This window comes from Myxine glutinosa, chromosome 14, assembly GCF_964187855.1.
Source record: "Myxine glutinosa chromosome 14, kmMyxGlut1.1, whole genome shotgun sequence".
Lineage (NCBI taxonomy): Eukaryota > Metazoa > Chordata > Myxini > Myxiniformes > Myxinidae > Myxine > Myxine glutinosa.
In genome coordinates, this window is record NC_136274.1 from 49,663,612 (window position 1) to 49,786,111 (window position 122,500).

The 122,500-nt window shown below is 45.9% G+C and overlaps 2 protein-coding genes across 10 annotated transcripts; both read left to right on the forward strand.

Annotated features, from left to right (window-relative positions):
• Positions 1-18,618: 18,618 nt before the first annotated feature.
• On the forward strand, positions 18,619-75,067 carry LOC137439685 (protein Jade-1). 5 transcript variants are annotated; one of them, XM_078768138.1, is made up of 13 exons: positions 18,619-18,680; positions 18,964-19,059; positions 38,462-38,550; positions 42,593-42,657; positions 49,611-49,768; positions 51,461-51,639; positions 61,198-61,409; positions 62,871-63,038; positions 63,208-63,324; positions 66,863-67,624; positions 67,808-67,919; positions 70,935-71,287; positions 71,635-75,067. In XM_078768138.1, the coding sequence occupies exons 3-13, from the start codon at positions 38,499-38,501 to the stop codon at positions 71,878-71,880; spliced, it is 2,424 nt and encodes an 807-aa protein (XP_078624264.1). In that variant the 5' UTR covers positions 18,619-18,680; positions 18,964-19,059; positions 38,462-38,498; the 3' UTR covers positions 71,881-75,067. The 5 variants fall into 5 exon arrangements, with proteins under 5 accessions (XP_078624264.1, XP_078624263.1, XP_067991782.2 ...); XM_078768137.1 differs by having other exon boundaries at positions 18,645-18,777; XM_068135681.2 differs by having other exon boundaries at positions 18,666-18,777; positions 42,590-42,657.
• Positions 75,068-78,467: 3,400 nt separating this feature from the next.
• RGN (regucalcin) lies at positions 78,468-101,749 on the forward strand. 5 transcript variants are annotated; one of them, XM_068135691.2, is made up of 7 exons: positions 78,468-78,632; positions 87,689-87,890; positions 91,692-91,877; positions 92,015-92,230; positions 92,738-92,869; positions 95,462-95,616; positions 101,155-101,749. In XM_068135691.2, exons 1-7 carry the CDS (start codon positions 78,621-78,623, stop codon positions 101,203-101,205), a joined length of 954 nt encoding a protein of 317 aa, XP_067991792.2. In that variant the 5' UTR covers positions 78,468-78,620; the 3' UTR covers positions 101,206-101,749. The 5 variants fall into 5 exon arrangements, with proteins under 5 accessions (XP_067991792.2, XP_078624266.1, XP_078624265.1 ...); XM_078768140.1 differs by having other exon boundaries at positions 78,485-78,578; XM_078768139.1 differs by lacking the exon at positions 78,468-78,632 and adding an exon at positions 78,657-78,889.
• The last annotated feature ends 20,751 nt before the right edge of the window (positions 101,750-122,500 follow it).

Below are 122,500 nucleotides of genomic sequence, written 5' to 3' on the forward strand. Positions count from 1 at the left end.
CAAACGTAATTCCCGCCATTTCCACTCACGATTGAGGCCCTTCACGATCGAGGCCCTCCACAGTCGGCTTCTATCAGTTCGGCTTCGGCCGCGCCTCTTCTTCGTCCTACAACTTCGTCTCACTCATAGATATATATATATCTATGGTCTCACTTCTTTCACTCAAAATGTACGAAATTCTGCCGCTTGAAATTATGTAGAGGCCTTGTCGGGGGGATATAAGGTACATAAGGAAGGCGTTGTAACAGAAGAATCAAAATAAAAGTGGAAGAACATAAGGAAATGGGAGCTATTCTGGACCCACAGCCAAACCCGACAAACCATTGCAATACACCCCGAACGTCTAGCGCCGCCACAAACCACCATGGAATTGCAGGTGGCGCAGTTTTTTTAAACCATTGATATTAAAATAAAACGTAGCCTATAACCACCAGGATTTTATGCTGATTCCGAATCTGTGTCTAAAACTTTTCTCCGATGTGTAGTTCTTGAGTTATAAGCGGACATCCAGACAGACACACATATACACATACACACACACACACACACACACACACACACACACACACACACACACACACACACACACACACACACACACACACACACACACACACACACACACTCCTCCTTTATATATAGAAGATATCTACTATTTTCTCTACAAATGAAAAAAAATTTTTTTTAATGAAATATAATTAATTAAATAAAAAATGAAATAATAAATTGAAAAAAATTAAGTAAAATGAAAATAAATAATCTTTTTATTTTTGTCCCGGGAGTCTGAAATCCAGTTTCGCGGTTCCTTCCTTCAACCGAGGACCGAGCCCTCACAAGTGAAATTGATCTCGTCTGTAAGTACACCTCTTTCCCCCACTTCTACTTCCTCTTCCGGCCTCTCCTCAATTTTTGCCATTTTCCACTCTGCAATCTGAATTCCCACTCTGATCGTGAAGGTATTCATTAACCAGCTCAACATTCTTTTCTTCAAGCTTTTGCTTTACTCTTGTCTCCTCTTCTTGTTCTACCTAACCCTCAATAATAACTGGAATTTTTTTTTTAATCCTTCAACCATTGCAACACATACAGCTCTTCCTTTCTACATTCTCTAAACTTGCCTTTATATCTATCACCCGTCCTCTAAGGTTTTCAAAGATATATCCGGCTTGAAAATTTCAAGAACCCCAACTTGCAATGAATGTTAGTATTTAAATAATCGTTGCTTTTGTAAAATACACCCGCGTCCCACTCCATGCCCTCTCCCTCTACTCCCTCCTACCCCCATTCCATAATGACCTTCCACCTCACGTCTCCCCTTCAAAAAAATCCCCACTCTCCCCTCCCCTTAAAAACTCCCCCCTTACCCCTCCATTTCAACCCTCCTTCCTCACCACTCTTCTTCAAATCTCCCCTCACCCTCCTCTTCAAAACCCCCCCAACCCTCCCCTTCAAATCTCCCCTCTATTCATCCCCTTAAAATCTCCCACCTACCCCTCCCTTTCAAATACCCACTCCACCCCTCCCTTTCAAAACTCCCCCTACCCCTCCCCTTCAAATCTTCCCCCTACCCCTCCCCTTCAAATCTTCTCCCTACCCCTCCCCTTCAAATACCCACTCCACCCCTCCACTTCAAAACTCCTCCCTATCCCTCCCCTTCAAATCTTCCGACTCACCCCTCCCCTTCAAATCTCCCCTCACCCCTCCGCCTCAAAGTTTCCACTTAACTCACCTACAAACTCCTCCCTGCTTCCTCTTTCTTCCAACACATTCCTGCACCTCCAACAATCTACTACTTCGCTCTGGCCCCCCTCAAACGACTCCTCACTGTGCGTCATCCCATCACCATCTAGTCTTTTGTCCTCCTCATCTTTCCCCCTCTCCCAGCTCTTCTGCAATCTCCGATACACTGTCAACAGCTCTCCCTACCCCCCCCCCAACCCTCCTCCATCATCATCTTACTCTACCCCTCCCCCCTCTTGTATCCGATGCTCCCCCTCCCTCTTCCTCAACGGGTATGGACCTTTAACATCTGAGTCCTTCGCTCAAACCTGATTGATCTCTCCATACAGGTTGCTTTTGACAATCCAGACTTGATCTGCTTAACAGAAACTTTCCTCCTTCAAGATGTCTCTGATTCCTTAATATCTCTTCCTGGTTACTCCCTCCTCCGGTACGATAGACCTGAGCCTCGTCCTGGTGGCGGGGTTGCTATCTTTATCAAAAACTCTCTTCCTCACTCTCCCTGCACTCTGCCCTTTCTCCACCCCACCCACAGGAGTACCTCTGGCTACGGCTTCCCCTTCGCCCCCACCTTTTGTTCATATGTGTGTTGTACCGTCCACCAAACAGTGATGACTCCATTTACATATCTGTCCGAAAACATGGACCAACTTCTATCCACTCATCCCAACTGTCTCTTCCTCATATGTGGCGACTTCAACAGTCATCATGCCAGCTGGCTGGGTGTGGGTACCTGTCACACCAGCCACGGCATCTCAGCAAAGGACTTCTACGACCAACTGAGACTGACACAATCTGTCAATTTCCCGACACGGATCTCAGTCAACGGAGCATCATCTCTTCAAGACTTCTTCAAGACTTATATGACTAACTTCCCTGAAAATGTCTGCTGTTCTTCTTCTGCTCCAATCGGTTCATCTGATCATGTGCTTGTTAAAGTGGACATCTCTCTGATCATTCTCAGAGAGCCTCCTCAGCACTGACGATTCTGGCATTTCACTCAGGCCGACTGGCACGGTCTGCAAGCAGCCATCAATCATCTGGACTGGTCTCCTACGCCAGCAAGGGTAAACGCCTCTCCTTCCTTCGGAGCTAATGTCCAACCAAAACACGTTCAGGCTTTGTTATAACATCAGCTTTCAATCATCACACTTTATCGGATGACGAGGAAACAGCACACCAAGATGAACACGACACCGGAACCACTGGGCCGCGCATGCGCAATAGCAACGATGCATGCCTACGTCACTTACCAACAGCAGTAACAACATTAACATACTAGAACGGCACTCAGTAGAGAGCATACCTCCGCCTGGTTGGCCATATCACTCAATGGTTGAAGAATCACTTAAAAAATTATAGTAGCCAGAACCCGAATCCGGATCTTCACCAAAATCTAATAATTTCGTCCTTGTCAGATACGCTACATCTCTGCCAAATTTCGTCCGAATCCGTCCACAACTTTTCCACATATTTTGTTCACAAACAACGAGACAAACAGACAGGGGTGAAAACATAACCTCCATCCACCTTTGATGTGGAGGTAATGAATGATCGTTTTAAGGCCATTTTCCCTGCTAGAGCGGGGGTTAGCCTTGCGGGCCCCATGACAATCATGGTTCTGAAGGAGCTGTGCTCCAACTCGAATCGAAAGAATGGACGCGACAAAAAGCTGGAATTCGTCCGAGTTGCTTTATTGTGTCAAATCAACTCGGGTACTCTGAAAAGCCCGTTTATCGGGCAGCAATATATATACACATTATGCCGGAGCGTTTGCCCGGGAAAGGCGAGACCGGGCGTGCCCGGGCGTCCTGGGCGAACCCTGGAAAGGCGAGTCTGGACGTGCCCGGGCGTCCTGGGCGAGCCCTGGAAAGGCGAGGCTGGGCGTGTCCGGGCGTCCTGGGCGAGCCCTGGAAAGGCGAGAGCGGGCATGCCCGGGCGTCCTGGGCGAGCCCTGGAAAGGCGAGAGCGGGCATGCCCGGGCGTCCTGGGCGAGCCCTGGAAAGGCGAGTCTGGGCATGCCCGGGAAAGACGAGACCGGGCGTGCCCGGGCGGCTCGGTCGAGCCCGGGAAAGGCGAGTCCGGGCATGTCCGGGAGAGGCGCGTCTGGGCCTGTCCGGGCGGCCTGGGCGAGCCCGGCATGGTGATCGCTCCCTGGCCGCGTCCTCGGCAGGTGCAAGGCGATTGTGTATACCCAGCTGTAACCGCTACAGTTCCCTATTTGAGGCAATGTTTTTGAGGTAATAATAATAATGGAGGAGGTAATAATGGCGCTATTTCTACGGTCTCTGACATCAACTCATCCTGGGAATTCTTCTAAAGAAATTTGCTCTTTCTCCCTCTCCCTCTCCCTCTCCCTCTTTCTCTCTCTCTCTCTCTCTCTCTCTCTCTCTCTCTCTCTCTCTCTCTCTCTCTCTCTCTCTCTCTCTCTCTCGTGCATACATTTATCCTATCTCATCTTCAGTTGTCATACCCTTCCTCCCATCCATGGTACACTGAATCTTGTGGTGAGGCAGTTGCCCTGAAACAACTTGCCTTTGCCTCATCGAAGGCAAATCCAACTGAAGGCAATCTCAGATCCTTCCACAAAGCTCGGAACAAGTGTCTATTTAATTAAATTTAGAGTTGAAGGAGTTATATTAATAAACTACTTGTTTAAAAAAAAAATTCCCCATTTACTTGATCACCCGCACACATATAACATATAGCATGGACTCATGGCCCTCCTTACGCCGTTCACTCTCTCGGAACATCCCATGGCCCTCCATACACCACCGTTCACTCCATCAGAACAACTCACGGCCCTCCTTATACCGCGTTCACTCCCTCGGAACAACTCACGGCCTGCTTTACACCATTCACTCACATGGAACAACTCACGGCCTTCTTTACACTGTTCACTCACTCGGAACAACTCACGGCCTTCTTTAAACTATTCGCTCACATGGAACAACTCACGGCTTTCTTTATACTGTTCACTCACTCGGAACAACTCACGGCTTTCTTTACACTGTTCACTCACTCGGAACAACTTACGGCCTTCTTTACACTATTCACTCACTCGGAACAACTCAAGGCTTTCTTTACACTATTCACTCACATGGAACAACTCACGGCCTTCTTTACACTATTCACTCACATGGAACAACTCACGGCTTTCTTTACACTGTTCACTCACTCGGAACAACTCACGGCTTTCTTTACACTGTTCACTCACTCGGAACGATTCACGGCTTTCTTTACACTATTCACTCACATGGAACAACTCACGGCCTTCTTTACACTATTCACTCACATGGAACAACTCACGGCTTTCTTTACACTGTTCACTCACTCGGAACAACTCACGGCTTTCTTTACACTGTTCACTCACTCGGAACGATTCACGGCTTTCTTTACACTATTCACTCACATGGAACAACTCACGGCCTTCTTTACACTTTCACTCACATGGAACAACTCACGGCCTTCTTTACACTATTCACTCATTCGGAACAACTCACGGCTTTCTTTACACTATTCACTCACTCGGAACAACTCACGGCCTTCTTTACACTATTCACTCACTCAGAACAACTCGCAGCCTTCTTTACACTGTTCACTCACTTGGAACAACTCACGGCTTTCTTTACACTGTTCACTCACTCAGAACAACTCACGGCTTTCTTTACACTGTTCACTCACTCGGAACAACTCACGGCTTTCTTTGCACTAATTCACTCACTCAGAACAACTCACGGCCTTCTTCACACGATTCACTCACTCGGAACACCTCACGGCTTTCTTTACACTATTCACTCACTCGGAACTCACGGCTTTCTTTACACTATTCACTCACTCGGAACAACTCACGGCCTTATTTACACTATTCACTCACTCAGAACAACTCACGGCCTTCTTTACACTGTTCATTCATCGGAACATCACATCACACACACACACAACTCATTTGCACGATTCACTCCACAGTCTTCCTTGATCTCTCCCTCATACCACAATATTTGAGTAAGAACAGAACGGATTACCAAGTTTGGACCATGTCCCGAAAGCTCATTTCGTTTGTAAATGAGAAACTCAAAAACATTTTATTCACTTAATTTTTTTTTTGGCCTGGTGAAGATTTGTGGCCGCTAGCAAATGCCCCATTTGCCTCCGTTATAATCCGCCATTATTCATGGCACTTGCTTATATAATACCCATCAGTTACAAAAGCCACTAAAGCAATTGTCCATGCACCAACTGTCAGGTAGTTCAAATTCCATTGGCCAAGCGGAATTACAACCGACCAATCTTTAGGCATGGTGTTACGAACGTCCGAGACGTCATTTCCGGTTATCTTTCACCCTGCCATTCCTGAGAAAAATTATGCCTCGAAAATCACTAATTTAGGGGAAATGTATTTCCCATTCATTGGGGATTTAACGAGTGATTTGTGATCGTCAACAGATGTAATTTGATGATGCTCGTGAGTGATCACGTGATGCAGAAGAGACTAAGAGTTGTTTTTCGGGGCCCATGGAGTCCTTCTTGTTTCTTTGTATTTTGTATTTCTTGTATGTTTCTCAGGATGAATATTACCGCACTGCAGATGTGCGCAGGTGTGGAACAAATCGTGCAACCAAATCGTGTAAATATATACATGTGCGAGTAAGAATATCTGGCTAGCCCCGACAACGCAGTTTTGAAGACTTCGACGGAGGATGACGTCATCGGTCCGAAAAAACGTCATCGACTGGGTCCTGGTGTCCGGCCGTTAGCATTTGACTAAAAGTTTTAGTAAAACATCTCATAAACTACCCGATATATATGGACAAATTTGGTCAGGTTTTATGCATGGTTTGGATCAGGTTTTATGCATGGTAATACGATGGATCAGGTTTTATGCATGGTAATACGATGGATCAGGTTTTATGCAATCTTGGCATTTTGACCAAATTACTAATTTGTCTTTTCTATATTCTCATAATAAAGGTTTGTTAAAAATTTGATAACAAACATTCGAATGGCAAAAAAAAAAACCTTAAGACACACTAACACCCACTAACACACATAATAATAATAATAATAATTCATTTATTTTGTATAGCGCTTTTCCAGAAGCCCAAAGGCGCTTTGACAGAGTGGAAAACATAATGCATAACAATACATGAAAACAACAATTGCAAAAAGACAAGAATCAAGAAAACAAACAGCAGCGATATACGGCATATATATAAGACAAGAATCAAAAAGACAAGACAAGAATCAATAGGGAAATATTTAAAGCAAAAGGAGGGAGAAGGAGAAGAGATAGTCAGGGGTTAAATGCTGTGGGTTGAATGTTGAATGCAGCGTTGAACAGGTGGGTCTTTAGTGATGTTTTGAATGTGGTGAGTGAGGAGGAGTCTCTGATGGTGTGAGGTAGTGAGTTCCAGAGGGTGGGAGCAGCGATGGAGAAGGCCCTGTCCCCCCAGGATCTGAATTTGGTCCGGATGGAGGGGGTCAGGAGGTTGGTACCAGCAGAGCGGAGGTTGCGGGTGGGAGTGTGTCTGGAGAGGAGGTCAGCCAGGTAGGATGGGGCCAGGTTATGGAGGGCTTTGTATGTCAAGAGGAGGATTTTGTACTGGATTCTCTGGGGGATGGGGAGCCAGTGAAGCTTGTAAAGGACGGGGGTGATGTGGTCACGGGTCCGGGAATGAGTGAGTAGACGGGCAGCGGAGTTCTGAATGTATTGGAGTTTATTGGTGATTTTTGAGGGTGAACCATAGAGGAGGCTATTGCAGTAGTCCAGACGGGAGGTGATGAAGGCGTGGATGAGGGTTTCTGCAGCCGTGGAGGAGAGGGATGAGCGGAGACGGGCAATGTTTTTCAGGTGAAAGAAGGCTGACTTTGTGATCTGTTTAGTGTATTTGTCGAAGGAAAGGGTTTGGTCAAAGATGACGCCAAGATTCCGGATGTGAGGGGAGGTGGATACTGGGATACCGTCGATGTTGAGGGCAAAGTTATGGGTGGATTTTGTGAGCGTTTTTGGGCCAATGATGATTATTTCAGATTTATCACAGTTAAGCTTGAGGAAGTTGATTTGAAGCCAGGATTTTATTTCAGTGATGCAGTTTGTCAGGATAGAGTGGGTGTCGGTGGAGACGGACTTGGTGGAGATGAAAAGCTGGATGTCATCGGCGAAGCAGTGGAATTGGAGACCATGACGGCGGATTAAGTGACCGAGCGGGGACAGGTAAAGGATGAAGAGGAGGGGGCCAAGAACTGAACCTTGGGGGACACCTTGGGGGAGGGGAGCAGTGGGGGATTTGCAGTTATTGATGGAGATGAACTGGCATCTGTCAGAGAGGTATGATTTAATCCAAGAGAGGGCAGTGCCGGTGACGTTAAAGGTGGATTCAAGTCGGGTGAGGAGGATAGTGTGATCGATGGTGTCAAAGGCAGCGCTGAGGTCGAGGAGGACGAGAATGTTGAGGTTGCCAGCGTCAGAGGAGAGGAGAAGGTCGTTGGTGATTTTGAGGAGAGCCGTTTCAGTACTGTGGTTGGAGCGGAATCCGGATTGGAATGTTTCATACAAGTTATTGGCAGAGAGATGATGTTTGAGTTGAGTGGCTACAGCGCGTTCCAAAACTTTTGACAGAAAGGGTAGGTTGGAGATGGGTCTGAAGTTGTTTAGGGTGTCAGGGTTTAGACCAGGTTTTTTTAGAATGGGGGTAACAGCAGCAATTTTGAGGGAAGGTGGGACGATGCCTGTAGACAGGGAGGAGTTTATTGTTGCAATGATAAGTGGAGAGAGAGCAGGGAGGGAGGCTTTGACAAAGCTGGAGGGGATGGGGTCAAGAGTGCAGGTGGCAGTTTTCATTCCTATGAGGAGTTCAGAGAGGTCAGTAGGAGAGATTGGGGAGAACCGAGACAGGGGATGGCAGGACAAGGGGGGGCAGGTGGTTGGAGGGGGAGCGGGTGCGGCGGTGGTCAAGCTGTTGTAGATGTTGTCAATTTTGCGTTGGAAGAAAGAGAGGAAGGAGATGCAGTTGTCTACTGTGAATGACTGGGTGGTGGTGTTCAGGGGGCGGAGGAGTTTGTTTATTGTCGAGAAGAGTGCTTTTGGGTTTCCGGAGCCAGAGTGGATAATTTGAGAGTAGTAGGCAGAGCGGGCGCGGGAGAGGGCATCTTTGTAGTGTTGTATGTGGTCCTTGTAGGCTTGGGAGTGAACTGTGAGACCCGTTTTATTGCGGAGTCTTTCAAGTTGGCGAGCACGAGTTTTCATCAGGTGGAGTTCAGGGGTAAACCAGGGAGCAGAATGGGTGAAAGAAACTGTTTTGGTTTTTACAGGCGCAAGCTGGTCAAGGCAGGAGGAGAGAGTGTGGTTGTAGTAGTCAGTGAGGTCGGAAGGGGTGTGGAGGTCAATGAAGGGAGAAGTGGACATTTTTTCAGAGAGGGTGGATGAGAATGAGGTAGGTGAAAGAGCGTTTAGCTTACGGAAGTTGATTGTGCGATAATGCCTTGGTGTTGGGGCGGGGATGTTGATGGTCAGAGTGATGGCTAAGTGGTCAGAGAGGGTGAGGTCGGAGCCATAGAGATGGTGCAAATTTAATCCAGTGGAGCAGACAAGGTCCAAAATGTGACCACGGATATGGGTAGGAAAGTCGACATGTTGAGTGAGGTTAAAGCAGGTGAGTAAATCAGTGAAGTCAGTGGTTATTGTGGAGTCAGTGGAGTCCATGTGGATATTGAAATCACCAAGGAGGAGGATTGAGGGGGAGAGGGAACATAGCTGGGTCAGAAAGTAGGAGAAGTCAGACAGGAATGATGGGTGTGGTTTGGGAGGGCGGTAGACGACAGCCATGACTGACTGCGTGTGACCAGAGAGTTTTAAAGCCAGGTGTTCAAATGATGGAGCAGATGAGATGGAGATGAGGTTGGTCTTGATGTCTTGACGGTGGATAACGGCAATTCCACCACCTCGGCCCTCCGAGCGTGGTTTATTGACGTAGGAATATCCACTGGGTGTGGTGAGGTTGAGTGTGTAGTAGTCCAGAGGTTGTTGCCAGGTTTCGGTGAGACAGAGAAAGTCCAGTTTGTTATCCAGGATGTATTCGTTCAGGATGAGGCATTTATTGTTGAGGGACCGGGTGCACATACAAACACACACTGCAGCATCCTTTGTACACATGAGACACCAGGGTGACAGTTTACAGCAACAAACTCAGGTGAATGCCAGTACCTCTCAGCTATCCAACCAGCCAAAGAATATGGTAAATATTCTGATTGAATCAATTAGACCAACTACACTCGAGTTGAAACACATTCAAACCTCAAAAAAAAACAAAAAAAAAAAACCTGCACCATACTCTTTACAGAGAGAGGGTGGTGCTGCCGGAGCAGTTTCTTGGCAACTGGGTGGTTTGCCATTGCCTTCCCAAGCGTTGTTAGTTCTCTAGCCTCTTAAATGCTGAATGTCAAGTAAGGAAGCAGCACACACCATTTTTGAAGTCTTTGGTATGACTCAAATGGGATTTCAACCACCAATCCCCCAAACTCGGAGCAGACACTCTAACCTTGATGTGAACGAGATCAAAGATCAAACCTAATTATACCGAAAATATGACAATAACGTCATTTGTCAGTCACTTTCTTTTCAAAACATCTACCATATAAAGCACTGTGTGTGTGTGTGTGTGTGTGTGTGTGTGTGTGTGTGTGTGTGTGTGTGTGTGTGTGTGTGTGTGTGTGTGTGTGTGTGTGTGTCTGTCCCCCTTCATAAGTGTAGGTTTAAAAAGCTTTGAGTCGGGCTTTAGGAGGGATTTGAGTGGGGGGTTTAATGGGCAATCTTTGAACACGACTGTGTGTCCACCGATTAAAAGACCTGAAAGACTGAGGACCCAAAAGACCTCAAGGACCCAGAAGACCCCGAAGACTCAATGGACCCAAAATACCCAAAGTCCCAAAATACCATGAAGACTGTGAAAGACGCAAAAGACCATGAAGACCCAAAGGACCCAGAAGATCTCCAAGGATTCTGAAGATCTAAAATACCCCAAACACCCAAAATACTGAAAAGACCCTGAAGACCCACCTTTCCCACCTTTCCCAGTCGAACCAAACTGCTCCTGGACTCTGTGACCTTCTCTCCTGACAAGGTGGAGGAGTTTTTGTCAAACCTCGACTCTGATTCTGCAACTGGACCAGATGGCATCAGCCCACGGGTCCTAAAATCCTGCTCTGCCGCTCTATTTTTTTTTTTTTTTTTTTTTTTTTTGTATACAAGATTTTGTATACTATCTCACCCTCTCTCTGTTCTTTTCACCCTATCTTTTGCTCAAGGTCATCTGCCAGCATCCTGGAAATCAGCAAACATTACCGCTTTACACAAAAAAGGTGCAAAAACAGATCCTTGCAACTACAGACCAATCAGCCTGCTCCCAATTATCAGCAAAGTCATGGAATCCATCATTGCTTTGGATATGAAATCTTTCCTCTTCTCCAATGGCTTGATCTCTGATCATCAATTTGGTTTCAGACCAGGTCACTCTACTCTGGACATGCTGCTTCTGCTGTCTCAACAATGGATGGAGGTCCTCAATGCCAAACAGGAAATCAGAGCTGTCTCCCTTGACATATCACGTGCCTTCGATACGGTCTGGCACCCAGCTCTGCTCACCAAACTCTCCTCCTATGGTATCCATGGAAATCTCCATGCATGGCTTGCGGACTTCCTCTCTGGTCGTAGTCAACGTGTGGCCCTGAATGGATTTCTCTCATCTCCCCTTCCCGTTCAGGCTGGAGTTCCCCAAGGCAGTGTGCTGGGCCCTGTGCTTTTTCTGGTCTTTATCAATGATCTCTCCGACTCTCTGGAAAATCCTTTGTATCTCTTTGCTGATGACTCCACTCTCTGCCGCTCCATTCCTCTTCCCTCAGATCGGCAGTCTGCAGCCTCCTCACTCTCTGAAGACCTGGACAAAATCACAGACTGGTCAAACATGTGGAACATGTTTTTCAATCCTGACAAATCTCACACTCTTACGATGTCTCTCCGAAAAGATCGACTGGACAACCCTCCCATCTACTTTCTCAACAATCCTCTCCAAGAAGTTCTGTCGCTCAAGCTTTTGGGTCTCACCATCTGCCATGATCTTTCTTGGGAAAACCACATTTCCAAGCTGGCCTCCAAAGCCAGTCGCCGACTGGGCATCCTCCGTCGTGCGAAGTCCTTCCTAGGCACACCTGAGCTCCTCACCACATACAAGGCTTTCATCCGCAGCTCAATGGAATACTGTTCTCCCCTATGGGCTGGTGCTCCTGCCTCACACCTGGCTCGGCTTCACGCTGTTGAATCCAAAGCTTTCAGAATCATTGGAATCTCCCGCGATGAAGCTATCTCTGAGGGCCTTTCACTCACTCACCGCAGGCAGGTAGGTGGTCTTTCTGTCTTCTACCGACTCCTCTCCGGCCTTGCTCCCCCAGCTCTCTCTGTGCTCTGTCCCCCAAATATTCCTACAGGTCGCACAAGATCTGCCAGCCACCCTCTGATGGTTAAACTGCCGAAATCTCGGCTCTCTGCTCACCTTCACTCTTTCATTCCTCTTTTCTCCCGCCTCTGGAACAAACTCCCACACTCACTTCAATCACACTCCTCCCTCCAGGTCTTCAAAACAGCTGTTCACCACCATCTCTTATCTTCCCCCATCCAAAACCTTGATCTTTTCTACCCCCACTAATTCACCCCAGATCCACCTTGTTTGAAATTCCAACTTCTTTCCTGGAAGTCTTGGCAGTGTCCATATGTTTTATACCTCTCCCACCCCCCCCCCCCTTCCCATGCCTTCCCCCCAAAGCCCTCTCCCTCCCACAGTTCTCTCGATGTCTCCATGTCTCTCGGTCCCTGCTCTCAAATGTTGTGTTTGTGTCCTTCCCCCTCTCTCCCCATCTTGTCTACCGCTCCCGATGTTATTTGTTTTGTGTGTCTGTTTGTCTTTCTGTGTGATTAATGTTCGCTCTTTCACGAGCCTCGATCTTGTATACAAAAAAAAAAAAAAAAAAAAAAAAAAAAAAAAAGACCCAATGGACCTCTGCGGCGTTGTTGCTTCATCCCATAGTTCATGCTGGATAATGTGATCAATTGCATAAATCGATGAGCATCCTGACATCATCCATACAGCAGCTCAGATAGCAGAGAGAGGACGCAATCAGGGCGGAAGGTCTTATAGAGCGAGAGAAAACCCTGAAGGTGTGATCGAGCTGAAGATTTGTCGAGCTGAAGAGGGAGCTCAGCTGACCAGTCACATTCATGATGTCCAAGTTTTCCAGCAACTCTGGAATTTTCCAGCATTTTCCAGATTGCCTCCCTGGGCAGCAATGAGGCACAGCAGCTTCTGAACGTGGAACTGGTTCACGTCCTCTCTGCGGGTAAGCAGGTACATCAGGTAACACACGTACGGCCTCAAATTCTCAAACTGAACAAAGTGGAAGATCATTCCATACAGGCCGTGGAAATCATCTTTGTTTTCGCCGAGGTCAAACACGACGATCAACCACTCACTGCACCAGGAGTACCTGAAGAGTGGCAGGAACAGTTTCCGTACACAGGGAGGCCACTGCGATCACGAGAGCATTCCCAGGGACGACAGATGAAACACTTCAGCAGACGTTGTCGTACTTGGACAGTGAAGTTTTTCTTCATGATGACACGAAGCAAATTCTCCAGAACTAACGGAATCCAGGCTCGACCCTGAAAGTTGACACTGAAGCGCGGTGCTACGCGCGCGACTTGCTACCAAGGAGGAAGCGGACAACGCGGTTAAAACAAAAGTGTCTTTATTGACAAGAGGTCACTGTAGCACTGGCGCGCTCCGGGCTGCGCGCCCGGTGTATATCCTGAGGCCACGCCTACCCCTCGGGCATGGCCGCCGCCCACTTGGTGCACGGAATGATGTCACCACGCCAGTGGGCTTTCGTGTCCGCCACACGTGCCCCCCCAGAATTCCCGCGCACCTGGAGGGCCAGTTTGCGGGGCAAACGGATGACCCTGCCGAAGCGCCCTCTGGCGACCGGCGGCGTCCGGGGTGCAGGGATGCCAGCTGGGATGCCCGCGGCTGTACCCGGGATGGGTGCCGGACCGGGGGGCGGCGTGCCGGCAGTGCTGGGCGGTGCCGGGGGTCCGCCCGCCGGGGGGCGGCCCTGACGCGGGGGCTGAGCCACTGGCGGTGGGTATTCCACGTCAAGGTGGGCCGGCTTGAGTCGATCCACCGAGACGCGGTCGGGAGTACCGCCGTTGTCCAAGGTGAAGTATTTCACCCCGGTCTCCAGCACGCGGAAAGGCCCGTCGTACGGGGGCCGCAGTGGTGTCCGGTGGGCGTCGTGCCGGACGAAGACATACTCCGCAGTGTGAAGCTCCGGGGCGACGTGCGTGGGTGGGTACCCGTGGTGCGCCGTCGGCACCGGGGCGAACCTCCGGGTGGTCTCCTGCAGCGCGGAGCGCTCCTGCACCGCGGACCAAGGTGCCGTGGGGTCGGGGAGGAACTCGCCCGGCACCCGCAGCGGTTGTCCAAAGACCAACTCCGCCGCGGATGCGCGCAGGTCCTCCTTGGGCGCCGTCCGGAGGCCCAGCAGGACCCAGGGGAGCCTGTCGACCCAGCCGCCGTCGCGGAGGGTGGCCCGGAGCGCGGCCTTCAACGAGCGGTGGAACCGCTCGCACAGGCCGTTAGCCTGGGGGTGGTAGGCTGTGGTGCGGTGCAGCTGGACCCCGAGCCCCCGCGCGACCGCCCCCCAGAGCTCCGAGGTGAACCTGGGGGTCGCGGTCGGACAAGATGTCCGAGGGGGCGCCGAACCGGGCGACCCAGGTGGCGATGAACGCCTGCACGACGTCCGCCGCCGTCGTTGATGCCAAAGGCACGGCCTCCGGCCACCGGGTGGTGCGGTCCATCATGGTCAGGACGTGGGTGAAACCCCGCGAGGGGGGCAGAGGTCCCACCAGGTCCACGTGAACGTGGTCAAACTGACGTTCCGGCACCGCAAACGGGTCCAATGGGGCCTGGGTGTGTCGGTGCACCTTCGCGCGCTGGCACACGAGGCACGTCCTGGCCCAGTCGCGGACGGCCTTCCGGAGGCCATGCCAGACAAACTTGTCGGCGATCAACCTCTGGGAGGCCCTCGTGCCCGGGTGGGACAGGCCGTGGATGGAGTCGAAAATCCGGCGCTGCCAGCCCGCGTGCACGATCGGGCGAGGCCGCCCGAAGGAGACGTCGCACCAGAGGGCCGTGCCCGCGCCGTTGAATGGCACCTGGGTGACGCGGAGGCCCGTAACGGCGGTCCGCAAGGCCTGGACGTCGGGGTCGGCGGCCTGGTCCGCCGCCATCCAGGCATAGTCGATGCCGAGGTGGACCGCGTGGGCAACGGACCGGGAAAGGCAATCCGCCACCGGGTTGTCCTTCCCCACGACGTGCCGGATGTCCGTCGTGTATTCGGACATGGCCGAGAGGTGACGCTGCTGCCGGGCCGACCATGGCTCGGCGACCTTGCCCATCGCGAACACCAGTGGCTTGTGGTCGACGAAGGCCGTGAACGCACGGCCCTCGAGCAGATGGCGGAAGTGTCTGACCGCTAGGTGGAGCCCGAGCAACTCGCAGTCGAAGGTACTGTTCCGGCGTTCGGGCGGGCGAAGCTGCCGGCTGAAGAACCCCAGCGGTTGCCAAGCTCCACACACCCATTGCTCGTGCACCGCGCCCACCGCGTAGTCCGAGGCGTCGGTGGTGAGGGCGATCGGTGCATCGGGCGCCGGGTGCGCGAGCATGGTGGCGTTAGCCAAGGCGAGCTTCGCGCCCACGAACGCCGCGTCCATCTGCTCGGTCCAGGTGACGTCACCTTTGCGCACCTTCCCTCGGAGGGCCTCGTGCAAGGGGCGCAGGAGCTGGGCGATGCGGGGCAGGAAACGGTGGTAAAAGTTTACCATGCCCAGGAACTCCTGGAGCCCCCTGATCGTGCAGGGGCGCGGAAACCCCTTCACCGCCTCCACCTTGGCCGGTAGGGGACGGCCCCGTGCCTGGTGACGCGGTGCCCCAAAAAGTCAATTTCGGCGACACCGAACCGGCACTTGGCGGGGTTCACGATCAGGCCGTGCTGGCCCAGACGTTCGAAGAGCGTGTGAAGATGGTGTCGGTGCTCTTCGCGGGACGCGCTTGCGACGAGGATGTCATCCAGATAGACGTAGACGAAATCCAAGTTGGGCAAGATGCTGTCCATGAGGTGCTGGAACGCCTGAGCCGCATTCTTCAAACGGAAGGGCATCCGAAGAAATTTGAAAAGACCGAACGGCGTGATGACAGCCGTCTTCGGGATGTCCTCCGGCCTGACGGGGACCTGGTGGTAACCGCGTATGAGGTCCACCTTCGAGAAGAAGGACATATTCGCCAAGCGGGCGGAAAAGTCCTGAATATGGGGGACGGGGTAGCGGTCGGGGGTGGTGGCGTCGTTGAGACGTCGGTAGTCCCCGCACGGTCGCCATCCCCCGCCGGGCTTGGGCACGATGTGGAGCGGCGACGCCCAAGCGCTCTCGGAGCGCCGTACGATGCCGAGCCGCTCCAGCGTAGCAAACTCCGCTTTAGCTACCGCGAGCTTCGTCGGCTCGAGGTGGCGTGCCCGGGCGTAGACCGGTGGCCCGGCGATGGGGATGTGATGTTCCACCCCGTGCTTGACGGTCCCCGCCGAGAAGGTGGGCCTCGTGAGGGCCGGGAAACGGGCGAGGAGGCAGGTGAATTCGTCCGCTGCCGGAAGCGTGCAGATGAACCTGGCCGGAACCGAACCGCTCAGCAAGCCGCTCGGCGAGCCGCTCGATGAGCCGCTCCGTGAGCTGCTCAACGAGGCGGGCAGCGCGCAAGCGAGCAAGCTGAACGTCTCAGCCTGGACAAGCCTCCTGTGCTTGACGTCGACCAACAGGCCATTGGCACAGAGGAAGTCCGTGCCGAGCAGTGCCATCGGCACGTCAGCAGTCACGAACGACCATCGGAAAACCTGCCCTCCGAACCGCAGAGAAAGGCAGCGTTTTCCGTACGTGCGAATGGGCGTACCGTTGGCAGCAAGCAGCGCGGGGCCCCGGCCCGCTTGTCGGACATACCGGCGGGAACGACACTCACCTGCGCTCCCGTGTCGCACAGGTAACGGCGCCCAGATAAGGTGTCCGTTATGTACAGGAGGCTGTTTAATTGGCCGGCGCTCAGTGCCACTACCGAGGGCCGGTCCGGGCGTTTCCCGACCTGCCGAATGAGCACGGCGGGCGATATTGCCGAGCCTCGTGGCCGAACCTAGCGTGGAAATGGCACCAGGTTTGCGGCGAAGCCAGAGGCCACGGTTTCCGCGGTGGTGGTGGGCGGGGCGTGGCGGCCGCCACGAGGCGCCCCTCGGAGCAGGGGTGGGCACCCGCAGGAGGTTCAGCGGCTACGCGGTGCGTCGCGTTGTAGGGGTGGGCACCCGCAGCAGTTTCGGGCTCGGGAGCCGCTACGGCCACACCGAAACTTGCCTGCGTGTCCAAAGCCGCGTAGAACTTGTCGGCCTCGGCCGCGAGCGTGCGGGGTTCCGTTGTCGCGGAACCGGCCAACGCGAAGCGTACTCGTGCCGGCAGCTGGCGTCGAAATAACGCCCGGAATAGAGCGTTCAGGGTTTCGTCGCCCATGAGCGACAGCATATGGTCCATTCGGACCGACGGTCGCGTGTCACCGAGCTCGGGGAGGTCCAAGAGGCGATCCGCCCGTGCGTCCACCGTGAGGCCGAACGTGGCGAGGAGGAGACGCTTGATCGCCTCGTACCTGTCATCGGCCGGTGGGTTCCTCAGGACCGACACGACGCGGGCGGCCGCGCCGGCCCCGAGGGAGGCGACCACGTGGCAGTAGCGTGTCTCGTCCGCCGTGATGCCTCGAAGCCTGAACTGGGCTTCGGCCTGCAGGAACCAGATCTCCGCCTGAGCTTCCCAGAACTCTGGGAGCTTTATCGCTACCGCTTTGGTTGCCATGGCTGTGGCGGGTTCGGGTGGTCAGTGACGGCTGACCAGAACGTCGGAGGTCACCAATGAAGCGCGGTGCTACGCGCGCGACTTGCTACCAAGGAGGAAGCGGACAACGCGGTTAAAACAAAAGTGTCTTTATTGACAAGAGGTCACTGTAGCACTGGCGCGCTCCGGGCTGCGCGCCCGGTGTATATCCTGAGGCCACGCCTAACCCTCGGGCGTGGCTGCCGCCCACTTGGTGCGCGGAATGATGTCACCACGCTAGTGGGCTTTAGTGTCCGCCACAACACCACCGTCCGCCATCTTTCTTCCCCCAAAAAGGAATCAGACATGCTCTCTCCACCACTGAATTCAATGCCTTCCGCACACGCAAAGCTTGTTCATTGTTCCAGAATGGTGTGTGTGTGTGTGTGTGTGTGTGTGTGTGTGTGTTCCATGCTTTTTGTGTCTATTAATTGCGTACGCTCCATTACCTCACTCATCTGAGGAGGCCCACAGAGGGAGAAATTTAACCCAGGAGCAATCAAACGAACACAGGAAGCGATTCGATACGAAATACCGGAAGAATTGAGAAGCACCTCCCACCCGGACAGCCATTGCGCAATGCGCATGCGTATGCCCATGTATATGCCTACATCGATTGGATTTGATGTACTGTACTCTTTATGGAGTGTTGGTGCCACCAAATCAGTTTTCTTTGCAAGGGTTATACTGGGTGGTTTGCCATTGCCTATATAAATATACATCGGTGATTAAATCAGGGATATCTGATTTTATGTCCAAATAAAATTTACAAACAGGTAATTTTTGAGGGTTTTTTTTGCCACGCAACCAAAAACTAATAACAATATAATTTTTCTTCTTGGAAAAACAACAACTATAACAACAAAACAGAAAATACGTGCGAGCTTTCAAGATCTCGCGATACTTTGGCGCAGCGTTTTCGAAAATACTAATTTATATTTCGGTAAAACTACTGAAGCAAAGGAAGTTATTTAAAATCACTTGATATCCTAAGAGATGCATCTTTAATTTGCACTCTTGCATCTTGGCGGATACGATGTGTGCGTGTCCTGATGAGTCCACAGCCTTTGCCTTTTGAATTTTCTCCGTTACTTTCGACTTGCCTCAAATTCCCTTTTTTATCGCAATTATAATTGAAAGCGATGATTAATTTGTCGTTGTTATGTAAGCGGTTTTGTCTTGTAGCACCGAGTAACTTTCCTGGCCCACTTGCCCATGTCCTCCAGAGTGACCATGACGTTATGTGGAATGTCGCTTCGGTCATGACGTCACCTCAGTGACGTTTGGAGCCTCTGGTGACCGGTAACGTTCTCGTCAAAAAGGTACGCCAATTGTTTGGGGACGTGTCTTTTGGTAAGCATTTGTATTTGTCTAGTCACAAGTCGAATTTGCCACACTTTCTTTCTAACCTGCCCTCCCCCGCGGCGCCCCCCTCCCCCTCTCCCGCCGCTTCCCCCTCCCCCTCTCGCCGCTCCCCCACCCCCTCCCGCCGCTCCCCCACCCCCTCCCGCCGCTCCCCCACACCCTGATTTCGAAGGCGGTCCTGTGTACTTGTCCGAGTGTAATAATAATAACAACAACAATAATAATAATAAGTTCTTTCTCTCATCTCTTATTGTTTGAACATTCCAGTTCGTGAGCAGTGTATGCAGATTGTAGACTGTGATGTTCTGTGGTAGGTGTTGTTGACTGATGTTCTGTGGTAGGTGTTGTTGACTGATGTTCTGTGGTAGGTGTTGTTGACTGATGTTCTGTGGTAGGTGTTGTTGACTGATGTTCTGTGGTAGGTGTTGTTGACTGATGTTCTGTGGTAGGTGTTGTTGACTGATGTTCTGTGGTAGGTGTTGTTGACTGATGTTCTGTGGTAGGTGTTGTTGACTGATGTTCTGTGGTAGGTGTTGTTGACTGATGTTCTGTGGTAGGTGTTGTTGACTGATGTTCTGTGGTAGGTGTTGTCTGCTGTAGTGTTGGGGTTGGGGCCTTCAATGTCTGCTATGGTGTTGGGAACCATGATGTCTGCTATGGTGTTGGGGCCTGCAATGTCTGCTGTGGTGTTGGGAACCATGATGTCTGCTATGCTATGGTGTTGGGGCCTGCAATGTCTGCTGTGGTGTTGGGAACCATGATGTCTGCTATGCTATGGTGTTGGGGCCTGCAATGTCTGCTGTGGTGTTGGGGCCTGCAATGTCTGCTATGGTGTTGGGGCCTGCAATGTCTGCTGTGGTGTTGGGGCCTGCAATGTCTGCTGTGGCGTTGCTGTTGGGGCCTGCAATGTCTGCTATGGTGTTGGGGCCTTCAATGTCTGCTGTGGTGTTGGGAACCATGATGTCTGCTATGGTGTTGGGGCCTGCAATGTCTGCTATGGTGTTGGGGCCTGCAATGTCTGCTATGGTGTTGGGGCCTGCAATGTCTGCTATGGTGTTGGGGCCTGCAATGTCTGCTATGGTGTTGGGGCCTGCAATGTCTGCTGTGGTGTTGGGAACCATGATGTCTGCTATGGTGTTGGGGCCTGCAATGTCTGCTGTGGTGTTGGGAACCATGATGTCTGCTATGGTGTTGGGGTCTGCAATGTCTGCTATGGTGTTGGGGCCTGCAATGTCTGCTGTGGTGTTGGGAACCATGATGTCTGCTGTGGTGTTGGGGCCTGCAATGTCTGCTATGGTGTTGGGGCCTGCAATGTCTGCTGTGGTGTTGGGGCCTGCAATGTCTGCTATGGTGTTGGGGCCTGCAATGTCTGCTATGGTGTTGGGGCCTGCAATGTCTGCTATGGTGTTGGGGCCTGCAATGTCTGCTGTGGTGTTGGGGCCTGCAATGTCTGCTATGGTGTTGGGGCCTGCAATGTCTGCTATGGTGTTGGGGCCTGCAATGTCTGCTATGGTGTTGGGGCCTGCAATGTCTGCTATGGTGTTGGGGCCTGCAATGTCTGCTATGGTGTTGGGGCCTGCAATGTCTGCTATGGTGTTGGGGCCTGCAATGTCTGCTATGGTGTTGGGGCCTGCAATGTCTGCTATGGTGTTGGGAACCATGATGTCTGCTATGGTGTTGGGGCCTGCAATGTCTGTTATGGTGTTGGGGCCTGCAATGTCTGCTCTGGTGTTGGGAACCATGATGTCTGCTATGGTGTTGGGGCCTGCAATGTCTGCTATGGTGTTCGGGACCATAATGTCTGCTATGGTGTTGGAGACCATGGTGGCTGCGGTTGTCATGGCTGAAGTGTTGTTGGGAACTGTAACTTTATTGCGTTTGTGGTAATGTGGTTGTGGATGTGTTTTTTGTAGTTTATGTTGTTTGGTAGGTATCTTTGGAGGGTGTGCAAAGTAATGTTATAGGCGTGTAAGAGGCTGCTTTTGTGCGATCTTTGTTTGGTTTAAGGAGGGTAACGACTGTGCAGTGGTGTTTTGTGACCGTGATGGTAAATTATATTCCTGTGATAATCAGAGGTGTTTTGTGACTGCATTGGCTGAGTGTGTTGTTGTTGTTATGTAGCCCCAGTCAGTTCTGGTTGAATAGACTAGCGGCACGGAGATTCCGATCAATCTCGCAGGAGATCCTCATATCCAAGATGTTGTGCTTTTTCCTACGTGAAGCCAGGACCGCACAGTCTTCCTTGATATGTTTTTTTGTGTGTGGTGTGGCAGTGGTTGCAGGTGTCGTCGGTGTTGTAGTCTAGTCTATGTTTGTACTGTAAAAGTTGTGGGTGGTGTCCACAGTGAGAGCGGGAAAGGTGAACATGATCAGACCTGGGGAGTAGTTTCTCTGTGCCATCGATGATTGGAGGTTTTGTGCCCAAGATACTGTTTGGGCCCAGGTTGTTTATTGCGTTTGTGGTAATGTGGTTGTGGATGTGTTTTTTGTAGTTTATGTTGTTTGGTAGGGATAAGTTACAAAGAATGTCACTGTAGTGTCTTTCTGGTGTAGTTTTAATGTGTTAAGGGGCCTGTGGGTGGTTGTACATGTAGTGGCATGGGTGATTAGGGTTTTTTTTTTGGTTTTTTTGTATACAAAGTCGAGGCTCGTGAAAGAGCTAACATTTATCAAACAAACAAATCAAACAAACAAGCAAACAAAGTATATAAAAAGGGGAGCGGTCGACAAGATGGGGAGAGAAGGGGAGGAAGCACACAAACACAACATTTGAGAGCAGGGACATCGGGAGATGTGTGGGAGGGAGAGGGCCTGGGGGGGGGGGGGGCAGGATAGGTATAAAACGCAAGGACACCAAGGACTTCCAGGAAAGAAGTCGGCACCTCAAAAAGTGGATTTGGGGTGAAATTAGCGGGGTCAAAAAAGATCAAGGTTTTGGATGGGGGAAGATAAGAGATGGTGGTGAACAGCCGTTTTAAAGAACTGGCGGGAGGAGTGGGATTGAAGAGAGTGAGGGAGTTTGTTCCAGAGGCGGGAGAAAAGAGGAATGAAGGAGTGAAGGTGAGCAGAGAGTCTTGATTTTGGCAGTTTAACCATAAGAGGGTTGCAGGCAGAGTTTGTGCGACCTGTAGGAATATTTGGGGGACAGAGCCCAGAGAGAGCTGGGGGAGCAAGGCCGGAGAGGAGTCGGTAGAAGACGGAAAGACCACCAACCTGCCTGCGGCGGTGAGTAAGTGAAAGGCCCTCGGAGATAGCGTCATCGCGGGAGATTCCAATGATTCTGAACGCTTTGGTTTCAACAGCGTGAAGACGAGCTAGGTGTGAGGCAGGAGCACCAGCCCAGAGGGGAGAGCAGTACTCCATTGAGCTGCGGATGAAAGCCTTGTATGTGGTGAGGAGCTCAGGTGTGCCAAGGAAGGACTTCGCACGACGGAGGATGCCCAGTCGGCGACTGGCTTTGGAGGCCAGCTTGGAAATGTGGTTTTCCCAGGAAAGATCATGGCAGATAGTGAGACCCAAAAGTTTGAGTGACAGAACTTCTTGGAGAGGGTTGCTTTTGCTATTGCAAGGAACTGTGCACCTCTCATGTCAAAGTGATATTTAATTTTTAGCATTATTACTTCTGTGTGTGGGTGCCTGATGGGTGTTGTTAATGTGCAACCTGTGATGATCTGAAGGGCTTTGTTTTGTATGTGGTCTGCAGGGTGTTGAGATGTGTGTTTGATAGGCTAGAGGCCCAAGATGAGCCAGCATTGTTGATGACTGATCTAATGTAATGTCTGTATGTTAGTAATGTTGTTTCTTTGTAGTGTCCGAAGTCAGTGCCTGTGACTGCCCTACATGTGTTCAGTCTGTGTGTGCATGTTTTTAGCTCACATGAAATGAAGTTCTGGGGAGCTGATGCGATGGCGCGTCGTCCATCTGTCAGTCAGTCCATTACTTCTTCAGTCCGTCAGTTTGTAAACACTTGCAACGTCTTCTCCGAAACCGCTGATGGGATTATGACCAAACTTGGCACAAATTATATGTGTTATGTTGTGACTAAAGTTTGTTCACTTTCAAAGTTTGTTCAAAGTTTGTTCAAAAAAAAAAAATCCGGGTCTAACTGGGTCTACCGGGGGTCAAAGTGGATCCAGGTTTGACTCCCCCAAAATAGGAATTTGCCTTTTCCTCTGAAACTACACACACTATTTCGATGAAACTTGACCATAACTGTCAACACCCATGATGTACCAAAGTTTGTTCACAGCATTAAAAATATAATCGGGTCCTATGGGGGTCTACAGGAGGGTTGTTCCCTCAAATATATATTTCCTCTCTTCTCAGAAAAAAAAATCGGGCCCTAAAGGGGTCTACGGGGGGTGGGGGGGGGGGGGGTCGGTGTGTTCCCCCCCTAAAGTAGGTATTTACTCTTTTCTTTGAAACTACATACACAAATTCAACCACAACCTTCATCACCCGTGATGTACCAATGTTTGTTCAAGGCATTAGAGAAATTGGGGTCTGAGGAGGTATATGGGGTCGGGGGGGGGGGGGGGGGGGGGAGGGCGTTGCCCCCCGAAATAGGTATTTTTAAATTTATTTGGTTAAAATATTATGATTATGTTCGTATGATTCTACATGCTGCATTGTCTTCTATCAACCATTGAAATTGGTTTAAAATACCGTAATACTGTTTAAAATACATTGTCAGTGTAGAATATTGCTTTATTCTACCAGGTGAGCAACCAGGGGTATTGCCCCTATTTTTTAAATGTTTGTGATGTGATGGGGACTGTAAAATGTGTTAAAATGAGAGAATCACATGGATGTGTTAAAAGTGATGCCGAGTATTTTTGTTTGGTGTGTGTGGAATAGGGATGTTATTCAGTGTGATATGTGGTGCAGCTCTATGTTCCTTGGTGTAATTTGTTAGAAGTGTGATCATTGATTTTGAGGGGGGCTACGTTTAGTCTGTTGATGGTGAGCCAGGTTTGTAGGGTGCTGAGGAAGGGTTGAAGTTGTGCTGTGGCTGTGTTGATGCTGCTATAAGTAGAGGTGATGGTTTATATCATCTGCATATGAGGCCAATTGTATGTTCTCAGGTGGTTGTGGAATGTCGTGCATAAACAGATTAAAGAGTGTAGGGGAGAGGACTGAGTCTTGAGGGACTTCATTTGGAAAGTATTGCGTGTGTGATGAGCTGACGTTACAAATTACGAATGACCGTCTGCATGATAGGTAGTTGGTCAGCCAGTGTTTTGTGTTGTTGTGCATGTTTGTGTTGAGTATTTTGTTTGTGAGTAAGAGTTTTGGGAGTGTGTCAAACGTTTTGCTGATGTCGACTGTGGTGAGAATAGTGCTTTTGGTGGTTTTCTACTGTTGAAGCCTTTGAAGGTGTTTTGTGTGAGGTTTGTGAGGAGAGTGGTGGTTCAGTAGTTTGGTCTGAATCCGTGTTGGGTGCGTGAGAGAGGGATGTGAGGGTTTGTGAATATAAGTAGAAGGTGTTCTGTAACTTTGGGGTGTGTGCAAAGTAATGTTATAGGCGTGTAAGAGGCTGCTTTTGTGCGATCTTTGTTTGGTTTAAGGAGGGTAATGATTTTGCCTAGTTTCAAAATTTGGGGAATTCTTGAATTTTGGTAGGAGAAATTGCTTATATTTATGAGGGCTGATATGCCGTGTGGTCCAAGGTGTTTTAAATGTAAATTGGAGATGTTGTCAAGGCCTGAGTGTTTTTGATGTTTTTGATTATTTTTGTTGTTTGTGCAGGAGTGATTGGCGTGATGGTGGTGTTGAGTTGGCAGCTGAGTTTGCATCTTGTAATACATCTTTCTTCTTTTCTGGGTCCCATGTGACTTGTGATTGCGTAATGGTCGATGAGAATGTTAGCTTGTTCTTTTTCTGATGGTATGATGTTTGCAGTAGTTATGGCTGCATGTGAAGGCATTATGCCGCTGTTGGAGTTATTGATGCTGTTTATGGTTTTGTACAAGTGTTTGGTATTGGTTGAGTGGTTTAGTGTTTGTAGAAAGGAGTGCCAGTTTTGTGTTTCTTTTTCACGAGTATTTTGTTGTTTATTTTTGTGTTTATTGTTTGAATTCCTTCTACCAAGTCTGGTGCTTTGTGTGTTGGTGTGTTGTGTTTGACATTGTCTCATATATTGTTTCGTTGTTTGATGAGATGTGCGATTTCTGGTGAGTAGTTGGGGTTGCATTTTTTTACATTTCCCTTTGGAATGTATTTGGTACCATAGCTGTCATTGTGATGATCATATTGAACTGTTTAATGTGGATGTCAATGCTGTTACCTCCGCCACCAAATGTGGATGGAGGTTATGTTTTAACCCCTGTCTGTTTGTCTGTCTGTAAAGAGAAACAGGTTGAGATGGTTTGGTCATGTGTTGAGGAAGGATGAAAGTGACTGGTTGAGAAGAGTGATGGAAATGAATGTAGAAGGAAGTGGAGGACGGGGAAGACCGAGAAAGACTTGGCTAAAGATGGTGGAAGAAGAAATTCGGGAAAGGGGGTTAACAAGGAGAGATGCAGAAAATAGGGCAAAATGGAGAAGATTGTCATGGGGACCGCAAGGCTAACCCCCGCTCTAGCAGGGAAAATGGCCTTAAAATGCTTGTTGTTGTTGTTGTTGTTGTTGTTGTTGTGTGTGTGTATATATACATATAAATATATACTAGCTTGGTGAGGCGAGCGTAGCGAGCCTCACCAAGCGTCGTTACTGAGGAACGGGCTTATTTTATCTGAGGATAATGACTGTACCCGAGTTGCTGTGTTGTCATGATTTACACCAATCGTAATACAAACAATTATTTTGCACAAATGTATTTGTTGTGTTTGTGATATTACATTTTTATAAGCAATTTAGGTTGAAGATTTAGGTTGAATGTTTTTTTTTCAAGAAAGAACCCCTCAGCACACATATAGGGGAGGGGTAGGTGCAGACTGGAAGTTTGGGACGATTACACCTCACCACCACAGAATTCAAAACACCTCACCACCAAGTAATTCAAAACACCTCACCACCAAGTAATTTAAAACACCTCACAGCCATAAAACACGTAATAAAAACACCTCACCACCACGAAATTAAAAACACCTCACAGCCATAAAACACGTAATAAAAACACCTCACCACCACGAAATTAAAAACACCTCACAGCCATAAAACACGTAATAAAAACACCTCACAGCCACGAAATTAAAAACACCTCACCACCACGTCATTTAAAAACACCTCACCACCACGTCATTTAAAAACACCTCACCACCACGTCATTTAAAAACACCTCACCACCAAGTAATTCAAAACACCTCACCACCACGTAATTCAAAACACCTCACAGCCATAAAACACGTAATAAAAACACCTCACCACCACGAAATTAAAAACACCTCACAGCTATAAAACACGTAATAAAAACACCTCACCACCACGAAATTAAAAACACCTCACAGCCATAAAACACGTAATAAAAACACCTCACAGCCACGAAATTAAAAACACCTCACCACCACGTCATTTAAAAACACCTCACCACCAAGTAATTCAAAAAAACCTCACCACCACGTAATTCAAAACACCACATCACCACATAATTAAAAACACCTCACCACCACGTGTTTATAAATAAATACCTCACCACCACGTAATTCAAAGCACCTCACCACCATGTGATTTAATAACACCTCACCACCATGTGATTTAAAAACACCTCACCACCATGTGATTTAAAAACACCTCATCACCACATAATGCAAAATACCTCACCACCACGTGATTCAAAACACCTCACAGCCATAAAACACGTAATAAAAACAGAGAATCCAAATCTTCCCCATCACCCATCCTTTTCAAATCTTCCCCCTTGCCCCTCCCCTCCAAATCCTCCCCATCACCCATCCCTTTCAAATCTCCCCCCTTGCCCCTTCCCTCCTAAACTGCCCCCACACCCCTCTCCTCCAAGACTCCCCCTCGCCCCTCCCCTCCTAGACTCCCCCCTCACCCCTCCCCTCCAAATCTTCCCCATATCCCATCTCTTTCAAATCCCTCCCCTTGTCCCTTCCCTCCCAAACTCCCCCCTCACCCCTCCCCTTCAAATCTCCCCACCCTCATTGCTTCTCAATTTCCCCCCTCTCACTCCCCCTCCTCAAAGCGTCCTCCCCGCTTCTTCCCCCTTCAAACTCTCACCTCCATCTCCCCCAACCTTCTGCCTCGCTCTTCCCCCTCCTCAAATAACACCTCATTGTGGCTCACCCAATCACCATCAAACCTTTTGTCCGCCCCATCCTTCCCTTTCTCCGAGCTATTCTGAAATCTCTGACACACCTTCAACAGCTCTCCCTACCTCTTCCACCTCTTCCACATCTTACCCTACCCCTCCTCCCCCCTGTTCTGTATCTGATGCTCCCCCTTCCTCTTCATTAACGGTATGGACCTCAAACATCCGGGGCCTTCGTTCAAACTTAACTGATCTCTCCATACAGGTTGCTTCTGTCAAACCAGACGTGATCTGCTTAACAGAAACTTTCCTCCTTTATGATGTCTCTGATTCCATAGTATCTCTCCCGGGCTACTCCCTCCTCCGGTATGATAGACCTGAGCCTCGTCCTGGAGGCGGGGTTGCTATCTTTATCAAAAACTCTCTTCCTCACTCGCCCTGCACTGCACTCTCTCCACCTCACCCCCAGGAATACCTCTGGCTACGGCTTCCCCTTCGCTCCCACCTCTTGTTCATATGTGTGTTGTACCGTCCACCAAACAGTGATGACTCCATCTACATCTCGCTGTCTGATGATATGGACCAACTTCTATCTACTCATCCCAACTCTCTCTTCCTCATATGTGGTGATTTCAACTGTCATCATGCCAGTTGGCTGGGTGTGGGTACCTCTCTCACCAGCCATGGCTCCTCAGCAAAGGACTTCTGCGACTCACTGGGACTGACACAATCTGTCAATTTCCCGACCCGGATCTCAGTCAACGGAACATCTTCTCTTCTGGACTTGGTTATGACTAACTTCCCTGAAAATGTCTGCTGCTCTTCTTCTGCTCCGATCGGATCATCTGATCATGTCCTTGTTAAAGTGGACATCTCGCTGACCATCCTCAGGGAGCCTGCTCAGCGTCGACGAGTCTGGCATTTCACTCAGGCCAACTGGCACGGTCTTCAAGCAGCCATCAATCATCTGGACTGGTCTCTCATCTCTACCACCTCTGACATCAACTCATCCTGGGAATTCTTCCAAAGTAAATTGCTCTCTCTCATGCACAGATTTATCCCATCTCGTCTTCAGCTGTCATACCCTTCCTCCCGTCCATGGTACACGGAATCTTGTGGTGAGGCTGTTGCCCAGAAACAACTTGCCTTCGTCTCCTGGAAAGCAAATCCAACGGAAGGAAATCTCATTTCCTTTCACAAAGCCCGAAACAAGTGTGTGTCCACCCTCAGGAGAGCCAGGAAACAATATCTCTCCGTTCTCAAGACCGAACTCTCTTATCTGTCTCCCTCTTCCAAATCCTGGTGGCGTCTGGTCAAATCCGTTTCTGGTATTTGTTCCCCCTCCATCCCCTCCCTTACCTCAAACGGCTACACAGCTGACTCCGCACGTGAAAAAGCTGAATGCCTCAACTCTGTGTTTGCCTCTAAATCTTGTGTCCCAAACCCATCCCTCTCTGTACCCACCATACCCAGTCGTACCCTGCTGCTCCTGGACTCCGTGTCCTTTCCTCCTGACAAGGTGGAAAAGTTTCTGTCAACCCTCGACTCTGATTCTGCAACTGGACCCGACGGCATCAGCCCACGGGTCCTAAAATCCTGCTCTGCTGCTCTATCTCACCCTCTCTCTGTTCTCTTCACCCTCTCTTTTGCTCAAGGTCAACTGCCATCTGCTTGGAAATCAGCCAACATCACCGCTTTGCACAAAAAAGGTGCAAAAACAGATCCTAGCAACTACAGACCAATCAGCCTTCTCCCAATTATCAGCAAAGTCATGGAATCCATCATTGCTTCTGATATGAAATCTTTCCTCTTCTCCAATGGCTTGATCTCTGATCATCAATTTGGTTTCAGACCAGGTCACTCTACTCTGGACATGCTGCTTCTGCTGTCTCAACAATGGATGGAGGTCCTCAATGCCAAACAGGAAATTAGAGCTGTCTCCCTCGACATATCACGTGCCTTCGACACGGTCTGGCACCCTGCTCTGCTCACCAAACTCTCCTCCTTTGGTATCCATGGAAATCTCCACGCATGGCTGGCGGACTTCCTCTCTAGTCGTCGTCAACGTGTGGCCCTGAATGGGTTTCTCTCATCTCCTCTTCCTGTTCAGGCTGGAGTTCCCCAAGGCAGTGTTCTGGGCCCCGTGCTTTTTCTGGTCTTCATCAATGATCTCTCTGACTCTCTCGAAAATCCTCTCTATCTCTTTGCTGATGACTCCACTCTCTGCTGCTCCATTCCTCTTCCCTCAGATCGGCAGTCTGCTGCCTCCTCACTCTCTGAAGACCTGGACAAAATCACAGACTGGTCAAACAAGTGGAACATGTCTTTCAATCCTGACAAATCTCACACTCTTACTATGTCTCTCTGAAAAGATCGACTGGACAACCCTCCCATCTACTTTCTCAACAATCCTCTCCAAGAAGTTCTGTCGCTCAAGATTTTGGGTCTCACTATCTGCCATGATCTTTCTTGGGAAAACCACATTTCCAAGCTGGCCTCCAAAGCCAGTCGCCGACTGGGCATCCTCCGTCGTGCGAAGTCCTTCCTCGGCACACCTGAGCTCCTCACCACATACAAGGCTTTCATCCGCAGCTCAATGGAATACTGTTCTCCCCTATGGGCCGGTGCTCCTGCCTCACACCTAGCTCGGCTTCACGCTGTTGAAACCAAAGCTTTCAGAATTATTGGAATCTCCCGCGATGAAGCTATCTCTGAGGGCCTTTCACTCACTCACTGCAGGCAGGTAGGTGGTCTTTCTGTCTTCTACCGACTCCTCTCCGGCCTTGCACCCCCAGCTCTCTCTGTGCTCTGTCCCCCAAATATTCCTACAGGTCGCACAAGATCTGCCAGCAACCCTCTGATGGTTAAACTGCCGAAATCTCGGCTCTCCGCTCACCTTCACTCTTTCATTCCTCTTTTCTCCCGCCTCTGGAACAAACTCCCTCACTCCCTTCAATCCCACTCCTCCCTCCAGGTCTTTAAAACAGCTGTTCACCACCATCTCTTATCTTCCCCCATCCAAAACCTTGATCTTTTCTACCCCCGCTAATTCACCCCAGGTCCACCTTGTTTGAAATTCCAACTTCTTTCCTGGAAGTCCTGGCAGTGTCCATATGTTTTATACCTCTCCCACTGCCCCCTTCCCACGCCCCCCCCCCCCCCAAAGCCCTCGCCCTCTCTCAGATCTCTCGATGTCTCCATGTCTCTCGGTCCCTGCTCTCAAATGTTGTGTTTGTGTCCTTCCCCCTCTCTCCCCATCTTGTCTACCGCTCCCTATGTTATATGTTTTATGTGTCGGTTTGTCTTTCTGTGTGATTAATGTTCGCTCTTTCACGAGCCTCGATCTTGTATACAAAAAAAAAAAAAAAAAAAAAAAAAAAAAAAAAACCACCACAACGTTATTAAAAACACTTCACAACCACGGAAACAAAAGTTTGAGGGAGTCGTTAAGGGAGCACTACACTGAACACAGTAAAAACAACACTGAATCACAGTAATGCACTTTTTGATAAAATGTCTTGATTGAAAATATGCAAAACTATATATGTACATGTTGCTTGATATATGAACATTACATTGGTATACATTACATAGCATTATATTATGCATGGTTACCATGGTAACCAGATGCATACAAATGATGAATTACCACTTTTCAGCTTATATCTTCTCTATGACAAGTCCATTTACGTTCAAACTTGGTACATATATACAATACTAGGAAACAAACATTTTAATTGATGCATTTGTATAATTGGCATTTCGTGTTGCCATGGCAACCATTAATCGTCCAATGAGAATTGACATCCTTTAAATTAAATACCCAAGGTCATAATACAATAAAACTCTATTAATATCTTTGTTGGGTCATTATCAATATCTGTGCCAAATTTGAAGTGAAAAGAATTAAGAATTCCAAAGTTATAGGGGAAAATGTAAACTAATATTATGTAAACACACATTTGCTGTAAGTGGCCATTGACATCAGGATTCCGTTTCCTATACATTGAAATTACAATTGCGTACAATGTTTTTCCATTATTTCATGAATCTGGAGTTCACTTTGCAAGTTTTTTCATTCTTTTCACCCTTGTACTTGTATGTTGATGGACAAACGCCTCTCCAAACTCCCCACTACCACATGTTTGGCCTTCTTCTTCAATAAAGCTTTCCTCCTTTTTTCTTTTTGCCTTTGAAATATTTTCCCGTATCTTTGTTTCCTGAACGGAAGCTTTCCTAGCAGCATCGTACAAACTTTTTTTGTCTTTTTTTTCTGCTGCTGCCTGTGTGTATAGTGCCCCCTTAAGTGACAACAGACACTGCCCAGATGTGTCTATATAGATAAATGACTGTAACCGAGTTGCCGTTTTTGTCATGGTTTAAACCAATCATAATTCAAACAATTATTTTGCACAAATGTATTTGTAATATACGTGATATCACATTTTATAAACAATTGAAGTTTGAAAAAATAATTTTCCCCCAAAAAACAACAACAAAAAAAAAATTGCAAAATTTTTCAAAAAAAATACCCTTAGGACATACCGACGGGAGAGATAGGTGCATACCAGAAGTTTGGTACGATTTCACAAAAGTTTGAGAAAGTAGTTCAGTGACAACACAGGACAGATGCAGCACAGATATATATATATGAATGAACGAATGAATGATCGTTTTAAGGCCATTTTTCCCCGCTAGAGCAGGGGTTAGCCTTGCGGGCCCCATGACAATCATGGTTCCCTGTTTGAGGCAATGTTTTTATGGCCGGATGCCCTTCTTGACGCCAACCCTTGGTCACGCTCTTACGATGCGCAGTGATAGTGTGCCTATTCTGAATCAGGGTACACACCGTGATCATTCATCCCAGCAAGCTGGTACTCAATTTGCCGACCTCAGAAGGATGACAGGCTGAGTCAACCCCCCTGGCGTTAATTCAGCGATCGACCGGGATTCGAACCCAGGATCCTAGGATCCCAAGCCGGCACCCTAATCGCTAAGCCAACGCCAGGTTCAACGCCAGTGTACAAGAAGGTAGAAATAAATGTATATATAAACAGAAATCGGGTGCTACTTCTGACTCGCCCTGTATATATATATATTGTTGCGGATCTCCCCGTCGGCCCTTTTTCCCCTTACCAAGGGGGATTAATCCCCTTGTCTGTGACTGACCGACGTGAGTCCTGAAGCTGCCCAGCTCCCTCCGGAGAGGCAGGTGAGCAACCTCGTTCGAGACCGTGGACAAGATGTTATTTTGCCGAGCGGATGGCAGCCCGCGGCTCGAACCGTTAGCAAGTACTAGACCCGATTCTAAACGTTGGCCAAATCGTGCCACAGGTATTCAATGTGGAAAAGACAAGGACGAACAGACGAGGAAGAAGAAGAAGAAGGCAAAAGTAGGAAATAACAGGATTTATTACTAACTATTATGTACAACACCAAAGAAACCAAGGAAGAAGGAAAATACGAAAAGAATTTACAGAAGAAGAAGACGACACAGTGCAAATACTAGCTTACCGATACAAGCTTACTTAAACCCCAGGACAAGACAAAAGACAGACGACAGTCAGACTTACACGGGGATGATGACAGGAATGGCAGGAGGTGGATGGCTGGACGCATGAGGAGGTGAGATCACAGGGCGGGAAGGATGCGGGTCCAGTTGGTGCGATCGCGCGGCTCGAGGTGAGCAGCCGCCGACCCTCCTCAATCGTATCCGCACGGCGGCGTTGCCTCGTAGCCGCGGCCGAAACGGCTGTCAAAGCTCCGAGCTGCGGTGGTCAAAACTGCGGTGGTCTCAAAGCTGCGGTTGGTTCAGCTGCGGTGGACTCAAAGCTGCGGTTGGTTCAGCTGCGGTGGACTCCTTCGCGCATCTCAGCTCCTCCTCAACTGGACTGAGGTGGGGGCTCCGCGTGACGGGTTATATAACCACGCCCTAGAATCTTCTTGAACCTCCCCGAAGTTTCTTTCCTCCGCCCTCTCAGGCCAAACCCCTCATGCTTGGTTGGTCGATCGGGGGCTGGCTCACTCCTCCTTCTCATGACGAGGTGGAGACACGCCTTTCTTCTCCGAGCTGACCGCGTGCGTAATGGAGTCTTGGGGTAAAGGTGGTGCCAATAACCCCACCCAAAGTTACTGGCACTTCGAAGATGCCATGGGGGTGTCAGAGGGATCCTATCTTATTTGATTCGGTGCAATGCAGGGTCAATTAATGGGCAACAGAGCCTTAAACTGGAACATACAATAAGGAAATAACTATTTAGAAGGGTATATGATTTTCTACGTGCATGCGATGGACTAACTAAGTGGACGATATTTGATCTTTACACTTAACGGAGGTATTTACAAGAATTACTACACTATTTACAGAGGGTGATATTTACAACAGGATTCTCAAATCCGCAACAATATATATATATATATATATATATATATATATATATATATATATATATATATATAGTCGTGCACAAAAAATTGGCACCCTTGCATTTTTTTCAAATAACTCACAATTTTCTCAAAAAATAAGTTGAAATTGACGAAAGTATTTGGTCTCCACAATTCTTTATTTCACTCTTAATATTACAGAACCTTTGTTTTTGATTCAGAACTTAATATATCCTTTTAAATCAGAAAATAAAACGAAATGGCATTGACAAAATTATTGATACCCTCGACTTAATATTTGGTAGCACGGCCTTTGGACAAAATAACTGTAGTCAAGCGCTTCCTATAGCCATGAATGAGCTTCCTACACCTCTACTGGCAGTTTGGCCCACTCTTCTTGTGCAAACTGCTCCAGTTCTCACAGATTTGAAGGGTGCCTTCTCCCAACTGCTGTGTTCAGATCTCCCCACAGGTGTTCAATGGGATTTAGATATGGACTCATTGCTGGCCATTTCAGCACAGTCCAGCGTTTTGTCTTGAACCATTCCTGGGTGCTTTTTGAAGTGTGTTTGGGGTCATTGCCCTGCTGCAAGACCCAAGACCTTCGACGGAGACCCAGCTTTCTGACACTGGGGTGAACATTGCACTCCAAAATGCCTTGGTAATCTCCTGATTCATTCATGCCATGCACACATTCAAGGCACCCAGTGCCAGAGACAGCACAGCACCCCAAAACATTACTGAACCTGCTCCATGTTTGACTGTAGGGAAGGTGTTCTTTTCTTTGAAGACTTCATTTTGTGAAGACTTTGAAGGTTCTGTAAACATAGAGATGATGTGCTTTACCAATATGCTTTAATTTGGTCTCATCTGTCCACAGGACATTCTCCCAGAAGGATTTTGCTTGTTCAGGTGTGTTTTGGCAAACTCCGTTTGGGCTTTCTTAATATCTCTCTCTGCAGTCAGGTCCTATCTTAGAAACCCCTTTCATTGAGTTGGTGATGGATGGTTCGAGTTGAAACTGTCGTACCTTGTGTCTGAAGGTCAGCTTGAATCTGTTTGGCAGTTTATCGAGGTGCTTTCTCCACCAATCGAACAATCCTTGCCTGCAATTTTTGATCAAGCTTTCTCTTGCAGCCACATCCAGGGAGGTTGGCTACAGTGCCATGGTCCTTAAACTTCCTCATAACATTGCGTACGGTGGACGCAGGGTCTCCAAGGTCTCTGGAGATGGACTTGTAGCCTTGAGATTGTCCATGCTTGGCTACAATCTTGTGTCTGACCTCCTCAGACAATTCTCTGGTTTTCTTTCTTTTCTCCATGCTCATTGTGGTACACACAGTGCCACAAAACAGTAGAATGACTACGTTTCTCTATTCAAACTGGTTGAATGAGTGATTTTTATATTGCAGGCACCTGCAACTCACCACAGGGGAGTTCAATTCCAAAGTAAAGGAGAATCACCTGCTTGAAATCTAATTATGTGTAACAACTAAAATTATTATTAAAATTAAAATCTAATTGTTCTGTGTGGAATAAGCTGAGATTTAGTAATGGCGACCTTCGGCGACCATTTTGTTTTTGGTCATGAAAACGACGTTAACACTCTAGCGTCCACAAATATTAACGGATTTTGATCAAACTTAGAATGTTTAACCCTTACCACACAAGGTAGGTTGCTATTCCATTCCAACCCGATCCATCACAAAATGGCCGCCATAGGCCGCCATATTGTTTTCAGCTCTGAAACAACGTTAAGACTTTAACCTCCACAAATATTTATGGATTTTGATCAAACCCGGTGTGTGACTCTTACCACACAAGGTAGGTTGCTATCGCATGTCAACCCAATCTGTCACAAAATGGCCGCCTACACAACTATATTTCTGCAACATTGTTGCAAAGTGTAACATTATATCAATTGTAAAACAAGGACAAGTATAAGGATACAAGGACCTTAAAATTATTACACAAGGTTGTTGGCTTTTCATTTAAGTCAAATCTAGTACAGACAACTGACCTACTTTAAAGTTGTCCAGTCAGTTCAGTTGAGTTCTGCTTCCCTGGAAGCTCTAGTTTTTGTTCTGTTCCACTGCAAACCAAAGAAATACATATGTGGATACCAAAATATTTATTAATTTCAACAATTTTCTGGAAGAAATAGTGCATTCTTTGAAAAAAGTGCTAGGGTACCAATATATTTGGCCTCGACTTTGTGTATATATACAATTATACATATATATTTGGCCTCCATAGTATGACGGTTATGAAACCGGCCCCCGGGGAAGGAACATCCATGACACGTAGAGACCCGAGAATCAGTTATACCGTTAATATGTGTGCACCGATAGGTGCTTGCCCATTTTCTCAAGGGAAACAGGTCAGATACATTGTCGTGGTTTTAGATATGTCTTCTTTCCTTCTCTTTGGTTCCCCTACTGTACTTCTTTTAACTCCTTTCAATCCATTGTATTAATTTACGGTGGTTGCAAGTCCACTCAAAGCACAGTTCAACTTGGCTCCTTATCTTCTCCATATTACCATCTGACCATTCATCGAGTCCATATTGGTTACAAAGCTGTTATTCTTTCCAAATTCCCTTTTTTTTTCTTTAATAATTCTCTTGCACAACACCACACACAACCACATTATAGGCAATGGACTCCCCTCCTCCCCCCTCCCCCCCCTTACTTTTCAAAAGCACTGGGCGGGAAAGACCGCTGAGTGGGAAAACCCATTGAGGAGGAAGAGTCTGAAAGTGATTGACAGTCTGAAAAGTCTGAAATGATTGACAGTAAAGGGGCGTTGGCTGTTGTGCACATCAATGAAGATAAACAGTAATCAAAGGGCACGCCACGTTCTTTGTTTCCGGGAACTCCACCTCCTAAAAACTTTGCTTCCTTAAGTCTCCGCCCCACTCAAGCTGCATAAAAGTCAGAACGCCAAACCACTTGTCACTGTTGGAACACACTGGGGACTTGGCGACAGCCTGCCTGCCTGCCTATTGTGCTGAGAAGGAGTACTACCATTGCCAGTTGCACTGGAGCTAGGATGAGTTGCACTGCAGCCAAGACGAGATGCGCCAGATCTTTGGGGCTGGGTAGACAGCGTGCCTACGGGTTTAGCATGGGGAAGAGCCACGCGGTCCCTAGTGTGGGAAGATGAGCCTCACTACTGATGTACACTTCTGTCTCTTGCTTTTCCTTAATCCCTAGTTTGTCTATCTCGACTCAAAGAGCATCACAGTTCCAAGAAGCTGTCGATAATTTGCCTCTTGACCCTTCCGGGCAAGGTTTTACATTTGCACCTCACACGTTTCCTCTAAGAACTGACATCATATGCTGTTCTCACTCACTCTCTCTCTGCTTTAATTACCATCCCCTTTTCCTTGTTGCTTTCCATTTCGGGATTGGCACATGCCTGTCGACATGTGCCGGGGGTGAGTTAAAGGCCGACACAAAGCCTTTCTCTGCCTCTTTGTCTTCTTTCCTTCCTATCTACGTTTCCTTGGAATGATTCTGCTGCCGCTATGTCCTTTGTTTAGTTGGAATAAGTGAGACTGTAGAAGGGGAAATATGTGCTATAGGTTGGAACTATGTGCTATGTTATGAAATATGTGCTATGGGACGTCTGAGCCATTCTTGATTGTTTGATGTGCTTGTACATACAGGCTTCTTTATTGTTTGATGCGCCTGTACATACAGGCTTCTTTATTGTTTGTGCCTGTACATATGTGCTTCATGATTGTCTAATGTGCTTGTTAAATATGGGCCTCATTTGGTTTGGTAAATGGTTTTTCATCCTGCCCAGTTTGTCTCATTCCATATATTAGTTAGACTTAGTATGTACAAATAAATTGCCTGGATGTTTTCCCCCAACGATTGCTCATGCCATTAGCCAGTGCGTACTCGAGGTTTCGCTCGGCCATATGTAATAAATAGATGGGTGCACACCGAGGGTACATACATCATTTGGCATCACAAATCCATCAGAAAGGTAATGCGTTTGTAAAAGAGCAAGGACCCTGCCAGGTTTGCAGTATCAATCAGCGTCTGAAGTTGCTTGACAACCCGACTGACTTATCCGAAGAACAGCGGCCTGCAGGGCGGGAGGTCAGGAAGAGTCCGTAAAGTCCCCCTCGTGGTTAACCCTGAGCCCCATGTCCGTAACAATATTCTCTGATCAGTTCTTCCTCATTGGTTGATGATGGCTCACTCTTGCCTTCAGATTATTGCATATTTGAGCTATATTCCTCATGCAGTCATTCTCCAAGAGCTTCATTTGACTTGTTTATGGAAGAATTTTGAAAGCCCATCGCCATTTTGAAATTTGATGAAAGTGTTTATAAATATAAAATTAAGTATGAAGCTTTAAAATATGACTCCATTTAAAAATGATGAGCAGTCTTGTACAAATCAACACTCAAAAATGCAGATCACCTACCTATTCTATGGCACATGCCATTTTACTACCAAGGGTTTTTTGTTTTTTGTATGTGTAGTATGACAAAACAACAGCTTGTTACTTCCTGATCTGTTATATATATATAGGAGATAAATATGAGTTGTTTAATGACAGGATATCGACTGCTTTGTCCCAACTTTCTTGAAAAAGATTTACGAAGTCAGAATCACTATTACAATGGGAGAGTTATTTTGCGAGCGATTTATTGCGGTTGGATAAATTTTCAAACTACAAAATGAACTATAATCACCTCTCCCCCACCCCCACCAATTTCTCTAATTATGTTTCTGTTGCAGCAGGAGTTAGAACAACCTGTGTGCATTGGATGCTGTCACAATGAATAATTTGAAGTCTTCCAGCAAGAGTGAAGAGTTGCATCATCAGGCTGGTATGTTTGTTATCCCCACACCTTTTGAAAAAAACGTTGGGGTGGGAGGTGGATTTGTAATCGGGTCTTTCTGTCTTATCCATCCGTCACATGTCATAAAAGGTTGGGCAGAAATTCATCAAACTTGTAGTTATGATCACCACATGGCAAGCGCTGTGTCATTCTTGATCAAATACAGAAAAATGCAATTTTGCCACATTTTAAAACATTTTAAATGAAATTTTGTATATGCAATCAACAATTGGGGCCGCATGAAATGCGTAACGACTCTTTGGATTTGACCCCTGGTTCATGCCGTAGGGAGTGGGGACTTAGGGTCACTGGGGATTTAACTCAAAATTTGGTAATGGGTCATTCCTGGTAGAAGTCTGGTGTTTGTTTAACGGTTAAAGTGGCTGACTTAAGATATTGGGGTCTTGAGTTTGAGCCCCTGCCGTGCCGTTGAAATAACATCAGGTGGGTTGACTCAGACTGTCATCCTTCCGAGATCGGTAAAATGAGTACCAGCTTAATGGTACCAAGTGCACTGCATCATCAGCCTAGTCGTGCTTCCAAAAATTGCTTCCAGAAAAAAAGATGTATATAAAAAGTCGTATCGAGTTTGCGAAAAGGCATCTTAATGACTCTGCAGGAATATGGGGAAAGGTTTTGTGGTCAGAGGAGACAAAAATTGAACTTTTTGGTCTAAATTCAAAGCATTACATCTGGTACAAGCTTAACACTGCACATCACCCAGTCAACACAATCCCTACTATCAAGCATGGTGGTGGCAGCATAATGTTATGGGGTAGCTTTTCATCAGCAGTGAGTGGCAAGTTTGTCAGAATAGAAGGGACAATGGACGATGCAAAGTACAGGAGAATCCTTGATGAAAATCTGCTTGAGTCAGCCATGTATCTCAAACTGGGTGGGAGATTCACATTTCAGCAGGACAATGATCCAAACCATAAAGTTAAAGCCACACTGGAGTGGCTGAATAAAGAAGAGAATAAATGTCTTTGAGTGACCCAGTCAAAGTCCTGACTTGAACCCAATTGAACATTTATGGTGAGACTTGAAGATTGCAGTCCACTGACGATCCCCATAAAACTTGGCAGAACTAGAGCAATTTTTACTTGAAGAATGGACAAAGATTTCACCGTCTCACTGTGCAAAACTGGTAGAGACCTACTCATCGTAGTCATTGCTGCAAAAGTTGCTTCCACCAAGTACTGACCTCAGGGCTGAATATGTTTGCAACCACTGAATTTTGATTTGCACATGTTTTTTTTACAGGTGTTCCTAACATGTAACTTCCTTCAACTAGAACAATGTTTAGTTTGATGTCTTCAATTATGAATAAAAAAGTTAATTTGGAAAAATTGTTCTACATAAGTCGTAATTCATCGAAATGTGGCATTATTGTATTGGTAGGGGTTGAATATTTGGCAGGCAACTGGAAGTAAAGCAAAAGCACCTTCGACTTCCATGCAACCGTTTTTTAGCTCACTTTGAACAAAAAATGTTAATTGTTCAGGGGAGGTTAGTGGCATCGTGTGGTGCCCGTCAGTCCGTCAGGCTGGATATAAACACTCGGAACTTCTTCTCCCAAAGTACCCACACGATTTTGATGAAACTTGACGACAACCTTCATCACCCGTGACGTATCAAAGTTTGTTCACATCATTAAAAATGAATATGGGTCTAAAGGGGGTTTTCTGGGGTCAAAATGGGTCTGGGTTTGACCCCTTAAATAGGTATTTGCTTTCATCTTCGAAAGTACACACACGATTTTAATGAAACTTGATCACAACCTTCATCACCCGTGAGGAACCAAAATTTGTTGACGGCATTAATGAAATCAGAATCGACAAGGGGGTGTCCCCCGCCCCCTTCCAAAATAGGTATTTGCTCTCTTCTCCGAAACTATACACACTTTCGATGAAACTTGACCACAACCTTCATCACCCGTGAGGTACTAAAGTTTGTTCATGGCATTAAAAAAAAAAAATCAGGGGTTTGCACCCCAAAATAGTTTTCACTTTCTTCTCCATTACATATTTTGTGGGTCGTCCACGCCCTACCGGTGGTTCCTTGATTCAAGTGGGTGAGCCCAGCATGGGCATTGCCACTATTTTTATATACAAAGTGGAGGCTCTTGAAAAGCAAGAACACAGTGGTAAGTAGGAAAAAATACAGACAGCTCAGTGGAGTGACAGTTGGAGGAAGAAATGGCGAGGGGAAGAATGATAGGAAGGTGAGGGGAGGAGGTGAACAAGCCAGTTGCGAGTTCAGCCACAGCAAGGTGGGGGCTGAAAGTCCGGGAATAAAATAACAATCGGGAATGAAACAGCAATGGAACAAAAAATAGGAAGGAGGGTGAGGGTAGAAAAAACAACAACCAGATAACCTGAACAACAACCAGTTCTCTGCAGGGTCTTGAAAGGGGGGGGGGGGGGGGGGGGAGAACAACCATCTTGAAACCCTGATGGGAAGAATTAAAGTAGAACAGACTGAGAAAATTGGTTCCTCAGGTGGGGGAAAATAGGAACAAATGAGTGAAGGTGAGCAATGGGCTTGGATTTTTAGTTTCACCAAAAGTGAGCTGCACCCTGCAGAAACCTAGGAGGACGTTGTGAGGAGGGGAGGCTGGGAGGGGAAATGGTGGGAGTGTGAGGGATACGGGGAGATGTGGCTGATGGTCTGAAACCCAAAAGTTTGAGGGGCTGAAATCCATTAGAGATTTGTTAAGTAGATGGGAGTGTTTTCTTGATGGTACTTTCAGAGAGTGGAAGTGAAGGTGGAATTTATTGAAATTGAAAGACATATTCCAAGTGTTTAATCAGTTCGTGATTTTATTAAGGTCTGCAGAGAGGGATCAGGGATGCTACGGCTGCAGGTGGAGACATCAGCGAAAAGACGAGGGTTTTCCAGAGAATCGGAGAGAACATTGATTAAGATGAGGAACAGGACTTGGAACCAAGTCACTTCCTTGAGGAACTTCAGCCATCTCCAACATCTTTTGAGAATGAGAAAATTGGACTTTCGTTTTATTTCCACCACTCTTCTTTAAAGGCCACAGTTATTCCCACCTTATTGTGGGGTTAGCCGGGGGAAGCTTGGCCCAAGTCTTTCATGTACTGGCTCGCCAGGAATGGCGTTTGAACTTAGGTGAGGGCAGGAATTTGTAATTACGCGTCATTCCTGTGATAACGTCCATCAAGAAATGCCATAAGATGGGACGCCCAATTTTAATGTCCATTCGAGGGATGGCACATACATTGATAGACCCTGCTCTGTGAAACACTGGGATGACAGTTTGTAGCTGGGTTGGGATTCAAACTTGGCTTAGACATTAGTGTGTGCACCTCTAGGCCATCATGCCAGCCCTATTTCAACAAATCATTCACTTAATTTACTCATTTAGTCAAGCAATAGTCAAGCCTTACAATTCGCTATTTAATATTAATGTTAAGTGCAAACTTCAATGTCAATTATGTTAATCTATCTATAATTCCAGTAATCTCTGTGTGTATGTTTGTATGTTTGTATGTTTGTATGTTTGTATGTTTGTCTGTGACCGCTGTTTCTCGACAACCACGGGTCCGATATACTTGAAACTTGCCAGGTATATTGCTGGGGACCTGAGGATGTGCCTTTTCAAGGTTTCATATTAATCGGACAAGTAGTTACCGAGCTATGGCGATTTCTTTACCAAACTCCGCAAGCCGTTCGCTTTGGACCAAACCATTTCATGTAAATAGAGGGGGGGGATTGTCACCGTACTCGCAAGCCGTTCGCTTTGGACCAAACCATTTCATGTAAATAGAGGGGGGGGATTGTCACCGTACTCGCAAGCCGTTCGCTTTGGACCAAACCATTTCATGTAAATAGAGGGGGGGGATTGTCACCGTACTCGCAAGCCGTTCGCTTTGGACCAAACCATTTCATGTAAATAGAGGGGGGGGATATAATTTTAGATATATATATAGTACGGGCATGCCCTAGTAATATTAATGTCAATAATGAGATGATGTTTCTTCATTCTGATCTTTCCAAGCAGGACAAAAACCAGGGATGCCAGGAAAGCAAGGCCTTCCATTAACTGCAAAACAAAGTGCACAGGAGGTAAATAATTTGTTTGATTGTTTCAACCTGAGTTTCACTCGTTATTTATGAAGTTGTTGGAGAGTGGGATTGCGATGCAGATTTAATTATGAAAAAAAATTGTCGTATTCTTATAATACTGTCATTCCTTTCTCCTTACCTACAAGTTTCACATTTCATATTCAATTTGCCTGAGCCACACCCATTCCTGAAGCTTTATGTGTGTCAGTCGGTGAGTGAGTGTGCATTAAAAAAAAAAGTAAATACAAAATCGAGACTCATGAAAGAAAGAGTTTACAAAAGACAAACAAATGGACAACATATTGACACTAGGGCCACAGTTGGACACTGAAGTGAATCGAGTTGTGAAAAAACAGGGGATATGGGATGTGGAGGAAAATAGTAATCTGAAAATAAGAGGGTTGAGTGAGGTCGGGTTAATGGGAGTAGAAAGGATTGCTGGTAGGGATAGGGTATAACAATAGGTAGGTGATGCACTGCTTGCTTGAAGCCCTGCATGGAATAGTGCAAATAATTGTCTCCGGAAAGCAGTTCCACAAGCGGGAGAAAAGAAGAACAAAAGAGTGAAGGTGGGTTGAAAACCTGTATTTTTGGTGTTGAGCCAGGAGAGGGTTACTGGTAGAACACATGCATCCTGGAGGAGCTGGAAAGGGTCAGAGGGCAAGATATCAGAGCAAACTATACTGGACAAGATGTAATAGAAACGTCGAGGCTGCCGACCTGTTTGTGATGTGAAAATAACAGGTCTTGTGCTTCAGCCTCACCACGAGAGATGCTAAAATGTTTAGAACTTTCGGTTCAACAGAATCCAAGATAGATTGCTGGCACTCCAATCCACATGGGAGAGCAGTACTCCATTGAGCGACGGACAATGGCCTTGTATGCTATGAGTAGTGCTGATGTATCAAGGAATGAGCCTGGTGTTGGCTTGGCAGTTAAGGTTGCTGCCTTAAGATATTAGGGTCTTGAGTTTGAGTCCTTGTCGTGTCATTAAATAACACCAGGTGGTTTTACTCAGCCTGTCATCCTTCTGAGGTCGGCAAAATGAGTTTTTTTGTATACATAGTCAAGGCTCGTGGAAGAGCTGATGCATAGAATGGATCAGGACACGACATAACAAAGGGAACGGCAAGAGAAGGGGGAAATGCCCAACAGCAGAGCGGAGGGAGAAAATTGACACAGACAGACAGGAGGGAGTATCAGTTCATTGGAAACAGGGGACACTGCATCAGCGGCACTGCCGTGCTCCCAGCAATGATGCAACCAGCAGTCACATGCTGCATGCAAAATAATAATAAAGGAATGGCATGGAATAATCTAAGATGTCCAATCTTTGGCCATCTTTTGAGGCCAGATTTGCTATGTGGTTGGTCCAGGATAGATCACATCGTTAATTGTGAGGCCAAGAAGTTCAAATGACTGAATCTCTTCCAGTGGCTGACCATGGAAATAGATTGGTGGGGCAGTTTGATGATCCTTCTGGAATAACAGGGTGAGACTGTAATATTCGCATGGATTGAAGGCCACGGTTCGTTTATCAGAACTGCATCTAATCAGTTCAAGGTTGGTAAAGAGTTGCGCAGCCTCTGCCAGCCTGTCAATGGGAGAGGGGTACTGTATAACACAGAGCAATAATAATCCGCAAAAGGAAAAATAAGGTTTTCCAGACCAAATGCCAGACTGTCAAATGCCTGAGATCTGTCCAGAGAGATGGCCTTAACCTCTTGTTCGAGATTTAGAGCCTCCAACCATAACTGGTATAAGTGCAGTGGCATGTCTAAAGTTAAGTGAACAATGTGTAATCCAAGCTGATGGTCAGAAATCTGACTCTTTGAGAAGAGGGAAGACATGACATCAACAGTAATAATGGTGTCCAACACTTTGCTTACAATTGTAAATAAGCTTCCTGGTCTGTACTTTGTTACCTCGCCACCAAAGGTGGGCATAGGTTATGTTTTCACCTCTGTCTGTTTGTATGTGAGCAGCATATCTCAAAAGGTTGTGGACAGATTCTGACAAAATTTGGTGGACAGGTTTGGGATGTGACAAGGACCAAATGGTTCGATTTTGGTGAAGATCCAAATACGAGATTTTTTTTAATTATCAAAGTTATTCTTCCCCATTGAGAGGATGGGGTCAAAAACGATGTTTAGCATGATATTTCAAAAGGTTGTGGATGGATTCGGACAAAACAAGGTGAAGGAGGTGGATGGTTATGTGACAAGAACAAGCCAATTCCATTTTGGTTCAGGTCTGAATCCTGATCCGGCCTATCAGTGGGATACAAAGTGTAAACTGTTCAGCCTGGTGGAGGATACGCTCCACCGAGTGCTGTTCTCGTTTGATGTTGTTTTTTTCCACCCTTATTGTGCTTGGGAGTGATGTTTTTCTGACTTGCAGGCAGATGGGAGGCAGCCAAAGGAAGACAGACTGAAGAATGCAGACAGAGGAGAAGCAAGGGCATTATTTGAGAACTTGGGCATTGATGCTATCTAGGCTCATCACCAATGAAGAATCTAGGCTGCATATTACTTTCTCTAACTTATCCGGTGTGAAAGACAAAGTCGAGCAGGCAATGGGTATGAAGGGGTAAGTTGGGAATAGAGTGGGACGGTTGGATACATAAGATTCAGATGCAGATGCCGAGTTGAAGACATTCTACCTTATCTCAAGCAGAATCTGTGGTGATGCCATTTGAGTTGAAGGAGGGAATGGAGAGGGGGCATTCACCAGAGACTGACTTGGCAAAGTGCCACCATGGAGATCGGTTGGAGACTTCAGCCTTGAGATTTGCAAGACCCTTTATAGCTTGCATAAGGATGGACACATATGCTCCACAGGTCGGTCGGAGCGATGAAGAGAAGGACAAGTTCTGGTGTGCAATAGAGAAGCTCATGGAAAACGTGAAAGATGAGGAAGTTGTTGTGGTAGGAGGAGACCTAAATGGACATGTGGGAAGGAGTATAGACGGTTTTGAGGGAGTTAATGGGGGTTACGGATATGGTGTGAGGATTGGAGAAGGTGAAAGGATTTTGGAGTTTGCTGATGGAGCTGGGTTGTTGATTTGTAATACTCAGTTCCAGAAAGAGGAAAATAAGCTTCTTACATACACGTCAGGTGGGTCGACGACAACCCTTTGATTACCTGATGGTGCGTAGGCGAGATAGGGGGAAACCTCCGGGACACAAAGGTGATCCTGGGGGAGGAGGCTGTTTCACAGCACCACTTGGTTGTCTGCGACATAAGGGTGAAAGGTGCGAGGAGAGCTCGGCGGGTGAAGTACCAACCGAGAATGAAGGTGTGGAGGTTGAAAGAGGTGACAGTGAGGGAGGCATTAAAAGAGAGGCTGAGTATAGCAGAGGATGATGTGGTTGAGCTTGAAAGTGGTTGGATGTCAATGAAAGATAGTCTGTTGGGAGCCGTTGGTGAGGTATGTGGATGGACAAAAGGACCAGCGAGGCACTCAGAAACATGGTGCTGGGATGATGAAGTTGGAAAGAGGATTAACGAGAAGAGGAAGAAGTTCTTGGAGTGGCAGAAGGCGAAGGGTACGGGGGCAGAAAAGGCAGAGCATGAAAGTTAGAAGGCTGCAAAGAAAAAGGTAGCAAAGGCGCAGGAGGCATGTAGGAAAATGTTCAGAGAATGCTTGGATTGGGAAGAGGGTCAGAGAGCGGTATTCAGGATTGCAAAGCAGATAGCGAAAGAGAGGTGTGATGTGATGGGGGTGAGTTGCTTGAAGCATGAAGTGGGACAAATCGTTGTGGACCCAGATGGAATTAAAGGAAGATGGAAGAGATATATGGAAATGCTGTTGAATGCAGAGAATGAATGGGATGGCAACATAGAGTAACCCAGTTTTAGGACCGGCAGAGAAGATAACTGAGAAAGAAGTTGAGGAAGCGATAAAAGCAATGAAGAGTAGAAAAGTGGGAGGGCGGACGGGAGTTGTGGGAGATATGCTGAAGGCAGCAGGAAGTTGGTGTGTGGAGAGAATGACAGAGATCTGTAATCTGGTGGTGAAAGAAGGCCGCATTCCAATGGATTGGGAACTGAGTGCCCTCGTCCCTCTATACAAGGGGAAAGATGACCCTCTGGACTGTGGCTCATATCGAGTGATAAAGTTATTGGTGCATGGAATGAAGGTGTTGGAGAGGAGCATAAGGAAGTAAGTGAAGATCGACGAAATGCAGTTTGGATTTATGCCAGGAAGAGGAATGACAGACGCACTTTTTATTGTAAGGCAGTTGCAGGATAAGTACATGGAGTAGAGGAAGAAGTTGTTTCTTAGGTTTGTTGATCTGGAGAAAGCATTCGATAGGGTTCCACGCAAAGTATTGACATGGGCAATGAGGAAGTTTAGGAGTGGAGGAATGGTTGATCAGAGTAGTGATGGCAATGTACAAAAGAGTACGCACAGCTGTAAGGACGAAGGACGGGAACAGTGGTGAGTTTGAGGTGAAGGTGGGAGTGCATCAGGGGTCGGTACTAAGTCCACTACTATTTGTAGCTGTGATGGAGGTGCTGGCTCGGAATGTAAAGGAGGGTTTACCGTGGGAGTTGTTGTATGCAGATGATCTGGTGTTGATTGCGGAAAGTATGGATGGACTGAAGGAGAAGATGAACAAGTGGAAGAAATGTATGGAGACAAAAGGTCTGAAGGTGAATATCGGAAAAACGAAGGTGATGGCAAATGGTAAAGCATGTGGTGAGGTGGAAAGAACTGGGAAGTGGCTGTGTGCTGTGTGCAGGAAGGGTGTCGGAGTGAACTCCATTCAATGTACAATGTGCGCTGAGTGGGTTCATCAAAAATGTAGTGGTTTGAGAGGGTCATTAACCAGTGTGGCAGCTACATTCACTTGAATGGTTGATCAGAGTAGTGTACATTCACTTGAATGATCAGATCAGAATGTACTACTCTGAATGATCAGAGTAGTACATTCACTTGAATGTAGCTGTGTAAGGTGTGCACAGAGGGAGCTACAGATGGAGGAAATGTTGCGTTTGATCTTCGAGATGGCCTGAAGCTGGAAGGTGTGAAAACATTTTGCTACCTCGGAGACATGCTGAATGGAGAAGGTGGATCAGACTCAGCAACGGTTGCTGGAGTGTGAAGTGCATGGAAGAAGTTTCGGAAACTGAGTGGCGTGCTGACGAGGAGGGGAGTGTCGTTCAAGCTGAAGGGAAAGGTGTATGCTGCATGTGTGAGAAGTGTTATGATTTATGGGAGCGAGACATGGGTAATGAACATGGAGCAGCAACGAAGGCTGGAAAGGGTGGAAATGTGAATGGTTCGGTGGATGTGCGGGGTATCGTTGAGAGAGAGGAAGACAAATGATGAATTGCGAAAGATGATGGGAATAGAGCCTGTGATGGATGCTGTGAAGAGAAACAGGTTGAGATGGTTTGGTCATGTGTTGAGGAAGGGTGAAAGTGACTGGTTGAGAAGAGTGATGGAAATGAATGTAGAAGGAAGTAGAGGACGGGAAAGACCGAGAAAGACTTGGCTAAAGGTGGTGGAAGAAGAAATGCGGGCAAAGGGGTTAACAAGGGGAGATGCAGAAAATAGGGCAAAATGGAGAAGATGGGGCCCGCAAGGCTAACCCCTGCTCTGGCAGGGAAAATGGCCTTAAAATGCCTGTTGTACCAAATTTGGTCAGAATTGCATCAAGTTGTCGCGGTAACAGGATTTTTTACCTAACATGATCTCTGACCTTTGGCCTTTGACCTAGTGCCCCTAAAATCTAATCAGTTCATCTTTACCTCATGATACATGCCTACACCAAGTTTGACTAAGATCCCTTCAGCCGTTCGCAAGTTATCGCGGTAACGAAATCCTATCACGGATGGACTGACTGGGGGCAGCAGGGACTGGGGGACTGGTCAAGGTTGAGGGAACAATGAACGGAGCAAAGTACAGATATATCCTTCATGAAAACCTGAAACAGAGCGCTCAGGACCTCAGACTGGGCCGAAGGTTCACCTTCCAACAGGACAATGACCCAAAGCACACAGCCAAGACAACGCAGGAGTGGCTTAGGGACAACTCTGTGAAGGTCCTTGAGTGGCCCAGCCAGAGCCCTGACTTGAACCCAATTGAACATCTCTGGAGAGACCTGAAAATGGCTGTCCACCGACGGACCCCATCCAACCTGACAGAGCTTGAGAGGACCTGCAGAGAAGAATGGCAGAAAATCCTCAAATCCAGGTGTGCAAAGCTTGTCGCGTCATACCCAAGATGACTCGAGGCTGTAATTGCTGCCAAAGGTGCTTTAACTAAGTGCTGAGTTAAGGGTCTGAATACTTATGTCAATGTGATATTTCAGTTTTGTCTTTTTAATAAATTTGCAAAACTTTCTAAAATCCTGTTTTCTCTTTGTCATTATGGAGTATTGAGTGTAGATTGATGAGGGAATAAATGAATTTTAACGATTTCAGCATAAGGCTGCAACATAACAAAATGTGAAAAAAGTGAAGGAGTCTGAATACTTTCTGAATGCACTGTATAAGCCGATTCGATTTTTGGATCAGATCCGGCCGATCAGTGGGATACAAAATATAAACTGTTCAGGCTGGTGGAGGTATGCTCTACTGGGTGCCATTGTAGTTTTTAATTTAAGGATCTGTTTAATACAACTGAGTAATTCTTCGGAAGGACTAAAGCATGTTTCCATATAAAATCCATGCTACGCAGAGACTAACAGGTGCGGGTAAAGTGAGCATCAAACATTTTGTGAGAGATTTGTCGAGTTCAAATATGAAGGGGTTTTGCTGCATATGATCATGTGTGTGCATTGATTAAATCTATGTTTTGAGCCATTTAAGGTCAACTGTCATTATGATTTATTAAATTAAATTCCAAGGAAAGCAATTTGTTTTTTGTCTTTTTAAGTCAACTTTAACAAATCCACTTTGTTATTTATTGTCACTTGTGTTTTCCATTTGTGACCCTTCAGGTATTTAGGAAGGACCTAATCAGTGCAATGATGCTGCCAGACTCGGCCCCCTTGCCTGAGGAGGGCTGCTGGTTCTTGCAGGATTCCTGGCGTCCTGAATGGGAGAAAGGAGTTCAGGTTCCATACCGACCACAGGCTATTCCCCAAACCTCACTCAGGTGTTTACTCGTGCGCCAGACAGATTACATCTCCAAATTATTTCCTTCATGCTGACTTCCTCATCTTTGATAACACGTTTAAATATTTTGTTTATATGTGTTCAAGGCTTCATGGTAATACATCACTCACAAAAACACTTTTATAAATAGGTTTTCAATTACTTTAATTGTTCCATTACCTCCACCACCAAAGATGGATAGAGGTTATGGTTTCACCTCTGTCTATTTGTTTCTAAACAGAATATCTGAAAAATTTGTGGAGGGATTCGGATGAAATTTGGTGGACAGGTTGGGTGTGTGACGAGGAAGAATTGTTTTGACTTTGGTGAAGATCTGGATATGAGAATTTTTAAAGTGATTCTTCACCATTGAGAGATGGGGCTAAAAACGATATATAGCATGATATTTCAAAAATTTGTGGACTGATTCGGATGAAACAAGGTGGATGACTTGGTTAGATGACAAGAACAAGCCAATTCGATTTTGGTTCAGGTCCAGATCCAGATCCATCCTGTCAGTGGAATACAAAACGTAAACTGTTCAGCCTGGTGGATGTATGCCCTACCGAGTGTCGTTCTCGTTGCAAAAGTCATTTCTGTTTAACTTTTTCTAAACAGTGAAAACTTTTTTTTGCCATTTAATGCAAAAATAGAGATGGTGTTTCACGGGCAGGCTAATTCATCAATGTGTGTCCCGTCCCTCGGATGGACATTAAATGTGCGGTCCGTCTGCCAGCATTAGTTGGTGGACGTTAAAGAACCCACTCTGTCCCTCGCGTAGAATAGGCGAGCTATCACCGGCACCATGGCCAAATTCCAAATTACTTGCCTAACTACTTCTGGGAAGGCAATGGCAAACCACCCAGTATAACCCTTGCAAAGTAACTGCTTCAACATCACCAACACTCTGTAACAGAGAAGGTACATCAGAATCAGGGACGCTGCCCCTCTAAAGGTCAGTTTCAGAACTTTTTTCACATCTGAAAAAAAAGAATTGTTTTTTACCCTCAGAGAATCAGGCTTTTCAAAAGAGGTGTTTCTCTTGGCATATGGCCTTGGCAATTCCAATAAAGTAAGACTATTCAAACATGGCAGCAGAAACTTATGAAATGTCCACTTTATGGAGATAAATGATTTTACATAGCACAGACTCTGTGCTCTGGTCAATGGTGCATACTGTTCTTTCTCTTTTGACTTTTCTCGTGATGTTGGTCCAAAGTTATCAAAATATAAGAAGTGGGCTAAAACTTTTTCACCAAAAGTCTAAATATTTCCCTGTCGACTTGTCTATTTGCAATTCTGTCCATGCGCGTTACTTTTCGTAGACCCTGTTCACACTAGTCTTCAGTGTTTGAAAGTATCCCCTTTTATCACTGGCATTCATTGTTTTGCCCACATTTCCTCCATTTTTATTTTTTTGGTCAAACTCACTCATTCTTTAATCTCTACAACCACCTTCCTTTTCAAGATTCCTTCATTGCTTCCACCCCCACCCTTAAATTCCTCCATTGTCATTCCTGTTATTTCCTACACCCTTTTGTCTCAACATCCTCTGCAAAACTAAATCAATGGGAGTGTATTTAAGAGTTTTAATGCTGATTAACAGTTTCATATCTTTTTAACACCTGAAACGATAGATATTTGGAGTACATATGGTGCAAGTTAGAGGAAGACTTCCATATTCATCCCACAGGTTGATTAAATATGAAGATTCATATGCAAAGGGTTTGTGCTTGCCAATGTCCACTGGCATATCCAGCCACCACATGTTGCTGGCCGGGAACGAGACGGTTGATATGGCTGCACCATACGACCTTGATGAGCTCGATGTTCATTGGCTGCACTGTTTCAATGAAGAGCGATGGAGAATGGGTTTGTGGGCAAACACAACACTCACCACATTGCAGTAGATAAGTCTTTATTTGATGCTGTGATCCATCTGAATCTTTAAAATATTCCAATTTGTTATAATTTTCTTTTCGTGGCAACTGAAAATTTATTTTTGTGGCAACTGTGACCTGGGGCTGGCAGGCTGGCGTAAAAGGTACGCATACTCGCCTCTAAGCTGTCTTGCCAGTGTTCAAATCCCGACCCAGCTCTAGCCTGTCATCCTGGTGTTTCACAGGCAGAGTGATTCATCAGTGTGTGTACAGTCCCCCGGAGATGTTAAACAGGTGTCCCATCTGCCAGTATCAGTTGGTCGACGTTAAACATCCCACTGTGTCATCATCGGCACAATAAACAAATTCCAATCTTTCACCAAACTTATCACAGCTATTTCTGAGACAGTGACGCTGATATTAAAATTGAAATTTCACGAGATTGTTCCAAGTCATCAGATCCTTTACTTCACCTGATTGTTTGAAGATGCTGGCAGAATGGCATAGAGATACACACACTCGCATTTAAGCGGACTCACCTGGGATTGAATCTCAGCCCAACTATAAACTGTTTCATCCAGGTGTTTCGCAAGTAGGGTGGTTCATTAAAACGTGTGATGTCCCTCGGATGGACGTTAAACTGGGTGTCCTGTCTGCCAGCATTAGTTGGTGGATGTTAAGGATACCACTGTATCCTTTCGCGAAGAGTAGGCGAGCTATTGCCGACACCATAAATATATTCCAAATTATTGCCTTGACTTCCTGAGTCAGAATGGTGACCCAACCAGGATTGTGGCCTCGTGACTGCTTCTAGAGCATCATCGCTCTGCATAGTGCATGGTACACGATGATGATGACGATGATGATTGTTCAAAAGGCTTGCTGGACATTTTGGATTTGCGAATTTTTAGCTCACCTCAACTTTCGTCCGGTGAGCTTATGAGATTGAACAGTGTCCGTAGGTCACTGAGTGAATGAGTGACTGAGTCCATAAACACTTCAGTCATTATCGCTTCAACCAAATATAATTTTGATGAAACTTGGCAACCGATGCCTCGCGAAGGTTTATTGACCACGTTAAAAATCTGTGCTCATTGAGGGGGTTTACATGGGATAGGGTGGGGGAGTTTGACCCCTCCCAAAATAGGTATTTGCTCTCTTCTCCGAAACGACACACACAATTTTGACGAAACTTGACTACAGCCTTCATCACCCGTGATGTACTAAAGTTGGTTCATGGCATAAAAATATCGGGGTTTAAGGGGATCTTCGGGGAGTTTGAGTGACTGTTACGCCTGATCCAGGTGAGCTTCAGGACCCACGGTCCTATTTTTTTTTCAATAACCGAACTGCTGAACCGATCAATGCAAAACTCCAGACACATCATCAATGGACAGGGGGCTCTTTCAGTTTACGAGGAAGAAACTTATTTGTACAAAATAAATGGCCAACATGGGCCAATCAAAACTGACCATGTTTTTATCATCGGAAAGTTCCGGTTTTTTTCATGGAGAAAACTGATGTATACATGTTGTTGACTAAAATGTTAAACATTTAAATACTTGTATATCCTGTGAATCCTTCCTAAGTATCCAAGATGGTGTCCATGTCACAACTTAGGCACCAATGCCCATTTCAACAAGAAAAACTGCTTTTTTTTGTTTGTAGTTTCAAAAATGTAAAATTTTACGGTGTCTCGTCTCGTGGTTGCTTCTTTAAACTCTAGTTGTTACTGCTTTGTCGCCTTGACAGCAGCTACAGCAACTCTCGCTATTGTTTGGTTTATTACATTACCAGCTCTAATGTTGAGCTTTGTTTTATCGCTCGTGTGTGTGTGTGTAAAAACCACCGTTTAGAGGCCATTTTTCCCCGCAAAGCAGGGGTTGGCCTTTTCGGGGACCATGGTTGTTGTTGTTTTTTGGTCCCCTTTTTGAAGCAATGTTTTACGGCCGGATGCCCTTCCTGCCGCCAACCCTGTTTGTCGCCTTTTTACGATAAACAGGGAATTACCAGTGTACTGGTACTCAATTAGCCGACCTCGGAAGGATGACAGGCTGAGTCAACCCCCCTGGCGTTAATTCAGCGATCGACCGGGATTCGAACCCAGGATCCTTGGATCCTAAGCTGGCACCCTAGCCGCTAGCCCAACACCAGGGAATTACACAACTGTGTGTGTGTTAGTTATTATTTCTGTGCTATTATTGTGTATCGTGTGTATTGTATTGTGTGTTATTTCTGTGTTATTATTGTGTATATGTGTATTGTGTGTTATTTCTGTGCTATTATTGTGTATTGTGTGTTATTTCTGTGCTATTATTGTGCATTGTGTGTATTGTATTGCATGTTATTTGTGTGTTATTATGTGGACATTCCAGGGATACCAGGGTTATACTACATTCAGTGTACAGTGTCCAGAATGATGGGGTGGAGCGAGCGAGTCTTCGTGGAGATCCAGATGAAGGTCCACCTTCCATTACACCTGAGGTCATCAGCCAGGCAAGCGTTGTTCTGGTTGCCATCTATACCAACAAAGATAATGACTTCATGGGTGTTGAGCTCAGCAAGGTGAGGGTGTACAAGTTCCTACACAATAAATCAACGCTGCTCAAGCTGTTGGCACCCACGGAAGATGTGCAGTGCTGGCGACTGTTGGACAAGACAACGCATATTGGCAAGCCTAACATAAAACCATGTCAAGACTATGGGCGAACTCCTGGGTGATGGCAAGTTTGTACCAGTGCCATCCACAACCAGCCTGGCCACAGCAGACGACAAAGACAATATCCTGTGGGCACAGAAAGGTTTAAAACAGAAACTGTTGGTGCAACAAGAAGAACATTCCCTGCTATATTTGCTCTCACTGCCAGGGATCCAGGAACAAGTGCAGTCAAGCACGGTGCACTGCCACCTATGAAAGCAGCAGTGAATCGGACAGTGACTAACACCTCGCTCGGATATACGATAGCAACACTTCCCTGTACTTTTATTAATTTTACAAAGGCAGATACATTTGATTAAGTAATACATGACAGACTGACAAGATTAAGCAAAATATTTTCGACTTGTGGATCTATAAAATAGATGGTTCAACATTGTATTCAAAAATTAAGAAAAAGTCTTTTAAATCCGTATTTAATTGTGTAATGAAATTGCAATTCAAGACCTCGTTCTTAGATAAGAGGCTTTATTGAAATCGATCTTCACAAGTCCTCCACAACACAAATAAGTGTCCCATTAGATCTACTAAGCATATAAATGAAAAAGCTTACTAATACATTTGCCATCAATCAACAGTCACATCTTACCAACTCAGAACTGGCTCAGCGGTCATCGCAGCACAATCAGGCAGTAAAACCCTCCTTTTACACATTGCGTCTGGATATATATAGCCATGCAAGGAGCATCCCACCTCCAAAATATTCTTCTTCTTCATTTTATCACAAATTGCTTGCCATATTAGATGCCTTGCTTTGGTGTTGCATGTGGTGCAGACAGATAATACCTCATTTATTATATACAGACTTGGCATTTAATATGGAATATTTTTTTGTGGGGGTGAACTTACTTTTCAAGATGTCTTAGAACCAAAAGTTCATTGGAATTATATTGAAATTATTCTAGATTTTGTTAATGTGACCTTTAAAAGAAACAAAAACCACATTTGACATTTCAAAACAAATAAATTGATCCTCGAAAGTGATGTAAACTGATATCGAACTCAATTCATGGACAGAACTGTGTTAAACTTCTGTACGTTCTCCAGAAGTATCTCTTTATTTTGCACATTAGCCAATTTTTTTTTTAACAAAAACAAAAGTTAAATTACGACTGGGATTACGGACAGTAAAATTAAAGTTCAGTACTTCGTGTAACCCCCACGAGCATTCAGGAGAGCACGTACACGTTGAGGCATGCTGTTCACGAGATTTGCCAAGGTTTGGACAGGAATCGCTTGCCATGCAGTGACAATAGCCTGCTGCAATTCACGCACAGAGGTAGGCTGCTGGTCCAAGTGGTCGATTTGAACGTTAATTCTGCCCACAAGTTCTCTATCGGATTCATATCCGGGGACATGGCAGGCCACTCCATATGCTCTACACCATGGTCAGCAAGAAAGTGTTGGATCATGCGAGCACGATGAGGCCGTGCATTGTCATCTTCGAAGACAAAGTTTCCTCGAAAGGCTGCACGAGCAAATGGAAGCAATGTTTCTTCCAGAATGGCCCTGTACTTGAACTGGTACAGGTTTCCATTCAGAACAACCAGGTCAGTTTTGCCCCCTGCATGAAAAGCAGCCCAAACGGTCACCCCACCACCTCCAGCTTGGACTCTTGGCACTATACAATCTTTGTTGGAGGCTTCATGCACTTGTCTGCGCACTCGGACGCGGCCATCTTGACGATAGACCAGAAATCTAGACTCGTCACTGAAGATCACGTGATTCCAGTGTCCTGGCTGCCATTGACGGTGCTCTCTGGCCCACTGTAATCAGCGCTGGCGGTGTTGTCGGGTCAGGCATGGCTTTCTCAGCGGACGCCTGGCACGATAGCCTGCTTGAACCAGTCGTTGGTTGACTAGCCTTCTTGATACAGGCACATTTGTCAGTTTCTGCCACTCAGCCCTAAGCCGATTAGCTGACTTGGTACGGCCATTGCGGACTAACCGGTGCAGCTGGCGATCATCCCTCCTTGTGGTTCTGCGGGGACGTCCTGGCCTCGGTATTGGAGTAGGGACACCCCTCTGAGCATTTCGTTTCAGGATCTTTGACACCTGCCCTTGAGTGATGCCATACTGCCGAGCAATAGCATGCTGTTTCATGCCGTAATTTCGTAAAGCTACCACTCCATGACAAACAGCATTGTCGAGTTGACGGACCATCTCCAGAGGAAGCGGCAATAACTTTTGGAGACGTGCAGCAGTTGTTTTCCACTTATACAGAACGCAACAACCCTTGTATACCCGACTGTGAAGCCAATCATCAAATGCACCTGTCCGTACATTTTGCCACGCCACCTGTGATATAATCCTGTTGTTGACTTCTTGCTGCGACAGGCAATCAGTGACATGGTTCTTTTAACAAATAAATCACCAAAGTGTAAAAGAAACTCACCAGATTGATATACTGAGTTAAGAAAGTAAACCCAAGTCAAGAAAAAAAAAATAATTCCATATTAAATGCCAAGTCTGTATTTGGGGTGTTGTAAACCTGTTTTAGACTTGAGAGATATTTTAGGTAGTAGGTTGTCGACAGCAACCGCCCAGGGTAGTACTACCATCCTGAATTAGGAGCGTTAAAGTGGTGCCTGGAACCATCTTACACACTCCGTGTCAGGATTGCCGGTCTTGCTTTCTGTTTCTCTCAAACTCGAGCTACCGGCCTAGCTTCAATCTCTCTTTCTCGCAAACAAACACCATACACTTTTCTTTTCATCATGCACTTTTCTTTTTTATTTAAGGCCCGGCCTCTATGAGGGCTATATATACAGTCCGTGCCTGGAGCCTCCAACATTAAAAAAAAATAAACAGGATCGGTGATTACCGCATATAGCACCCTTTTTTCAGATAAGGTCATGTTTGTTTGTTTTTTTTTGTTTGTTTTTTTTGTATACAAGATAGAGGCTCGTGAAAGAGCTAAAAAGGCTGTCCTTGTTAGGGGCTGTCCACAGATTTCTTGCAGCTTTGTTGCCAAAGTTGTGGACCTACAATATGATACCAGATGTATATAACAGTAGGTACAAGTTATGGGTCACAACCTTTTATAACATCCCATGTCTGTTTTCCCCTAAAAGTTGGGGTTTACCACCTTGGTACATGGAGCTTTTTGACAATCTTTGTGAAATACAAAAAAAAATTGCCACATGCAAAAAAACAGGATTCAATGTAGGGAAATGGAAGGATTTTATGACCACTGTGATTGATGATGGATTCCAAGACATTGCTGCTAATTTGGAGTACGATGATAGGTATGTTGTTAAGGGGATTGGTTTTGCATAATGTTTAAGTAACGCACTGATGTTGGCTGACTTTCAAGCAGATGGAAGATGACCAAGCACAAATGATAGGGTAAAAAGAGCAGAAAGGGGATGTGCAAGAGCATCAGAGCACGGTTTGTAGGACACGTGAGCCAATGCCCTCCGGGCCTGTTGCAGAGTCGGAGTCGAGGGTTGAAAGAACCTTCTCCACCTTCTCAGGTGCAAAAGCTAGAGTCTAGGAGCTGTTGGGTGTAACCGAGTTGGATGGGCACAGATAGCAAGGGGTTGGGGACACAAGATTTGGAGGCAAGCACACAATTGAGGCATTCGGCCTTCCCTCGAACGGAGTCAGATGTGGTGCCATTTGAAGTGAAGGAAGGAATGGAGGGGGTGGTGGGTATACTCCAGAGACAGTCTTATCTAATCTAAGCCAGGAATGAGACGAGGAGCACCAACTATGTCGTACAAGGACTTGATGTGAGTTATTTCAGGATGTTTCAGTTTGCATATCACAGAGGACGGAAGGTTGATGTCAAAGCTAAGGCACAGACAGATGTAGGATATGCAGGTTGCAATTGTAAAAGAAAAGAGATAAAATCCTGGGGTCACAACATCATCTTTCAAGCATTTTGATTGAACGCTAAACAAGTTTTCAGGGCTCTCTGCACATTGTCTGGTAACTGACCTCACTCTGAATGAATAATCTCATTCGTATCAAAAAGCAAACAGATCACGATTTTTTTATTTTATATACGATGCCTCTCATCCCTCTTAAATTCCTTCTTATATAAAAAAATAAATAACCACCTTTAGAGGCCATTTTTCCCCGCAAAGCGGGGGTTGGCCTTTTTCGGGAACCGTGGTTGTTGTTGTTTTTGGGTCTCGTTTTTGAAGCAATGTTTTACGGCCGGATGCCCTTCCTGACGCCAACCCTTTTTGCCGCCTTTAACGACAAACAGGGAATTACCAGTGAACTGGTACTCAATTAGCCGACCTCGGAAGGATGACAGGCTGAGTCAACCCCCCTGGCGTTAATTCAGCGATCACCGGGATTCGAACCCAGGATCCTAGGATCCTAAGCCGGCACCCTAGCCGCTAGCCCAACACCAGGGTCCTTCTTATCAGATTGAAATTATGGCACAACAAACCAGGAGGTATCATTCGTTTAGTTGAAGTCTTTCCTGAAGATCAGAGAGAAGCTGTTTTGAGGGATGGCACCTTGTTGCAAAATAGGAGAACAATGTTTTTGCACCGTATGTGGATTTGAACTTTCATCAGTGGAGTAGGTTAATAAGTGCAGAACTTTGCATTTCAAGCAGAATATCTGATTGCTTTTTCAGCTTGGAAAGTTAAACGGCAAGTGTCGTATCCTACTTTGGAATTTAGTTATTTTAACAGAGGAAAGTTAAACATTTCTTTATCCTGTGTTCAGTAATGTTCGGATCTCTTCTTTATAAAGTAGTGCACGCCCATCTGCTCGTGAACCTGGCATGGCTTGGTTAAGCTGACACTGTCTTAAAAATCATTGGAATCTCCTCTAATTAAGTTGAATCTGTTTGTTGGGCCTGTTTCGATCGCATTACAGACAGGTTGGTGGCCTCTGTCTTCTACCACCTCTTTCTGGTCTTTCCTCCTCTGCTCTTTCCATGCCCTGCAGCCTCCCTCTTCCCCCCTCCCACGTTTATGCAGGATGCACATAACATGGTCTGCCAGTAACCAACTTCACGTGAAACTCCCAAAATCGAGGGACACCACTCACCTCCCCTCAAATGTTCCTCTTTACCTCGCCTGTGGAACCAACTTCCTCGGTTTGTTCAATTTAATTCTTCCCTGCAGGGCTTCAAGATGGCTATTCACCTCCACCTCAGAGGTCATCTCCCATCTATACTCATCATTTTCTCTGCATGACCATCCCCTCTTTTCCAGATTAATGTGTTTTCCTCTGTTTCATCCCAAGTTTTGTTTTTCTCTTACTCTTTGTGCTGTGTTTGATGTATCCAGCATGTTCATCTACTGTGTCCTAGTCTTTCCCCCCCCCCCCCTTGATGTCATTGCTCCCCACACACCTTCAAAGGTTTCTTTGCTGTGTCCTATCATACTGTTGGTGTGTCTCCTCTCCCCTCCCCAATCCCCCCCCCCCCCACCGCCTCCTCAATACCACCTCTTCCACTGTCTTCTTCTGTTATGTTTTGGTCCTTGCTGTGTTCCAGCTGGTCAATGAGCTTCGACTTCATATACAAATAGACAACAATGTGGTTTTTACTGTCTGAGCAGAGCGAGGCGCCCTGGACAGCTTCCCATGAAATCGACAGTAGCCACGAGTCATCAAATGCCACCATTCTGCAGTTTACTAATAATCCAACACTTTGCCATAGCAACACACAATTGCACAAATTTTGTAAAGTGCAAATGAAACCTGAAATCATCAGATTAGTTTGTTTGTTTTTTATTGCAAAAATGATATGCAAAATATCTTGTAGATCAACTTTTCCTTCCATAACCATCAAATGTGTATTTGTAATGATATTCGAATGGAAATGCAAAATACATTGATGAAAAAAAAAAACTCTTAAGTTGCTTATTTATATGTTTGGTTTGTATGAGCAGTGCTGCGGACAACAGGCAGATGGCTGTACACTTTTATGAAGTTACACAAACTGCTTCGACTTTAGTTTTGGAATAACTTTAAATTTTAGTGCACTTCTCAAATTATACAAGAAATTTCTCAAGTTTAAATATGTTCTTGATTTTTTTTTTTTTTTCAAGAATAGTGCAAGAACATTAAGAGGGCTGCAATTGCAATTTTACACCAACCTTCAGGATTCTCCTTCTTTCGTATGCAGCACAAGGCTGCGTGATAGAATCATTGGACGAGGGCACGGCTGTGCCGCTGATGCAATGTCCGCTAAGTTGGGGCAGGAGTTTGTAATTTGCTCAGGGTGCCCACGATAGCTCGCCTACTCTTCGCAGAGGGCACCGTGGGATCTTTAACGTCCACCAACTAATGTCAACAGATTGGCAGTTCAGTTTAACGTCCATCCTGGGTATGGCACACACATTGATATATCGTTGCCTGTGAAACACCGGGATGACATTTTAGAGGCTTGTCGGGATTAGAACCAGGGCCAGTCAGCTTGGAGGGGAGTGTGCATACCTTTAGGCCATCCTGCCAACCTTACCTTCAGGCTGAGCCAAAGCATACCTGATTGTATTTGGCTGAAATTTTACAATGCTTGAGTGATGGTCTCATTTTCAAGTGCACAGCTATATATCAAGTCAAATAGTAAGGAGGAAGAACATAATATTTTGCACACAACTTTAATGCGACCTACGGCAGAGCTGATTAAATGTTGGTGTCTTTTAACTATGGTGTAATAAATACCCTATGTTTGAATACTACAAAGGAGTCTCACTAGTCGGTCTGCGTGCCGAACCTTCGATATCTTTTGTTTGCGTTATCATTGGAGAGGTTCCTCTGGCTTTTAATTTCTGTCTTCACACTTGCTTTTCTTAGATTCATATCACATATGTTCTCGTTTTATTTCCTTGTGTTTGTAACCATGTTTGCTGCTTGACAGGAATGAAGCAGTTGGGTGAAGCTGCCCTTGAGTGCCTGCTAGCTGCACTCGAAGCTCGGAGTGCAGCGGCACGAGCTCGGGCCCTTTCAACCGAGGCTGGTCTCGGCATCGAGTATGACGAAGACGTTGTGTGTGACGTCTGCCGTTCACCACATGCTGAAGATGGCAATGAGATGGTCTTCTGTGACCGGTGTGATGTTTGTGTGCACCAGGTACAGTATGCTTGTTTTATCCATTACTGTTGCAGTGGATTGTTTTAAAATCATTGTTTTCATTACACAAAACCATCAACCAAACCACTTGAATGAGTTTCTATTCTCTATGATGCAGTATAACACAAATCCCTGCGTCCATCGACCTCCAAACTTGGTTTGATGCAATCACTATTGTATTTTTTTGTTGTTGTTGTTGTTGTTGTTTTGTTTTTTTTTGCAAGATTTTAAAAAAGAGTTTATGGAATTATGATTCCTCATTCATAATGTTTAAATTGTTGTGGAATAACTATGTATGAAAACATCACCTAAGGCGGATTCAAAAAGATTATGTAAATAAATACCGGTTATGTTAATGTCACTTAATTTTTATTACACAGGCCAGACTTGATGATCAACTTTCATGCTGTCGTTTTTATTTTCGAGTACTTCCGTAAGCAGTTATGGTCTGACAGGATGGTAGCACATCTTCCTTTAAACTGTCTAGCGTGAGCTTCTCAACCCGAATGGTGTAATTGCTCTTTGTGCTGTGTTTATCAATGTGTATATATCAATGTGTATGCCATGCGGATAGGTGCAGGACAAACTATCCCAGAGTGCTCTTCCTAGATCCGATTTGGATTGGGGCTTCGCAGGCCAGGCGTTGGTTGCATCGTAAAGTGTGCCATCCTTCGGATGGATGTTTAGTTAGCTGTGTGTCCCATCTGTAGAATTGTTTGACGGATGTTAAACATTGTGCCGGACACGGAAGCTCACTGGCGTGGTGACATCATTCCGCGCATCAAGTCGGCGGCGGCCACACCGAGGGGTAGGCGTGGCCTCAGGATATACACCGGGCGCGCAGCCCGGAGCGCGCCAGTGCTACAGTGACCTCTTTTAATAAAGAACATTAAACTTACCGCGTTGTCCGCTTCCTCCTTGGTAGCAAGTCGCGCGTGTAGCACCGCGCACTTCATTGGTGACCTCCGACATTCGAGTCAGCCTTCGCTGACCACCCGAAACCGCCGCAACAATGGCTACCAACACGGTCTCCATCAAGCTCCCCGAATTCTGGGAGTCACAAGCCGAAGTTTGGTTCCTGCAGGCAGAAGCCCAGTTCCGACTTCGAGGCATCACGGTGGACGAGACCATGTACTGCCACGTGGTCGCCGCGTCGTCGTCCTTCACGAAGAGTAGGCGAGTTATTCTCGGCACCTTGAACAGACTCAAAACTCTTGCCCCAACTAGCTACAGTCAAACGTCAGGCGTGACCTGCTGGCTAGTTAACATCCCCCCCCCCCCACCCCCCACTTACAAGAACGTAAATGGGCCAAAAAGTAGTAGTAGTAGTCGTAGTAATAGTCATTCCATAAGCAGATAAATGTGTGTATCTTTTGAAGAAGTGCTGGTACATAAGCACCAATCTTTCCTTCACTTTGACTTGCTCATAATGTTTTGGTGCTTGTGTGTGGCTGTGTTCAGGCATGTTATGGAATAGAGCGTGTGCCTAGAGGGAGTTGGTTGTGTGCACCATGTGCAAAATGCATCTGCCCACCATGTGTACTCTGCCCACGTCGAGGTGGGGCCATGAAGCCATCACGCTCAGGATCACGCTGGGCACATGTCAGCTGTGCTCTCTGGATCCCAGAGGTATATTTCTATGATGCAAGCTTATTCAGGGCAGATTGAGTCAGTAGCTTGGTCTATTGGAGCTTGGAATGCACATATAAATACAGTTGAACTTGTAGTGTAGCTGTGAAAGTGAAAATATGTCTGAGGTTGCTTTACAAAGTGGGCTTTATGTGGTGGTGGTGAGCAGGTGAGCATTGGTTGTGCAGAAAAAATGGAGCCAGTGCTACGTCTTTCGCAAGTCCCACCAGCTCGGCGTGCCCTGCTCTGCTGTATTTGCCATAAACACGTCGGGGCCTGCATCCAGGTTAGCCACTGAATACAACAACAAACAACAGGCATTTTAAGGCCATTTTCCCTGCAAGATCGGGGGTTAGCCTTGCGGTCCCCATGACGATCTTCTCCATTTTGCCCTATTTTTTGCATCTCCCCTTGTTAACCCCCTTGCCCGCATTTCTTCTTCGACCATCTTTAGCCAAGTCTTTCTCGGTCTTCCCTGTCCTCTACTTCCTTCTACATTCATTTCCATCACTCTTCTCAACCAGTCAATTTCATCCTTCCTCAACACATGACCAAACCATCTCAACCTGTTCCTCTTCACAGCATCAATCACAGGCTCTATTCCCATCATCTTTCGCAATTCATCATTTGTCTTCCTCTCTCTCTCTCAACGATACTCCACACATCCACCGAACCATTCGCATTTCCACCCTTTCCAGCCTTCGTTGCTGCTCCATGTTCATTACCCATGTCTCGCTCCCATAAATCACAACACTTCTCACACATGCAGCATACACCTTTCCCTTCAGCTTCAATGACACTCCCCTCCTCATCAGCACGCCACTCAGTTCCCGAAACTTCTTCCATGCACATCTCACTCTAGCAACCGTTGCCGAGTCTGATCCACCTTCTCCATTCAGCATGTCTCCGAGGTAGCAAAATGTTTTCACACCTTCCAGCTTCACGCCGTCTCCAAGATCCAGCTCAACATTTCCTCCATCTGCAGCTCCCTCTGTGCACACCTTACTCTTAAATGTATCTGCCACATTGGTTAATGACCCTCTCAAACCACTACATTTTTGATGAACCGACTCAGCACACATTGTACATTGAATGGATAGGTTAACCACTGAATGTTGAGATAAAATCCATTTTCGATGTACTCGTATATAAATGAGCCAAAGTTCCTTCTGAAACCGAAAATTTGTTCATGTAACATCATCAATGTGTGCATGTGCAAGAGCGCATGTATGTGCACGTGTTTCATTTTGCAGTTTTACATTTTGAGCAACACGTTATGTTTTCAAGAAGCAATGTCACAACAGTCTCACTGGACATACCCCTGAGTATGTATTGTACATCGTCTGACAACCAGAAGCCTGGTGTTGGCTTAGCGGTTAGGGTGCCAGATTGGGATCCTAGGATCCTGGGTTCGAATCCCGGTCGATCGCTGAATTAACGCCAGGGGGGTTGACTCAGCCTGTCATCCTTCCGAGGTCGGCAAATTGAGTACCAGTTCACTGGTAATTCCCTGTGTGTCGCAAGAGGCGACTAACAGGGTTGGTGGCAGGAAGGGCATCCGGCCGTAAAACATTGCTTCATAAAAGGGGACCACGGTGCCCAAAAAAGGCCAACCCCTGCTCTGCGGGGAAAAATGGTCTCTAAAGGTTTTTTTAAAAAATCGTCTGACAACCAGCCATGATCGTAAAACTTTCTGCCGAGGAAAACTGGGGTCCTCTTCTTTACCGATTGATGGATTTTCTTTGTTTGCAAGCAATGTGTGGCCCCTGAGGGTGTTCTATCTCATGCCTTACCTTAGAGTCTGTTGTCCTTCAAGTCATGGGAGGACAAGTCATGCGGTCACGTCGATGACCTTTCGGCCTGTCCAGGAAAACCCCATACATCACTGTACAGATTACTCCAGTCTTTGCCAGAAAGTTTCCTACATCAGTGAAGTGCAGGCTGCAGCAGCATCCTTGTCCAACAATTTGGACCAAATTCTGGTTTTGTCAATGACGTGAAACGTGTCATTGAATGCTTCCAATTCCCACACACTTGCTCTATCTTTATATAACGACCAAATCACTAGACATCTGGTTACCTCTGCCACCGAAGGTGGATGGAGGTTATGTTTTCACCCCTGTCTGTCTGTCTGTCTGTCTTTGTTTGTCTGTCTGTGAACAAGATATCTCAAAAAGTTGTGGACGGATTTGGATGAAGTTTGGCAGAGAGGTCGTGTATGTGACACGGACAAAATTATTAGATTTTGGTGAAGATCTGGATTCGGATCCCGCTAGTAGGATTTTTAAAGTGATTCTTCACCATTGGGAGATTGAGACAGAAATGATATATTGCACGATATCTCAAAAGGTTATGGACGGATTTGGACAAAACTTGGTGGATCGATTGGGTGTGTGACAAGGATGAATCGATTTGATTTTGGTGAAGGTCTGAATATGGATTCGGATACGGGACTTGTTGAATTTTTTAAAGTGATTCTTCACCATTGAGGATCGGGCGAAAAGCAACAACATGTCCCGACATGATATTTAAAAACGTTACGGACGACATGACTAAACGAGGTGGATGAGTTGGTTTTGTGAAAAGAACAAGCCGATTCGATTTTGGTTCAGGTCCGAATCCAGATCCGGCCTATCATTGGGATACAAAACAAACTGTTCAGTCTGGCGGCGGAGGTATGCTCTCTACTGAGTGCCGTTCTAGTTTATTTGTGCAATCAACCTCTGGTAGATGTGCAGTCTTTGCTGCTCTTTGGACAAACCACCATGACCTTTCCTGGGTCGATCACATATCCAAGCTGGCATCTAGTACAGGGATGCACTTTGGAATTTTCCGTGGAATGAACAGTGTACCACAGCCAAAGTCATTCTGAACCGGTCTCAGCTCCAAACAGAGTACGTCTTCTGTGTATGGAGTATGGATGTCTTCTGCGGATAGGTGCTGCCAGATCTTAACTTTCATACCTTGAAGTTGTGGAATCCAAGGCTCTGGGGTTAATTGGAGTTGCTTAACAGGAAGCTGAGGATGTAAAGTTTGCTCCTCTTCCACTGCAGGCAAGTTAGTGGCATTGTCTCATTTCTGGTCTCGTCCCTCCTGTCATCTCGACTCTGTCCATCACACGCTAGACCCGGCCGCAGTTATTCAGCTATAGCAACCCAAATCTTGTTGCCCTCCCAAAGTGAACTCACCTCCACTCATTCTCTCCTCTCCCCCCCCCCCCCCCCTCTCTTATACCTGCCCACCCTTCTCTTTACCGTGTAATCGCCTCCATGAGTCTCTCGAATAATGTTCTTCTCTCCACTCCTGTAACTGATCGTCATGTTATGATATCTCCTATTCCTATTCCCGATCTTTTACATTTTCACTGACTCTCCTGTCTAACTGCACTTTTCCACATTTACTTTGTTTGTCAGCTTTTCTTATTCATTCATTGTCTTTGGCTTTTCTATGTATAGCAGGTTAAATACGGTGTGATAATGTGAGTAAAGTGCACATACATTTCTCTCGGTTGGTAAATATACTGTCTTGCAAGTTCAGAAGATATACGGTATTAACATTTTCTTTCATATTTTGTTTGTTTTCCTCTTGAATATTCATTAGTTATTAAATTAGTAGGCAGTATTGCTATGGTTTGTTGCACATGAATGATGAGCCAACCACCCTGACCTCCATCGGATATATCTTATGACTTGTGGCAGTTTAAGTACCGTACCTCTTTTATTTAATTCTAAGCTGATTCTCCATATGTACATTGCTTTTGAAAACGGTTGAAAGCTCAGTTTCCTGCTTCTTGTTGCCACTTGTCTTTCCTGTACCTCCCTCAGTGCTCAGACTGGTCATGTGTAGCTGCATTCCATGTCACCTGTGCCTTCACAGCTGGCCTTTCCATGCAAACATTGCTTGACCAGCGCACTGACCAAGTTCGCTTCCGAGCCAGCTGTCCCCAACATACTGCGCTCTCAGGATCTGTTGATTTTTCAGACTCGGGCAATGAGGGGCAAACATTGAGTATTGAAAATCAGCAGCAGCCTCTGTCTAGCCACCGAAAACAAAGACTTTTAAGACTTGATGAAGAGTTCTTTGGGTCAGTGCAACCTTCTGAGGTTGCACGGTCACTTGGTTTGTCAGAGGATACTGCAGACTTTGTCTTCCAGTATTGGAAGCTTAGGCGAAGGGGAGACTTCAACCGTTCTCTGCTGCGACCGCCAAAGACTGAAGCACCATGTGTAGGGAATGGTCGGGGAGGTACTGGCACACTGGGAGGACAAGGACTTTCTGTTAAAAAGGGTGGGACAAAGGAGGAGGAGGAGGAGGATGATGAAGAGGGAGAAGAAGACAATGACTACGACGATGAGAGTAAAAAAGAGGGGAAGATGGAAATAGAAGATGTGGAATGTGAATCTGAGGATGGTTCACAGATGATATGGAAGGAAGAAAGAGATAAAGAACAGTATACAGAGGAGAAAGCAGAAGAGGAAGAGACCAAATTTGATGACCAGCAGCATTCAAGTCCAGCTCATGTGAAAGAGCCAAACAAACTATCACAGGGTGCTGGATTCACCCATTTGCGACAAAATCTTGAAAGGGTAAGCTTATTGATTCACATTATTGTCTCCTAAATGATAATATTGGTGTACTGTTCGTGTTTTCTTGTTTAATATCACCTTGTATAGAAATGGTTCATATAAATGAACCAAATGATGATGTCAAACTTCACTCTGTCCTTCTCTATCACTCCTTCCCCTTTCACCGTTGCCCTGTCATGTTAGGCAAGGAACTTGTGCTACATGGTTCTTCGGAGAGAGAAACTCAAAGGAGCTTCGGTGCGTCTGTGCGAACAGCTATTTTTCAGGCGTCTCCAACTGCAGCTGGCACAACATGGTGAGGTTATAAGTTGTCAACTCATGGCAAAGAAATTAAATTGCAGTAATCTCCAGATTTATGAACTTTCAACTTTGCATACTAAAATTAGATTTCCAACCTCAAAACCTGACCATGAAATTTTGCTCAACTTCAGTCAACTCGATATTTAACTGCAAATTCAAAATTTTACGCAACTTTTTACGCGACCTCGTTTCCTTTTTAATTGTTTTGTAAAAAATCTATATATATATTTTAAATTCCACTTTGACATGATGGGGTATTATTTGTAGATCAGTGACAAAAATAATCTCAATTAATGCATTTTAAATTCAGGCTGTAACACAACAAAATGTGAAAAAATTAAAGGGTTGTGAATACTTCCTGATGGCACTGTACATGTATGTATATAAAATATAGGAGACAGAATAAAAAAAGGCGACGAGACAGAGACAGAGACAGAGACAGAGACAGACAGAGACAGAGACAGAGACAGAGAGGAAAAGGAGAGGTAAGATCAATCAATTGGAAAAAAATATTTATTTTTATGGGAAAGAACACAGGAAGCAAAAGGATTGAATAGTTGTAAGACATATGAGGTTGAAGTGATTGAAAAGCTCTCGTTGATCCAGTGGGGGGCCAGCTTACCAGTCCTCAAGATGAGGCTTTGCTCTTTGCATTTGCGACTGTCTGTGGTGCTGAAATGAAGAACGATACTGGAGACTGCCATGTGGCTGTACAAGTGTTTAGCAAGATTGAAGTGCCAGGTAAAACATAAGATTTTATTTTTAGGCTTCCAAGGCAGTATGTGTAGATGCCTATCGTTCTTGCTGCAGTTATTGGTTCACGCATTATCAAACAGAGTGACCACTATATTCATCATGGGTGTGTGTCTGTGTGTCTGTCTGTCCGACAGACATCGGATGATATCATCGGGTAGCATAACTACCCGATGATATCATCCGATCTTGATGAAACTTGGGTGGGAGGTTGATATCATGATCTAGTTGTGTCCTGCCTGGAGTGGGTGTATTGCGCCCATTGTGGGCGGAGCCACGCCCGAAAAAGATGTATTTTTAGGGGGTAATCAAGTTCAAGTTACATCTTCTCCGACGGGTTTGATGGAATCTGACAGGGGTTTCAGTATTTGGTTAGGCCAATGTCATGTGTCTAGCCCCACGGAGCTCGATTTTTCATTTTCGCCCCAAGGTCAAGGTCACAAGGTCACAAAATTTAGAAAAGTCGATTTTTGATGGTTTTATTACATTGTTCGTTTCCTGATAGGGTGAAATGTCGTACATGATCTTATATTATCACATACATCATGAAATACAAGTTTTCCAACAAATTTCAGAATCTTTGACCTTTGAAGGCCACAAAGGTCAAATTTTCAAAGTTGGCGGAATCGAACCGAATTTTCGGTATTGTGTAGCTAACTAACCTCATAACTGATTATACATTATTTTCTATCTCATTTCAAGGTCAGTAACCTTCGTTTTGACATTTCAAGGTCACAAAGGTCAAATTTTCAAAGTTGTCGGAATCAAACCCAATTTTCGGTATTGTGTAGCTAACTCGTCTCATAACAGATAATACATTCCTATTTATATATTTTCAATGTCGGTTTTGACCGTTGTCATTGAATACCGCTCGCTCGTGAACCATCGTCGTCTCCTGACTTGTCATTATCATCCTCATTATTACTCCACCATACTTATGAGAAGTTTTTCTCAGATGACTACACTGATGAACTTAAAACTTCACGGGGCTGTTGCCAGCTGTCACATCTTGTGCATTTCCTCTCACTTATCTCATCAATTGAAACGCTTAACAGTAATCTTAGATTTACAATAGAAAAAACCTATTAAAAGAACAATTTCATCTTTTTCTTCAGAACTGCTGTACCAATCTATCTAAAACTTCATGTACATCCTCGATGGTCTGGGGTGCTTCAAGTTATCAAAGGAGAAGTATCTGTCCAAAATAATATTAATGACACAGGCCAATTAAATTGACTTTCAACAAAGGGAAGTTGTTGGATTTTGACAAAAATGCTATATACAGATTACAAGCTTTAATAATTAATTATGCTTTGAAAACGAGTTCCCATAACAGTTTCTGAGTCCTTCCTGAGCAACCAAGATGTCACCAATAGCAAATGAGACGCCAATGCTTATTTTGACAAGAAAAACGTTTTTTATAGGTTTGTTGCCATGTCAGTATCAAAAGGCATCTCATTCCTTCTTCCAATTCTAGGTCCTGCTGCTTGGGAATTTTGATAGTTGCTGACAACTCTAGTTGCCCCCATACTTAAAAAATAAACGAGGGTGGAGGGGAATGTAATCGGCTCTGTCTGTCTATCCATCTGTCATACCATCTCCTTGAAGAAATTCACCAGCCTTGGTAGTTATGATCACCACATGGCAAAAAGCTGCGAGAGCAGTATCATTTTTGGCTCCACCCCGTGGGGATGGTCAAAAGGTCAAATTCCCCCCAAAAATACAATTACGGGCAAATTTTTGAACATTTTGAAATGCAACTTTGTCTATGCCATAGGGGGTGGGGACTTAGAGTCACAGGGGTCATAACAGATTGAATTCAAAGAGTTTGGTGTTAAAATTATCGAGAGTCCGCTGCATCCTTTGAATGGACGCATTAGGACTATTAAGTAGCTGCAAACCTATGGTGGTTTCCAGCCTTTGTCGAAAGTCGTTAATTTAAGATGATGCATTGTAACAATCACAGTGTATAATTCATCTTGAGGCAACAAAATGTGGCCATTTTAACAACAGTTAGTTATAAAAATTCAGAGGTGTGCTAGTTTAATAATGCTTCGTGCATTGAAGGTATTTCTATGGAAGGACACATTTGTACACATAATTTGGGAATTGCATTTCAACATATGTACATTGCTAAATGTTTTGAGCAACATTTTCTTTATTTCTCACTTGCAGCAAATCTTTTTGTTATGCATTGTTTCCACTGCAACGTTTACGATTCTCACGTATTAACACGAAAATGATATTTCACACCCAGGCTTGCCACAAATTGGCGTGAAGGTAACCCCTAAACGGCGCGGACGCCGCCCTACCATTTCACAGACTGCACCAGCGTCCTCTGACAAACCGCGGCGTCCACGTGGCCGACCCCCTCGGCGCCGGGCTCCTGAAGTCCTCCCAGTGCCAGATAATACACCCTCACCAGTCACCCAGCCCACCATGACACCTGCATCACTTTGTGAACCTCGAGTGAAAGCATGTCATGTCCGAGTAACACCTAGCAACGGGGGGAAACTAAAGAACTGGGGTGGGTTTCGCATTCCCAAGAAGAGCGACTTGGTTCCTGGACCTCGCTCTCCAAATGGATGTGGCTCTTTTTTCCCATCGAGTGTGAGTTTGCTTGTTTTAGCCTCCGCACTCATGGCCACTCTTTAACCAATTCCAACATTTTGATAAGTATAACAATACAACTATAACTGCTCTTTACATCATTGGAGTTTGTGCTGGTCACTGTGAACTTCCAACGAAATGCACTTTGTCATGTTAAATGATGATGTTGCATTCATTGTGAGGACCATGGTGTTTTTGTAAGCGATAAGAATGTTGTTTAATTAATATTGTTTATATTGACAAGAAGTCAATTCTAGTCGTACTAAATAAAGCATTGAATTCAGATTCAATTATGGGAAGCCTATTCTATTGTATCAAAAAGCATCCTCATGATATCGCTTCTACAGATTGAAGATGGTGATGGAAGGCTAAGCGAGGAGGTCGAGGACCCGTCTGAAAAAATCCAGGATGAAATGGGCTCACTGGGTGGCCCACCGACTCCAGGAACACCTCCACAATGTGGTACAGTCTCCTTTGCCGGCATGGGCCGGACATCACCAAGCACAGGATGCTGGCCATATGTCCGACAGGCCACGGAAAAGTCAAGGCAGCAGAAAAGCATTGGCTGGTTCTTGAATTCCGCCGTCAGTTAGAGTTTTAAAATCACCATTCTTGATTAATTATTAGCTAGGATGAGCATGTGAGAAATGTTTTCTTATTTTCTCTTGTACTTTTGTTTTTGTAGTTTATGCTCATTCTTTGGTTTAGCCCTGATGACATAATATTTTGGTGGGCTCCACAAGTACAAAGGTCTGATGTATTAACAGAGAGAACTTGCTTCTTTTCATTGTCCATATTAGCAGCAAAATGAAATCTCTCAAAGTATACAAGTGTGATTGGTGTTACGAAAGTAATACTTCACAGACATTCGTTGAAAGTCAAAAGTTTAAAGGCATAGAAGTTTCTTTTTTTAATCTTCTTGACATTATTATTATTATTATTTATAACAGTAATTGTGAAGTATCCATGAAAGAGAGTATGAATGTTTAACTTATCATGTGAGGAGTTGTTTTTTTAACACTTGGGGAAACACCGTGTGGGTTTAAACTTGAACTACCAACCGGCATGCAAACCGAAATTGATTACACCTGTGAACACGCAGTATTCGTAAATATGTTATCGATGGCGTGAAATCTTTAAAGGCGTACAGTGAATGCCCTTGACTAACGAGAGCACTTGATTTCATTAACGGTTGGTTTATCTACAACTCTCAAATTCCCGGAGGAAATATAAGCAGCGATGAATCGATTTTAAGTTTGGTTGGGCCCGTAGCATTCCCACGTGAGCAACCTGGCTCAAGATGCGAGGACCCCGGTTCAAATACCTCCTACCATTTTATGTTTGTTCGTTGTTTACTTCAGGCACACGGTACTTTGATGTCTGCTCATATCTTTGGCCTGCATACGATTTGTGTACGAGCTCCTCTATGAGCCTTAGAGTGCAGCGTGTTTAAGGAAAAGAAAAACATATCCGGCTCTTACCACCGTGGGTGACCTGGGATCTCCTTTTTTTCTCCCAGAAGACAATTGTAGATATTGTGATCGGACAACAGATGGCCTTTTCAAAGCTGATTACACAACTTTGCATTATTTTATTGCATTTTGGGTGTTTCTATATGTGCACATGTACACGGTACTAGGTGGTGTGGTTCCCTGCCTAGCACATGAAAGGAGACCTGTGTGCCACTGTCAGTATTTGATGCATAACACAACCATATTGTTTAGATGCTCAAATACAATCGTTTCATCATCGTTATATCCAATATCTGCCAAATAGGAGCCTAGGACTCAGTTTGATTCCACATATACTACCTTCTGGGCCAACTCTCGATGTGACAAGACTGGTGAAAAAGAGTTGACCCCATAAACTGGTGAGAATTATTTTGTGAACAGCCAAAGTAGTAACTGCAGTCACTGCTGGCTATGATACAGCTCAACATTTCAAATGACTTTTCAGACTCGTCTTAAGAAAGGAAAACTACTTGTAAATACATTTGCTGCACTCGACTTTGTCTTAACGTGTCCACGTGAGATGTGAGTTGCTCCTTGATGATACAGAAACTAAATATCGTAAAGCAGATATAAGTGGTTGTGATTTAGAATTTCGTCGCTTCTCTGTGTGGAACTGTTTTGTATTATTAAGCGGAGCCTGCAAACGGTTATACCCATCGGTGTACATCCTCATATGCGATTGCAGCAAAAATGTGACGCGTCACTGCCAACGTTGGATCTCCTATGATGTTGAGCAACTAATGCGGACTCTTTGTCGGGCAAGGCTGAAACCCAGCTAGATGTTCATTACTGCTGGTTTTTTTGAGTTATTGAGATGATTTGCAGCAGGAATCAAAAGTTGATCCTTGCGTTGCCTTGTTACTGGAGGGTTGTAAATGCATTTTCGTTGGGATTGAGTGTGGCGCTCTCTGTTTGATCCCTCGACGTGGACCGCCTTACTGATGCTCTGTTGACTGAGCCAAGGCATCGTTCCTGGTTATGAATGTATGCTGGAAGTCATGATGACTTGGTCTTATTCGTATCGAATACTTGGGTCAGTGCTCTGCTTTTTTTTTTCTTTTTCTTTTTGTTGTCATCTCGGGCGGGGTGTGAGTTAACATACCCTGCAGACCTGTGCAATGTTCGGGCTTTCTTTTTATGTTTGTTTGTTAGTTTAGGCACGTGAATTATTTCCAGTGTTCCTGATATTCCCAAGGTGATGTGGTCAGACTCTGGACGGCACACAGGCAGCATTTGTTATTCTGCCTGCAAGTCAGACTGGCTTGGTGTGTGCATCCACATCTCGGAGCTCCTATGTTTGTTTCCCAAATACTGCACATTACTCGGCATCCATCTTTATGTCACTTGGAGATGTAGTGATTATTATCTGCTGTTTTCATTTAACCTCATAAAAAAAAAAATAGAATCGTTGCACCAAATAATGGTACAAAACGACACACACTCTGTTATGTGGAAGTGATTGAAGTTATCAGACTTGAAATCTTACACTAACATTCATTTTGCTCCATATCTGCTAAATGGCCATGATAACAATTCCGAGGCCTGGTGTCAAGATGGTGTGAGGGTTGCAGTTGCACGTTTTTGGCTTTCTGCTCGTCTTGCTCCTCGGCCATCATAAGTGGTTCGGTTCTCCTGAATTTGCATTTTCAGACATTATTTTTTAAGTATTACCACTTGCTATGCTTCTGGTCTACCACATGGATTTATCCAATGGATTCAGCGATATTGAATAGCTATGGCTCTGTCGCTATTTGCTTTCCTCTTGATTGCAATACAAAATATTGCGTTATTATTCCTGAGAATGCTTTTATTCCTTGATGATTGATCGCAACTTTCTTCTCCTTTCTTTCTGCTACTTGTATTCATTTATTTGGTTTTAAAACTCCAGCGACGATGATGCCGATAGCCGTGTGCTCGCTCTACTCTCTGTCATGCCTCGGCATATCAGGAATCTTTTCAGACACAAGGCATATCAAGAAATCCCACCCCCTCTTTTTTTATATAGACAATATTTGTGATGATGTATGAGACACTTGATTCTCACACTAATACCCCCATCCCCTTGAACTTAATTTCGCTTGTTTTTGTTTTGTTTGTTTGTTTGTTTTGTTCTCTTATCGATTTTCCTCCATTTCCACTTGTGCCTTGTTTGGCCTTATGAAGATAGCCACCCCTGCCTTTTTTTGCTTGTTCATTGCAACGCACTTGTACAGAGCAGATTCTAAACAAACGATGAAGAAAGTATGAAATAAAGATTAATATAACAACATGAATTTTTTCTGTCATTCTTTTAATCCTGGGTTGCTTGGACTCTGGCACATGTATCCAACTTCACTGCTTTCATCTCTTTCCAAAGAAGTTGCTCATTGTCTTTGTTGAGGTTTTGCTTCTTGAGCTGAGCGTTTTTATGCCTCACTCCCGAAGGTGGCCGGAGCCATTATGTTTTCGGGTTGTCCGTACGGGCAAAACCTCATTTTTCTCAGCAACCAAATGTCCAATTCAGACGAAACTTTCAGGGTTAGAGCGACAGCCATGTAGAATGTTTTTTTAAAATAATTATGACGTCATAGGTCACGTGGTATGGCAGTCATCCTGGATTAAACGCAAATAATAATAAAAATATTTCTCAGAAACCGCTGAATGGAAAAGTTTGTAATTTGGCACATTGCCAAGTACTCCCAATAGGAAACAAAAGCGTGATAATGATGACCATCGGTGAAGTGGTATACCAGCCACAAATGTTTTAATCGAATGCCTTATCCTAAAAATCAGAAATTTCATGCACATGATCTATGACGCATTTGTATTGAAATATTAAATTTATGACATCATGGGTCACATGGTTTGGCAGCCATATTGGATTTAACCTAAACCTTTAAAAAAAACATCTCCCAAACCACCGAAGTGATCGACTCAAAACTTTGTGTGTCATCAACTAGGCATGTTGATTAAAAGTTGATCACGAAAACGTCTGGTCACATGGTATGGCAGCCATATTGGATTGAAGCAAAATATTTAATAATTATATCTCAGAAACCGCTTACACCATCGATGCGAAACTTTACAAATGTCTTTTAACACCATTGTTTCATATAGCTTGAAAATTATGGCGTCTTAGGTCACGTGGTTTGGCATCCATCTTGGATAGAAAAACGAGCCTTATCCGATCAACACAAAACTTCACAAACATGATCCCCGACCCATACATATGCAGAGTGTACATTTTTAATGTCATATGTCATATGTCATGTGGTTGGCAGCCATATTAGCTTGAAAGCCGATAATTAAAAAAATCCCTTCTCCGAAACCGCTTCACCGATTAATGTGAAACCTGCCATGGCTGGTATAAATGTGATACTTCAGAACAGGTGAAGGGATTTCAATCAAACTTGTTTATTTTTAGGACAGTCAACGAAGGCATCTACCCATTGTCACTGGCAGGGAATACGCAGAGTCATATTGGCTCTAGTTTTCTTCTTTTTTATGAGACTGCTAGCCACAAAGCCTTTAAGGCCACTAGAGGTGGGGGCTACGAGTATGATTCTGACATATTGACACCAAAATGATCCTTCACGGCCAGGTTTGCCACAAATTGGCATGAAGGTAACTCTGAAACAGCACGGACGCCACACTGGCATTTTGCAAACAGCACCAGCACTTTGACAAGCAGCGGTGTCCACGTGACTTACCTCCTCGATGCCAGGTTCCTGAAGTCCTTCCAGTGCCAGATAATACACTCACCAGCCACCCAGCCCACCATGACACCTGCATCGCTTTAGGAAATCAGAGTGAAAGCATGTCTTGTCCGAGTGACTCCTAGCAATAGGGGGAAAACTAAAGAACTGCAGTGGGTTTCGCATTTAGAACTAGGTTTTCCCAGTTTCTTGTTGCATGTTTGTGGGTTAAAACGGTGAAAATTGTGACACCCGACCATTTTCCCACTCCCCCCTCAACCACCACCAAATCTAGCCCACACACACTCCCAATTCTCTTTTCTTCGCAACGCCCCCCCCCCCACTCCTGCCCCTTCCTTCCCCCCTCTCCTGCCCCTTCCTCCCCCCCATTTTTCTGCCCCTTCCTCCCCCCACTTTTTCTGCCCCTTCCTCCCCCCCTTTTTCTGCCCCTTCCCCCTTTTTCTGCCCCTTCCTCCCCCCCCTTCTGCCCCTTCCAACCCCCCCCCCTTATGCCCCTTTCCACCTCCCTTCTGCCCCTTTCTCCCCCCCCCCTTCCCCTTCCCCCCCCCTGCCCCTTCCTCCCCCCTCCTGCCCTTCCCCCGCCCCTCCTGCCCCGCCATCCCTCCTGCCCCCCATCCGTCCCCCCATCCCACTCCTGTCCCCCCCCATCCGTACCCCCATCCCACTCCTGTCCTCCCCCCCCATCCCACTCCTGCCCTCCCCCCATCCCACTCCTGCCCTCCCCCCATCCCACTCCTGTCCTCCCCCCCCCATCCCACTCCTGCCCTCCCCCCCATCCCACTCCTGCCCTCCCCCCCATCCCACTCCTGCCCTCCCCCCCATCCCACTCCTGCCCTCCCCCCCATCCCACTCCTGCCCTCCCCCCATCCCACTCCTGCCCTCCCCCCATCCCACTCCTGCCCTCCCCCCATCCCACTCCTGCCCTCCCCCCCATCCCACTCCTGCCCTCCCCCCCATCCCACTCCTGCCCTCCCCCCCATCCCACTCCTGCCCTCCCCCCCATCCCACTCCTGCCCTCCCCCCCATCCCACTCCTGCCCTCCCCCCCATCCCACTCCTGCCCTCCCCCCCATCCCACTCCTGCCCTCCCCCCCATCCCACTCCTGCCCTCCCCCCCATCCCACTCCTGCCCTCCCCCCCATCCCACTCCTGCCCTCCCCCCCATCCCACTCCTGCCCTCCCCCCCATCCCACTCCTGCCCTCCCCCCATCCCACTCCTGCCCTCCCCCCATCCCACTCCTGCCCTCCCCCCATCCCACTCCTGCCCTCCCCCCATCCCACTCCTGCCCTCCCCCCATCCCACTCCTGCCCTCCCCCCATCCCACTCCTGCCCTCCCCCCATCCCACTCCTGCTCTCCCCCCCCCCCATCCCACTCCTGCCCTTCCCCCCCCATCCCACTCCTGCCCTTCCCCCCCCATCCCACTCCTGCCCTTCCCCCCAATCCACTCCCCTCCCCCCCAATCCACTCCCCTCCCCATGGCATTGCTGCCTTCCCAACCTTCCCCTCTCCCACCAAATTCCCAAAAGTGTTTACTTGGGTGAAAGTTAAGTAGCATCATGTCAATATCATGCCTGGATCACGTTTCCCAAGTTTTTTCGTCAAACACCCCTCGACCTCCTCCTTGTGAACTTTACACCATAACTCAAGACTGAAGTTATAACTGAACTCAAAAACTGAAGAAGTTATAACAGGTCTGTGTTGATACAGGAATTATGTCATTGTCATGATTCCAGGCAAGCTTCCGGTTGTTGTTGTTTTTTTGTTTTTTTTCTTACCTCACCGAGATTGAATAAAGCATCAGTGAGATTTCGTACGGTGATGTAGTCTGGTTCTCAACACCATTGAGTACCAGTTCACTGGTAATTCCCTGTTTGTCGTTAAAGGCGGCAAAAAGGGTTGGCGTCAGGAAGGGCATCCAGCCGTAAAACATTGCTTCAAAAAGGGGGACAAAAAAACAACAACAACCACGGTTCCCGAAAAAAGGCCAACCCCCGCTTGCGGGAAAAATGGCCTCTAAACGGTGGGTTTTTTTTAATGTAGTCTGGTTCCTGCTTATGATTGCCACAAGGTCTACAAGCTGATTGGTAATGTAACACGTCCCAAGTGTTGGGCACTGTGCATTACGCATGAATTATTACGTAAGCATTTCCGGTATTACGCATGATGTATACGTTCGCTTTTCCGGTATTACCTATTCTGGCTCCGGGAAGAAGTCGGTGTGCTTTTTCATGGCTGTCACATTTCGACGCGCGTGTTCAATTATGGTGTCGTTTAAATAAACGTCTACGTTTATTTCTGAGTTCAGACTTCTTGAATATTTAAATTTTAACACCAGGCAGCCAGACCCGAAAAATATTATCTCGCGCTTCTGCGCACGCGCGAACCAGCCGAACAGGTTCGTTTTCCGATTTGTGTTGAAATAATATTCAATTGAAATTAAGTTGTTTCTCAACATAAGCTGACGTTTCTCGATGAACGGACGGACGATGGTGTTTCATTGTTAATAAACTTTTCAAGTGCCTTCAGCACTCCAATGACGCGGTTGATAAGGAACGGGTTGCTTGGCAAGCGATAGCAAGCTGATTGCCGACTGGTAATGGAACACAAACAACACAGAAGTGAATCAATTGCTTAAATTTAACCCCGCTCTTCGTTTCGCGTGCGCGAGGTATTAAATAACAACGTCAAAACTTGATTAATCATTATTCTTTCATATGAGCTGAAAGTTGTAGGTAGATGGAAGTTGTGTGCATAGTTGAAAAACCTATTTGTCTGTCTGTGAACAGATTATCTCAAGTTGTGGATGGATTTGGCCGAAACTTGGTGGACAGGTTGTGTGTGTGACAAGGACGAATCGATTCGATTTTGGTGAAGATTCGATACGAGACTTCACCATTGAGTGATTCGCAAAAAACGATATGTAGCATGATATTTAAAAAAAGTTGTGGACGAGTTATGACAAAACTAGGTGAATGAGTTGGGTAGGTCACAAGAAGGTTTGGGTAGGCTTCGATTTTGGTTCAGGTCTGAATCCTGATCTGGTCTATCAGAAGATACAAAGCGTAAACTGTTCAGCCTGGTGGAAGTATGCTCTCTACCGAGTGTCGTTCTAGTTTTATCATGTGTACATCAAAAGTTTATGAAGGGTCATGTACCACGTGGTACAGGCGCTCGTCTCACGATGGAGTGTGGTCATAGTAACGCTATATGAGGTGATAAAGCGGATCTTGATGTTCTTAAGCCTTAAGGGTTCATCGTAGAGGTCTTAAAAGGGTCTTCTAGGTACTTAGGTCTGGTCTTAAGGTTCTAAAGGGGTTGAGGAGTCTTAATATAAAGAGTCTTATGAGTCTTAGGGATTTTCAGGGTCCTAAGGTTTTTCAATAGTATGTAGCGGCTACCGCTGGGTTTTCACAATCGCCTTGCACCTATCAAGGACGCGGAGCGATCACCATGCCGGGCTCGTCCAGGACGCCCGGGCAGGCCCGCGCTCAACTTGCCAGGCCTCGGTCGGGACGCCCGGGCATGCCAGGGCAGGCTCGCGCCAGGCCGCAGCCAGGACGCTGGGCCACGCCCCCTCTCGCCTTTCCTGGGCAAACGCTCCGGGATAATATGTATATATATTGCTGCCCGATAAACGGGCTTTTCAGAGTGCCTGAGTGTTTGGTTTGATTAAAGCAACTCGGATGAATTCCAGCTTTTTGTCGCGTCCATTCTTCCGATCGACGTGGGAGCCCCAGCTCCTTCATTGGTGACCTACCGACATGGACACGGCAGTCCGCCCTTAAACTGCCTACCTTCTGGGAGGCTCACGCGGCGGTTTGGTTCGCACAGGCGGATTCCCTGTTCGCCCTGCGAGGCATCACGGCCGACGACACCCCGCTTCCACCATGTGGTAGCAGCGCTCGGTTCGGCCACCGCGGCCCGCGCCCTGAGCCTCCTCGAGAGCCCGCCAGCCGCTGACAAATACGGCGCGATTAAGAAGCTTCTCCTCGACGCTTTTGCCCTCCCATCGGTGGAGCGCGCACGGCGCCTGCTCGACCTGCCCGAGCTCGGCGACACGCGCCCTTCCGAGCGAATGGACTACATGCTTTCACTGCTCGGCGAGCACTCTCCGGCATTCCTGTTCCGGGAGCTGTTCCTCCGTCAGCTGCCTAACCCGGTACGCCTCGCCCTGGCAAGCACGACGATCACAGATCCCCGGGCCCTTGCCAGAGAAGCCGACAAGATCTCCGCCGCAGGACAGCGCATCGCAGCGGCGACATGGGACCACACCGCCGTCCGACGCAACACCCATGGCGCCCGAGCACCCGGCACGGTCGACGACCGAACTGCCGACGCAATTGGCGGCCGCTACACCGAGCCGACCACTCCAGCACGGCGACCGGGGCCTCCACCTCACCAAGCGTGGTGTTACTATCATGCCGGGTTCGGACAGAAGGCCCGGACATGCCGACCCCCGTGCACCTTCGGCAGGCCGGGAAACGGCCGGGCCGGCGTTCATTACCAGCCATGAGCGCCGGCCACACGGGCAACTTACTGTTCATCACGGATAAAGCATCCGGACGGTGCTTCCTGTGCGACACCGGCGCCCAACTGAGCGTCATACCCGCCTCTGACCAGGACAGGCAATCCGCGGTTTGCGGCCCCTCCTTGGTTGCGGCCAACGGATCGACCATCCGCACCTTCGGCCCACGCAACGTCACCCTCTGCTTCGGCGGCCAACGCTTTGCTTGGACGTTTGTAACCGCAAACGTGCCCATGGCTCTGCTAGGCGCCGACTTCCTCTGCGCACACGGACTGCTGGTGGACGTCCAACGGCGTCATTTAATCAACGCCGAAACCTTCAGCTCCCTGGTATGCACATTGAGCAGCTCCGCGCTGACCGAGCTGGCATGCGCCGTCCCGGCGGCGAACGAGTTTGCTCGCCTGCTCACGGAGTTCCCGGCCCTCACGCGGCCGACGTTTTCGGCCGTCGCAGTACGGCATGGGATCGAGCACCACATACCAACCACGGGCCAGCCGGTCTACGCCAGGGCCCGCCGCCTCGACCCAGCCAAGCTCGCCGTGGCGAAGGCCGAATTCGACGCGTTGGAGCACCTCGGCATCGTGCGGCGCTCCGATAGCGCGTGGGCCTCGCCACTGCACATCGTGCCAAAGCCGGGGGGTGGATGGCGCCCGTGTGGCGACTACCGCCGTCTCAATGACGCTACCACCCCCGACAGGTACCCGATCCCGCATATCCAAGACTTCTCCGCCTGTCTGGCGGGACGGGTCATTTTTTCGAAAATTGATCTCATACGGGGATATCACCAGGTACCTGTCAGGGCGGCCGACGTCCCTAAAACGACAGTCATCACGCCGTTCGGCTTATTCGAATTCTTGCGGATGCCGTTTGGTCTCAAGAATGCGGCTCAGGCGTTCCAGCGCTTGATGGACGGCGTGCTGCGTGACCTGCCGTTCCTTTTCGTTTACCTGGACGACATCCTCGTCGCCAGCACGTCCCGGGCCGAGCACCTCCTCCACCTCCGAACACTGTTCGGGCGCCTCAGCGAGCACGGCCTCATCGTCAACCCGGCCAAATGCCACTTCGGCACGACGGCCGTTGATTTTTTGGGCCACCACATCACCAAGAACGGGGCCGTGCCGCTGCCAACCAAGGTCGAGGCCATCACCACGTTCCCGCGTCCCCGCACCATAAAGGCCCTGCAGGAATTCCTGGGAATGGTGAATTTTTATCACCGCTTCGTGCCCCGCGCTGCTCAACTCATGCGGCCCCTCTACGAAGCCCTCCGGGGCAAGCCGGCCAAGCACGACATCGCCTGGTCCGCAGCAATGGATGCGGCCTTCCAAAGCTCAAAGCGGGCCCTCGCCGACGCAACACTGCTCGCTCACCCGGTGCTCAACGCTCCCATCGCCCTCACCACGGATGCCTCCGACTACGCGGTGGGCGCCGTACATGAGCAATGGGTGAACGGGGTTTGGCAGCCACTCGCTTTTTTCAGCCGGCAGCTCCGGCCGAACGAGCTCAAATACAGCACGTTTGACCGGGAGCTCCTCGGTCTACACCTGGCCGTCCGCCATTTCCGCCACCTCCTGGAGGGCCGACCTTTCACGGCGTTCGTCGACCACAAGCCGTTGGTTTACGCCATGGCCAAGGTCACGGAGCCGTGGTCGGCCCGCCAACAGCGCCACCTCTCCGCCGTGTCGGAGTTTACCACGGACATCCGGCACGTCGCCGGCAAAAACAACGCCGTGTCCGACTGTCTTTCCCGGGCCAGCGCCAACGCGGTCCACCTGGGCGTGGACTTTGCGCTTATGGCGGCGGACCAAACCACCGACACCACGGTGCAAGTCCTCCGGGCGGCGGACACGGGCCTCCGCCTGGCCGACATCCCCTTCGCGGACACTGTCCTGCTCTGCGACGTCTCCCAAGGCCAGCCTCGCCCCATCGTGCCCGTCACCTGGCAACGCCGCATCTTCGCCTCCCTCCACGGCCTTTCCCACCCGGGCCGGAAAGCTTCCCAGAAGCTGGTGTCGGCGCGATTCGTCTGGCACGGTCTTCGTCGGGACGCCCGCGATTGGACCAGCACCTGCACGGCCTGCCAACGGGCCAAGGTCCACCGACACACCCAGGCCCCGCTGGCACCTTTCACCGTGCCCGAACGACGTTTCGACCACGTCAACGTGGATCTGGTGGGCCCCCTCCCCCCGTCACGGGGGTTCACACACCTGCTCACCATGGTGGACAGGACCACCAGGTGGCCGGAGGCCGTTCCCCTCGTCTCCACCACCACCGCCGATGTGGCGCAGGCTTTCATCGCCACCTGGGTCGCCCGCTTCGGCGCACCGGCGGACATCTCGTCAGACCGCGGACCACAGTTCACCTCCGAGCTGTGGGGCGCGGTCGCCCGCAACTTGGGGGTCAAGCTCCACCGTACTACGGCCTACCACCCCCAAGCAAACGGGTTGTGCGAGCGATTCCACCGCTCCATGAAGGCCGCGCTCATGGCCGGCCTTCAAGACGGCGGTTGGGCCGACCGGCTGCCGTGGGTCCTTTTGGGCCTCCGCACGGCCCCCAAGGAGGACCTCCAGGCATCCACCGCCGAGCTTGTCTATGGCCAGGCGCTACACGTCCCGGGCGAATTCGTGCCCGACGCTACCAGTCCCTGGTCCGCAGCTCACCAGCGCTCGGACCTCCAGGAGGCCGCCCGACGGTTTGCCCCCGTGCCAACATCCCACCACGGTGACCCCCAGTCCTACGTCCCCCCAGCACTTCGCACAGCGGAGTATGTTTTTGTGCGTCACGATGCACATCGGGGGCCACTCCGGCCGCCGTACGACGGGCCCTTCCGGGTGCTGCGACGGGACGACAAGTCGTTCGTCATCGACATCGGCGGCAGGTCGGACCGGATTGCGGTGGACCGCCTCAAGCCGGCGAACGTGGACGTCGACCACCCACCACGGGTGGCCCTTCCGCCGCGGCGAGGCCGCCCCCCGTCCACGGTGCCCCCCACTCGACCGCCCACCACCACACCGGACCCCCTCCCACGACCCGCCAGGGGTCGCTTCGGCCGGGTCATCAGGACCCCCCTCAAATTGACCCTGCCGGTGCAAGTCGAATCTGGGGGGACGTGTGTAGCGGCTACCGCTGGGTTTTCACAATCGCCTTGCACCTATCAAGGACGCGGAGCGATCACCATGCCGGGCTCGTCCAGGACGCCCGGGCAGGCCCGCGCTCAACTTCCCAGGCCTTGGTCGGGACGCCCGGGCATGCCCGGGCAGGCTCGCCCTCAACTTGCCAGGCCGCAGCCAGGACGCTGGGCCACGCCCCCTCTCGCCTTTCCTGGGCAAACGCTCCGGGATAATATGTATATATATTGCTGCCCGATAAACGGGCTTTTCAGAGTGCCTGAGTGTTTGGTTTGATTAAAGCAACTCGGATGAATTCCAGCTTTTTGTCGCGTCCATTCTTCCGATCGACGTGGGAGCCCCAGCTCCTTCAAGTATGTAATTAATACACTTACATTGTGTGCGGACGAACATACCTAAATACAATACCCTCTCCTTTGGCATGGATAATAAAAAAGTTTAAATTAGAACGGCACTCAGTAGAGAGCATACCTCCACCTGGTTGGCCATATCACGCAATGGTGAAGAATCGCTTAAAAATTCTACGAGCTGGATCCGGATCCGGATCTTCACCAAAATTGAATTGATTCGTCCTTGTCACACACATAACCGGTCCAACAAGTTTCGTCCAAATCCATCCATAACTTTTTGAGATATCCTGCTATGTATCGTTTTGGGCCTTATCTCCCAATGGTGAAGAATCACTTAAAAAAATTAAATAATTCTTATATCCGAATCCATATTCAGATCTTCACCAAAATTGAATCGATTCGTCCTTGTCACACACACAACCGGTCCACCAAGTTTCCTCCAAAGCCGTCCATAACCTTTTGAGATATCCTGCTATGTATAGTTGTGGGCCCGAACTCCCAATGGTGAAGAATCACCTAAAAAATTAAATAATTCTCATATCCGAATGCATATTCAGATCTTCACCAAAATGGAATCGATTCGTCCTTTTACACACAGAACCTGTCCACCAAGTTTCCTCCAAAGCCATCCATAACTTTTTGAGATATCCTGCTATGTATAGTTTTGGGCCCGAACTTCCAATGGTGAAGAATCGCTTTAAAAAAAAATAAATTCTCATATCCGAATCCATATTCAGATCTTCACCAAAATCGAATCGAATCGTCCTTGTCACACACACAACCGGTCCACCAAGTTTCGTCGAAAGCCGTCCATAACTTTTTGAGATATCCTGCTATGTATAGTTTTGGGCCCGAACTCCCAATGGTGAAGAATCACTTAAAAAAATTAAATAATTCTCATATCCGAATCCATATTCAGATCTTCACCAAAATCGAATCGATTCGTCCTTGTCACACACACAACCGGTCCACCACGTTTCGTCCAAAGCCGTCTATAACTTTTTGAGATATCCTGCTATGTATAGTTTTGGGCCCGAACTCCCAATGGTGAAGAATCACTTAAAAAAATTAAATAATTCTCATATCCGAATCCATATTCAGATCTTCACCAAAATCGAATCGTATCGGCCTTGTCACATATGTGACATTTTTGCCAAATTTCGTCCGAATCCGTCCACAACCTTTTGAGATATTTTGTTCACAGACAAACATGTGTACATAGCCAGGGGTGAAAACATAACCTCCGTCCACCTATGGTGTCGGAGGTAATTAAACAACGAAACATCTCGTGAGGTGTTGGTATCTCGCTACGTGTGACGACAGTATCTTGACATAGCAGCATTGATTACATTTTGAGTTAATAAGCTAATTATTTCAACACCTGGACGAAAGTTAAATAAAAAGGGCTCCATTCCTTTTTGTGCGTCAACGTCATGGATCATCCATCGTGCTGAGTTTCAAAATGATCCGTTGAGCTGCTTCAAAGTCAGAGGAGTATGGCAAAAAAAGAAAAAAATATTAATGGACCCATTGGTGGAAGAAATGACTGACTGACTGAAGGACGTCGTAATGGCTTTAACAACTCCTCTCGACTTTGTCGTACGTTAGCTAAAAACTACACACACATATCTCTCTCCTTGTCTTCCCTCGCATTCTACTCACAAGCACTTGACTGCTCTGCTCATTCAATTTGGTGATGCAGGCTATTTTTCCAATGGGTGGCCATGGGTGACTTGCAAGTTGGACAATCAATTATTATAACCGTTGGCAAGATGCAGCCAGTTAATTATTTCTTTATTTGAGCAGTGTGATGAGTAAAGGGAATTGGGTTTCAGTGGATAATTAACTTCGAAACCAAATATAAAGCCGGCACATGGGAGCACAGACGTGGATGAGCCGTCTCACTGCACAGATCCAAAGCTGCAGGTGCACAGCTCCACGGCAAGTACGTTGTGCAAACACCGTGTACACACAGTTGAAGGGTCGTTGGGCATGTGGAAGCAGCTGATGATTACTATTTATACTTTTCTTTCAGTCAATGAGATGTCATCTGAAATGTGATGGATTATATTTCATTTCATCTGGGAATGCGAATGAAAACCTTTCAATAATGTGCTGTTATTTAGTCGTGCGTGGCCATCTATTATACATATATACACAAAGAATTAAGTTAAGCACCCCCCACGTTTTTTTACAACCTCGCACATTACAAGTTTGTTGTCGTCAAAACAGTGTAATATACCCATGATATTGCTATATTTTCTGGAGAAGTGATATTATGGTCACATAAAAACATAACAATCATGCCGTTTTCAATATTTTATTCTGAATAATTTAAGGTGAAATTTTTTGGGAATTTTAGGCATATTTTCACCTCAATTTAAGTATGGAGCTATAGGTCCATCACGGACAGTGTGGATGACGTTTATGTTTTCTAACGTACAGTCATTGTTCTGAGAAGACCTCTAGCGATCTTTGCGTCAATAACGTGTGTAGGACCCACGTGATCGGATCACTGACTCAACCCTACGTCTCATAGACCCTGTAAGCCGTCGTATGCGTTGCTGTGGCAGGTTGAACCCCCTCGAGCACGTTTGGGACATGTTGGGACAACAAATTGCGAAGATGGTCCCTCCAATAGCCAATCTGGATGAATTGGAACGTGCATTACATCGGGAATGGAACAACCTGCCACAGCAACGCATACGACGGCTTACAGGGTCTATGAGACGTAGGGTTGAGTCAGTGATCCGATCACGTGGGTCCTACACACGTTATTGACGCAAAGATCGCTAGAGGTCTTCTCAGAACAATGACTGTACGTTAGAAAACATAAACGTCATCCACACTGTCCGTGATGGACCTATAGCTCCATACTTAAATTGAGGTGAAAATATGCCTAAAATTCCCAAAAAATTTCACCTTAAATTATTCAGAATAAAATATTGAAAACGGCATGATTGTTATGTTTTTATGTGACCATAATATCACTTCTCCAGAAAATATAGCAATATCATGGGTATATTACACTGTTTTGACGACAACAAACTTGTACTGTGCGAGGTTGTAAAAAAACGGGGGGGGTGCTTAACTTAATTCTTTGTGTATACAATGGTAATCGGTAAGCGTAGCTCCTCATTTTCACCTCATCTTCACTCCCTCACTCCCCTTTCCCTGCCACGTCCTCGTCCCAGGCTCTTGCACAATTCTGCCGTGCCCCGGTGTGCACATTTGCCCTCATGGTGAAAGTGGAGTGCGTTGCCGAGCTTGGCTGCCGAGTGGGCGAGTCACCGTTATGGGAGGCGCGCACGAGTACGCTGCTGTATGTGGATGTCCTGGCGGGGACTGTTGGTCGATGGGATCCAAATACCAAGCAGTCAGAGACCCGCACATTTGGTGGGAACCCACAAAACAATTTTTACCTGGTGGATGGAGGGAATGTTTTCACCCCTGTCTGTCTGTTTGTTTGTTTGTTTGTCTGTCTGTGAATAATATATCTCAAAATGTGTGGACGGATTCGGACGAAATTTGCAGGGATGTAGCGTATGTGACGAGGACGAAATGATTAGATTTTGGTGAAGATCCGGATTCGAATCCGGCTACTAGAATTTTTAAAAGAGATTCTCACCATTGGGAGATAGGACCGAAACCGATATATAGCAGGATATCTCAAAAAGTTGTGGACAGATTTGGTCGAAGCTTGGTGGACCGGTTGGGTGTCTGACAAGGAAGAATTGATTCAATTTTGGTGAAGATCTGATTATGGATTCAGATACGAGCATTATTTAATTTTTAAGTGATTCTTCACCATTAACATCAATCAACCATAATCAACCATAATCATTAATCATCAAATTAACATTAATCAAGCATCAATTAACGCCAGGGGGGTTGACTCAGCCTGTCATCCTTCCGAGGTCGGCAAATTGAGTACCAGTTCACTGGTAATTCCCTGTTTGTCGCTAAAGGCGGCAAAAAGGGTTGGCGTCAGGAAGGGCATCCGGCCGTAAAACATTGCTTCAAAAAGGGGACCAAAAAACAACAACAACCACGGTTCCCGAAAAAGGCCAACCCCCGCTTGCGGGGAAAAATGGCCTCTAAAGGTGGTTGTTTTTAAGTGATTCTTCACCATTAACATCAATCAACCATAATCAACCATAATCATTAATCATCAAATTAACATTAATCAAGCATCAATTAACGCCAGGGGGGTTGACTCAGCCTGTCATCATTCCGAGGTCGACAAATTGAGTACCAGTTCACTGGTAATTCCCTGTTTGTCGCTAAAGGCGGCAAAAAGGGTTGGCGTCAGAAAGGGCATCCGGCCGTAAAACATTGCTTCAAAAAGGGGACCAAAAAACAACAACAACCACGGTTCCCGAAAAAGGCCAACCCCCGCTTGCGGGGAAAAATGGCCTCTAAACGGTGGTTGTTTTTAAGTGATTCTTCACCATTGAGAGATAGGGCGAAAAGCGATATATAACATGATATTTAAAAAAAGTTATCGATGAGTTATGACAAAACTAGGTGGACGAGTTGGTTAGATGACAAGAACAAGCCGATTAGATTTTGGTTCAGGTCCGAATCCAGGTCCGGCCTATTATTGGGATACAAAACATAAACTGTTCAGCTTGGTGGAGGTATGCGTTCTACCGAGTGCTGTTCTAGTTTCTTATGCAGTATAAGCAATTTCTTGCTTCCATTGAAGAGGTAAAACTGGCATTTTGAACCTTGTAAAAAATGGCATGGGTTAAACCTTTGTTCCAATCACTACCTGTATTATTCTTTCCTTGTCTTACTGGCACAGTGAGTGAGCAAATGTGTTCACCTCATCACCGGTGCATCCTTTCTTGCCTCCAACATCCCACCACTCAGACGTGGATGCATGTGGTGAGACAATTGCAAAAAAGGCAGATTGATTTCTCCACATGAAAGCGAACCCAACAGATGGGATCACAATCCCTCTGCCTAGCCCACAACCGGTGTGTATCTTTCCTTCGACAATACCCGGCATGAGGCTCACCTGCCATTTGACTACCCAGGCCCCCACCATCCTCCAAATCCTGGTGGCACTGGTCAAGTCTGTCACCGATTACCCTTCTGCAGCTTCACTCATAAGGGATTGGGTCATGTTGTATTCTTAATGGAGTCTCTTGAAAAATCTGACTTCCGTAATTCTGTCTTCTTCATATGCCAAGGTCCCCAATCACATATTGCTATCTCTATATAACCTCTGAACTGTTTTGCTAATGATTCCACCCTGTGGAGATGTTTGCCACACTTTTGATAAGCAAGCTGCCATGCCATCCTCATCTACAAATCCAGACGAGATGAGCGGTTGGTCAGTGGTGAGCTACCTGGAACATGTCTTTCAATGAAGGGAAGTCTCTTGCTCTCACTTTGTCCTCCAAGGATCAGCTGCTATCCCCCATTATTGCCGCTCCCCGTTTCCTCTGTTTACTTCTTTGACCAACTCCTGAAAAGGTTGCAATCCCTGGAGCTTACTATCCGTTAAAATCTGTACTGGGTAGCCCATATCTCCAAACTGGCATCTAAGGCTGGCCAATGCTTTTAGCGTTCTCTGCAGAGCTAACTGAGCCACACATAGCTACTCACCATGTGTAAGGCCTGCATCCGAAGTACCAAAGATCCTCCCTACTCAGGAATGGCACAGCTGCTTCCCAACTCTCTGCCTCGGAGCCAATCGCATCCAAATCTTTTCAAATCAATTGGCATTTCTTGGCAAAGCGTCACACTAAGATCTGCTCCTTGCTGACTGCAGGTGCCTTTGTGGACTCAAAGAAGTGGCAGGAGATCATTTACGACTTCGCTCCACCCAACCTCCTTTCCCTCTATCCACCTGCAGTCCCCAACCCCACCACATCGCATTCTTCCAGAAACCCACAGCAGCTTTTCCTCCAAAAGTCCAGACTGGATATTGATTCTCCTCTCTCTTCTGTGGGACGAATGCCCTGTGTGGGGGCATCATTTTCTTCCCTCCATTATTTCAAGCTTGCTATCCATCAGCACCTTCGCTTTGTCAGTCTGTAAACACGTTTCCCTATAGATTAGCTCCTCCATAAAACAGACCTAAGTACCAATTGTATTAGCTCACCTGGACTTTAGCCCGGTGAGCTTTTGCGATTGAGCAGTGTCCGCAGGCCACTAGGCCAGCCAGTCAGTGAGTGAGTGAGTGGGTCTGTAAACACTTCAGTCATTATCGCTTAAACCAAACTTGCTATTTTTTATGAAACCTGGCCACAAGCTTCATATTTGATGCCTAAAACCTATGTGGCTCATCTGCCACCTTTACAGAGGGGGTGATCTTCCTGCTGAACATGGTTTGGTGTCCTTGTGATGTGCTAGCTCACACTTGTCATTGACTCTTGCATAACAACTTGGGTTGGGCACTAAAATACTGTCCATGAAAAGCCATTTCTACCTATATCCTCAAACTGGAAAAGAGACAAAACCTCAATGTGATACTTTTTCCACGTAGATTGGCCTTCATCAAGTACCTCGTCAAGTACCTGATCAAGTGAACATGAAGTTCAAGGGCAATGTGACTAAAGCATGCTTGTTCCAATTTGAAATGTTATTTTAACTTCCAGTAAAAAAAATTGGCTTTGCTTATTATTTCAAATTTGTTGGCAAAGTTTGAAAAACATTGTTATTTTGGTTTGATTTTGTACCTGTTCCATAACAATTGGGGTATAATATTTTTTGATCGACTATTTGAATGGCTGGTAGGGTAGCTGAGAGGTATGCACACATACCTCTAAGCTATCGAGCCTTGGTTTGAATCTCGGCCCAGCTGTAAACTGTCATCCAGGTGTTTAACAGGCTGCATGATTTATCAATGTGCGTGCCATCCCTCGGTTAGACGTTAAACTGGCCGTCCCGACTGACGACATTAGTTGGTGGATGCTAAAGATCCCACGGTGTGGGATCCTTTGCAAAGGGTAGGTGAGCTACTGCCGGCACTCTGGCCAAATTACAAATTCCTGCCCCAACCAGTAGAGGGCATTGCATCAGCTGCGCAGCCACCCCGCAGCCAATGATGATACCCTGCAGCATTGTGCTGCATATGAAAGAAGACCTTTTTTGAAAATTCAACCTCAGCTAAGATCATTTTTTGAGACGTGATATCATGATGTTGTGGTATTTTGGGCAACCTCTCCATATCTTATTCCGCAGAGAAAACGGTTAGTTGCGTTGTTCCGAGAGTGGCTGGAGGTTACATGGTGGCCTGCGGCCTCAAGATTGCTGCCATGGACTGGGAAACTGCTCCTGCTCTGTTAACTTATGCTGAAGTTGACAATGACAAACCCAATAACCGTTTCAACGATGGCAAGGCCGACCCCGAGGGGCGTATGCTTGCTGGTACATATACCATCTTGCAGTCGCCTCAAACTAATTTACACACCTTGCAGCTTCACACACTTTCTAAAGCACATGCCCTCTGCTTTTTTGTGTCGTTCACATAGATATACGAGTACATGTCCGTTGTGTTCCAACAGGCACAATGGCGCTAGAACTGAAGCCAGCTGAGTTGGAGCTTGGACAGGGCTCCCTGTACTCCCTGGATGTGTCCGGAACTGTCCGTCGCCTCTTGTCTCCTGTGGATGTGTCCAATGGGCTGGGTTGGTCTCTGGATGGGAGAAAATTGTACTACGTAGACAGCCTGAAGTATCGTGTGGATGCTTTTGACTATGATTTGACCACGGGAAACATTGGTGAGGTTTGTGGACCGGGGATGAAATCGGTATTGAGATTCTAATCCAGTGTGTTTAAGGCATATGTTTACCACTTCTTTTTAAAGTGATTCTTCACCTTTGAGAGATGGGGTCAAAAACGATGTATAGCATGATGTTTCAAAAAGTTGTGGACGAGTTATGACAAAATTAGGTTGCTGAGTTGGTCAGGTGACACGACCAAGCAGATTCGGTTCTGGTTCAGGTCTGGATCTAGATATGGCCTATCATTGGGATCCAAAATGTAAACTGAATTAATACACTTAGCCTGGCTGAGGGTATGCACTCTACCGAGCGTGCTGTTCTAGGTGTGTGTGTGTGTGTGTGTGTGTGTGTGTGTGTGTTTCTATGGCAACCGGTGTCTGTATCTGAAGCATGAGGTTACATACCATTGTGGGTATTTAGAGTAGAGTTATGGTTCTCGATTTATCTTGATTGTAGTGTGACATTTTCCTGATGGGCCTTCCCCCATTTCCAATCTCATGGCAGACAATCGACAAACGGTGTATCAGTGCGAGAAGGAAGATGCAATACCTGATGGTCTGTGCATGGATGCTGGTGGAAAGATATGGCTTGCATGTTACAATGGAGGCAGAGTGATTTGCATTGACCCCAATTCAGGTCGGTACTTGTGCATGTTGTTTGTGGAATTTTTACCCTGCGCTCATGAAGTGAAAAGCAGGGTTAAGCGATCGGGTGCGTGCGTACGTGTGGCGAACGTACGTACATGTCTGCATTTTTTAAAATTCATTTTCTCAGCAAGCGTTGGTCCGATTGACACGAAATTTTGCAACATAGGAGCGCGTCTTCTCCTGTCGAATTTTGCAGTAATAATTATGACATCACTGGTATCATGGTACGGACACCATCTTTGAAAAACGGTGCACTTCTATATCCCTGAAACGGCTGCACGGAAAAAAAAATTGAAACATGACGCGTTGTCAAGTACTCCCCATGGGGAATAAAATATGTTAATGATGATGTCACCGATGCCTTAATTATGACCTCATAATTCGACAAGTACAACGCTTGATCAGATCAGTATAATTTGTTTTTCTCTGCAGGTCCGATGGACACGCAATTTTCACCATAGCTTTCACCATAGCTTCTACAGCTCCTCCTGTAGAATTTTTCCTGATAATAATGACATCATAGGCCACGTGGTACGGGCGCCATCTTGGAAAAACTTTGCACCTCTATATCTCCGAAACTGCTGCATGGAAAAATTGAAAGAATGCTCATTGTCAAGTACTCCATATGGGGAATAAGTTATGTTAATGTCATCGGTGCCTTAATTAGGTGCCTTAATTATGTCATAATTCGAGAAGTACAACGCTTGATCCGATCCGTTTGAAATTTATTGAGTGTGATCTACGCAACAATTATATTAGAGAATATAAATTTATGATGTCATCCGTCACGTGGTCTGGCAGCCATATTGGATTAAAGGGAAAAAACCTCAAAAACAGAAGAGTTGGCTCACACCAACTTGACTGTGCAGGGTAAATGTTCTATGAATACCATGTAGTTATAAATTGTGATGCTGTTACTCTAGATTCTAATCCCAAATGCTGTAGTGCTTTGGCAAGTGTCTACTAATGCTCTCGTCATTAGTGTAACATAAGAGCCCTTGGTACCCAGTGACTACTGGTTGTTGAACTCCCAGAATGAAGCATTTCGTGGCCATTTCGATGATGAACGGAGCTTGCAAAATGCTGTGAATGCGCACTTTCTCTAAACACTTGGCCATTTAGGAATTCCCCTCTGTGAAGCTCCAATGGGAATTCCCTTATACAATTCCAATGTGAAGAGAGGTATACTCGATGGAAAATGTTTTTCAGGGTTTTTATCCTCAAAAATAAACCGTAGTGAACACACAATCGTGTTAAAAGATTGTATTGGCCTTTAAAACCCTACTCAAATATGAAGGGGCACAGACATCTTTACAAATGTACAAACACACTGTGTTTTATGTGGTAGCTGCCCTTGTAATTCATGTTCAAGAACACTGTTGTCTCCTCGTGTCTTTGTCCTCTCATGTGATTTCTTTTGAAGCTCCACAATAAGTCTTGAGTGGACAAAAAAAATCCAGTTCATTTAAATATCCAAGAGCTTCCACATTTTTGAAAATTATTCATTAACCATTGCTGGTCCTGTGCTATGTTGCGAATGAATAACCACCTTTAGAGGCCATTTTTCCTCGCAGAGCAGGGGTTGGCCTTTTTTGGGCACTGTGGTCCCCTTTTTGAAGCAATATTTTATGGCCGGATGCTCTTCCTGCCGCCAACCCTGTTAGTCGCCTCTTGCGACACACAGGGAATTACCAGTGAACTGGTACTCAATTAGCCGACCTCAGAAGGATGACAGGCTGAGTCAACCCCCCTGGCGTTAATTCAGCGATCGACCGGGATTCGAACACAGGATTCTCGGATCCCAAGCCGGCACCCTAACCGCTAAGGCAACGCCAGGCTATGTTGAGAATAACAAATACTTTTAATCTTCTATAGTGTGATCCACGATTATGTGATTGATAAATAAAATTTGCGACAGTATGAGCCAACACAGATGTTTGAAGTTTGTTTCAAAGGCAAGGGCATTATATATTTATTCTTCTTCGTTCGTATGCAGCACAAGGCTGCGGGGTAGCACCAGTGCCTGAGGGTGCAGCTGTGCCTCTGATGCAATGCCCTCTGCTGGTTAGGGCAGGAATTCGGAATTTGTCCATGGTTCCGGCGATAGCTCGCCAACTCTTCGCCAAGGACATAATGGGATCTTTAACATCCATAAACTAATGCCGGCAGATCATGGGACACACAGTTTAACGTCCATTCGAGGGACGGCACACCCATTGATGAATTATCCTGCCTGTGAACACCGGGATGACCATTTAGAGCTGGGTCGGGATTCGAACCCAGGCTAGACAACTTGGAGGTGACTGTGTATAGATTAATTGAGATGATGTGCAAGAAAAAAAACTTGTTAGCACCTGTGCCAATGCAAGTGAGATGGCTATGGCAATGTATTGATGATTGGGGTCGGGGGTCTTGGGAAGGGAGGGACTGAGTAGGATTGTGAGGAGGTTGGCATAACATCAGGTGACAGAAGACAATTTTTAGTTTTTCAATGAGACGTAACAAAAAGCCCTGGAATTTTGCAATATTTTGAGGGATACAAATAACGCCTTGACTGATTCCCATGTCGTACTTGTTGCAGGCCAGAGACTGCAAGTAGTTAAGCTGCCAGTTGACAAGACCACCTCTTGTTGCTTCGGTGGGTTACAACTCACAGACCTGTATGTCACAACAGCACATGAGGGCTTGGATGAAGCTGGGTTGCTCCAACAGCCTCTCAGTGGAGGATTGTTCCGGGTATGTGGGTGCATGCACACATCTTAAAATTGGATATGTTGTCAGTTGGACATCGCTGTGTCAAGTTCAGAAGTCTTCGACAACAGGGAACTGTGGAGAAATTGTTGTACTTGGGAAGGGCCATGGTTGGTTGGCATGACCCTTACCAACTACTGCCATTACTTATGCCCTGATCAAAAACTTGTTATTCATTACTTGGAATTCTTAATGTCGTCAGAGTTGACAGTCAGGCCCTATTTTCAGTACTTGTCTAGATGTTTAATGAGAACATTATACCTTGGGAAAATCTCATGTTAATGCTGATTGACTCTTGTCCTGTGATGAGAGCCAAAAATTGGAGTTGAAAATAAAATTCAGAGTAGGATGGCCCTCCCCACTGTTGCTAGACATTTATGGAGATGCGTGTAATCAGGTTTGCATTTCTGCAAATAAATTCTGTGAGCCTTTGGGATATCACGTGGACAGATTGATGTCAGATCTCCACTCTCATTTTAAATGGTCAGTGGACCACTGAGAGGTATTGCAGAGTATTTGTGGTATCCTTGGTGGTGTCAAGTATATCATTCCCACGTCTCTGGTGCTGTGGACACCATAAACAAGGTTGTTTGAGATTCAATGTAATAATGTTGATTTATTGAGGACTGTGTAAAGATTCAGTGAAAAGTACGTTGATACTTGGGCCAGACTCGGTGGAGTAATTGTTAGAACATCCATTCTGAGTCTGGGAGGTCAGCGGTTCAAACCCAACCCCAGTCAAGACATACGAAAGACTTTAAGAATGCTACGTACTGCTTCCTTGCTTGACGCTTGGCATTTATGAAAAAAATATCGCACCCATGTCCGAAGAAAGTGCCTCATTTTGGCATTTTTCATGTAAAATAGGCAACGCCTAGAAACGAACAAAACCCACTACAATTACCCATTACAATTACCCATTACAATTACCCTTTAGACCTACCCTTTAGAATCACCCTTTAGAATCACCCTTTAGAATCACCCTTTAGAATCACCCTTTAGAATCACCCTTTAGAATCACCCTTTAGAATCACCCTTTAGAATTACCCTTTGGAAATACCCTTTGGAAATACCCTTTAGAAATATCCTTTAGAAATACCCATTAGAAATACCCATTAGAATTACCCTTTAGAATTACCCTTTAGAACCCTGTAGAATTAAACACGGTGGGTTAGAAAGGTTTTCTAATTATTATTCTTCATTTTTGATAGACAGATGGAAGGAAGGACATAGCCAAATATTGAAGCGGCTTCACCAATTAAAAACAGAGCACGGACAAACAACCACAAGTAGGCAACAATTGCACTGACTATGAGGGGCCTCATGACTTCCTCCTACCTTAACGGTCCTTGTAAGGGAACTCATACTAATATATGAATTTTGGCAAAAACAAAAGGTAAGAATACATATCAGTTGGAACCAGCAATCAAAATCCATCCTGTGCACATAACACAAATCGGGGTTAAGAAATTCACTCACTGTCTGTCTGACAATTTTGGTTTCAGCCGATGAAGCAATTGTTTCATTTGATGATCGAGGAACTACTTAGTGCCTTTCTAGAAAGTTTTACAAATCAATTGAAAATGAAAAGCTGAAACGTCTTTCGTCAATAAGTATTCAACCCCTTTGCGGTGACACTCCAAATTGAGCTTAGGTGCATCCAATTTCGTTTGATCATCCTTGAGATATCTCCACAACTTGATTGGAGTCAACATGTGGCCAATTCATGATTGAACATAATTTAGAAGGAAACACACCTTTTTATGTAAGGTGCCACAGTTGACAGTACATGTCAGAGCAGAAACTCTATCATGAAGTCCAAGGAACTGTCTGTAGAACTCCGAAATAGAATTGTGAGGAGGCATAGATCTGGTGAAGGGTATCAAACAATTTCTAGAGTGTTGAAAGTTCCAAAGAGCACAGTGAGCTCCATCATTAGGAATTGGTAAGAATATGGAAATACCCAGACACCTGCTAGAGCTGGCCGTCCGACCAGACTGAGCAATCGGGCAAGAAAGACCTTGGTCAGGAAGGTGACCAAGAACTGAATGACAGGCTGAGATGAAAGAACCTGCAAGAAGGACAACTGCTCTTCACAAATCTCGGATTTATGTGAGATTGGCCAGACGGAAGACACTCCAAAGAAGAAACCACATGACAGCACGCCTAGAGATTGTAAAAAGGCATATGAAAGGCCCAAAGCATGAGGCAAAAGATTCTGTGGTCTGATGAGATGAAAATTGAACTGTCTGGCCTGAATGCAAAGCACTATGCCTAGCGGAAACAGAGCACAGCTCATCACCCATCTAACAACATCCCTACTGTGAAGCAGCGTGGTGGTAGCATCATACCATGGGGATGCTTTTCAGTGGCAGGGACTGGGAGTCAAGGATAGAGGGAACAATGAATGGAGCCAAATACAGACAAATGCTTGAGGATAACCTGCTTCAGAGTGAAAAACACCTTGGAGCGTAAATCCTCACCACAGTCCAACTGAATAATGACCTCAAGCACACAGCAAAAGCAACACTGGAATGGCTTCAGAACAAAAACATGAAAGTCGTTGAGTGGCCCAGCCAAAGCCCAGACATTCAGCCCAGAATCCCGTTCAGAATCTATGGAAAGATTTGAAGATTGCTGTTCACCGATGCTCCAATCCATCTTGACAGAGCTTGAGCAAATCTGCAAGGAAGAAGTGGAGAAACTCCCCAAATCCAGATGTGCAAAGCTGATACAGACATACCCAAGAAGACTCAAAGCTGTAATTGCTGCCAAAGGTGCTTCCACAAAGTATTGACTCAGGGGGCTGAATACTTATGTAAATTAGATATTTCAGATTTTCATTTTTAATCATTTTGAAAAAGTTTCTAAAAAAAAAAAGAATTACACTTTGACTTTATGGGGTATTATGTGTAAAGAAGTGACAAAACGTCTCAATTGAATCCATTTTTAATTTCAGTTTGTAACACAACAAAATGTGAAAAAAGTCAAGGGGTGTGAATACTTTATGAAGGCACTGTATATAACAATATATATATATATAGTCGTGGCCAAAAAATATTGGCACCCTTGCACTTTTTCAAATAACTCACAATTTTCTCTAAAAATAAGTTGAAATTGACAAAGGTATTTGGTCTCCACAATTCTTTATTTCACTATTAATATAACAGAACCTTTGTTTTTGATTCAGAACTTAATATATCCTTTTAAATCAGAAAATAAAAAGAAATGGCATTGACAAAATTATTGACGCCCTAGACTTAATATTTTGTAGCACAGACTTTGGACAAAAGCTTGGCCCACTCTTCTTGTGCAAACTGCTCCAGTTCTCCCAGATTTGAAGGGTGCCTTCTCCCAACTGCTGTTTTCAGATCTCCCCACAGGTGTTCAATGGGATTTAGATCTGGACTCATTGCTGGCCACTTCAGAACAGTCCAGCGTTTTGTCTTGAACCATTCCTGTGTGCTTTTTGAAGTGTGCTTGGTGTCAATGTCCTGCTGCAAAGACCCATGACCTTCGATGGAGACCCAGCTTTCTGACACTGGGTTGAACATTGTGCTCCAAAATGCCTTGGTAATCTCCTGATTTCATGATGCCATCCAATGCACCCGGTGCCAGAGGCAGCACAGCAATCCCAAAACATCATTGAACCTCCTCAATGTTTGACTGTAGGGAAGGTGTTCTTTTCTTTGAAGGCTTCATTTTGTGAAGACTTTGAAGGTTCTGTAAACATAGAGATGATGTGCTTTACCAAAAAGCTCTAATTTGATCTCATGTGTCCACAGGACATTCTCCCAGAAGGATTTTGGCTTGCTCAGGTATGTTTTGGAAAACTCCAGTCCAGCTTTCTTATGTCTCTCTCTCAGCAAGCAATGGGGCCCTCCTGGGTCTCCTACCATAGAGCCCCCTTTCATTGAGTTGGTGACGGATTGTGCGAGTTGAAACTGTCGTACCTTGTTTCTGAAGATCAGCGTGAATCTGTTTGGTAGTTGATTGAGGTGTTTTCTCCACCATTCGAACAATCCTTCGCTGCAATCTTCGATCAAGTTTTTTCTTGCGGCCACGTCCAGGTAGGTTGGCTACAATGCCATGGGCCTTAAACTTCCTGATAACATTGCGTACGGTGGACACAGTAACATCAAGGTCTCTGTAGATGGACTTGTAGCCTTGAGATTGTCCATACCTGGCTACAATCTTGTGTCTGACCTCCTCAGACAATTCTCTGGTTTTCTTTCTTTTCTCCATGCGCATTGCGGTACACACAGTGACACAAAACAGCAGAATGACTCCGTTTCTCTATTCAAACTGGTTGAATGAGTGATTTTTATATTGCAGGCACCTGCATCTAACCACAGTAGAGTTCAATTCCAAAGTAAAGAAGAATCACCTTTTTGAAATCTAATTTTTTTTCTTACAACTTCTAAAAGGTGCCAATAATATTGTCCGGGCCATTTTAGGATTTATGTGTGGAATCACCTAAGATTTTGTATTTTTTTCAGCTATTTTTGTCTTGTTCCACTATAAACCAAAGAAATACATTTGTGGACACCAAAATATTTTTTATTTCAAGAATTTTCTGGAAGAAATGGTGCATTATTTGAAAAAAGTGCAAGTGTGCCAATATTTTTGGCCATGACTGTATATTGTTATATACTGTACTGTTTATGATTAATTAAGTTCACCGACCTGGCCAAACTGTGACGATACCGTCATGATGATGTCATGACCGCAGCCCCAGAAGGGCCACTTGCAGTGCAAAGATAATAATAACTATTCCTTTCACGCCGCGAGGCGCATAGGAGCTTCCGAGGCAGTTTCATTTGGCTAAGGAGTACAATCCTGGACGAGTCGCCACTCCCACGCTGGATACTCAAATGCCTTATTTCCCCAGAAAGCTGATACACATTTTAGCAGACTGAGGATGACAGACTGAGTCAACCCACTTGGTGTTAGTTCATTGGCATGGCAGAGGATCAAACTCATGACTCTAATATCTTAAGGCAGCCACCTTAACCGTTGAGTCCACACGAGGCTTGTTGTGCAAAGATGCCAAGATCAAATGCTGTCACGAAGCGGATGAAATGCCTGGTGGCAGCAGTCATGACGGTATCATCACGGCGTTCATCCAGGTCGGATAACTTCAATAATTATCTTCATTGAACTTCCGACCTCTAAAAATAATGGTGATGCTTCCTGGTTGTAATGGTTGGAGTGAAAGACAATGTCTAATGCTGTAATGGGACACGAAGTTGTGTCCTCACCGATCACGGTTAGGGGTGCATCATGATGCGTGTGCGTGTGCGTGTGCGTGTGCGTGTGCGTGTGTGTGTGTTAGTTAGGCTCACACACACCGGGGAAACATCTGAAGAACTTGAGTCGGATTGTTATCATCGCTGTCCATGTTTGCCTTTCATTCAGTTTGTAATGGTGGGTTAAAATGGGTGATGATTAATTATATACTTGTGCATGTTCAATTTTCCAAAGCTGGTAAAGATCATTTGCTTCTTTTGTTTCGTTTCGTAGGTGACTGATCTTGGAGTGAAAGGCCTTCCATCATTTGAATTTGCCGGATGATCTGACACCATTGCTGTTTTGTTATTCTCTCTTCTCATTCTCGCAAACAAACACAAACACAACCAGAACCACGTTGAGGTAACTTTGATTGACAAAGTACATTTCAAATTCCATGTCGTTAGTTGAGCATAATATGACAGTGGTTTTTGTCTTTGATGTCCCTTACACTTGGCTCACCCTTCTGGAATTTGACTTTGTGTGTTTTCTGATTAGTTTTTTTTTCCCCTCCAGACCTCTAAGAGGATATTTGAGTGTAACGTGCATCTAAAAGGATGTGTTGTGTTGGGGGTGGAATGATTGTTAAAACTGAGATTGAATTAACGGAAGGAGAGAAAAGTGGTTATGAGGGATGCAGGGAGAATGAAAAAAAAAATAATAATAATCATTTGGAGCAAACAGGAAGATTGGAAGCAAGGAGGCTGATTACAAGAAAAGGGGAGAATGAAGGACTTGAATGTTTTGAAATTTTTGCATACGTAATATGTCAACGTCCCTGAAACTGGCAAATTATTACTACCTGATAAAATATCAACATGGAAACCTGTGACCTTTTCAATTGTTCCTGACCTTGTGTTTTGTTTTTTTAAAGTTATCTTTATCACTCGACAGATTCCACGTAAAGCCTTCATCATTTGGCTGATCTGACCTTTGGCGGTCTTCATTTGTTTTGGGGGTGGGTGGTTCCCGCAGTATTACCTTTTATAGGTTGCGTTTCGGTGACAGTTGCACGTTGCCATGATGGCATTCGGATTTGATTACCAAGTGCGTACTGGAATCACATGCTCTGACCAGGCCAGGTGGGGCGAGCGAATTACCTCGTTCTTCCTGAAGGACATTTATTGAACGGAGCTATCTGTTTTGGGTTTTTTTGATCAATTTAACCGCCACATTAGAATTCTCCCCTTGATTAGTCTAGAATCCAAACGCTTACTAATGCTGAACTTCCTTCTAAGCCTAAATTTGAATTCTTAACCTCTGGAATTCCAGGCCAGTGTCCTTACCACCGAGCATTTCATTTTCATATTTCCACAGGAACACAATAATGCATTACAAATGATGGACAAACCATAAGCAGACACGTCTTTAATGTTTCCATATTCACTCCATAGCTGTATTTTGATTTATTTTGTTTAAACCAACTGCAGTGCTTGTGAATTTTCTGTGATGTCATCAGCATCCGATCAGGCCATTCATTATAAGACCAAAACATTTCTTATTTAGCATCTCGGCCTACTTGACTGGGATTGGATTATGAATTTGGAATGCTAGTTGCATCGTTGTACTTATTCGGTGTCTGTCTTCATTAGAGCAGAAATTTGGAAATTTAGCCAGGATGTTGGCACACAATGGCCTACCCTTCCTTAATATTCCAGGGGATCCTAATGTCCAACAGCAATTGCGAACAAATGGGATAGCCAGATTATGTCTCCATCTAAAAGTTTGCCGATGCAATCGCAAAGCAGCGCGTCGGACGAAGACCCTGCCAGCGAAGCACCTGTCCGATGGTTCATGGTCAAGATGAGAAGAAAACGGAGATTAGACCCTTCATATCCGAGGATGCTTTGTGCCATGATGTGAGCCGCACGTACTCAAACCTGGCTCATTGATTTTGCCCTTCTGCTTGTGCATCCTCTGCATCGGTTTTGATCACTGGCTATGTGAGGAGTGTTGGGTGGAGTTTTACTTGTGTGATAAAGTTTTCATCAAAGGGTCCTATTGGTCCAATTGCTCTCACACGTAAGAGAGATTGAAAAATAAACGTTCGACAGCGGATGCAGTAAACACAAGATTAACACATGTCGTTTATTACAAATAGAAGCCCTTGTAAACCTACCCTGAATACTTCATCACTGGCTGGACAAGCCCATTCCATAGTTATCCTTCCATCAGTCAAACATAGCCATGTGACGTGTGGGAGAGGACTGCGTTTGTTTTGTTCATTATCATTCGCTGTCTCATGTGAAAGCTGCATTTATGATTTGAGGGAATAGCAATATTATTAATTAAATCAAAATGTGTAAATCAAAATTAAATCAAAAACATAATTTTAGTTTTGGACTAATATATATATATATATAGGATTGGACTGATGATTGGACTGATGGAGCAAAATATTACTCTGTATTACTGTGTGGGCTGGCAGGGTATCCGAGAGGTATGCATACTTGTCTCTGAGCTGTCTACTATAAACTGCCACCCTGGCGTTTCACACACAGACCAATTTCACTGTGTATGCTCGTTAAACTGGCTGGATAAATTGTAAAAATTAGCCCCTTTTTTTCCTTTTTTGATTTTTTTTTTTGGTATACAGAGTCGAGGCTCGTGGAAGAACTAGAACACACACCGGATGAGGATGCAACATAAGAAAAAGCAGAAAATGGGGAGAATGCCAACAGCAGAGCCAAGGGAGAAAATAGACGGAGACTGGCAAACAAGGGATGCGTGGGTAAGGGGGTGAATGCAGGGGGTGGATGAGGGTTTAACGGATGTAGAAAAGATCATGGTTTTGGATGAGGGATGATCCGAGATGGTGGTGAACAGCTGTCTTGAAGACTTGGAGAGAAGAGAGTGTGGAAGTTTGTTCCACGGATGGGAAAAAAAGGAACACGAATGATTGGAGGTGAGCAGTGATTCTGGATTTTGAGAGTTTCACTTGAAGGGGGTTGCTGCTGGACCACGTGTGCTCTGCAGATACCTGGGGCAAAGGGGTGGGGAGGACAAAGCACAGAAAGGACAGAGGGTGCAAGAAGCTGGACAAACTACCGACCTGTCTGTGATGGCAAAGTGATAGGCCCATAGACTCGGCTTCATCGCAGGCACGATATGCATCACAGACTGGGCAAACAAGTGGAACATGTCTTTCAATCCTGACAAATCTCACACTCTTACGATGTCTCTCTGAAAAGACCGACTGGACAACCCTCCCATCCACTTTCTGAATAATCCTCTCCAAGAAGTTCTGTCACTCAAGCTTTTGGGTCTCACTATCTGCCATGATCTTTCCTGGGAAAACCACATTTCAAATCTGGCCTCCAAAGCCAGTCGCCAACTGGACATCCTCCGTCGTGCGAAGTCCTTCATTGGCAAACCTGAGCTCCTCACCACATACAAGGCTTTCATCCGCAGCTCAATGGAATACTGCTCTCCCCTCTGGGCTGGTGCTCCTGCCTCACACCTAGCTCGCCTTCACGCTGTTGAAACCAAACCATTCAGAATCATTGGAATCTCCCGCGATGAAGCCAACTCCAAGGGCCTCTCACTCACTCACCGCAGGCAGGTTGGTGGTCTTTCCGTCTTCTACGGACTCCTCTCTGGCCTTGCCCCCCCCAGCTCTCTCTGGGCTCTGTCCTGCAAATATTCCTACAGGTCGCACAAGATCTGCCTGCAACCCTCTTATGGTTAAACTGCCAAAATCAAGACTCTCTGCTCACCTTCACTCCTTCATTCCTCTTTTATCTCGCCTCTGGAACAAACTCCCTCACTCTCTTCAATCCCACTCCACCCTCCAGGTCTTTAAAACAGCTGTTCACCACCATCTCTTATCTTCCCCCATCCAAAACATTGATCTTTTCTATCCCTGCTAATTTCACCCCAATTCCACTTTTTTGAAATACCAACTTCTGTCCTGGAAGTCCTTGGTGTCCTTGTGTTTTATACTTCTCCCACCCCCCCCCCCCTTCCCACGCCTCCTCCCCCCAAGCCCTCTCCCTCCCACACATCTCCCTGCTCTTAAATGTTGTGTGCTCTCAAGTGTTTGTGTGCTTCCCCTTCTCTTGTCTTCCGCTCCCTCTTTTTATATATATTTTTCGTCTGGTTCATTTGTTTGTGAAGTAAATGTCAGCTCTTTCACGAGCCTCGATTCAGTATACCAAAAAAAAAAAAAAAGAAGGAGATTCCGATGATCTTGTAGGCCATGGTTTTCATGGCGGTAAGCCGAGCAAGGTGCAAGGCAGGAGAACCAGCCCACAGGGGAGAGCAGTACTCCCTCAATCTGCAGATAAAAGCTGTGTAGGTGGATAAGAGTTCCGGCGATGCGATCTTCTGAAGTGACAGTCCCTGCAATAAGTCTGCATGTAACTCATCAGAATACAGTATGTGCAGAGACCAACGATATGCTATGCACAGACGCTTATGCGCTTGCATGGCTGATGACAGATGTCAGAATCTCAGGTCATCATTCCATAATGGCTCTCGTGATGATGAAGATCCCAAATTTAAACTGTCAGAGAAGACCTATTTATTGTGCATTACCTGATTATGGGGCCAGCAGGATAATTTTGAGGTGTGCGCACTACTCGCCTCGCCTCTGAACTATCTAGCGTATAAGTTGTAGTGAGGTGGCTCACACCCATTTATTAGGGTGAATCGTTCACATTGTGATACAAGCACGAAGTTGGGCAGTTATGCTCTTTTATAGATACTTTTTAAATCCAGTTTATTAGCCAAATCAAAATTCCACAGGGCGGCCATTTTTTCCCGAAATGGCCACTAAAATGTGCCATTAACTTTTAAATATTGAACTTAGGATGTACGAGTATCAATACGAAATCGCAGAACTAAATATTATCTATAAGAAGTAGTTAAAAATTTCAATTTACATCAATAACATTTCTTTTATTGATACTCGTACATCCTAAGTTCAATATAAAAAAGCTTGTGGGACATTTTAGCAATTTTGGTGGCCATATTGAAAAGAATGGCCGCCATTTTGAATTCCGATTTGGCTACTCGACTGGATTTACAGAGTATCTATATAAGAACATCATTGCCAAGTTTCATGCCTGGATCACATTGAGGTTCAACATGCCTCATTGCCTCAATGTTGAACATTCTTCTTCTCCATGCAAAGATATTCACGTTTGCATTACCGCAACCCACTCATCTTGCAGCTGTCGTGGCGATGCCCCCCTTCTCTTCCGTAAGAACCTGCATCTCGAAAGTGATACCACAATTTGAGACCACATACTTTCTGCCACTATTGCAATCGGTTCCAAGTATCATAATATTAAAGCAAACCCTATTTGTAGGAGTGGAGGGTTTGACCTTATTTTTCCAAGTGAAAATTTCAACCTTTTATATACTAAGAGTTCTAAAAAGCAGGTGACTTTTATATACTTTAATGACCCTGCACGTACCATGCCACATGCTTCTTCCACTAATTTAGGCTTCGTTATTTGGATCCCAGCAAGGCCTGCCAGGTCTAAATCATTCCTTACCCTGGAGGGTCCTTTCTTCGATGCCACCTGCATCACCCGAATCATTGCAGATGCACCCCTTTCACAATAAATTTGCTTTGGGTCTAAATTGCCCCCATGCTTCCCTAGTATCATACCATGAAAAACAAAATGATTCCTCATGCGTTGCAGGGTAAAAACAAAATACTATTCAAAATAATGCCCTTTTGGGATTTCCGACACCTCAGGTGTTGCCATATGATAAGCGTTATTTATTTATTTATTTATTTTGTATACAAGGTCGAGGCTCGTGAAAGATCTAACATTTATCACACAAAAAAATCAGACACACAAAACATATAATAAGGGTAGAAGTAGACAAGATGGGGAGAGAATGGGAAGCACACAAACACAACATTTGAGAGCAGGGACATCGGGAGATCTGTGGGAGTGCTTGGGGGGAGGAGGCGTGGGAAGGGGGGGGGGGAGGGGTGGGAAAGGTATAAAACACAAGGACACTGCAAGGACTTCCAGGAAGGAAGTTGGTATTTCAAAAAAGTGAATCTGGGGTGAAATTAGCGCGGGTGGAAAAGATCAAGGTTTTGGATGGGGGGCTAAGATCTACTGCGATCAAGGTTCTCAGTTAGTGTGCTAGGATCGAGCACAGGACCTCTTCCTCTCCATTGGCTGATCGGGTTTGCACATAAGCAAAGTTGCTTTGAACACAGTTACGATTTACAAAGTCATTTGTATTCTCAAATGGAATGTGCCTTATGGACCCGCATGATAATTTATCATGAAAATTGTGAGTTTTAAAGAACAGGTTGTGCAAAAAAAATGACGGTGGACCTCTAACCGCAAGGTGCGGAGGTAGCGCACTTACCTTTGAGCTATCTAGTCGGATGTCCAAACCCGAACCCACTATTGACCGTCTGATGGTGTCTTGTATCACAAAGTGTGTATTCTCTCAGATGGACGTTGACCTGGGTGTCCCGTCCACGAGCATTAACTAGCGGGGGTGGTTAAATGTCCCGTGGTGTCTTTCCTGAATATCAGACCCCAGAACAAGGTACAAATTCCTGCCCAAATCGGTTCCAGTCGACCACCAAGAGTACATGATGATATATGAGCCGCCCACCATAACCTACTGGGAAATGGACTGAGGAGGGAGTATAATTGGAGTTCAGTTAGTTCAGCTGGCTCAGAAGTCTAGTCATTAAGCTTAGTGTTAAGTTGCTCAAAACAAGAGGAATAAATTAACAGGAGCATTTTGTCAAAGTAAGTAACGCTAACATCATATCGCTGCCTATGAGGGCTCAGTTTGAATACCGTTTCCAGCTGTTGTGACATTCTTTGCAGGATGATTTAAGAGGGTGTTAAGGATAGGATGTTTCCAGGTTTTGCGGTGCCTTGTCTGATGGATCGTGTTGCCTTAATCTATTTGGCTGTCAGTTTGCGGACCTAAAAATACAACTAACTCCGTTCTTTATCGTTATTACATCCGCCACCAAAGGTGGATGGAGGTTATGTTTTCACGTCTGTCTGTCCGTTTGTCTGTCTGTCTGTCTGTCTGTCTGTCTGTCCGTCCGTTTGTATGTCTCTCTGTCTGTCTGTTTGTCTGTCTGTACGTTTGTGAACAAAATATCTCAAAAGGTTGTGGACGGATTCGGACGAAATTTCGCAGAGATGTCGTGTATGTGACAAGGACGAAATGATTCGATTTTGGTGAAGATCCGGATTCGGATCCGGCTACTAGAATTTTTAAAGTGATTCTTCACCATTGAGAGATAGAGCCAAACACGATACATAGCAGGATATCTCAAAAAGCTGTGGACGGATTTGGACGAAACCTGGTGGACCGGTTGGGTGTCTAACAAGGACGATTCGATTCGATTTTGGTGAAGATCTGAATATGGATTCGGATCTGAGAATTATTTAATTTTTTAAGTGATTCTTCACTATTGAGTGATATGGCCAACCAGGCGGAGGTATGCTCTCTACTGAGTGACGTTCTAGTATTATTTGAATGTGATACTCCTGATACCAATGATAGTACTCTCCAGAATTTTCTCAGTGTGCTAAGATCCAGCACAGGGGAGAAGTTTTTAGCAATAAAGCTGAAAGATGCGATACAGAGACAGGGCAGCACCTTACAGAACATTTGCTAGCAAGCAGTGTGAAATGCACCAAAGAGAGGATAACAAGACACTTTATTGAGGGGGGGGGTTCAATAGTTCTGGGTTGTAGTTGCCGTCTGCAAAAGAACACCGAACTGCCCCCACTGGAAACAAGCAGCGTATTAGATGCTCCCACATTATCCGCTATATCAGTAGCCAACAATTTTTACGGCGTAGCCCATATGGCAGAGCCGTCTAGAACAGTGTTTGTATGTATGTATGTATGTATGTCCCCTCAAACGTATACCAATCAGAGCTGATTATCCGGTCACATGGCAGGGTGATGTGATTACGTCTGATGTCATTACGGCGGCTGACTCTCCACACACCGCCATTTTGATTTATATGCCGTTCATGCCATCGAACGTGTCATATATCACAATCGCCATGCTCTACCTTTACGATTTTCATTCATTGTGAAACACAAACAAACCGATTGTTAAAATGACCATCAAATATCAAAAGCATCGGCGTTACGTACACAACCCTGTGGGGTATATAGATTACCGTAGATCTTCCCTCAGTTCTGTAAGTAAAACTTACCTCACGGATGTCAGGATTCCTCCAATTTTCTTTGTTTAATGTTATAAGTAGCATTAGTGACTGTTTAAAAAGCTAATCATATGTGTTGTGGTTTATAATATATTACAAGCCCGGCTACGACGCTTAGACTTTCGGTCTTGTTTTTAAAATAACTCTGCTGGTTAAGGCAGGGATTTTTAATTTGTTCAGGGTGCTGGCGATAGCTCGCCTACTCTTCGAAGGACACCGTGGGATCTTTAACATCCACCAAACGAATGACGGCAGACGGGGACCCCCAGTTTAACGTCCACCCGAGGGACAACAGCACACATTGATGAATCACCCTGCCTGTGCAACACCAGGATGGCAGTTTATATATATATTTAAAAACCACCTTTAGAGGCCATTTTTCCCCGCAAAGCGGGGGTTGGCCTTTTTCGGGGACCGTGGTTGTTGTTGTATTTTGGTCCCCTTTTTGAAGCAATGTTTTACGGCCGGATGCCCTTCCTGACGCCAACCCTTTTTGTCGCCTTTTACGACAAACAGGGAATTACCAGTGAACTGGTACTCAATTAGCCGACCTCGGAAGGATGACAGGCTGAGTCAACCCCCCTGGCGTTAATTCAGCGATCGACCGGGATTCGAACCCAGGATCCGAGGATCCTAAGCCGGCACCCTAGCCGCTAGCCCAAAACACTAGCCCAACACCAGTTTATAGCCAGGTTGATATTCGAACCCAGGCTAGGATAGCTTATAGGTAGGTGAACGCGCATACCTCCAGGCCTGTCAGCCCTCGATGGTCAGTGTACCCATAAATATTAATTTTTTTCAAACTGAATTCTCTAAAAAAAAAACTTAAAAAAAAAACTTTTTTCTCGGTGTACGAAAATAAATAAATCAGAATTACAAAAAATGTATGCCCGGTAGAGCAACCTAAAAACCCAGTTAATGTGAAGCATCATTAGGGATTATTAAAAACTGCTCACACCACCCTTCTGTTTTATGCTGTTTCGTCGGTTTCACCCCAAAAGCAACAGCAGGCACTTTGTTTGTCCTTTTATCTTTTCTGCCATATGGCTGTTTGTGGGATTTTCCTCTTCCAGGTAGCAAATGACTGCAGAAAGGTCAGGAAACAAAGCATTAATACACTATACACCTCTTCTGAATACTCAAAAATTAGTTTTCCTTCTGCTTTCCTTCCTGTGAAATAAAACAGTGACAAATTTATTTTGCTTATCCACATCACTTCTAGAGTTCTAAACTCTTATCTCTTGGTTTCATGGACCTTTGGCATGTCCATGGATTGATTCGCAAGGGCTGGCATTGTGAAACAAGACCGAAAGTCTAACAGCGGCGCAGCCAGCCTTGTAAAATATTATAAACCATAAACACACATGATTCGCTTTTTAAACAGTCGCAAATGTTGCTTATAACATTAAACAAAGAAATTTGGAGGAATCCCGACATGCGTGAGGTAAGTTTTACTTACAGAACTGAGGGAAGATCTACTGTAATCTATATACCCCACAGGGTTGTGTACGTAACGCCGATGCTTTTGATATTTGATGGTCATTTAACTCATTTTAACAATCGGTTTGTTTGTGTTTCACATTGAATGAAAATCGTAAAGGTAGAGCATGGCGATTGTGATATATGACAGGTTCGATGGCATGAACGGCATATAAATCAAAATGGCGGTGTGTGGAGAGTCAGCCGCCGTAATGACATCAGACGTAATCACATCACCCTGCCATGTGACCGGATAATCAGCTCTGATTGGTGTACGTTTGAGGGGACATACATACATACATACAAACACTGTTCTAGACGGCTCTGCCATATGGGCTACGCCGTAAAAATTGTTGGCTACTGATATAGCGGATAATGTGGGAGCATCTAATACGCTGCTTGTTTCCAGTGGGGGCAGTTCGGTGTTCTTTTGCAGACGGCAACTACAACCCAGAACTATTGAACCCCCCCCCCCCCCCCCCTCAATAAAGTGTCTTGTTATCCTCTCTTTGGTGCATTTCACACTGCTTGCTAGCAAATGTTCTGTAAGGTGGGTGCTGCCCTGTCTCTGTATCGCATCTTTCAGCTTTATTGCTAAAAACTTCTCCCCTGTGCTGGATCTTAGCACACTGAGAAAATTCTGGAGAGTACTATCATTGGTATCAGGAGTATCACATTCAAATAATACTAGAACGTCACTCAGTAGAGAGCATACCTCCGCCTGGTTGGCCATATCACTCAATAGTGAAGAATCACTTAAAAAATTAAATAACTCTCAGATCCGAATCCATATTCAGATCTTCACCAAAATCGAATCGAATCGTCCTTGTTAGACACACAACCGGTCCACCAGGTTTCGTCCAAATCCGTCCACAGCTTTTTGAGATATCCTGCTATGTATCGTGTTTGGCTCTATCTCTCAATGGTGAAGAATCACTTTAAAAATTCTAGTAGCCGGATCCGAATCCGGATCTTCACCAAAATCGAATCATTTCGTCCTTGTCACATACACGACATCTCTGCGAAATTTCGTCCGAATCCGTCCACAACCTTTTGAGATATTTTGTTCACAAACGTACAGACAGACAAACAGACAGACAGACAGACATACAAACGGACGGACAGACAGACAGACAGACAGACAGACAGATAGACAGACAGACAAACGGACAGACAGACGTGAAAACATAACCTCCATCCACCTTTGGTGGCGGATGTAATAACGATAAAGAACGGAGTTAGTTGTATTTTTAGGTCCGCAAACTGACAGCCAAATAGATTAAGGCAACACGATCCATCAGACAAGGCACCGCAAAACCTGGAAACATCCTATCCTTAACACCCTCTTAAATCATCCTGCAAAGAATGTCACAACAGCTGGAAACGGTATTCAAACTGAGCCCTCATAGGCAGCGATATGATGTTAGCGTTACTTACTTTGACAAAATGCTCCTGTTAATTTATTCCTCTTGTTTTGAGCAACTTAACACTAAGCTTAATGACTAGACTTCTGAGCCAGCTGAACTAACTGAACTCCAATTATACTCCCTCCTCAGTCCATTTCCCAGTAGGTTATGGTGGGCGGCTCATATATCATCATGTACTCTTGGTGGTCGACTGGAACCGATTTGGGCAGGAATTTGTACCTTGTTCTGGGGTCTGATATTCAGGAAAGACACCACGGGACATTTAACCACCCCCGCTAGTTAATGCTCGTGGACGGGACACCCAGGTCAACGTCCATCTGAGAGAATACACACTTTGTGATACAAGACACCATCAGACGGTCAATAGTGGGTTCGGGTTTGGACATCCGACTAGATAGCTCAAAGGTAAGTGCGCTACCTCCGCACCTTGCGGTTAGAGGTCCACCGTCATTTTTTTTGCACAACCTGTTCTTTAAAACTCACAATTTTCATGATAAATTATCATGCGGGTCCATAAGGCACATTCCATTTGAGAATACAAATGACTTTGTAAATCGTAACTGTGTTCAAAGCAACTCGGCTTATGTGCAAACCCGATCAGCCAATGGAGAGGAAGAGGTCCTGTGCTCGATCCTAGCACACTAACTGAGAACCTTGATCGCAGTAGATCTTAGCCCCCCATCCAAAACCTTGATCTTTTCCACCCGCGCTAATTTCACCCCAGATTCACTTTTTTGAAATACCAACTTCCTTCCTGGAAGTCCTTGCAGTGTCCTTGTGTTTTATACCTTTCCCACCCCTCCCCCCCCCCTTCCCACGCCTCCTCCCCCCAAGCACTCCCACAGATCTCCCGATGTCCCTGCTCTCAAATGTTGTGTTTGTGTGCTTCCCATTCTCTCCCCATCTTGTCTACTTCTACCCTTATTATATGTTTTGTGTGTCTGATTTTTTTGTGTGATAAATGTTAGATCTTTCACGAGCCTCGACCTTGTATACAAAATAAATAAATAAATAAATAACGCTTATCATATGGCAACACCTGAGGTGTCGGAAATCCCAAAAGGGCATTATTTTGAATAGTATTTTGTTTTTACCCTGCAACGCATGAGGAATCATTTTGTTTTTCATGGTATGATACTAGGGAAGCATGGGGGCAATTTAGACCCAAAGCAAATTTATTGTGAAAGGGGGGCATCTGCAATGATTCGGGTGATGCAGGTGGCATCGAAGAAAGGACCCTCCAGGGTAAGGAATAATTTAGACCTGGCAGGCCTTGCTGGGATCCAAATAACGAAGCCTAAATTAGTGGAAGAAGCATGTGGCATGGTACGTGCAGGGTCATTAAAGTATATAAAAGTCACCTGCTTTTTAGAACTCTTAGTATATAAAAGGTTGAAATTTTCACTTGGAAAAATAAGGTCAAACCCTCCACTCCTACAGATAGGGTTTGCTTTAATATTATGATACTTGGAACCGATTGCAATAGTGGCAGAAAGTATGTGGTCTCAAATTGTGGTATCACTTTCGAGATGCAGGCTCTTACGGAAGAGAAGGGCGATGACGTGTCGCCACGACAGCTGCAAGATGAGTGGGTTGCGGTAATGCAAACGTGAATATCTTTGCATGGAGAAGAAGAATGTTCAACATTGAGGCAATGAGGCATGTTGAACCTCAATGTGATCCAGGCATGAAACTTGGCAATGATGTTCTTATATAGATACTCTGTAAATCCAGTCGAGTAGCCAAATCGGAATTCAAAATGGCGGCCATTCTTTTCAATATGGCCACCAAAATTGCTAAAATGTCCCACAAGCTTTTTTATATTGAACTTAGGATGTACGAGTATCAATAAAAGAAATGTTATTGATGTAAATTGAAATTTTAAACTACTTCTTATAGATAATATTTAGTTCTGCGATTTCGTATTGATACTCGTACATCCTAAGTTCAATATTTAAAAGTTAATGGCACATTTTAGTGGCCATTTCGGGAAAAAATGGCCGCCCTGTGGAATTTTGATTTGGCTAATAAACTGGATTTAAAAAGTATCTATAAAAGAGCATAACTGCCCAACTTCGTGCTTGTATCACAATGTGAACGATTCACCCTAATAAATGGGTGTGAGCCACCTCACTACAACTTATACGCTAGATAGTTCAGAGGCGAGGCGAGTAGTGCGCACACCTCAAAATTATCCTGCTGGCCCCATAATCAGGTAATGCACAATAAATAGGTCTTCTCTGACAGTTTAAATTTGGGATCTTCATCATCACGAGAGCCATTATGGAATGATGACCTGAGATTCTGACATCTGTCATCAGCCATGCAAGCGCATAAGCGTCTGTGCATAGCATATCGTTGGTCTCTGCACATACTGTATTCTGATGAGTTACATGCAGACTTATTTCAGGGACTGTCACTTCAGAAGATCGCATCGCCGGAACTCTTATCCACCTACACAGCTTTTATCTGCAGATTGAGGGAGTACTGCTCTCCCCTATGGGCTGGTTCTCCTGCCTTGCACCTTGCTCGGCTTACCGCCATGAAAACCATGGCCTACAAGATCATCGGAATCTCCTTTTTTTCTCTTTTTTTTGTATACTGAATCGAGGCTCGTGAAAGAGCTGACATTTACTTCACAAACAAATGAACCAGACGAAAAATATATATAAAAAGAGGGAGCGGAAGACAAGAGAAGGGGAAGCACACAAACACTTGAGAGCACACAACATTTAAGAGCAGGGAGATGTGTGGGAGGGAGAGGGCTTGGGGGGAGGAGGCGTGGGAAGGGGGGGGGGGTGGGAGAAGTATAAAACACAAGGACACCAAGGACTTCCAGGACAGAAGTTGGTATTTCAAAAAAGTGGAATTGGGGTGAAATTAGCAGGGATAGAAAAGATATCAGCGGCATGCCGCGCCCTCAGCCAATGATGCCAGCCCGCAGCCTTGTGCTGCACACAAATGAAGAAGAAGACTGATCTCTGAAAAGTCCAAAACACATCATCAGCTTTTGTTAGAGTGAGACAGAAAATGTGAAAAATGTGAATATGAATAAAGGGGGGGAAATAGAATACGAGGTTAGATTTTGACTGCTTATTATTAAGCAATAGTGTGGTGATTTGCTGCAAAGTTAATTTCATCATGCGATTTTGAAGGTGCCAGACTCGTGCAAAACTCAACCACTTGTAAAATTTAGTTGTCCGACGCGAAAATTAGGTTCCCAGGGCAACATTTAACCGGTAAAAATTTAAATGTTTTTTATTTGAGCTCCACATTCCGCAGACAGTTTGCAATTTTTCACGTAAATGTGAAAACAAATATGGCGGCCGAACCACGTGACCGATGACGTCATCATTTTTTCTCACCGATTTATCCCGAGATGGTCTAGAAATTTCATCTTAATCGGATTAAGTTTTGTACTTGTCGAATTATGACGTCATAATGGAGTCACCTATGACATCATCATTGTCCCCCGTCGCACAGCGTAGCGAAAGGGGGACTATGGCTTTCCCCTCCGTCCGTGTGTCCGTGCGTGCGTGCGTGCGTGTGTGCGTGCGTGTTTGCGTGCGGGCGTGCATGCATGCGTGCGTAAGCGAAGGACCGCATTCGAATTTGGTGTGTGGGTGCAACCTACGTCAAAATCCAAGATGGCCGCCGCCATGTATGGCTGATGCCATGTATGTCTTAACCTTGTGAGATGAATATCTTGAAAAATAAGCGAAGTACCAACTTCTAATTGGGTGTGTGGGTGTATGTCGGCATAAGGAAGAACGCTATTGAAAATGGGGTCGCCACGTCAAAATCCAAGATGGCCGCCGCCATGTATGTCTGAACCATGTGAGCGAAATATCTCGAAAAATAAGCGAAGTACCAACTGCTAATCTGGTGTGTGGGTGTATCTAGGCACAAGGAAGAACGCTGTTTAAAATTGGGTCGCCACGTCAAAATCCAAGATGGCCGCCGCCATGTATGTCTGAACATTGTGAGATGAATATCTTGAAAACTAAGCGAAGTACCAACTTCTAATTTGGTGTGTAGGTTTATGTAGGCATAAGGAAGAATGCTATTGAAAATTGGGTCCCCACGTCAAAATCCAAGATGGCCGCCACCATATATATGTCTGAAACTTCTGAGAGAAATATCTCGAAAAATAAGCGAAGTACCAACTTCTAATCTGGTGTGTGGGTGTATCTAGGCACAAGGAAGAACGCTATTGTAGATTGGGTCGCCACGTCAAAATCCAAGATGGCCGCCACCATATATATGTCTGCAACTTGTGAGCGTAATATCTTGAAAAATAAGCAAAGTACCAACTTCTAATCTGGTGTTTGGGTGTATCTAGGCACAAGGAAGAACGCTATTGTAAATTGGGTCGCCACGTCAAAATCCAAGATGGCCGCCACCATGTATGTCTGAACCTTGTGAGCGGAATATCTTGAAAAATACGTGACGTACCAACTTCTAATCTGGTGTGTGGGTGTATCTAGGCATACGGAAGAACGCTATTGAAAATTGGGTGACCACGTCAAAATCCAAAATGGCCGCCTCCATGTATGTCTGAACCTTGTGAGCGAAATATCATATCATAGCATGTTTTCTGCGTCTTCCACTTTGTCAACTCACATCACTTCACCGACGGGGGACCTAGGCGTAATGCTTGTTGACATACACTACATGACCAAAAGTATGTGACTCCCAAACATCACACATCTCATTCCAAAATCATGGGCATTCATATGGAGTTGGTCCCCCCCCCCCCCCCCTTTGCTGCTATAACAGCTTCCACTCTTCTGGGAAGGCTTTCCACGAGATGTTGGAACATTGCTGTGGGGATTTTCGTCCATTCAGCCACGAGGATTAGTGAGGTCGGGCACTGATGTTGGGCGATTAGGCTTGGCTCACAGTCGGCATTCCAAAGGTGTTCGATGGGGGTTGATGTCAGGGCTCTGTGCAGGCCAGTCAAGTTCTGCCACACCAATCTCAACAAACCAATTCTGTACGGACCTCGCTTTGTGCATGGGGGGATTGTCATGATAAAAAAGGAAAGGGCATTCCCCAAATCGTTGCCACAAAGTTGGAAGCACACAATCGTCTAGAATGCCATTGTATGCTGTAGCGTTAAGATTTCTCTTTACTGGATCTAAGGGGCTTAGCCCAAACCATGAAAAACAGTCCCAGACCATTATTCCTCCTCCACCAAACTTTGCAGTTGGCACTATGCATTCGGCCAGGTAGTGTTCTCCTGGCATCTGCCAAACTCGGATTCGTCCATTGGACTGCCAGATGGTGGATCGTGATTAATCACTCCAGAGAACGTGTTGCCACTGCTCTAGAGTACAATGGTGGCAAGCTTTACACCACTCCAGCCGACGCTTGACATTGCGCAATGCGCATGGTGATCTTAGGCTTGTGTGCGGCTGCTCGGCCATGGCAACCCATTTCATGAAGCTCCAGATGAACAGTTGGTGCGCTGACGTTGCTTCCAGAGGCAGTTTGGAACTCAGCAATAAGTGTTGCAACCGAGGACAGACGATTTTTACACGCTACGCACTTCAGCACTCGGCGGTCCCGTTTTGTGAGCTTGTGTGGCCTTCCACTTCGCGGCTGAACTGTTGTTGCTCCGAGACGTTTCAACTTCACAATAACAGCACTTACAGTTGACCGGGGCAGCTCTAGTAGCGCAGAAATTTGACAAACTCACTTGTTGGAAAGGTGGCATCCTATGACGGTGCCTCGTTGAAAGTCACTGAGCTCTTCAGGACAGCTCATTCTACTGCCAATGTTTGTCTTTGGAGATTGCATGGCTGTGTGCTTGATTATATATACCTGTCAGCAATGGGTGTGGCTGAAATAGCCGGATACACTAATTAGAAGGGGTGTCTGCATACTTTTGGTCACGTAGTGTATGATACTCCACATGGAGAGTTCTTTACAATTAGTTATGTCTCAATTTTTTCTATGCAGCGCTTTCGGAGATATAGAGGTGCAAAGTTTTTCGGTTTTTCCAAGACGGCGCCCATACCACGTGACATATGATGTCATAATTATCATTAAATAATTCTACAGTTGGAGGTGCATCTGTGGTGAAAATTTGCTATCAATCGGACCAACGGTTGCAGAGAAAATCATATTTATTCTGCGCAGACAAACAAACATACAGACAGATGAAAAATCACTCATAGAGCGACACTTGGCAAAACAGAACAAAATAGAATGGCACTCGGTAGAGCATTCTTTTAACCTCAAAAATAATTGGTGGTTGACTTTTGTGACCTGATATGCAAATCTTCGTCAAATTAAGTTAATCGGATGAAAATTGTCAATTTTAGAAATTTGGCCTATGTTGACCTTTTGGCCTATGTTGACCTCAAAAATAGTTGGTGGTTGGTTTCAGTAAGCTCATATGCAAATCCTATTCAGTTTTCAAGTCAATCGGATGAAAACTCTACTCTGGACATGCTGCTTCTGCTGTCTCAACAATGGATGGAGGTCCTCAATGCCAAACAGGAAATCAGAGCTGTCTCCCTTGACATATCACGTGCCTTCGATACGGTCTGGCACCCAGCTCTGCTCACCAAACTCTCCTCCTATGGTATCCATGGAAATCTCCATGCATGGCTTGCGGACTTCCTCTCTGGTCGTAGTCAACGTGTGGCCCTGAATGGATTTCTCTCATCTCCCCTTCCCGTTCAGGCTGGAGTTCCCCAAGGCAGTGTGCTGGGCCCTGTGCTTTTTCTGGTCTTTATCAATGATCTCTCCGACTCTCTGGAAAATCCTCTGTATCTCTTTGCTGATGACTCCACTCTCTGCCGCTCCATTCCTCTTCCCTCAGATCGGCAGTCTGCAGCCTCCTCACTCTCTGAAGACCTGGACAAAATCACAGACTGGTCAAACATGTGGAACATGTCTTTCAATCCTGACAAATCTCACACTCTTACTATGTCTCTCCGAAAAGATCGACTGGACAACCCTCCCATCTACTTTCTCAACAATCCTCTCCAAGAAGTTCTGTCGCTCAAGCTTTTGGGTCTCACCATCTGCCATGATCTTTCTTGGGAAAACCACATTTCCAAGCTGGCCTCCAAAGCCAGTCGCCGACTGGGCATCCTCCGTCGTGCGAAGTCCTTCCTAGGCACACCTGAGCTCCTCACCACATACAAGGCTTTCATCCGCAGCTCAATGGAATACTGTTCTCCCCTATGGGCTGGTGCTCCTGCCTCACACCTGGCTCGGCTTCACGCTGTTGAATCCAAAGCTTTCAGAATCATTGGAATCTCCCGCGATGAAGCTATCTCTGAGGGCCTTTCACTCACTCACCGCAGGCAGGTAGGTGGTCTTTCTGTCTTCTACCGACTCCTCTCCGGCCTTGCTCCCCCAGCTCTCTCTGTGCTCTGTCCCCCAAATATTCCTACAGGTCGCACAAGATCTGCCAGCCACCCTCTGATGGTTAAACTGCCGAAATCTCGGCTCTCTGCTCACCTTCACTCTTTCATTCCTCTTTTCTCCCGCCTCTGGAACAAACTCCCACACTCACTTCAATCACACTCCTCCCTCCAGGTCTTCAAAACAGCTGTTCACCACCATCTCTTATCTTCCCCCATCCAAAACCTTGATCTTTTCTACCCCCACTAATTCACCCCAGATCCACCTTGTTTGAAATTCCAACTTCTTTCCTGGAAGTCTTGGCAGTGTCCATATGTTTTATACCTCTCCCACCCCCCCCCCTTCCCATGCCTCCCCCCCAAAGCCCTCTCCCTCCCACAGTTCTCTCGATGTCTCCATATCTCTCGGTCCCTGCTCTCAAATGTTGTGTTTGTGTCCTTCCCCCTCTCTCCCCATCTTGTCTACCGCTCCCGATGTTATTTGTTTTGTGTGTCTGTTTGTCTTTCTGTGTGATTAATGTTCGCTCTTTCACGAGCCTCGATCTTGTATACAAAAAAAAAAGAAAAAAAAAAGTGAGGATTTTAGAAAAAAAATTAAAAAGTGCTTGACCTTTGGCCTATGTTGACTTTTTGGCCTATGTTGATCTCAAAAATAGTTGGTGGTTGAATTCAGTTCGCTGATATGAAAATCCCATTCAAATTCCAAGTCAATCGGATGAAAATTGAGGATTTTAGAAATTTGAAAAAAGTGGTTGACCTTTGGTCTATGTTGACATTTTGACCTCAAATATATATATACGATTTTGTCGAACAACGAACTCCACCATTTTGTGAAGTTTTGTGAAGATCTGTTTAAAATTGTGACCTGTAGGCAAGTATAAGTGAGCGGACAGACAAACACACACACAAACAAAGACACAAACTGGAGTTTTGGCCGATGTTGACCAAAACTGGTCAACTGGTCACCAGGATCAACATACTGGTGACCTTTTCTTTTTTTTTGTCCAAGTAACAAACAAGCGGACTCAATCGGCAATAACCTCTCCTCTGGCGAGGGTAAAAAGACACAAAATGTCATAGCCCTTGTGGTTTTAGTAATTTTACTGTATGGAGTTAAAGGCCATCAGTCGGCCATCTTTGGTCAGATTACAAAACAAAATCTTCTGCATATGTACACTCGCATGTATTGTCTTTGTGCCAAGTTTGAAAAAAATCGGTGCATGCACATTGAGAAATGGTTTGGGACACATTTAAGTAACAAAATGGCCACCAGTCGGCCATCTTGTATCTGATCTCAAAAAAAAAAGACGTGTATATGTAACGCATCATTCCTCTTCTGTGTGCCAAGTTTGAACAAGATCAGTCAATTCGTGTCCAACAAATGGTGAGGACATGTTCAATATTGATTTTTTTACGACAACTAAAATGGCCGCCAGTCGGCCATCTTTGATAAGATCGCAAAATAAGGTCAGGTGTACGTACATGCCATCATGTACTGTGCTTGTGCCAAGTTTGAACAAAACCGAACCACGCATCTTCAAGACATGGTTGGGGTCACATTGAAGTAACAAAATAGCCACGAGTCAGCCATCTTGGATGTGATCCCGATAGAAAATGACGTGTATATGTAAGCTATCATTCATTATATGTGTGCCACGTTTGAAAAGGATCAGTAAATGCGTTTGCAAGAAATTGTTGAGGACGTGTTCAACATCGGGTGTTTTGACAATGAAAATGGCCACCAGTCGGCCATCTTTGATTGCATCACGAAACAAAATGGCGTGCATATATAAACCATCGTGTATTGTCTTTTTTTTTTTTTTTTTTGTATACTGAATCGAGGCTCGTGAAAGAGCTAACATTTATTTCACAAACAAATCAACCAGACAAACAAAATATACAAAAAGAGGGAGCGGAAGACAAGATGGGGAGAGAAGGGGAAGCACACAACCACAACATTTGAGAGCAGGGAGAAGTGTGGGAGGGAGAGGGCTTGGGGGCAGGAGGCGTGGGAAGGGGAGGGGGGGGGGGGGATGGGCAAAGTATGAACAAAATCGGTCCATTCATCTCCGACATATAGTTGTGGACACACGGATGGACGGACGGCGAGACCCAATCCACCAATTGGACTAAGCCCAAAGGGGGCAAATAACACCTTAGAGTTGGTCAGCCTAGGGCAGGCATTGTCGTTAATGTGGTCAAGTTTCACATCATCGCAAGTATTGTTTTTCTCCTGTGCACAAACTACAGGTAAAGCAGATGAGCCTGAGAGCACTCTTTCGGGTTGCTTTCTATCATGATATTATTTTATCATATTGACGTGACACAGTCGTCTCTGTTTGCATCGACCAGGAGTTTGGACGATATCGTTGGTTTTAATGACTTTTCTTTAAATGAGATAAGTTCCAAAATACCTCGCCTGCAATGGCTGACCAGGAACTGGAAGCCACACTAAAATATTGTCACAAGGACCAAATTCCCTGTCCATGGAATACCTATCATGCCCAACTTTCATTTTAGCCTGTGATGCTTTCATGTTCTCTCATGCTTTTAACATGCCTTTATCAGCCTATATTTGAAGGCAGACACATAGTCTAGCAAATTTAACTGTGACTCGGGTACATAAGTCTGTCGGCGACGCGATAAGCACAGATTTCCTCAAGGACGTCGGGTTTCCTCCATATCTTTTTCAGTCTAGTGTTAAACAACAGCAGTGACAGTTAAAAAGGTAATTATACTTTGGATGGAATTGACTGAATAGTTTGTGGTTATAATCATTTTAACTTCCAGTATTGCGCCACAAAATGCCACGATAAGCTATATCGTGGTACTTATACACCTTATAAGCTACTTATACACCTTAACATGGATTTTGCCCAATGCGGAAAACCTCTTTGGGGATGGGGGCAAATGAAGTCACGACAATCGATCGTGTGACCCTTAATCCACATGGCAAGTTAAGTTTGGTTGAGATTGGATAAGTAACGACCGAATGTATCGCGGTCAGACAGACAGAAAGACACCAAATTGCTTATTTTATTATTATTATGATTTATAACTACTGAGGTTCCTTCTGAACCAATCCGTGTTGCAATATGCAGCAT

Bases quoted from the DNA above. Each gene is read 5' to 3' on its own strand.
- RGN (XM_068135690.2), top strand. From the start codon at position 86,368: ATGGGAGCACAGACGTGGATGAGCCGTCTCACTGCACAGATCCAAAGC. The intron at 92,231-92,737 runs GTGAGGTTTGTG...ATCTCATGGCAG, and splicing joins TTTGACCACGGGAAACATTG to ACAATCGACAAACGGTGTAT. The intron at 92,870-95,461 runs GTCGGTACTTGT...TACTTGTTGCAG, and splicing joins TTGCATTGACCCCAATTCAG to GCCAGAGACTGCAAGTAGTT.
- LOC137439685 (XM_068135681.2), top strand. From the start codon at position 38,499: ATGAATAATTTGAAGTCTTCCAGCAAGAGTGAAGAGTTGCATCATCAG. The intron at 51,640-61,197 runs GTTTGTGGGCAA...GCTGCTTGACAG, and splicing joins TGAAGAGCGATGGAGAATGG to GAATGAAGCAGTTGGGTGAA. The intron at 63,039-63,207 runs GTATATTTCTAT...GGTGGTGAGCAG, and splicing joins GTGCTCTCTGGATCCCAGAG to GTGAGCATTGGTTGTGCAGA.